This window comes from Salmo salar, chromosome ssa20, assembly GCF_905237065.1.
Source record: "Salmo salar chromosome ssa20, Ssal_v3.1, whole genome shotgun sequence".
Classification (NCBI taxonomy): Eukaryota; Metazoa; Chordata; class Actinopteri; order Salmoniformes; family Salmonidae; genus Salmo; species Salmo salar.
In genome coordinates, this window is record NC_059461.1 from 29402740 (window position 1) to 29546521 (window position 143782).

At 44.7% G+C, this 143782-nt stretch overlaps 7 protein-coding genes and 1 pseudogene across 11 annotated transcripts; 2 read left to right on the forward strand and 6 right to left on the reverse strand.

Annotated features, from left to right (window-relative positions):
- The first annotated feature begins 6640 nt into the window (after positions 1-6640).
- Positions 6641-7910, forward strand: LOC106580299 (polyubiquitin). The gene is made up of 2 exons (XM_014161156.2): positions 6641-6792; positions 7223-7910. The coding sequence occupies exon 2, from the start codon at positions 7232-7234 to the stop codon at positions 7700-7702; it is 471 nt and encodes a 156-aa protein (XP_014016631.2). The 5' UTR covers positions 6641-6792; positions 7223-7231; the 3' UTR covers positions 7703-7910.
- Positions 7911-7962: 52 nt separating this feature from the next.
- Positions 7963-9736, reverse strand: LOC106580300 (peroxisomal membrane protein 2-like; annotated as a pseudogene).
- A 9053-nt stretch (positions 9737-18789) lies between these two features.
- drc10 (dynein regulatory complex subunit 10) lies at positions 18790-21055 on the forward strand. Its single transcript, XM_014161152.2, has 5 exons — positions 18790-19024; positions 19215-19899; positions 20078-20311; positions 20446-20517; positions 20651-21055. Exons 2-5 carry the CDS (start codon positions 19216-19218, stop codon positions 20933-20935), a joined length of 1275 nt encoding a protein of 424 aa, XP_014016627.1. The 5' UTR covers positions 18790-19024; position 19215; the 3' UTR covers positions 20936-21055.
- cfap73 (cilia and flagella associated protein 73) lies at positions 19416-27935 on the reverse strand. 2 transcript variants are annotated; one of them, XM_014161155.2, is made up of 8 exons: positions 27780-27929; positions 27531-27636; positions 27237-27341; positions 26957-27154; positions 25912-26133; positions 25407-25565; positions 22134-22242; positions 19416-19548 (listed from the first exon to the last, which is right to left on the reverse strand). In XM_014161155.2, the coding sequence occupies exons 1-7, from the start codon at positions 27833-27835 to the stop codon at positions 22153-22155; spliced, it is 936 nt and encodes a 311-aa protein (XP_014016630.2). In that variant the 5' UTR covers positions 27836-27929; the 3' UTR covers positions 19416-19548; positions 22134-22152. The 2 variants fall into 2 exon arrangements, with proteins under 2 accessions (XP_014016630.2, XP_014016628.2); XM_014161153.2 differs by lacking the exon at positions 19416-19548 and having other exon boundaries at positions 21194-22242; positions 27780-27935.
- Positions 27936-40861: 12926 nt separating this feature from the next.
- Positions 40862-64170, reverse strand: LOC106580295 (T-box transcription factor 5). Of its 3 annotated transcripts, none has more exons than XM_014161151.2 (9): positions 63987-64170; positions 59772-59902; positions 58844-58938; positions 58280-58399; positions 56483-56630; positions 55837-55989; positions 52717-52808; positions 44000-44226; positions 40862-41860 (listed from the first exon to the last, which is right to left on the reverse strand). In XM_014161151.2, exons 2-9 carry the CDS (start codon positions 59892-59894, stop codon positions 41301-41303), a joined length of 1518 nt encoding a protein of 505 aa, XP_014016626.2. In that variant the 5' UTR covers positions 59895-59902; positions 63987-64170; the 3' UTR covers positions 40862-41300. The 3 variants fall into 3 exon arrangements, with proteins under 3 accessions (XP_014016626.2, XP_014016621.2, XP_014016622.2); XM_014161146.2 differs by having other exon boundaries at positions 40862-41863; XM_014161147.2 differs by lacking the exon at positions 63987-64170 and adding an exon at positions 62283-62751 and having other exon boundaries at positions 40862-41863.
- Positions 64171-79737: 15567 nt separating this feature from the next.
- LOC106580294 (pleckstrin homology domain-containing family A member 2) lies at positions 79738-106709 on the reverse strand. The gene is made up of 12 exons (XM_014161145.2): positions 106327-106709; positions 104664-104826; positions 104343-104399; positions 104189-104237; positions 96622-96719; positions 91268-91396; positions 91033-91134; positions 83379-83447; positions 82993-83063; positions 82842-82905; positions 82076-82153; positions 79738-81916 (listed from the first exon to the last, which is right to left on the reverse strand). Exons 2-12 carry the CDS (start codon positions 104802-104804, stop codon positions 81464-81466), a joined length of 1311 nt encoding a protein of 436 aa, XP_014016620.1. The 5' UTR covers positions 104805-104826; positions 106327-106709; the 3' UTR covers positions 79738-81463.
- A 10705-nt stretch (positions 106710-117414) lies between these two features.
- Positions 117415-122066, reverse strand: LOC123729316 (uncharacterized). Its single transcript, XM_045704197.1, has 3 exons — positions 121885-122066; positions 120944-121057; positions 117415-119587 (listed from the first exon to the last, which is right to left on the reverse strand). The coding sequence occupies exons 1-3, from the start codon at positions 121931-121933 to the stop codon at positions 119370-119372; spliced, it is 381 nt and encodes a 126-aa protein (XP_045560153.1). The 5' UTR covers positions 121934-122066; the 3' UTR covers positions 117415-119369.
- Positions 122067-122943: 877 nt separating this feature from the next.
- LOC106580293 (transforming acidic coiled-coil-containing protein 1) lies at positions 122944-139877 on the reverse strand. 2 transcript variants are annotated; one of them, XM_014161142.2, is made up of 14 exons: positions 138698-139877; positions 136574-136665; positions 133051-133459; positions 132735-132770; positions 131940-132000; positions 131609-131693; positions 130822-130874; positions 126783-126920; positions 126609-126685; positions 126418-126461; positions 126142-126302; positions 125922-126028; positions 125691-125811; positions 122944-124644 (listed from the first exon to the last, which is right to left on the reverse strand). In XM_014161142.2, exons 1-14 carry the CDS (start codon positions 138817-138819, stop codon positions 124576-124578), a joined length of 1575 nt encoding a protein of 524 aa, XP_014016617.1. In that variant the 5' UTR covers positions 138820-139877; the 3' UTR covers positions 122944-124575. The 2 variants fall into 2 exon arrangements, with proteins under 2 accessions (XP_014016617.1, XP_014016618.1); XM_014161143.2 differs by lacking the exon at positions 132735-132770 and having other exon boundaries at positions 138698-139871.
- Positions 139878-143782: the final 3905 nt, after the last annotated feature.

Genomic DNA, 143782 nt, shown 5'->3' on the forward strand with positions numbered 1-143782 from the left:
AAAAAATGCAATTCAATCTATTTCAAACTCACCTTGTAAAGCAACAAAATGTGAAAAAAGAGGAAAGGGGAGTAGACTTTCTATAGGCACTATAGAAACCCCTGTAGGCCCAAATAGTCTCATTGATGATATATGACTTATAAAGTATAGTTATATTTAATTTGCTCTGTTAAACCTACACTTTGGAATGACTTCGATAGTAACAGTGAATCTATTTAGTTATAAAGGCTACCCTGAATAAATATAAGTTAATCAATTAAGATATCTTTCAATAATCATCCTCACAATAGCACACTGGTAGTAGTCGGTAACAAATATCAAAGCCAAGCAGGGCTTGTTAAAACCCTGCATGGGAGACCAAATGGAGAGCTGTAGATAGATTAACTCACCAGTAGGAGGTGCTGCTCAGCCTATAGTTTTTTTCCCTGATAGTCAGTATAACGTTGAAGATCTGACATTGTTTCAAAAGGTACAAATTCAATATATTTTATCTAGTGGAAAATTGGTTACCATGATGACATAATCCTGTGGTGGAAATTTTACCCTCAAACCAACAGTTTGATGACTTTTTTCAAATTCCATGTATTTTCCATGAAAATTCCACGTCACAATACATTTACACATTTCGATGAAACAATGGTGATTTAACCAGTTTGTGCCCTGTGAGTCTCCTCTCATTACTCAAGACAGAAATTACAATGACCAAGAATTCTGCCTCAAGGCACATCAGTAATGAATACTGAACAAAAATATAAACACAACATGCAACAATTTCAGAGATTTTACTGAGTTACTGTTCATATACGGAAATCAGTCAATTGAAATAAATAAATTAGGCCCTAATCTATGGATTTCACAAGACTGGGAATACAGATATGCATCTGTTGGTCACAGATACATTTAAAAAAGGGTAGAGGTGTGGATCAGAAAACCAGTCAGTATCTGGTGTGACCACCATTTGCCTCATGCAGCGTGACACATCTCCTTTGCATACAGTTTATCAGGCTGTTGATTGTGGGTTGTGGAATGTTGTCTCACTCCTCTTCAATGGCTGTGAAAAGTTTCTGGATATTGGCAGGAACTGGAACACGCTGTCGTACACGTCGATCCAGAGCATCCCAAATCAATGGGTGACACGTCTGGTGAGTATGCAGGCCATGGAAGAACTGGGACATTTTCAGCTGTGTTTCAGAACATTCAATTCTCTGGCATTAGCTCTGATGGACATTCTTGCAGTCAGCATGCCAATTGCAGGCTCCTTCAAATCTTGAGACATCTGTGAAATTGTGTTGTGTGACAAAACAGCACACTTTAGAGTGGCCTTTTATTGTCCCCGGCACAAGGTGCACCTGTGTAATGATACTGCTGTTTAATCAGCTTCTTGATGTGCCACAACTGTCATGTGGATGGATTATCTCAGCAAATGAGAAATGCTCACTAACAGGGATGTAAATACATTTGTGTACCAAATTTGAGAGAAATTAGTTTTTTGTGCATATGGAACATTTCTGGGATCTTCTATTTCAGCTCATGAAACATGGGACCAACACTTTATATTTTTGTTCAGTGTAAAATGTCTTTGTATTTTACTAACAGGACATCAGAGGTGAAAGGTGAACAGTGCCGCTCCGTCTCTGTGTGTAGCTGTAACGCCCTGGCCATAGAGAGGGTTTTTTTGTTCTTTATTTTGGTTAGGCCAGGGTGTTACATTGGGTGGGCGTTCTATGTTATTTTTCTACGTTTTTGTATTTCTTTGTTTTGGGCCGTGTGTGGCTCCCAATCAGGCACAGCTGAAGTTCGTTGTGGTTGATTGGGAGTCACACATAAGTGCATGTTTTTCCGTTGGGGTTTTGTGGGTAATTGATTCTGTCATTGTGTTTCACCTGACAGGACTGTTTGGCTGTCAGTTTCTTGTTTTGTTTTTGTATAGTGATCTTGCTTAATTAAATATGATGAACACTAACTCCGCTGCACCTTGGTCTTCTCTCCAGTACGACAACCGTTACAGAATTACCCACCAAACAAGGATCAAGCAGCGGAAGAAGGAGCAGCGGCAGGAGGAGCAAGGATCCTGGACCAAGGAGAGAAAGGACTGGACATGGGAGGACATCCTGGACGGCAAGGGATCCTACACTTGGGAAGAGATCCTGGTCGGAAGGGATCGCCTACCATGGGAACAGGTAGAGGCACTCAGAAGAGTGGAGGCAGCAGGAAGGAAGGACCAACGGCAACGGTATGAGGGAACACGGCTGGGAAGGAAGCCCGAGAGGCAGCCCCAAAAACATTTTTTTGGGGGGGCACACGGGGAGTGCGGCAGAGTCAGGTTGGAGACCTGAGCCAGCTCCCCGTGCTTACAGGAGGCAGCGCAGTACTGGTCAGACACCGTGTTATGCGGTAAAGCGCACGGTGTCCCCAGTACGCGTGGCGAGCCCGGTGCGTTAACATCCTAACATCCTAACATCTGCCGGGGGAGATTGGGCATCGAGCCAGGACGGGTTGTGCAGGCCATGCACTCTAGACCTCCAGTGCGTCTTCAGGACCCGGTCTATCCTGTGCCTGCGCCCAGAACCAGGCCTCCTGCATGTCTCCCCATCCTGGTCAATCCTGTGCCTGCGCCCAGAACCAGGCATCCTGCATGTCTCCCCATCCTGGTCAGTCCTGTGCCTGCTCCACGGACCAGGCCTCCAGTGGGTCTCCCCATCCTGGTCAGTCCTGTGCCTCCTCCTAGGACCAGGCCACCAGTGGGTCTCGCCAGTCTGGTGCCGCCAGAGCCGCCCCCAGTCAGGAGCTGCCAGAGCCGCCCGCCAGTCAGGAGCTGCCAGAGCCGCCCGCCAGTCAGGAGCTGCCAGAGCCGCCCGCCAGTCAGGAGCTGCCAGAGCCGCCCGCCAGTCAGGAGCTGCCAGAGCCGCCCGCCAGTCAGGAGCTGCCAGAGCCGCCCGCCAGTCAGGAGCTGCCAGAGCCGCCCGCCAGTCAGGAGCTGCCAGAGCCGCCCGCTAGTCAGGAGCTGCCAGAGTGGCCCGTCTGTCCGGAGCTGCCAGAGTGGCCCGTCTGTCCGGAGCTGCCAGAGTGGCCCGTCTGTCCGGATCTGCCAGAGTGGCCCGTCTGTCCGGATCTGCCAGAGTGGCCCGTCTGTCCGGATCTGCCAGAGTGGCCCGTCTGTCCGGATCTGCCAGAGTGGCCCGTCTGTCCGGATCGGCCAGAGTGGCCCGCCGTGCCGGATCGGCCAGAGTGGCCCGCGCCGGATCGGCCAGAGTGGGGCCAGAGGGCCCGGTGGACTTTTTTGATTTTCCCATGATGTCAAGCAAAGAGGAACTGAGTTTGAAGACAGGCCTTGAAATACAGTGGGGGAAGAAAGTATTTGATCTCCTGCTGATTTTGAACGTTTGCCCACTGACAAAGAAATGATCAGTCTATAATTTTAATGGTAGGTTTATTTGAACAGTGAGAGACAGAATAACAACAAAAATATCCAGAAAAACGCATGTGAAAAGTGTTATAAATTGATTTGCATTTTAATGAAGGAAATAAGTATTTGACCCCCTCTCAATCAGAAAGATTTCTGGCTCCCAGGTGTCTTTTATACAGGTAATGAGCTGAGATTAGGAGCACACTCTTAAAGGGAGTGCTCCTAATCTCAGTTTGTTACCTGTATAAAAGACACCTGTCCACAGAAGCAATCAATCAATCAGATTCCAAACTCTCCACTATGGCCAAGACCAAAGAGCTCTCCAAGGATGTCAGGGACAAGATTGTAGACCTACACAAGGCTGGAATGGGCTACAAGACCATCGCCAAGCAGCTTGGTGAGAAGGTGACAACACTTCGTGCGATTATTCGCAAATGGAAGAAACACAAAAGAACTGTCAATCTCCCTCGGCCTGGGGCTCCATGCAAGATCTCACCTCGTGAAGTTGCAATGATCATGAGAACGGTGAGGAATCAGGCCAGAACTACACGGGAGGATCTTGTCAATGATCTCAAGGAAGCTGGGACCATAGTCACCAAGAAAACAATTGGTAACACACTACGCCGTGAACGACTGAAATCCTGCAGCGCCCGCAAGGTCCCCCTGCTCAAGAATTCATATACATGCCCGTCTGAAGTTTGCCAATGAACATCTGAATGATTCAGAGGACAACTGGTGAAAGTGTTGTGGTCAGATGAGACCAAAATGGAGCTCTTTGGCATCAACTCAACTCGCCGTGTTTGGAGGAGGAGGAATGCTGCCTATGACCCCAAGAACACCATCTCCACCGTCAAACATGGAGGTGGAAACATTATGCTTTGGGGGTGTTTTTCTGCTAAGGGGACAGGACAACTTCACCGCATCATTTGACGGGGCCATGTACCGTCAAATCTTGGGTGAGAACCTCCTTCCCTCAGCCAGTGCATTGAAAATGGGTCGTGGATGGGCATTCCAGCATGCCAAGGCAACAAAGGAGTGGCTCAAGAAGAAGCACATTAAGGTCCTGGAGTGGCCTAGCCAGTCTCCAGACCTTAATTCCATAGAAAATCTGTGGAGGGAGCTGAAGGTTCAAGTTGCCAAACGTCAGCCTCGAAATCTTAATGACTTGGAGAAGATCTGCAAAGAGGAGTGGGACAAAATCCCTCCTGAGATGTGTGCAAACCTGGTGGTAAACTACAAGAAACGTCTGACCTCTGTGATTGCCAACAAGGGTTTTGCCACCAAATACTAAGTCATGTTTTGCAGAGGGGTCAAATACTTATTTCCCTCATTAAAATGCAAATCATTTTATAACATTTTTGACATGCGTTTTTCTGGATTTTTTTGTTGTTATTCTGTCTCTCACTGTTCATATAAACCTTCCATTACAATTATAGACTGATCATTTCTTTGTAATTGGGCAAACGTACAAAATCAGCAGGGGATCAAATACTTTTCCCCCCCACTGTACATCCACAGGTACACCTCCAATTGACTCAAATTATGTCAATTAGCCTATCAGAAGCTTCTAAAGCCATGACATCATTTTCTGGAATTTTCCAAGCTGTTTAAAGACACAGTCAACTTAGGGTATGTAAACTTCTGACCCACTGGAATTGTGATACAGTGAATTATTAGTGAAGTAATCTGTCTGTAAACAATTGTTGGAAAAAGTACTTGTGTCATGCACAAAGTAGATGTCCTAACCGACTTGCCAAAACTATAGTTTGTTAACAAGAAGTTTGTGGAGTGGTTGAAAAACTAGTTTTAATGACTCCAACTTAAAAGTGTATGTAAACTTCAGACTTCAACTCTATATATCACGGTATCAAAGCATATGAACTAACAGGTTACAGAGCAAACAATGCAATTATCACATCACTATATATGTTGTAATATGGCTTCCCCCCTGGCTTTGCTTCCCCGGTGATTTTACCCACGCAGTAAATGATTATTGTAAGACTGTTAGTCTTAATTACAAATCATGATTAAAATTGTTGCTGCATTGGCCACATTCGGATGCGATCTGAAAGCCTAGGCACTGGCAACTCCGGGTGTGTCACATGCGATGACGCTGGAGAAACGAAGCAGGTACGGGAAGTAAAACATTTAATGAAGACGGACATGGAACGAGACAGGAACAGCTTCAGCAAACAAATACTAAAAACAATACAATGCAGTAGCGTGGTACAGAGCTGGGGAAGTGACAAATATAGGGGAGGAAATAAACAGGTGATACGTGAGTCCAGGTGTGTACAAAAACGCTGATGCGCGTGACGAGGGATGGCAGGAGTGCGTGATGGATGGCAGGAGTGCGTGATGCAGGGCAACCTGGCGCCAGGGGAAGGGAAGAGCGGGAGCAAACGTGACAGGGTGGATACATCTATAATTTCACGGTGGTGCAGTTTTGGTGGACCCTCTTATATTTTCCTTCAGTTGATAAGACCATCTTGTCCTCAAAAGTCTGGTGAATGTATGTACTGTTTGTTGTATTTGCTGAGTTCAAGTACGTAAATTCATGTAGAGTGGAGATTCAAACCTCAACAACTGTGTTGTATTCCGTTAGCCCATACACTGCTTTACTCTGTTAACTACCTACTTTTCCAACTTATTTAGTCTTGTAAATAAAACCGTAAAAATAAATTATCTGTGGCCTTGAGTTCATTTGCAAGTGATTGGGTCCTTGAATTTTTGAGCTCGACGACATTCAGAATGAGAACATAGTAACTGGCTGTTAATCAAGACTATTGTTGATATAGGATTGGTACAATGGTTAATGATAACTACGATAGTGTGAATTAAAGAAATCTCTATATAAAACCTTAATGGTTCCCCACGTTTGATTAATTTGGATAGGATAAGCAAATTAATTACAATAATTTAGATCAATTAATTATTCCAGTAATATCTGGAATATCCGTAGTCAAAGTTACAACACGGACATATATGTGTGTGTGTGTGTGATTGATTGGGAATGATCTAGACTGATATGGAATGATCTTTGAATTTTTGTGTAATATGTAGAAGCATTTGCACCAAGTTGTCATTGGGCTACTGTATTTCATGGGGTTAGTAGTAGGCTAGTATTCTATTAAGTCTTAACTGAACAATAACATACAAATAATTTATTGCTCTCAGCTTTCTGCCAACAACAGTTGCCTACATCATTATTATTAACTGAGAATAGAAACCGAAAGGGGCAAGGAGGCAGAGGGGAAAACGAACCTTAATTTGAGGGGCGGGGTTTATCAGCTGTTATATACACTGCTCAGCTGCAGACGGTCACAGAGCTGTCATCATCTTTCAACTTGCAAGACTTCACAATAATACGCATATCTACTGAAAAGGTAAATCTTTTTTTTTTACATCACAAGGCTAAAATAGGCCTGCCATACAGAAATGTGCTGGATAAAAAAAAGCTTAATAGCGTATCAAGTAAATTATGTTATATTATGTCAGGTATTACAATCGTCCGAATACATGGTAAAGCTTAATGAAAGCCTGTAGGTAAATATACAAGTTATAATGACTCCCTTATGTCTTTCAATCATTTCTTAATGAATCTAACTAAATACCAGCAATGAGTCAGCTGAAATGTTGATAGAGATGAGACATGACATATTGTAACCCTTATTATAAGACATTATAAAAGGACCATACATGATTTTATAATGCATTATAACCGCAGGCTTTAAGTGAAGTGTTACTAGACTAATTCATTCAAATGAGCTATGCTATTGTAAGGCCAAATAAATAATACATTAAATCCTCTTTCAGATATCTGTCATGGAACTCACTATAACACTTTTGAATGGGGAGTCACGTCCCCTGATGGTTCAGCCACACACCACTCTGGGGTCCCTCAAGAGTCTGATCAAGCAACACTTTGGAGTGGCCATGGAAAGGCAGAGGCTGTCAGGTGTCAATGGGAACAACATCAGTCTCAGCGATGATTCAAAAACTTTGAGTGACTATGGCCTGCATTCAGGATCCAAACTGATGTTGCTGATTACAGAACCCACTCATATCCAGGTGTTCCTGAAAAACGACAAGGGCCAGACTCACACATATGAGCTGGTGTCAGGTGAGACTGTAACCCAGTTCAAAGCCAAGGTCGAAAACAAGGAGGGAGTCCCAGCCAACCAACAGAGGCTGATTCACCAGGGCAAGCAGCTCGATGACGACAAGAAACTGGAAGACTATGGTGTCAGAAATCTAAGCACTATTCACCTGACGCTCCGTCTAAGGGGAGGCTGAAGACACCCAGTATCGACCTGAAACCACCAGTTTTTTTAATAATCATTCCATGTCTATAGAGAAAAAGCTAGTCCAGAAATGATCATTGTTGTATAACATTTTTATTCAATTGTAAATTTTAAATTAAGCATTGCTGATATAGGCTTACTGTATGTTAAAATAATGTAAATTAGATTGTAATCAAGTAATAAACAAGTATAAAACTCAAGCAGTCTGCTATCATTGTTATTGCTCCAACTCATAAAAAAAGATAAAGCAACATGACAGACACTGGATACTGGACTGGTTCTTGTTTTCATTTAGAAAATAGGGTTAAAACAAATACTGTACATCAGCATGTAAAATTATTTGCCAGTTTCAGTCCGATGTGCTGTTGCTCCCTTATTTGACCTGATAGAGACAAAGACAGCAGTAACATTTACAGTTTAGTTGAGACTCAAACTAAAACAATGCAGTCCACATAAGAAAACTACAGGTCGACCTTGTCAGCAATATACACAATACGTTGTGTTTTGATGACAATCTTAACATTGCATTTTCATATGGTGTTAAATGAGTTGCCTTCAAGATTGAAACAGTTACTGTTATTTATTTCCTACAGCACATTTGCTTTGCTTCATCTTAAAAAAAAATAATAATAATTGTATAATTTATCAAACAAGAATATATGACATATATTTACTATTGTTCAAACCAACATACACCTTGGCCCAAAGGAGAATACTCAAGTATTTCAATTTATTCAAGAAGTAACAATTAAGATTTAACATTTCAGTTATAAGTTATTTTGCATGTGAGCAACACATTGGATGTATTAGGATTTCATTTATTAGTATTTTTTCCATTTTGCCTTTATTTAACTAGGCAAGTCAGTTAAGAACAAATTCTTATTTACAATGACGGCCTACCAGAAGGCAAAAGGAGGCCTGCGGGGACAGGGGATTCAAAATAAAAAAGAAATAAAAAAATATAGGACAAAACACACATCACGACAAAAGAGACACCACAACACTACATAAAGAGAGACCTAAGACATTAGTGTAGTAGTGCAGTACCTTGTGTATTGTGTGACTGAAGTCCTACACATCACCCCAGTTAATTTGCCTGGTTGTACCAGCTTGCTGCACTGGCATTCACAGACCTGTCCTTGTAACATTCTGCAGCTTCAGAGGCACACCCTGTGCCCTCTACATTCAGTAATCAGGGAGAACATCTTGGGAGTCTCACTTCCTCACAGACGCAAGGTAAGCATACCAAAATAAGGCCACCATGTTGGCGAACAGCACTCGAAACTGAAAACACAACACAGATTGGTAACAGAGCACAACTACATTCCAGATGAATGCATAAAAGAAAAGCCAGTGAGAACTGCTCACCTCTACAGCCACATAGTTGATGTTGATGAACTGGAAGGGGGTCCACACTTTCCAGTTCATCTTCAAGGCAGGCCAATAACTACTATTCACTTTGCTCTGGAAGTCTGCCCACCTCTTACCCTAAAATAGCATTAGAATGGATGAAAATGAATGTACAGGCATGGCAATAGTCTGGATTAGAATGTAATTAATGAACCACTAATGGAAATTAACTGTCTGAGTAGTACTGCATAATTTCACTAGGACCAACATAAACTGAAAACTAATAAGCAGTCCCTGCATAAAGTTTGAACTACACAGAGTAATACCAAGTTTGATATGGGACTGTTACATTGCACTATGACCCCATGTTATATCTAAGCCATGAGAGTTAGTCAGGTGTATAGTGCAGGAGAGTTGATAGTGGAGCAGGTGACTAACCTCTTGGATGTTCATAACAAAAAAAGAAAACCAGCAAGAATGCAGGGGCGAAGATAAGGCGATCCAAGAGCAAACGTTTCACAATGCAGTATGGAACAGTGGTAGGCACCATGGGCTGGTAAAAGTAATGGCTGACAGGTCCAGTAATGAGCAACCTCAGAGAGGAATAGGCAAAGGGAAAGGTTTTATCCCGCCTAAAATATGGCCACGAAAATAAGCCCAACAAGTGAGGACATTTTTATGGAGATCAATGATAGTGTCGAATTTGGTCAACAAAAATATTGAATTGCTAATTTGCTGCGTGCGGCTTATTTGATCGAATAGAAGTGTCATAATGTTTAAGGTTGTTACTAATGCTCTGTTATTAGCGGACACACATGGTATTTCCGCAACTTTGAAAAAAACTACTTTATATCTTAAATAAAGGTTAAATATATTTTTTTAAATAAATATCTGAGTTGTGCCTGTTGTCACAGAGATAGAGGACTCAACATGGTTATAACTCGTTTTAACATGGAGTTTGCCATTGAGGGCTTCCACCATTTTAAAGTCGTCAACTGCGTGGGGATTCCTATGAGTTGGGAGCAGTCAGCCAATGAAAAAGAAGAAATTCACATTAAAATGGAGATTGCCTCAATGGTGCTACCCATGCTGTCACAGATGCTATAATGGCACAGATACAAAGATTAGTCTTCTATCTATCTTTATGCCCTGTACACACGTATGTGCCCTCTCATTGGCTAGAATGGTCCCACCTGATCTCGCCTCTCCCCGCCTGTCTTCTATGGTCCCACCTGATCTCGCCTCTCCCCGCCTCTCTTCTATGGTCATGTCTAGAAGGGATACAGCTTTTGCCAAATTTACATCAAAAGTTATTTTATTTTAAAGTTGTTGTTTTTTTGTGCATTTTATCTAATCCTTACCCTTTTCCTAACCTTAACCTAATTATCCTAACCTGCTATGTTAATTATCATAACCTGCTGCATAAGTTCTCCTAAACCTGCTACGAAAAGTCAATTTTCACAAAAGCTACACTGCATATGAAAAAGTATGGGGACACGCATTCATATAAGTGGATTTGGCTATTTCAGCCACACCCGTTGCTGACAGATGTATAAAATTGAGCAAACCACCATGCAATCTCCATAGACAAACATTGCCAGTAGAATGGCCTGACTGAAGAGCTCAGTGACTTTCAATGTGGCACCGTCATAGGATGCCACCTTTCCAACAAGTCAGTTCATCAAATTTCTGCCCTGCTAGAGCTGTCCCGGTCAACTGTAAGTGCTGTTATTATGAAATGGAAACGTCTACAGTCATGGCCAAAAGTTTTGAGAATGACACAAATATGAGTTTTCAAAGAGTCTGCTGCCTCAGTTTGTATGATGTCAATTTGCATATACTCCAGAATGTTATGAAGAGTGATCAGAGGAATTGCAATTAATTGCAAAGTCCCTCTTTGCCATGCAAATGATCTGAATCCCCCAAAAACATTTCCACTGCATTTCAGCCCTGCCACAAAAGGACCAGCTGACATCATGTCAGTGATTCTCTCGTTAACACAGGTGTGAATGTTGACAAGGACAAGGCTGGAGATCACTCTGTCATGCTGATTGAGTTCAAATAACAGACTGGAAGCTTCAAAAGGAGGGTGGTGCTTGGAATCATTGTTCTTCCTCTGCCAACCATGGTTACCTGCAAGGAAACACGTGCCGCCATCATTGCTTTGCACAAAAAGGGCTTCACAGGCAAGGATATTGCTGCCAGTAAGATTGCACCTAAATCAACCATTTATCGGATCATCAAGAACTTCAAGGAGAGCGGTTCAATTGTTGTGAAGAAGGCTTCAGGGCGCCCAAGAAAGTCCAGCAAGCGCCAGGACCGTCTCCTAAAGTTGATTCAACTGCGGGATCAGGGCACCACCAGTACAGAGCTTGCTCAGGAATGGCAGCAGGCAGGTGTGAGTGCATCTGCAAGCACAGTGAGGCAAAGACTTTTGGAGGATGGCCTGGTGTCAAGAAGGGCAGCAAAGAAGCCACTTCTCTCCAGGAAAAACATCAGGGACAGACTGATATTCTGCAAAAGGTACAGGGATTGGACTGCTGAGGACTGGGGTAAAGTCATTTTCTCTGATGAATCCCCTTTCCAATTGTTTGGGGCATCCGGAAAAAAGCTTGTCCAGAGAAGACAAGGTGAACGCTAGCATCAGTCCTGTGTCATGCTAACAGCAAAGCATCCTGAGACCATTCATGTGTGGGGTTGCTTCTCAGCCAAGGGAGTGGGCTCACTCAATTTTGCCTAAGAACACAGACATGAATCAAAAATGGTACCAACACATCCTCCGAGAGCAACTTCTCCCAACCATCCAGGAACAGTTTGGTGACGAACAATGCCTTTTCCAGCATGATGGAGCATCTTGCCATAAGGCAAAAGTGATAACTAAGTGGCTCGGTGAACAAAACATCGATATTTTGGGTCCATGGCCAGGAAACTCCCCAGACTTTAATCCCAATGAGAACTTGTGGTCAATCCTCAAGAGGCGGGTGGACAAACAAAAACCCACAAATTCTGACAAACTCCAAGCATTGATTATGCAAGAATGGGCTGCCATCAGTCAGGATGTGGCCCAGAAGTTAATTGACAGCATGCCAGGGCGGATTGCAGAGGTCTTGAAAAAGAAGGGTCAACACTGCAAATATTGACTCTTTGCATCAACTTCATGTAATTGTCAATAAAAGCATTTGACACTTATGAAATGCTTGTAATTATACTTCAGTATTCCATAGTAACATCTGACAAGAATATCTAAAGACACTGAAGCAGCAAACTTAGTGAAAATTAATATTTGTGTCATTCTCAAAACTTTTGGCCACGACTGTAGGAGCAACACCGACTCAGCCACAAAGTGGTAGGCACACAAGCTCACAGAACGGGACCGCCGAGTGCTAAAGCATGTAGCGAATATAAATCGTCTGTCCTCGGTTGCAACACTCACTACCGAGTTCCAAACTGCCTCTGGAAGCAACGTCAGCACAATAGCTGTTTGTAGGGAGCTTCATGAAATGGGTTTCCATGGCCAACCAGCCGCACACGAGCCTAAGATCACCATTTACGGACTAATCTGGGTTTAGCGGATGCCAGGAGAACACTACCTGCCCAAATGCATAGTGCCAACTGTAAAGTATGGTGGAGGAGGAATAATGATCTGGGGCTGTTTTTCATGGTTCGGGCTAGGCCCCTTAGTTCCAGTGAAGGGAAATATTCACGCTACAGCATACAATGACATTCTAGACGATTCTGTGCTTCCAACTTTGTGGCAACAATTTGGGGAAGGTCCTTTCCTGTTTCAGCATAACAATGTCCAAAGCGAGGTCCATACAGAAATTGTTTTTTCAAGATCGGTGTGGAAGAACTTGACCGGCCTGCATAGAGCCCTGACCTCAACTCCATCAAACACTTTTGAGAGTAATTGGAACGCCGACTCCGAGCCAGGCCTAATCACCCAACATCAGAGACCGACCTCACTAAAGCTCTTGTGGCTGAATGGAAGTCCCCATAGCAATGTTCCAACATCTAGTGTAAAGCTTTCCCAGGAGAGTGTAGGCTGTTACAGTGGGGGAAAAAAATATTTGATCCCCTGCTGATTTTGTACGTTTGCCCAATTACAAAGAAATGATCAGTCTATAATTTTAATTGTAGGTTTATTTGAACAGTGAGAGACAGAATAACAACAAAAAATTCCAGAAAAACGTATGTCAAAAATGTTATAAAACGATTTGCATTTTAATGAGGGAAATAAGTATTTGACCCCTCTGCAAAACATGACTTAGTACTTGGTGGCAAAACCCCTGTTGGCAATCACAGAGGTCAGACGTTTCTTGTAGTTGGCCACCAGGTTTGCACACATCTCAGGAGGGATTTTGTCCCACTCCTAGGCCACTCCAGGACCTTAATGTGCTTCTTCTTGAGCCACTCCTTTGTTGCCTTGTCCGTGTGTTTTGTGTCATTGTCATGCTGGAATACCCATCCACGACCGATTTTCAATGCCCTGGCTGAGGGAAGGAGGTTCTCACCCAAGATTTGCCGGTACATGGCCCCGTCCATCGTTCCTTTGATGCGGTGAAGTTGTCCTGTCCCCTTAGCAGAAAAACACCCCCAAAGCATAATGTTTCCACCTCCATGTTTGACGGTGGAGATGGTGTTCTTGGGGTCATAGGCAGCATTCCTCCTCCTCCAAACACGGCGAGTTGAGTTGATGCCAAAGAGCTCCATTTTGGTCTCATCTGACCACAACACTTTCACCAGTTGTCCTCTGAGTCATTCAGATGTTCATTGGCAAACTTCAGACGGGCATGTATATGTATTCTTGAGCAGGGGGACCTTGCGGGCGCTGCAGGATTTCAGTCCTTCACGACGTAGTGTGTTACCAATTGTTTTCTTGGTGACTATGGTCCCAGCTGCCTTGAGATCATTGACAAGATCCTCCCGTGTAGTTCTGGCCTGATTCCTCACCGTTCTCATGATCATTGCAACTCCACGAGGTGAGATCTTGCATGGAGCCCCAGGCCGAGGGATATTGACAGCTCTTTTGTGTTTCTTCCATTTGCGAATAATCACACCAAATGTTGTCACCTTCTCACCAAGCTGCTTGGCGATGGTCTTGTAGCCCATTCCAGCCTTGTGTAGGTTTACAATCTTGTCCCTGACATCCTTGGAGAGCTCTTTGGTCTTGGCCATGGTGGAGAGTTTGTAATCTGATTGATTGATTGCTTCTGTGGACAGGTGTCTTTTTTACAGGTAACAAGCTGCAGTTAGGAGCACTCCCTTTAAGACTGTGCTCCTAATCTCAGCTCGTTACCTGTATAAAAGACACCTGGGAGCCAGAAATCTTTCTGATTGAGAGGGGGTGAAATACTTATTTCCCTCATTAAAAACATAAGCCTATGCAACATTAACCTATTAAAAACAGTTCTGTAACAATGAGGATTGTGCAGTAGGCAATAGGCCCAATACATTATCACTGCCTATTGGCTATGTTTGAATTGCCCTGCCAATGTTGTTCTTCTCAGACCATTTTAAAATTATTTTAAGTATATGATCACACTTCTAATAGATAATCTCTTCCCTCTGCTCAATCCTTCTCCAACCAATCTCCTGATTCTGCCTCCTCAACCCTCCTCTCCTCCCTTTCTGCATCCTTTGACTCTCTATGTCCCCTATCCTCCAGGCCGGCTCGGTCCTCCCCTCCTGCTCCGTGGCTCGACGACTCATTGCGAGCTCACAGAACAGGGCTCCGGGCAGCCGAGCAGAAATGGAGGAAAACTAGCCTCCCTGCGGACCTGGCATCTTTTCACTCCCCCCCTCTCCACATTTTCTTCCTCTGTTTCTGCTGCTAAAGCCGCTTTCTACCACTCTAAACTCCAAGCATCTGCCTCTAACCCTAGGAAGCTCTTTGCCACCTTCTCCTCCTTCCTGAATCCTCCTCCCCCCTCCCTCTCTGCGGATGACTTTGTCAACCATTTTGAAAAGAAGGTTGACGACATCCGATCCTCGTTTGTTAAGTCAAACTACACCGCTGGTCCTGCTCACATTGCCCTACCCTGTGCTTTGACCTCTTTCTCACCTCTCTCTCCAGATGAAATCTTGCGACTTGTGACGGCCGGCCGCCCAACAACCTGCCCGCTTGACCCTATCCCCTCCTCTCTTCTCCAGACCATTTCCGGAGACCTTCTCCCTTACCTCACCTCGCTCATCAACTCATCCTTGACCGCTGGCTACGTCCCTTCCATCTTCAAGAGAGCGAGAGTTGCACCCCTTCTCAAAAAACCTACACTCGATCCCTCCGATGTCAACAACTACAGACCAGTATCCCTTCTTTCTTTTCTCTCCAAAACTCTTGAGTGTGCCGTCCTTGGCCAGCTCTCTTGCTATCCCTCTCAGAATTACCTTCTTGATCCAAATTAGTCAGGTTTCAAGACTGGTCATTCAACTGAGACTGCTCTTCTCTGTGTCACGGAGGCTCTCCGCACTGCTAAAGCTAACTCTCTCTCCTCTGCTCTCATCCTTCTAGACCCATCTGCTGCCTTTGATACTTGATCCTCCTCTCCACCCTCTCCGAGTTGGGCATCTCTGGCACGGCTCACTCTTGGATTGCGTCCTACCTGACAGGTCGCTCCTACCAGGTGGCGTGGCGAGAATCCGTCTCCGCACCACGTGCTCTCACCACTGGTGTCCCCCAGGGCTCAGTTCTAGGCCCTCTCCTATTCTCGCTATACACCAAGTCATTTGGCTCTGTCATATCCTCACATGGTCTCTCCTATCATTGCTACGCAGACGACACACAATTAATCTTCTCCTTTCCCCCTTCTGATAACCAGGCGGCGAGTCGCATCTCCGCATGTCTTGCAGACATATCAGTGTGGATGACGGATCACCACCTCAAGCTGAACCTCGGCAAGACGGAGCTGCTCTTCCTCCCGGGGAAGGACTGCCCGTTCCATGATCTCGCCATCACGGTTGACAACTCCATTGTGTCCTCCTCCCAGAGTGCTAAGAGCCTTGGCGTGACCCTGGACAACACCCTGTGGTTCTCCGCTAACATCAAGGTGGTGACCCGATCCTGTAGGTTCATGGTCTACAACATTCGCAGAGTACGACCCTGCCTCACACAGGAAGTGGCGCAGGTTCTTATCCAGGCACTTGACATCTCCCGTCTGGATTACTGCAACTCGCTGTTGGCGGGGCTCCGTGCCTGTGCCATTAAACTGGATATCATCCACTGGATATCATAAGGTGAATGCCCCAATTTGTAAGTTGCTCTGGATAAGAGCGTCTGCTAAATGACGTAAATGTAATTTAAATATAATAATTTTTTGTATTACTTGTGAGGCACAGCTGAGTGAGCATAATACATTGTTTAGTTGTTTTACTGGACTGATGGTCAGTCTGAGGGGAACGGAGGATCCCTCCATCCCCGGTGAGGTCCCTCCTCTCTCCATCCCTCCACTGAGAAAATGGGACACAGTCTTCCAGCTGATGGCGAAACTTAACCTCTATGGGATCGGTGTCCCTAAACCCGGACGGTTGTTGCTAACGAGCGCTAATCAAATCAAATTAGTTATATGCACCGAATACAACAGGTGTAGACCTTAAAGTGAAATGCTTACTTACGAGCCTCTAACCAACAATGCAGTTAAAAAAAATATGGATAAGAATAAGAAATAAAAGTAACAAGTAATTAACCTGTTGGGGCTAGGGGACAGTATTTGCACGGCCGGATAAAAAAACGTACCCGATTTAAACTGGTTACTACTCTTGCCCAGAAACGAGAATATGCATATAATTAGTAGATTTGGATAGAAAGCACTCTAAATTCACCGGAAGTTTGCGGGGGGTATGCTAGTTCTGAACATCACATGCTAATGTAAAAAGCAGTTTTTTGATATAAATATGAACTTGATTGAACAAAACATGCATGTATTGTATAACATAATGTCCTAGGAGTGTCATCTGATGAAGATCATCAAAGGTTAGTGCTGCATTTAGCTGTGGTTTTGTGACATATATGCTTGCTTTGAAAATGGCTGTGTGATTATTTTTGGCAGGGTACTCTCCTGACATAATCTAATGTTTTGCTTTCACTGTAAAGCCTTTTGGAAACGAGGACAATGTGGTTAGATTAACGAGAGTTTTGTCTTTAAAATGGTGTAAAATAGTCAAATGTTTGAGAAATTGAAGTTATAGCATTTATGAGGATTTTTTACGCGATTCCACTGGCTGTTGACTAGGTGAGAGCAGCAGTAAAATAACAATTGTGAGACTATATACAGGGGAGTACCGGTATAGTTGAGGTAGTAGGTTGAGTTATTAAAGTGACTATGCATAGTGACTAGAATAACGTTTTAAGTAACAGCCAACTTTCCAGGAGGAGTGAGGCAGAGGTCTTATATCGGCAGAAAGTTTAAATTCTTGTTAATCTAACTGCACTGTCCAATATACTGTAGCTATTACGGTGAAAAAATACCATGCTATTGTTTGAGGAGAGTGCACAACAACAAAACGCTTTTATCAAGGCAACTGGTTTGATACATTCACCTCGTACTTACATTCTGTAATCTTGCTCTGATTTGTCATCCTGAGGGTCACAGAGATAAATGGTAGCATAGTTTTGTTTGATAAAATCCATTTTTATATTCAAATGTAGGAACTGGGTTCTACAGTTTGAACCTCTGCTGTCTCTGGAACACGTATTTTTTAGTTTGTATTATCTTTTACCCGATCTAATATGTTATACTCTCCTACATTAAGATCACATTTCCACAAACCTCAAAGTGTTTCCTTTCAAATAGTAACCAGAATTATGCATATCCTTGCTTCAGGTCCTGAACTACAGGCAGTTAGATTTGGGTATGTCATTTTAGACGAAAATTGAAAAAAAGGGTATGATCTTTAAGTCGCACTGAATTACTTCTGCCTCGTGCACAAATTAATGTTGTTACTCCTATGACCAGAGAAAGTGAAATATTCCTCTATACTATAAGACACAGGCCGAAAATAATAACAATGAAAGCTTAACGAAACATGTGCATTTGATGGCTTATAAAACTATTAAACAAAGTGTTGACAGTGCTGAATAACAACTTATACATGAACTTACTCATAAAAACAGCAGATCTTGTTGTGTTCGTTGAGTCTCTCTCTAGTCATGGTTTTAAACGTTTTGAAATATTACATTATCACATTTGTTGTGCGTTCGCGGCTTTTTTTGACAGTCCTTTGTGCGAGGAAACTGTGCGGAGCTATCTGATTGGCCAGAACTAGGCCTATAGCTGCATTTGATTTTCTCCCAGGATCTGCCGGGTAGGCGGAGTTCTACGTTCAGACATTTTGAATGGTTCAAAATTGGAACACTGCTTTCCCGGTGCTAGATTTTCTGAATCAAGTGCACCTACCGATAATAGCGTGAAACGAATACAAAAATTAGGAACTCAAGGTTTTACGGATGGGTTTTTGACAGAAATGTTTTGTGCGATTGAATATCTCTCTGGCTGTAGCGTTCACTTTAAATTATAATACAGCGCTATGAGACTAAAGGCAGTCCTTGTTTTTCAAAACAAAAGTTGAACTTGAAATTCAAAAGTTTATCAATCAGACCGGCCTCCATAAATCGGACTTTAGTAATCATGTTGTAATATAACAAGCTAATGAGCCTAAAAATACAATGCATGATCATGACCATGATTTATTTATGCTAATTTATTTCAGCTCTTCATCAACGCGAATGGGCCCCTCCCTCCCACCCCACATCTTTGGTCTCTTAGCAACTGTATTGTAAACTATCAACATCGATGTGATGTTGTTTTCTATGCTGCTGCCAGTAATGTGGCTAGTGCGATTCGATTTGCTTTATTTAGGTGCTGTTTAAGTTCAGAAGAGCTATGTTGTTTTCCTTTAGGCCTAACGTTATGTTTTCTTGATAAAATGTGTTACCCGCATGGAATCTGTATCTTTTTGTAGCTAACGTTAAGTAAGTACATTATATCTAAAAGTAAACTACACTAGACATTAGGCAACTGTTAATAACGTAGTTAGCAAATAGTAATATTGTCCTAACGTTAGTGGTAAATATGTTTGTGATGCTGAATTGACCGATGTTATAGTGTTAATTTGGGCATGATGTTTTATTGTTTAATAAGATTCCCCCCTGTCTATGGCAGTATGTCTGCAGAGGTGGCCATACAGCCCCTGGAGGATGTTAGCACCCAAATGATGTGCTCCAGTCTCCAACCCAGTCCACAGCCCCGGGCCAAAGTGCTCAGGGAGGACCTCCTAAAGATCCTGGACCCTTCACGGAAGAAGCTGTCATCTTTGGAGACGCAGCGCATCGCAGGGGTGCTGGAAGACTGCATCGCCAGGGTGGAGACGGTAGCCGTGCTGCCGGCTGTGCTGGCCCGCCTAGGAGGGCTGTCTGTGGGATTGGGGTTGGAGTTGGAGGGGGCCTTACAGGAGCACCAGCACCTTGGAGAGAGGCTGGAGGGCCTGGGGCAGAAGCTGGTTGAGGGGGAGGCAGGGGAGAGAGCGAGAGCAGAGTTAGAAAGGGCCATCCCCAGCTCACTGAGGAACGTGCTCAGACTGCTGAGAGCTCATCCAGCCGCCACCCGTGCCCTGAGGAGTGAGGCAGAGTTAGGGGGGCAGGGGGTGAGTGAAGGGGTGCGAGGGCTGGTAGGGGGGCTGCAGGAGTTGCGGGGGGTGCTGTTAGAGAAACTGCTCACCAGCCCTGCCGAGGAACGTCAAAGAACACGCTACATGCAGGAGGTTTCGCTGCGCCATGGCAACAACATGGAGCTGGTTGCTACACTGGAGGCGGAAGTCGCTGCCGCCATCAAAGACAGAGATGCTGAGGTGCCGATACAGTTATCATTGTCGTTATACTACTGTTGTTATTACACCAGAGTTTAGACCATGAAAGTTTTAACCCGTGATAATTCTAGCTCAGTTCTCCAAAACGTAAACTCTCTACTTTCTCTGCTGCTCTCTTTATCTTTCTCTCTCCCCATCCCACTACCCTATGCTCTTTAAGACCTCTAAAAAAAATGAGGTGATCAGGAAGTTGAAGAGCTCTCTGCACCGGATGGAGAAGATCTCTGAGGACTTTGTGTTGCGGACACAGCAGGATGCCGACAAGCAGAACCAATCAGACGCTAAGACCTCAGAGGGGAGGCGGGCCCGCATGCAGCAGGAAGCCAATCAACTGAGAGTTCAGCTTAACAACCTGATTTCTGAGAACCGCGAGGTAGAAACTTCGCTCCGCAAGGTGGGAGATCCCAGAAATAGAGCCCTAGCCCCTGCCCCTTATCTAAAACATTTTGATAAGTATTCTCGATGCATGTATTAGATCCTGCAGTGGGAAATATAACTTTTTTCAATGTTGTTCTCCCCTCCTGGCAGAAAAAATATAAAGTGGAGACAGAAATAGAGAACTGGATCCTGAAGTATGATGCTGATATGGGAGAGAAACAGGTAGACTAACCCTAAAAAATCATAACAAATCTTCCACTGAGTAACAGCAATTAATAATACGATTTTAGTGATGCTTAGTAAATCCCCCACCCCCCTCTCTATCTCTCTCTCTGTGTTGTCTGGTCCCTCCCAGTTTGAGCTGGAGGACATGACAAGGCTCTATGAGGAGGAGAAGGAGGAGCTGAGAGAGCTAGAAGAGGCGTATGCTGTCCTGGAGCAGGAGTTCAGTCAGATCCAGGAGGAGCGGCGTTTGGCCGAGGAGAGGAGGGAGGAGGAGCAGAAAGAGCTGGAAAAGAAGAGCCGTGCCACCACCATTATCCAGGCTTACTGGAGGGGCCACCGTGTCCGCAAGGCCATGAGGGGGAAGGGCAAGAAGGGTAGCAAGGGCAAGAAGGGCAAAGGCAAGAAGGGCAAATAACAGCAGCGGCCCTGTGGAAAACTCGGCCAGACCAGGACAGTCCATTATTCCAGCATGGTTTTTATATTTGTGGGAAAGATGTGGCAGCTCTCCAAAAACACGTCAATTTTCCTTTTCTCCTTTTGTACGTTTTCCTTTTAGGTGTCAAGAGTTTATTCCAATAAATACTCTGCAACGCAGCTCGTGAATACTATTGTATGATTACTACTCTGTGTTTGATGTTATCTATTCTTAAGTGTTTCTTAAAAGAAAAGGGGATTTTTTTTAAACCGTTGTTTAAAAATCATTTTTATTGAAACATGTACAGTGTGGTATTAATGAATCAGTTTAAATGGAATTCAACCATTTATAGTTGTTATGCAAAATTGGCCCGAATAATAGAAAACTGGCACCATGCAATTGTTGGATACATTTGATCAAGGCTTGAGAAACACTAAACCGGTTGGCCCTCTATTGATATGTATAGTTAGTATTCCCTCCAGTTGCCACTAGGTGTCAGTACTAGACTGATTGCAGAATTATTATTGTCATCATGGTACGTTTGCTCCACAGCAGTGGTGTAAAGTAGTTTTTTGGGGTGTCTTTACTTTACTATTTATATTTTTGACAACTTTTACTCCATTACATCCCTAAAGAAAATATGTACTTTTTACTCCTATACATTTTCCCTGGCACCCAAAAGTACTAGTTACATTTTGAATGCTCAGGCAGGACATCAATATGGTCCAATACACAAACCTAACAATATAAAGCTTTGCCATCCTTACTGACTCTGATCTGGTGGACTAACTAAAACCAAATACTGTGTTTGTTTGTAAATTATGTCTGAGTGTTGGAATGTGCCCCTGGCTCTCCTTAAATAAAATAAACCAGAAAATTGTGCCATCTGGTTTGCTTAATATAAGGAATTTGATATATAGCATTTACTTGGACTTTTACTCAAGTATGACAAGTACTTTTTTCACCACTATTTAAGTACATGTACAACCATATACTTTTAGACTTTTACTGAAGTTATATTTTACTGGGTGACTTTCACTTTTACTTGAGTTATTTTATATTAAGGTACCTTTTATGTACTTTTTCCACCACTGCTGCACAGAGTGCTGACCATAACATTACTATCTGTGTGAAAACAATACAAGATATAGATTGAAATCTCCAATAATAAGACCTGCAGGATCCTCTGTCTACCCACTTGATCATCCTCCACCTGTTCACTTCAAGTTGGCTTTAGTAGTGGCATGAGAAGGGCTCTGTTTGAGGTTGTTCACTATGGCAGACTGGTCTTGGATGAAGAGTTGGATCTGGAGAGGAAAACACATTTAGATTTTACTGTTAGCAAATGAATATGTCCCCTACTCTACATCACTGTGACATCGGTATCCTTCTCTAACTGTGACATCACTAACCTTCTCTAGCTGTGACATAAATGTGACATAACTGACCTTCAGCTGTGTCATCCATAGAAATAGAATGAATAGAATGGGAATCCCTTTCAAGTCAATGATGGCATAATGGGGGGACTGACTGCCATTGTGAGTGTACCCATAGGAGCAAAGCAGGAAGTAAAAGCAAGAAGCGTACCCTTCAATCTGTGCGGTGATTTGTTGAATTGACTTAACTGACATTACAAAATACTTAGTTTATTAGGTACACCACTTCGTTCTCGAAAACGGTTCGCTCCTACAGACAGTGAATCACGTGGCCATGACTTGCTATATAAAGCAGGCAGACAGGCATCCAGTCACAGTTCGATTGAATGTTAGAATGGGCAAAATGAGTGACCTAAGCGACTTTGAGCCTGGTATGATCGTCGGTGCCAGTCTCGTGAAACGGCTGGCCTCCTGGGCTTTTCACTTGCCACAGTGTGTAGGGTTTACTGATAATGGTATGACAAACAAAAAACATCTAGTCAGCGGCAGTCCTATGGGTGAAAACAGCTTGTTGATGAGAGGTCGAATGAGAATGGCAAGAATCGTGCAAGCTAAATGGGTGGGCCACAAACACACAAATAACTGCGCAGTACAACAGTGGTGTGCAGAACAGCATCTTGGAACACACAACTCGTCGGTCCTTGTCACGGTTGGGCTATTGCAACAAACAACCACACCGGGTTCCACTTCTATCAGCTAAAAGAAGCTGCTCCAGGGGGCACGTTATCACTATCACTGGACAATTGAGGAGTGGAAAAACATTGCCTGGTCCGATGAATCCCAGTTCCTGTTGGATCATGCTGATGGCAGAGTCAGGATTTGGCGTAAGCAGCATGAGTCCATGGCCCCAGCCTGCCTAGTGTCAACGGTACAGGCTGGTGGCGGTGGTGTAATGATGTGGAGAATGTTTTCCTGGCACACATTAGGTCCATTGATACCAATGGAGCAACGTTTCCATGTTTCAGAGAATTCAGACTGTTCTGGAGGCGAAGCGGGGTCAGACCCGGTACTTGATGGGTCTAACTAATAAATTGGCCACTGAGTGTAAATTTGATTGCATGAGCCACATCAGTAAATATAATTTTAATGAACATTATACATTACTATGGAAATTATTGCATCACAATACCAGGCAGCCATTGTGAGGGTACCCATGAGTTTACCAGTCAAATTGACAAGTTTTAAGTCATGTGCACTAGTACAGTGAAATGGCTTTCTTGCTTGCTCTTTCCCAACAATGCAGTAATCAATATCAGTAATACTAGAATTTTTTTTAAATAAAAAGTAAAGTAGAACAAAAACACATGAAGAATAGAAATAAGAAGAACACGAGCGTTAGTTCCCTGCATATTGGCACTTGATATTGGCAGTTCCAGGGTCAGTGCCAAAACCACATGGTTTCAATGTGTTTGAGGCTATTCCATTCACTCCATTAGAAGCTGTTCAGGAGCCTGTTGGCGTCGGACTTGATGCTCTGGTACCACTTGCCGTGCGGAAGCAGAGATAACTATGGCTTGGGTCTATGGCTTGGGTGACTGGAGTCTTTCAACAACTATCTGGGCCTTCCTTTCACTCCGCCTTATATAAAGGTCCTGGATGGCAGGAAACTCGGCCCCAGTGATGTACTGGGCTGTCTACACCACCCTCTGTAGTGCCATGCAATCAAAGGCGGTGCAGTTACCATACCAAGCAGTGATGCAGCCGGTCAAGATGCTCTCAATGATGCAGCTGTAGAACTTTTTGAGGATTTGAGGGCCCATGACAAATCTTTTCAACCTCCTGAGGGGGAAGAATTGCTGTTGTGCTTTCTTCTCGACTGTTTGCATGTGTGTCGACCAAGTCCTTAGTAATTTGGTAATCAAGGAACTTGAAGCTCTCGACCCGCTCCACTGCAGTCCCGTTTCCTCTAGTCCAAAATCAGCTCCTTGGTCTTACTGCCTAGAAGCCCAGCATCCCGGAGTCGCCTCTTCACTGTTGAAGTTGAGACTGGTGTTTGCCAGTACTATTTAATGAAGCTGCCAGTTGAGGACTTGTGAGGCGTCTGTTTCTCAAACTAGACACTCTAATGTACTTGTCCTCTAGCTCAGTTGTGCACCGGGGCCTCCCACTCCTCTTTCTATTCTGGTTAGAGACAGTTTGCGCTGTTCTGTGAAGGGAGTAGTACACAGCGTTGTACGAGATCTTCAGTTTCTTGGAAATGTCTCGCATGAAATAGCCTTCATTTCTCAGAACAAGAATAGACTGACGAGTATCAGAAGAAGGTTCTTTGTTTCTGGCCATTTTGAGCCTGTAATTGAACCCACAAATGCTGATGCTCCAGATACTCAACTAGTCTAAAGAAGGCCAGTTGTATTGCTTCTTTAAAAGGGTTTTCCAATGATCAATTAGCCTTTTAAAATGATAAACTTGGATTAGCTAACACAACGTGTCATTGGAACACAGGAGTGATGGTTGCTAATAATGGGCCTCTGTACGCCTATGTAGATATTCCATTAAAGATCTGCCGTTTCCAGCTACAATAGTCATTTACAACATTAACAATGTCTACACTGTATTTCTGATCAATTTGATGCTATTTTAATGGACCAAAAATGTGCTTTTCTTTCAAAACAAGGACATTTCTAAGTGACCCCAAACTTTTGAACGGTACTGTAGGTATTCCTCTTATCTAGGGGGTTGAGGTTAGTGTGGAGTGCAATTGAGATTGCATCATCTATAGATCTGTTGGAGTGGTATGCAAATTGGAGTGGGTCTAGGGTGTCTGGGATGATAGAGTTGATGTGGGTTGATGTGTATCAGGGTTAGAGGTTCAACGTTTGTTCTATTCATTCTATTTCTATCACTAACCTTCACTATCTGTGACATCACAAGCCTCCATCTGTAACATCACAGTGACATCACTGACCTTCTCCAGCTGTGACATCACAAACCTTCTCCAGCTGTGATATTACTGACCTTTTCCAGCGGTGACATCACAAACACAGTCCATCTGTAACATCACAAACCTCAATCTATGACATAATAACATCACTAACCTTCTCTAGCTGTGTCTCTGTGTCATCGATGGCCACGCCCTTTTCCTGCCCTGTGGTCCCGCCCATCATGTGGTAGAGGTTAAGGGTCACCACTTTAATTTGGCCCAATAAAAGCGTCTCCTTCGCCGCTGTGGTTTGGATGTGATACCACGTGTTCTCCTGAACAAAAAACATTGTTTATATTCTGGATAGAAAGACACGGACTATAATCAATTGTAAATCTGTGACCCATCTAAAGGGATTGTCACTAGTTACTACAGCCACAAAGGCATATTGGCTATATCGTAAACATTAATGACATCAAAAAGTTGCTTTTTGGTCTTAATTTAAGGTGAGGGATAGGCATAAGGATAGCAGTGTTGTTAAGGTTGGGTTAGGTTAAATATCAGATATTGAGAAGATAAATTGTAGAAATAGGTTTAGCCATAATTATGACTTTGTGGCTGTGGTAACTAGTGACGACCCTCTAGTGACGACCCTGTGAAAGCGTGATCAGGTCTGGTACCCATCTGAGAGCGTTGGAGCGTATCTGGTCCAGCTCTGTCTGTAGCTGAGACAGCAGGTTATTCTTCTGCAGAATGCTGCAGCTCTGCTGGTCTGTGTATCTCTGTAGCGCCCCCAGTTGGCCATCAGCCTGCTCCTGCACCTCACTCTCCCTCTGACGCAGCTGCTCTTTGGTGGATAGCAGGGTGGCAAACCTCCCCAGTAGCTCCCACACATCCTCATACTACATACACACACGCACATGTACACGTTATACACTTGAAGCTAGGGTTAGGTTTGTGGTTGAGGCTAAGGTTAGGGTTGAATCGGGATGTGGAGAGGTTTAGGGTAAGGGTTAGGATTTGGGTTAGGGTTGAAGCTAGGGTTAGGGTTGAACTGGGATGTGGACATGAAGATAGGGTTAGGATTGCTGTTGAGGCTAGGGTTAAGGTTACGGGTTAGGGTTATGGTTGAGGCTAGGGTTAGGGTCAGGGTTGTGGTTGAGGCTAGGGTTAGGGTCAGGGTTATGGTTGAGGCTAGGGTTAGGGTCAGGGTTGTGGTTGAGGCTAGGGTTAGGGTCAGGGTCAGGGTTATGGTTGAGGCTAGGGTTAGGGTCAGGGTTGTGGTTGAGGCTAGGGTTAGGGTCAGGGTTGTGGTTGAGGCTAGGGTTAGGGTCAGGGTTGTGGTTGAGGCTAGGGTTAGGGTCAGGGTTGTGGTTGAGGCTAGGGTTAGGGTTATGGTTAAACAGGGATGTGGACATGGCATAGGCAACACACGTGAGCTGGTAGATTGGTCAGCCCACACTGAAGAGGAGGAAATTTGATTATAAAAATGTAATTAACAAGAGAAAGCAAGTGCCATGATCCCACAGGAAACACATTATGTTTTTTGGGTTTTTTATTCTCCGCAGTTGAGAACAGATCAGATGAACTGAGGTGTGGGGGGGGGGGGATTCATGATAATACATAGAAAAGAGGAAAGAGAGAGAGAGGGGGGAGTGGGTGGGTGGTTCAGTTTAGCGCAGTAGTGCGAAAAGGGTGTTTTTAGTGAATGCCAGGCTTGGGTACCTTGGCCAGTCTGAGGACCTGTTCCAGGAAGGTCCAGTAGAAAGCAGTCTTCTCCACCCTGCGCTGCAGCCTCAATCTCCAGGCCTCCAGGACAGCACACTCCTCCTTCAGTTTCTCTATCTCTCCCTCCTTCTGACGCACAGCATCCCTCTCTCTCTCTGCCTTCTTCTCACCCCGACCACGTTTTGCGTCATTTTCCTGCAAGATGGCACATTTGATTACGATGTTTTTTCCAGTCTGTGTGTTTCAGTGCGCGTGTGTGTGTGTGTTAGCCACCAACTTTGAGGAATTTGTCAAATTTGAGCAGCGACTCCTTCAGTTTCTCCTCCTTCTTCATCACCTCATCTCTCCGCCTTTGCAAACTCTCCGTCTTTAACTCAAACTCCTGTGAAACACACACACACACACACACACACACACACACACACACACACACACACACACACACACACACACACACACACACACACACACACAATATCCCAGGTACATATAGTATGTTAACTATGATAGTCACATTTTTGTCACAGGTTCCCATGATTATGAGTACTATGAATAAGAACGTAGCTCCTACCTCTCTGTGTGTCTGGAGTTGTTTATCCACCTCTCTGATCTCTCTCTGTTTCTCAATCATCCGTGTGGCTCCGCTCATCAGACCTCTGTCCCGCACAGGCACTTTCCTACACACATAAGCACGAAAGTATGTATGCAGAAACGCACGCACACACGCATACACACAGAACTTTCAGTGGACATCAATCTGTGTTCCTTCACTCAGCCCCACTAGCGGAGAGCATACTAACACAAACACAAACAAACTCACATTAAGAGATGTTCCTCAAAGACAGTACGGAAATAATCCTCCAGATCCAAGGCCATTATCTCTGCTGTCTCCAGGGAGTTTCTGATCTTCAGTTAGAAACTTAAGCAGCTTTCCCTTTGGACTTCTTTATACCCTGCTGTACAATCCTGTCTCTATGGCAACACATAGACAAAGCCTCTGTCGCCCCCAGTGGCAAACTACTGACATAGAAGCTCCACTACTGTGTGTGTATGTGTTTGTGTGTGTGTGTGTGTGTGTGTGTGTGTGTGTGTGTGTGTGTGTGTGTGTGTGTGTGTGTGTGTGTGTGTGTGTGTGTGTGTGTGTGTGTGTGTGTGTGTGTGTGTGTGTGTGTGTGTGTGTGTGTGTGTGTGTGTGTGTGTGTGTGTGTGTGCGGGGACCCCTTTTGTGATAGCAAATTCATCAGAGACCCCCTCATAATCAAGTCAAATCATATTTTATTTGTCACCTGCGCCGAATACAACAGGTGTAGACCTTACCGTGAAATGCTTACTTACAAGCCCTTAACTGACAATGCAGTTTTAAGAAAATAGAGTTAAGAAAATATTTACTAAATAAACAAAAGTAAAAAATGTAATTAAATTAAAATAATGAGGGGGTACTGGTGGTACCGGTACCGAGTCAATGTGAGGGGGTACAGGTTATTCGAGGTAATTTGTACATATAGGTAGGGGTAAAGTGATTATGCGCTGATAATAAACAGTGAGTAGCAGCAGTGTAAAAACAAAGGGGGGGGGGGGGGTTGATGCAAATAGTCCAGGTGGCCATTTGATGAATTATTCAACAGTCTTTTAAAAATGCAAATCAATTTATAACATTTTTGACATGCGTTTTTCTGGATTTTTTTGTTTTGATTCTGTCTCTCACTGTTCAAATAAACCTTCCATTAAAATTATAGACTGATCATTTCTTTGTCAGTGGGCAAACGTACAAAATCAGCAGGGGATCAATTACTTTTTTCCCTCACTGTATTTTGCTCAGGTGTATGTAAACTTCTGACTTCAACTGTAGGTTCTGTGTGGCAGGAAGCTTGGCCCCAGTGATGTACTGGGCTGTACACACTACCCTCTGTAACGCCTTACGGTTGGATGCCGAGCAGTTGCCATATCAGGCGGTGATGCAATCGGTCAGGATACTCTCGATGGTGCAGCTGTATAACTTGTTGACGATCTGGGTACCCATGCCAAATCTTTTCAGTCTCCTGAGGGGGAAAAGGCGTTGTCGTGCCCTCTTCACAACTTTCGTGGTGTGTTTGGACCGTGATAGTTTGTTGGTGATGTGGACACCAAGGAACTTGAAACTCTCGACCCGCTCCACTATAGCCCTGTCGATGTGAATGGGGGCGTGTTCGGCCCTCCTTTTCCTGTAGTCCACGATCATCTCCTTTGTCTTGCTCACATTGAGGGAGAGGTTGTTGTCCTGGCACCATACTGCCAGGTCTATGACCTCCTCCCTATAGGCTGTCTCAGCGTTGTCGGTGATCAGGCCTACCACCAATGTGTCGTTAGCAAACTATATTAAGGTGTTGGAGTCGTGCTTGGCCACGCAGTCATGGGTGAACAGGGAGTACAGGAGGGGACTAAGCACGCACCCCTGTTTGATGCCATTCCATTCGCTCCGTTAGAAGCTGTTCAGGAGCCTGTTGGTGTCAGACTTGATGCTCCGGTACCACTTGCCGTGCGGAAGCAGAGAGAACTATGGCTTGAGTCTATGGCTTGGGGGACTGGAGTATTTCAACAATTATCTGGGCCTTCCTTTCACTCTGCCTTATATAAAGGTCCTGGATGGCAGGAAACTCGGCCCCAGTGATGTACTGGGCTGTCTACATCACCCCCTGTAGTGCCATGCGATCAAAGGCGGTGCAGTTACCATACCAAGCAGTGATGCATCCGGTCAATGGTGCAGCTGTAGAACTTTTTGAGGATTTGAGGGCCCATGCCAAATATTTTCTACTTCCTGAGGGGGAAGAGGTTCTGTTGTGTTTCTTCATGACTGTTTGTGTGTGTGTCGACCATTTTAAGTCCTTAGTAATTTGGACACCAAGGAACTTGAAGCTCTCGACCCGCTCCACTGCAGCCCCGTTTCCTGTTGTCCATGATCAGCTCCTTGGTCTTACTGACGTTGAGGGAGAGGTTGTTGTCCTGGCACCACACTGACAGGTCACTGACCTCCTCCCTATAAGCTGTCTCATGGTCATGGTCACCGGTGATCAGGCCTACCACCGTTGTGTCATCAGACAACTTGATGGTGGTGTTGTAGTTGTGCGTGGCCACGCAGTCCTAGGTGAACAGGGAGTACAGGAGGGGACTAAGCACATACCCTTGTGGGGCCCCCGTGTTGAGGGTCAACATGGTGGTGGTAATGTTGCCCACCCTCCCCACCTTGGGGTAGCACGTCAGGAATTCTAGGATCCAGTTGCAGAGGGAAGTGTTTATTTCCCAGGGTCATCAGCTTAGTGATGAGCTTTGTGGGCACTATGGTGAGCTGTAGTCAATGAACAGCATTCTCACATAGGTGTTCCTTTTGTCCAGCTGGAAAAGGGCAGTGTGGAGTGTGATTGAGATTACGTCATCGGTGGATCTGTTGGGGTGGTACGCAAATTGGAGTGGTTCTAGGGTTTCCGGCATGATGGTGTTGATATGAGCAATGACCAGCCTTTCAAAGCACTTCATGGCTACCGACGTGAGTGCTACAGGGCGGTAGTCATTTAGGCAGGTTACCTTTGCTTTGTTGGGTACAGGGACTATGGTGGTCTGCTTGAAACATGTAGGTATTACAGACTGGGTCAGGGAGAGGTTGAAAATGTCAGTGAAGACACTCGCCAACTGGTCAGCAAATGCTCTGACTACACATCCTGGTACTCTGTCTGGCCCAGAACAGAACACAACTTGAGTGAGATAAAAAATAGCATACAAGGAGTTCAATTGTAGATTAATAATATTATATTGTATTGTATTACACACTCTAAACTTATTCCACGGACCCCTTGGCCAAAATGTGTTTAATCTGTTGTTAGTAATATTCATTAAAAAAAGTGAGATCTGATCACGGACCCCTTGCAGTACATATGGGGACCCCACTTTGAGAACCCCGCTAATAACGCATGTGGTCTGTTTTACACGCTGTCTCTGTTTCTCTACTTCTATGTATAGCCTACCTGCATATCTATAGCAGGATCTATATCTTTAGACTATATTTTTCACTACACAGAACCACTCCAGATAGCCTCAGAGGTGTGAGTGTGCGTAAGTGGAGGCTTCTGAGGGGAGGACGGCTCATAATAATGGCTGGAATGGAGTCAATGGAATGGCATCAAACACATTAAACGCGTGGTTTCCATGTGGTTGATACCATTCCATTGACTCCATTCCAGACATTATTATGAGCCGTCCTCCCCTCAGCAGCCTCCACAGGTGTGCTTGCGTGCATGCATGCGTGTATTTGTGTGTGTGTGTGTGTGTGTGTGTGTGCGTGTATTTCTCTCATCTGACTAATGTCTGCTAACAAAGAGAGAAAAGTGTAATCTCGTGACTTGAAGCTGTAGTATCACACTTGATATCACACATTTCTCTGGGGACTGTGACACAGCTAACATAGGCAGGCGTGTTAAGTGACTATAACTGATCCTCACTGACTAGTTGCTACCTGTGATCCAGAGGGCAGTGTCATCTTCAGACTGCAGACAGTTAACAGCTCAGTGGCCACCTTGTTAGACTACATTACAACATCACAGGACACAGATGGGACTGTTATTAACAGTGTTCCAACGTACAGTGCCTTTGAAAAGTATTCCGACCCCTTGACTTTTCCCACATTTTGTTGGGTTACAGCCTTATTCTAAAATGGATTAACTCGTTTTTTCATCAATCTACACACAATATCCATTAATGACAAAGAAAAAACAGATTTTTATACATTTTTGCTAATCTGTAAAAAAAAAACATAAATATCACATTTACATAAGTATTCAGACCCTTTACTCAGTACTTTATTGAAGCACCTTTGGCAGCGATTACAGCATCGAGTCTTCTTGGGTATGATGCTACAAGCTTGGCACACCTGTATTAGGGGAGTTTCTCCCATTCTTCTCTGCAGATCCTTTCAAGCTCTGTCAGGTTGGCAGGGGAGCATTGCTGCGCAGCTATTTTCAGGTCTATCCAGAGATGGTCGTTTGGGTTCAAGTCCAGGCTCTGGCTGGGCCACTCAAGGACATTCAGAGACTTGTCCCAAAGCCACTCCTCCATTGTCTTGGCTGTGTGCTTAGGGTCGTTGTCCTGTTGGAAGGTGAACCTTCGCCCCAGTCTGAGGTCCTGAGCAGGTTTTCATCAAGGATCTCTCTGTACTTTGCTCCGTTCATCTTTGCCTCAATCCTGACTAGTCTCTGAGTCCCTGATGCTGAATAATTTCCGAAGGCACTGTAGCTAATGGCAATACAGTGTGATGTTCTGCCTGCCAGCGGAGTGTAACTCTACTGATGATATTGTGTTGAAGATGGTAAGACAGATGAGAGGAGAGCAGCAGGACCAGGAAAATGCATCTACAAATGCAAATATGAAACACACACACACACGTGCATACACACAAAGTTATTCATGCTAATGTAGCTATGCTATTAGAATAAAAGTGTGTTATCGAGGGTGACAGTATGAGGATGTGGAGATGGGGACCTCACACCCATTTAAACTTCAGCAGACCTTTTACCAGCTGATTCATATTTGAAGGCATCCTCCATGTTCCTGACTCTCTGATTATCTTTGATTGCTTGTCGTTTCCTGTTCCATCCATCCATCTCTGGGTCTCCCTCGGTCACTCTGCTGTCCCCTGGGAGAGGAGAGGAGGGGCAGATACCAGCACACATACACATCAACCTCCATCTATGAATATACACACACTTCAGCTTTCAGGGACACACATCATACATCTCAATCCCAGCTAGTGTGATGGCTGCACAAACACAAAGTTTAAATCTGCAGAAACTAACGGAAAGTGTTGAAAAAAATATGTTAAAAAAGATGCCTCACATGCTCCCCCCTCTCTCACTCTCTCTCTCTGTCTCTCTCTCCTTCTCTCTCTCTCTCTCTCTCTCCCTCTCTCTCCCGCCCTGCTTCACGCTCTCTCTCTCCTTCTCTCTCTCTCTCTCTCTCTCTCTCTCTCTCTCTCTCTCTCCTCTCTCTCTCTCTCTCTCTCTCTCTCTCTCCATCCCTCTCACCCCCACTGAGGGCGGATGATAAACATTTAGTCATCCATTATAAAAGGTCAACAGGACATCCCAAACAGAGTGAGTACCTTCCTGATAGGAAGTCTGTGTTTATGGTAATGATGCTCTTTGGGCTCATCGATTAGTGATGAGAGACCATATTTGAGTGATGCCTGAACTGTGTGTGAGTGTGTGTGTGTGTGTTTGGGGAGGGGGGAGTAGTTGGAAAACAATTCACTCCATGGCCAACAAAACGGGCGGAAAGGGGAGGGTGTGTGTGTGCAGTGGGGATGTGTGTATGGATGTGTGTAGAGGTGTGTGTATGGATGTGTGCAGTGGGGATGTGTGTATGGATGTGTGTAGAGGTGTGTGTATGCATTTATTTGTTTATTGATGCTTGTGTTGTGTGTTAGTGTCTCTGCAGGGGTCTTGTTGGGCTGTTTGCCAACATCGTGCAACACGGGTAACAACAAACCTTCAGGGAACACTGGAGGAACACTGGGGGAGGAGCCTTCTGGCTGCATGTGCTGCCTGCTGCTGAAGGAGGGCCTGAGGCCTGGACGTTGAAGTCTCATCTGACGTTGCTTTTAAACTTGAAACTTGCTTGACATGAGACGTTATAAAATTATATAAAGTCGACCTCACAGATTTTTTTGATAATAGCAGTTTTGGTCTAAACGTCTTTGGAATTTCAACAGATTTTAGTAGAACAAAATGCTTTCCACCCCACCCACTTTGTATAAATGTAGAAATCCTGAGCTTTGTGAACAAGGAGTTGCTAATTCTTACTACAACCACATCTTTTAAATATACCAAATGTATGACACTTTACTACAGCTAGCTCAACTGTAACTCTGCAGGTGGTGAAAGGGGCTTGTGTGTGTGTGTGTGTGTGTGTGTGTGTGTGTGTGTGTGTGTGTGTGTGTGTGTGTGTGTGTGTGTGCGTGCGTGCGTGCGTGTGTGTATTGGTGTAAGGGGGTGGGTGGATTAGCGTGCCTCTCAACTCTCCCGTCTGTAATGAGACTGGACACTGGCTCCACGTCGACCCCCAAACCTTTAACTACTCACTGGGGGGTACGTCTCTACTCCCGTTTCATGTGTGTGTGCGCCTCGTTTGTGTGTGTGTGTGTGCGTGTGTGTGCATGTGTCTGTCTCTGTGTTTGTCACTGCATTTGATCCTGTGTGTTTGAGGGGAGGGTGGGTTTCTTGGGTCTAGTAATAGTTTGTTTGAGTTTCTGGGCTGGTGAACAGGGCATGACTCCATTAGATGGTTTGTCTTTTTGTGCCGCAGGGGGCCTCCTCACAGAGCTCCACACTGGAGACATTCAGGCTGGTCACCGAGCCTCCTCACAGAGCTCCATACTGGAGACAGGCAGTCTGGTTACTGGGCCCCCTCACGGAGGTCCATGCTGCAGACAGACGGGGAGGTCAGGGAGGATCTCTGTCCCTCACTTGAACAGCCTCTGACCTTCTCTGAACCTGCAGGATTAGGGTCGTTTAACGCATACAGGGATCTATACTGCAGACTGTATGGACTATATACAGCACTAGACCAGTGTTGAGGTAGGACGACAGCCTTTCCAGATCCTCCAATCAGGTTAGTCTGACCTCTCTGACCTGTCTGCTGGTAGTGTGACCTACAACCCCTCCCATTGTCTTTGTACTGCAGTCCACTGACCCGCTCACCAGTGTGCGTGTGTGTGTGTGCGTGTGTGTGTGTGTGTGTGTGTGTGTGTGTGTGTGTGTGTGTGTGTGTGTGTGTGTGTGTGTGTGTGTGTGTGTGTGTGTGTGTGTGTGTGTGTGTGTGTGTGTGCTTTCATGTGAGTGATGAGGAAGACTAATGATGAATTCAGGGAAATTATGATCTGAATTTATCTGCCCAATTTACCAGATCGTACCCCCACTGATTTTTGTGTGTGGGTTCCTGCTCACAAAACTCACACAGATAAGAGCTACTGTATCAGCATCCTATAATGTGTATCAGCATCCTGTAATGTGTATCAGCATCCTGTAATGTGTATCAGCATCTTATAATGTGTATCAGCATCTTATAATGTGTATCGGCATCTTATAATGTGTATCGGCATCCTGTAATGTGTATCAGCATCCTGTAATGTGTATCAGCATCCTGTAATGTGTATCAGCATCTTATAATGTGTATCAGCATCCTGTAATGTGTATCAGCATCCTGTAATGTGTATCAGCATCCTGTAATGTGTATCAGCATCCTGTAATGTGTATCAGTATCCTGTAATGAGTATCATCATCGTTGAATGTGTATCAGCATCATGTAATGTGTATCAGCATCCTATAATGTGTATCAGCATCCTGTAATGTGTATCAGTATCCTGTAATGTGTATCATCATCCTGTAATGTGTATCAGCATCCTGTAATGTGTATCAGCATCCTATGTGTATCAGCATCCTGTAATGGAGCTAAAGCGTTGTTCACTCTGCACATGACTGCAGCCCTTAATGCTCAAATCAGACCTGTTTTCTCATTTGTTCTGGGAAGGCTGAATGTGCAAACAGTGACAAGATCAGATTCATAGAAATGGGTTTTATTTCTATGATTGAACGTGTGCGTGTTCAGACAATAGGATTTTATAGGATTTGAGTCATTTCAAACTATCTTTTTTTTGGCCAGATTTTTTTTGGTCTTAAAATTAAATTCTGTTTCCCTGCTTCAGTCCACCTGCATCAGTACAGGCTAACAGAACAACTACAGTACAACTAAAACACATATATGCCTGCTCGTACAATGCCAACTGCTCGTACATACACCCACCCCTGTGCTCTTTGCCCTCTCTTATCCCTGACAGCCTTGTGTCCATGTGAAGATCTACTCCAGAACAACCAAGACTATTTCAGCCATAAGGTCTCATTTGGGGTTATTAGCCTGAGTCTGGGGCTCGTTACTATGAACAGCTTCATAACATTACCACTCTTAGGGCTTTAAAACCGTAGAATTTGAATTTATAGAACATACATTATCCTTCAAATCTTCCCATACCATTTGGAATGTTGAAACAAATGAAGAGGAACAGCTGTGGGCATGGTAAGTAAGCTATCATTGTTGCAGGCACCAGCTGTTGTAAGTAACTGTAAATATGCGTAGCCATAGCTACTAGCTAACTAACTAGCCTAGTTTACAAAACTAGAGCGGCTAGAAGACCATCAGACCACTCCACTGCTGTAAGTGACTGACTCCTAGGCCCTGCTTCTGTAAGTGCAACATAATCATCATCAATTACACTTCATTTCTGATTGCTTAATTGCCCAAAATTATGTATGACCAAACATCGCACAAATGCCTCACTGTGTTCTTAAAGAGGATGGGTAAAACTGTGGATATTTATGTCAGATTATAATTATTTATAATACTTACCTAAAACCAAAACTAAGGAAGGAGGGAGAGGGGAGTGAGAGAAGGAAGATAGAGAGGGAGGGAGGGAGGGAGGGAGGGAGTGATGGAGGAGGGAGAGAAGGGAAGACAGAGAGGGATGGAGGAGGGAGAGTAGGGAAGACAGAGAGGGAGGGAGGGAGGGAGGGAGGGAGGGAGGGAGGGAGGGAGGGAGGGAGGGAGGGAGGAGGGAGGGGGGAAGAGAGAGGGATGGAGGAGGGAGGGAAGACAGAGAGGGATGGAGGAGGGAGAGAAGGGAAGACAGAGGGACAGAGGAGGGAGAGAAGGGAAGACAGAGAGGGATGGGAGGGAGAGAAGGAAAGACAGAGGGAGGGAGGGAGGGAGGGAGGGAGGGAGGGAGGGAGGGAGGGAGGGAGGGAGGGAGGGAGGGAGGGGGAGATAACGATAAGCACCACTTAGGCTCTTTGATCATATGGTTCATCCATCTCCCAGCTAGACCAGTATGTTTAAGACAGTATCCAGACTGAACACTCAGCTTTTGCAATGCACACGCACACACACACACACACACACACACACACACACACACACACACACACACACACACACACACACACACACACACACACACACACACACACACACACACACACACACACACACACACACACACACAGCACACACACACACACACACACACACACACACACACAATGTCCACTGTTTGATAGTCTCAACAGTTACAGAGAGACATTTCTCATTCATAACCTGATTGTGTCATTTCTCTGTCTGGAGAACCCTGTTATATTATTACAGTAGTGTAACTGAACATTCCTCTAGGAGTGTGTGATTTATCTCCACTTTGTTTGTATGACAGACGGATCAGGGGCCTCTCCCTTTCTCCTCTCCTCTTCGCTTCCCCTCTCCTCCTTTCAGTGCTCTCTAACACAGGAGAGAAGGGGTTAAGGAAAAACAGACCCTCAAAGGCGCTGTCTGCTTAACCCCCGACCCCAGACACAGAGAGAGAGAGAGAGATACAGAGAGAGAAAAAGAGAGCGAGGGAGAACGAGGGACAGAGATGTAGAGAGTAAGAGTGTGTTTACATTTTGTCTGTGGCAAAGTCTTGGAGGGAAAGCTGGGGAAAGTCAAGCTGACACACACACACACACGCACACACACTTGCATGCACACACACACTCATTTCTCTACAAAGCACTGTGTCTGTCTGAGTGTCTGTGTGTGTGTTGTAACGGGCTCTTCTCTTCCCTGAGCTGTGAGCAGGTGTGAGGAGTCCTTAACCCCACTGAGGAGCAGAAACATGACACCTTAACGAGAAACACTACAGAGGGAAGAGAGAGGGAGAGTGAGATAGGTGACCACCAACAGTCATCATGGAGATGCCCGGTACACTCCAGCACAGCCAACCCCACTCTTCTCTGGGCAGTAGGTCATCTGTGTGAGGGGGTCCAGCTGGAGGAGACTCGAGAGGCCAAACAACCTGTCACACACACACACACACACACACACACACACACACACACACACACACACACACACACACACACACACACACACACACACACACACACACACACACACACACACACACACACACACACAGCTGCACTCGAACCCCAGAACTAGGCTACTCTGTTTAACTTAACCTCCTTTATCAACACTGACAGCTCAGGTCACCTCATCGGTGTTCTTTAACCTGCACTGTAGGAGTAACCCACTACTCAGCCTTAGTGTGCATGTTCATGTGTATGCGTGTGTGTTCTCATCCGCTGTGGTCTATGGCCAGCAGCACACAAAAAGGGTTCCAAAAGGTTTATTTGGCTGTCCCCAGCCAAATGGAACACAAAAGGGTTCTACCTGGAACCAAAAAGGGTTCTTCAAAAGGTTCTCCTATGGGGACAGCCAAAGAACCCTTTTAGGTTCTAGATAGTACCTTTTTTTCTAAGAGTGTACACCATGTAGCGTTGAGTAAGGACAGTCTTCTACAGTATGTTGAAGTATATGCTGCATGTCTCTTCAGAAGGAACATAAACATGAGAACAAAGTTATTCCAAATTCTCTTCAAATGTATTTATAAAGCCATTTATTCCAACCATGTTAAACATAGTCTCCATAAGGAAATGACAGGAGATAGAAAAAGCCAAAAAACAAACCTTCAATGAGAAACAATCAACTTGAACAATTTAACCAACAATGTGTCATTTCACGAACTTACAACAAAACCAGACAAAATCTCTATACCAATAAATACTATCAAAAATTACAAGACAATAAAGCAAAAACACTTCCCAATTGATCACTTATTTCTCAACTCTTACACACTCTCACACTCTCTCTCTCACACACACACACACACACACACACACACACACACACACACACACACACACACACACACACACACACACACACACACACACACACACACACACACAGAGGAATGACTCTCCCCCAGCATGTAACTATTCCTATGTTAGTGCAAATCACCTGGCCATCACCCAGTTCCAAATAATCCACCCACTGACTCATACGCAGCATGTTTTTGTTTATCTCATTGGCAAAACATTGAAGTTGCTCCCCTCTTGAAGGCAGAGAGAACCTTTTTATGTTTTAAAGTTATTTTCCTGCAATTCTACACATTTTATTGCCATGGGATGGAGAGAAATGTTGCAATATTATAAGAAATGTAATTCAATTTTATTCGTTTTGTCATGGGGCTGAGAGAAAATTGTGCAGTTTACCGCAAATTTCCTGCTATTCTACACATTTTGCCATGGGGGTGGAGAGAAATTTTGCATGCAGCATATTTCCTGAAATTCTACACATTTTGCCATGACTTATGCCATGATAATATGACATCTTAGTGAGTGTGACTCACAATATCAATGAGGACCCTGGAGGTCAGAGCCCCTGTGCATGTGCCCTTCATGCCCAGTCGGTAATTCGGCCATGATTACTACAAGTTTAGATATCTAGATAGACTAACTTACCAATCTAAAAAATGTAGCTGACATGGGCTAATTGAGTGACTTACACAACAAGAGGAATGATGCACAACCAAGGTCTGATTGGTCAGTTTGGGGGAACGGAGTGTTGTTTAGCCAGTTTGGGAATAAAGGACATGGCAGCAGTGACAGCAGCATGATGATGAGATGTGTGAATACCAAAAATGAAATGGGATTGTGTACAGGTCTTCTGCCCCGCGGCTGCCTCTAAACAAAACAAAATGTGTGTGTGTGTATGCAGGCACGTGCACATCACAGGAGGCTGCTGAGGGGAGGACGGCTCATAATAATGGCTGGAACGGAGCGAATGGAATGGCATCAAACACATGGAAATCATTTCTTTGATGTAATTGTTACTATTCCACTTATTCCACTCCAGCCATTACCACGAGCCCGTCTTCCCCAATTAAGGTGCCAACAACCTCCTGTGGTGCACAGACAGAGCCCTAGGGGTGTTGGAGTACCTGCCCTTTTGCCCTCCTTTGAAAAAAGTGCCCTTTTGATTAGTGTCGTCTCTTCTAACTTCCAATGCAACACATTGTCCAAATTAGATCATTTCTCATGAACTCATCAATCTTGAGAAAAGTCCCCTCCGCCGCCCTTTTGCCACTTTAAGTGCGCCAGTGCGCTGCTGCAATCCTCCTACCTGCATTAGCTACCTACCGGTGCCGGGCGGGGAATTTGAAATGAATATTGCCAGTAGTGGGTTACTGTGGAGTTGCTAGCATGTGTTGTTTCACAGTCAGGGAAGGGGACATCTGCAAGTTTGACTGTTTGTCAGCAGCAGAACAAATTTAAATCAGGTAAACACTAGTTTGCTTGTTTTAATAGATTAGCCTTGCTAACTAGCTGATTCATAACCTACAATCTAGATGATCAGCTGATATAGCCCACCCCAGTAGTGCTTCTTTTAACTAACTCCCTGTCATCTGTGGTTCTAGCTTTAATGCCCTACAATGTGTGATGAATGAGTGTGTTATTGCAGAGATAATAATAATACATTAGAATTTGGCTACAGGAGCAGTAGAAAACAATGAATGGATTTAAGTTATACATATTATTATTTTGGGGGGGTTATTTCACTTTGAGAACCTGCCCCACCAAAGATCTGTGCATGGCCCTGTGTGTGTGTGTGTGTGTGTGTGTGTGTGTGTGTGTGTGTGTGTGTGTGTGTGTGTGTGTGTGTGTGTGTGTGTGTGTGTGTGTGTGTGTGTGTGTGTGTGTGTGTGTGTGTATATGCATGTGTGTTTGTCTGTGTGTCCGTGTGTGTCACGTCTTACTCCCTGCAGCCTGGTCTAAACTAACTGTTTATCTCTCTTCTGCTCTGCCTGTGGCCACTCAGCCGGCCTCTCAGTCGACATTAACTCACAGCAACCCTGAGCTGAGCTGAGCTGACACAGACACACACACACACACACACACACACACACACACACACACACACACACACACACACACACACACACACACACACACACACACACACACACACACACACACACACACACACACACACACACAAACCAACAGGAAACCACGGCCACAGAGACACAGTCTCACTTCTTCAGGGGACAGACAGGTAACATAGTGCATTATTAAAAACAGTCTCAGGGATGAAGTTCGGGACGTTGTAGTTGATGGTGTCATCTTCCTTCCTGTCCCTCCAGTTAGAGTGCTTATCCACCTGGTTCCGCTAACATCAGTTCCTTCCAGAGTGGTCCCAGACAGAGGGGGATGGTATTAAATGTAACACAAAGACGATCCAAGGCTCAATCCACAGCACAGGGAAAGACACAATTTACAAATTAAATCTCTTCACACATCAAACGACACACCTCACATAAACACCTCACATAAACACCTCACATAAATAGAACCCCCAGCCACCAGTCTGTCTTTCCCCTACACCTGTGGTCCAATCAGGTGGGCTCGCTCCACTCTGGGACCCCTCCCCTGATCTGTGTGTGTAGGGTGTGGTATTGGGTAGGAGACAGGGAGGTGGGGTAGCAGTGGTACTCTCTGAGGGGTGAGCTGGTGTGTTGGGGTGTCTGGGGTGGTCTGGAGTTCTGGGTCTGGTAGGGGCACTGAGAGAGAGAGTCCTCCAGAGGAGGAGAGCCTTGGTGGGCTACTGAGCTCAGCTGAGAGCCCCGGGGACTGGATGAGTAGGGCTGGTGGGGGAAGGTCATGTAGGGGTCAGTAGGGGTCATGGGGGTCATAGCAGGAGTCAAAGGGCAGCTGTAGGACCAGGATGTACAGCTAGGGTCATCCAGTCTGGGCTTAGATCCAGCAAACATACACGCCTGCCGCTGCCCCGCCTCTGACCTGTGGAGGGAGTCAGAGAGACCAGGGGGATGGACAGCGGGAGGGAGAGGGGGAGGAGGGTAAGCAGATGGGTGATAGTAAGACGCAACATCGCTGGGAGAACTGTTGATGTAGGACTTCTTGTAGTGGTGATGCTCTGTTGTAGGACAGGTATCATCTGCTGGAGAGAGAGAGAGAGAGAGAGAGAGAGAGAGAGAGAGAGAGAGAGAGAGAGAGAGAGAGGGAGAAGGAGGTGTAAGACTGAGGAATACACTATGAAAGGAACTGCCCCGCAAGCACATTTGGTTCCTTGGAAGTTGTGGGAACTTACATTCTTGGTTCCCCGTTGGTTCTGGTAACGAAGCCATAAAGTTTCCTGACCGACAAAATGTAATGTTTTTTTAAACGTTCTGAGAACGGAAGTGAAATATTCTGCTGCTCTGGGAAAGTACATTTTTAGGTTGCAGGAAAGTTTTGAGAGTGTTTTACTGTGGTTGCCTGAAAATTTTCCTGGGAGGTTTTATTAACATTCTGAGAACGGAAATTATAGGTTATTTAGAGGTTTTTGAATAACTTCCTGAAAACATTCACTGAATGTTTCAATAACAACGATAGCTTGCATTAATGGTTTTGAACTCAAAGCACAGATAGGACACATGGAGATTCATTTGCTTTGGAAAACACATTTCATTTTTTTTATTGTGGCACGGCATCAGTGAGGTTCAAACCTATGATCTCCTGTTCTCTAGCCATGGAATTAGTCCACTGCGCCACCAGGATGTAGCAAGCATGCAATGTTTTTTTTAACTCATACGAAGCAGTTCAATTTAGCCTATTCAAACAGATCCTATTTCAAAGGAAACAAGCACTCATTAAGATCAGGTGTGGCCAATAAGTGGGCGTGACCACACACCTGAACACACTTAACAAGATGCTGAGATGGAATGTAAATGTTTTTCAATAACATTAGACCGTTCTTTGAACATTCATGTATTTATGGAAAGTTTTCTTAATGTTCTGAGAACATGACTTTAAATAGAACCATGAGGAAACCTGTAGTAAACGTTATGCTGAAGTATTGAAATTCCCAAAGGAGAACGTTGTTTCTTAACGTTCTCTGAACTATTTGAGACCAATCCCAATGTAAAGCAGTTGGAGAACGTTCCTAGAACATTACCAAAAATGTAATTAAATGTAACCATGCTTGAACCTTTAGGAAATGTTCTGTTAAAGTAATGAAATACCAAGAAAATAAAGTTATTTTGTCAAGATCCTTCAATGTGCTGAGAATATTCCAAAGTTAAGCAACTGTCCTGCACCACTCATAGAACGTTGTGGTAAGGTTATATGCAAAATAACCACAGGACAACCAAGCTCTCATTAAGCTCTAAGAAACATATGGTTTTCAGAACACTATGTGCTAGCTGGGTGGTCTTCCACTAGCAACGACAATCATAGAAACAAACATGCCAGACTCAAAGAGGCATAAAAACTAATCCAGTGTTTAGAGCAGGGGTGTCAAACTCCTTTTACCATGGGGGCCGCATTCCATCTTCAACAAGGTCTGGAGGTCCGCACTGAAAATTGGTTATATTTCCTTGTCGTCAAAATGTGCTAAACATTTTCCTCTATCCATCGTTATTGGAATTTTTGATGCTCCCTGATCTGTCTTGCTTTCATTTAGGTTATTATTCAACAAGTTCTCACAGTCTCACATCAGAATGAGACATTCATCCATGTTTGTCATTCAAATCTTTTGAGTTTGTTACAAAGTCAAATTCCGAAGTGTTAAAGGTCAAGTTTAGGCATTAACTCAACATTTTTAGGGTTAGGGTGGAGGTTAGGCATTAACTCCAAATGGTTGAGGTAAGGGTTAAGGTTTGGGATACACTTAAAACCAAAATATCCAAAACAACTTTCTATCGCTGGATTTGAATTTACAGATGCTTACGCCCATTCGCTATCCCCATCCACAACATCCTAGAAAACCAAACCTACTTGAAGGTAACAGCGCTCACTGTTGCCCCTAGTGGCTGGCTTCCACATCATCTCTCGACGTCCTCAGACATGGATGGACGTTGAATACTGACTTGTATAAAGGGTGATCTGACTGGATTATTAGCGATCTGGACACAGTCAGGAAACATCATCATTTCTACACAGTTTTGATTTGGTTTTAGACATTTGAAAGTATATTGGAAAAAACGAAAAAAACGAATCTAAAATCTAAAAATAAATACTCAAACCACCCGTGGGCCGGATGTTTGACACCCCTGGTCTAGGGTGACAGTAAGCAGACAAATGCAGCGTTGCGTACCTTTCCTCTTGTTGCAGTGGTACACCTGCATGTGTTTGTTTGGGTCTGGTTGGGGGAGGGTGTAGGGGCCTGGAGGGGGAGTGAGGAGATCCTGGGTGGTGCTGCTCACCCCATTCTCACAGGAATAGGGGTGTGAACCCAACCCCCTCGCTTCCCCCCCAAACGGACTCACACTAGGACACACCCTCTGACGCACTGAGCTACGAGGAACCACCGGATACTCCTTACTGAGAGAGAGAGAGAGAGAGAGAGAGAGAGAGAGAGGAGAGAGAGAGAGAGGAGAGAGAGAGAGAGGAGAGAGACCAAGCACAGTAATTAGACAGGTCTCCAGTCACTGCAGATATATGAGTATATTTTAGGCCAAACCATCTAATTAAGGTGAAAATATTGTCTAAGCTGCTTGCCAAGACATTACACAAGAATTTAGTTCAGCCTGTTCTTAAATGTACTGTATATTTCCATACTTGTGTCTACCCCTTCAGAATCAAACCACATTATTTCTTTATTTTTGCACTCTCCCTCCCAGTTTCATCATTCTTGTTCTGTTATAGACTTGCATTTTATGAAGTATTTGCCTGCTGTACAGCAAATATCCGCTCTGTAAAAATACACATTTTATTCTCTCTACTTGCTTTTCCTCCACTCTCTCTCTCTCCCTCTCTCTCTATTTCTCGTCTACACTGGCTTCTCAGCTACCTCACTGTTATGTCGGGGACAGTGGGCTGTCTCTCTACCTCTCATACTACTGTGACACACACACACACACACACACACACACACACACACACACACACACACACACACACACACACACACACACACACACACACACACACACACACACACACACAGCTGAGAGATAATATGCTTCTCTAAAAATAAACTCTCAGCCACATGCCACTTCAGATACTCTCCTGTTTCCCTCTTCTCTCACTCTAACACCACAGGCCATCCCCTTTCTTATTTCCTCCTTCCTTTCTCCTCACATAGAGCAGTACACTGACTACTTACCTTTCCAGTCCTCCCTTCTCATCCTCTCTCCTCCTCTCCTTCTTCTCCTAATCTAGTCTCTCTCTGAGAGGACATAGAACACTTAACCCCTTAAACTGCTGACACAAAACAGACTGTCCCTTTCAAACATCTGAGGCTCTGTACTCCAGTTCTTTGGATTTGAAATTATACAATGACTCTGAGGTTAAAGTGTAGACTGTCAGCCTGAATTTGAGGGTATTTTCATTCATATCGGGTGAACCGTTTATAAATTATAGCACTTTTTGTACATAGTTCCCCCATTTTAGGGGACCAAAAGTATTGGGACAAATTCACTTATATGTGCATTAAAGTAGTCAAAAGTTTAGTACTTGGTCCCATATTCCTAGCACGCAATGATTACATCAAGCTCGTGACTCTACAAACTTGTTGGATGCATTTGCTGATTGTTTTGGTTGTGTTTCACATTATTTTGTTAGCAATAGAAATTAATGGTGAACAATGTATTGTGTCATTTTGGAGTCACTTTATTGTAAATAAGAATAGAATATGTTAATGTAGATGATACCATGAGTACAGATAGTGCTGAATTAATCGTAAATAATGATAAGTAGGAAAGTTACAGATGCACATGCAGTACCAGTCAAAAGTTGACACACCTACTCATTCAAGGATTTTTCTTTATTTTTACTATTTTCTACATTGTAGAATAATAGTGAAGACATCAGAACTATGAAATAACACATATGGAATCATGTAGTAACCAAAAAAGTGTTAAACAAATCAAAATATCTGATTAGTCCAAATGTGAATTTCTTGCTTCCAAACGCTGTGTCTTTGTGAGACGCAGAGTAGGTAAACGGATGATCTCTGCATGTGTGGTTCCCACCATGAAGCATGGAGGAGGAGGTGTAATGGTCTGGGGGTGCTTTGCTGGTGACATTGTCAGTGATTTATTTACCGACGGTGATTTATTTAGAATTAACCAGCACAGTATGTAATGTGGTCTGTGTGTAGCTGGTTTAGAGGAGTCAGGCGCAGGACAGCAGATATGAGTAAATAAACGTATTTTACTCAAAAATGTCAAAGACAATACAAAATAAGCGAGCCCACATAAACGGACCGTATTACATAAAAACAATCACTCACAAACAAACATGGGGAACAGAGGGTTAAATAATGAACAAGTAATTGGGGAATTGAAACCAGGTGTGTAAGACAAAGACAAAACAAATGGAAAATGAAAAGTGGATTGGCGATGGCTAGAAGGCCGGTGACGTCGACCGCCGAACGCCGCCCGAACAAGGAGAGGGTCCAACTTTGGCGGAAGTCGGTGTCGGCTCCAGCAGCGCGCCGACAACGACCTCTGGGACGACCCGGAGGACGAGGCGCAGGGTGGATCCGGATGGAGACGGTGGAACTCTCGCAGCAACAAAGGGTCCAAGACATCCTCCACCGGCACCCAGCATCTCTCCTCCGGACCGTACCCCTCCCACTCCACGAGGTACTGAAGGCCCCTCGCCTGATGCCTCGAGTCCAGGATGGCTCGAACAGCATACGCCGGGGCCCCCTGGATGTCCAGAGGGGGCGGAGGAACCTCCCGCACCTCAGACTCCTGGAGTGGACCAGCCACCACCGGCCTGAGGAGAGACACATGGAATGAGGGATTAACACGGTAATCTGGGGGAAGCTGTAACCTGTAGCATACCTCATTCAGTCTCCTCAGGACTTTGGATGGCCCCACAAACCGCGGACCCAGCTTCCGGCAGGGCAGGCGGAGGGGCAGGTTTTGGGTTGAGAGCCAGACCCGGTCCCCCGGTGTGAACACCGGGGCCTCACTGCGGTGGCGGTCAGCGCTCGCCTTCTGCCGCTTCACGGCCCGTTGCAGGTGCACATGGGCGGCGTCCCAGGTCTCCTCTGAGTGCTTAAACCATTCGTCCACTGCAGGAGCTTCGATCTGGCTCTGATGCCACGGTGCCAGAACCGGCTGATACCCCAGTACGCACTGGAAAGGAGAGAGGTTAGTGGAGGAGTGGCGAAGCGAGTTCTTTGCCATCTCGGCCCAGGGCACGAATGCTGCCCACTCCCCCGGCCGGTCCTGGCAATAGGACCGCAGAAACCTGCCCACATCCTGGTTTACTTTCTCCACCTGCCCATTAATCTCGGGGTGAAACCCTGAAGTAAGGCTGATCGAGACCCCCAGATGTTCCATGAACGCTTTCCAGACCCTAGACGTGAACTGGAGACCTCGATCAGACACTATATTCTCAGGCACTCCGTAGTGCCGGAAGACGTGCGTAAACAAGGCCTCCGCAGTCTGTAGGGCTGTAGGGAGACCGGGCAGAGGGAGGAGATGACAGGACTTCAAGAACTGATCCACAATGACCAGGATTGCGGTGTTACCATGTGTGAGGGGGAGATCGGTTAGAAAATCCACCGACAGGTGCGACCAAGGCCGTTGTGGAACGGGTAAGGGGTGTAGCTTCCCTCTGGGCAGGTGCCTAGGAGCCTTACACTGGGCGCACACCGAGCAGGAGGAAACATAAACCCTCACGTCCTTAGCCAAGGTAGGCCATCAGTACCTCCTGCTCAATCAGCGCACTATCCGACCGATACCAGGATGACCTGAGGAGGGTGACGTGTGGGCCCAATAGATCAACCGGTCACGAACAGCAAATGGAACGTGCAGACGCCCAGTGGGACCCTGGACGGGAGCGGGCTCTGCACGTAACGCCTGCTCAATGTCCGCGTCCAGCTCCCACAATACCGGCGCCACCAGGCAGGAGGCGGGGAGTATGGGAGTGGGGTCCATGGGCCGCTCCTCTGTGTCATACAGGAGGTGGGTGAAGTGGTGGACCGACTGTACCCCTGATGCAGGGATTCGGAGACATATGTTTCCATAGCCTCCATCTCCGCCTGTGAGAGGGGATACATGTGACTCCTGGGAAGTGCAGCGTCTACCAGGAGATTTATAGCACTATCGCCCCGTCGATGGGGTGGTAATTGAGTCGCCTTCTTTTTGGAGAAGACGAGAGCCAAATCGGCATATTCAGGGGGAATGCGCACAGTAGAGACCTGGTCTGGACTTTCCTCCGTAGTAGCACCAACGGAAACCCCTAAACACCTCCCCGAGCACTCTCGTGACCACCCCATAAGAGCCCTCTGTGGCCAAGGAACTGTGGGGTCATGACAAGCTAACCAGGGTAGGCCTAGCACGGGAAACGCAGGAGAGTCAATAAGGAAGAGACTAATTCTCCCCTGCGTCACCATGCCCAGAGGAGCGGTGGCCTCCCTAATCAACCCTGACCCTAATGGTTGACTATCCATGGCGTGAATTGGGAAGGGTACAGCCACAGGAACAATAGGGATCCCTAAACTATGGGTGAACAATCTATCTATAAAATTCCCAGCCGCGCCTGAATCTACGAGTGCCTTATGCGGGGAATGCGGAGAAAACTCAGGAAAAGTGATATACACAAACATATGTGCAACAGAGGGCTCTGGGTGAGAATGGTGCCGGCTCACCCGGGGTGACGCCAGAGCGCCCTGCCTGCTGCCTCAATACCCAGAGGAACCAACCCGGCACCGACCGGCAGTGTGACCTCTGCGGCCACAGATGGTGCACGAGCTGGAACCCCCTCCGGTCTCCCTGCGCACCGCCCCTCCCAGCTCCATGGGTATCGGAGAGGGGGTGCAGGGGGATGGAACCAACAGACCCCGATCTGAACGTCCGTAGCCAGCAGGTTATCCAGCCGGATGGACAGGTCCACCAGCTGGTCGAACGTGAGGGTGGTGTCTCTGCAGGCCAACTCCCGACGGACGTCCACGCGCAGACTGCAGCGATAATGGTCGATCAGGGCCCTGTCATTCCATCCCGCCCCGGCAGCCAGGGTCCGAAACTCCAGGGCCAACTCCAGGGCGCTCCTCGTCCCCTGCCTCAGATGGAAGAGGCGTTCACCCGCCACTCTACCCTCGGGCAGGTGGTCGAAGACAGCCCGGAAGCGGCGGGTGAACTCCTCAAACTGGTCCAACGCCACATCTCCCTCTCTTCACACGGCGTTGGACCACTCCAGGGCTTTTCCGTTGAGGCACGAGACGAGGGCGGACACCCTCTCACGATCCGAAGGAGCCGGGTGGATGGTTGCCAATTATAAGTCCAGCTGCAATAGGAACCCCTGGCAGTTCGCAGCCGTCCCATCGTATTCCTGGGGAAGGGAGAGACGAATCCCACTGGGACCAGGAGAAGGAGGAGCGTGTAGTGGAGACCCCAGTTGTGCTGGTGGAGGCGCTGGGAGAACTCCCTGTCTCTCCCAGCGGTCCATTGTCTGGACAACGCGGTCCATGTCGGTGCCAAGATGGTGGAGCATTGCTGTGTGCTCCCGGATGCGCTCCTCCACCCCTATACCCGGGGTACCTGCTCCTGCTGACTCCATAAATTTGCTCCGGAATTCTGTAGGTGGTGCTTACTGGCAGCAGAGAAGTCAGGTGCAGGAGAGCAAAAACTGATTTACAACGGCGCAGTTTAATACATAAAACCACCGTTAACAGAACCATAAATCAATGGGTAAACAAAAACCCGTTACACACCAGCATTACTTGCACAAGCACTACAATAAACAATTCCGGACAAGGACATGGGGAGAACAGAGGGTAAAGTACACAACATGTAATGATGGAATTGAAACCAGGTGTGTGGGAAGACAAGACAAAACAAATAGAAAATGAAAGGTGGATTGGCGATGGCTAGAAGACCGGTGACGTCGACCGCCGAACGCCGCCCGAACAAGGAGAGGAACCAACTTCGGCGGAAGTCATGACAACCTGGCCTCCACAATCACCCGACTCAACCCAATTGAGATAGTTTGGGATGAGTTGGACCGCAGAGTGAAGGAAAAGAAGCCAACAATTGCTCATTATATGTGGGAACTCCTTCAAGACTCTTGGAAAAGCATTCCAGGTGAAGCTGGTTGAGAGAATGACAAGAGTGTGCAAAGCTGTCATCAAGGCAAAGGGTGGTTACTTTGAAGAATCTAAAATATTAAATATATTTTGTTTTGTTTAACACTTTTTTGGTTACTACATGATTCCATATGTGTTATTTCATAGTTTTGATGTCTTCACTATTATTCTACAATGTATAAAATAGTAAAAATAAAGAAAAACCCTTGAATGAGTGGGTGTATCCAAACTTTTGACCGGTACTGTATATCATACCCCCCCCACCTCGAAAATGCTAACCTTCCCTGTTATTGTAATGGCGAGAGGTTAGCATGTCTTGGGAGTATGACACTTGTCCGTCTGTAACTTTCTCACGCATCATTATTTAATTTTAATTTAGGACAATCCACAATATGGGACCACCCGACCAAATACTAAACTTTTGACTACTTTATTAATACACATACAAGTTAGTTTGTCCCCTAAAATGGGGGAAAATGTACAGAAAGTGCTGTAATTTCTAAAGGGTTCACCCAATATGAATGAAAAAACACTCAAATTAAAACTGTCAGTCTCCACTTTAACATCGTAGTCATTGTATTATTTTTAAAAATGTGTCACTGTCCCAATAGTTTTGGAGCTCACTGTATATGCTCCAATGTGAGCTGGGCCACACCAACCTCAGCAGCACAGCTCTGGGGTCCTTCCACCCCGCATCTCATGTTTCCTGGTCTTCCACACTGCCATTTTTGCCTGCCCAAACAAGTAGTTTACTAGTCAGTCCCTTCGCCTGTTGGCTACTCTACAATGCCTTCGGAAGGTATTCAGACGCCTTGACTTTTTCCACATTTTGTTACGTTACAGCCTTATTCTAAAATGGATTACATTGTTTTTTTCCCTCATCAATCTACACACAATAACCCACAATGACAAAGCAAAAACAGGTTTTTAGAAGTGTATATCATATTTACATAAGTATTCAGACCCTTTACTCAGTAATTTGTTCAAGCACCTATGGCACCAAATACAGCCTCGAGTCTTCTTGGGTATGACGATACAAGCTTGGCACACCTGTATTAGGGGAGTTTCTTCCATTCTTCTCTGCAGATCCTCTCAAGCTCTGTCAGGTTGGGTGGGGAGTGTTGCTGCAGGTCTTTCCAGAGGTCTCTCCAGAGATGTTCGATCGGGTTCAAGTCCGGGCTCTGGCTGGGCCCCTCAAGGACATTCAGAGACTTGTCCCGAAGCCACTCCTGCTTTGTTTTGGCTGTGTGCTTAGGGTCGTTGTCCTGCTGAACCTTCGCCCCAGTCTGAGGTCCTGAGCACTCTGGAGCAGGTTTTCATCAAGGATCTCTCTGTGCTTTGCTCCGTTCATCTTTGCCTCAATCCTGACTAGTCTCGAAGTCCCTGCCGCTGAAAAACAACCCCACAGCATGATGCTGCCACCACCATGCTTCACTGTAGGGATTGTGCCAGGTTTCCTCCAGACATGACGCTTGGCATTCAGGCCAAGGAGTACAATCTTCATCTCATCAGACCAGAGAATCTTGTTTCTCGTGGTCTGAGAGTCTTTAGGTGCCTTTTGGCAAACTCCAAGCGAGCTGTCATGTGACATTTACTGAGAAGTGGCTTCGGTCTGGCCACTCTACCACAAAGGCCTGATTGGTGGAGTGCTGCAGAGATGGTTGTCCTTCTGGAAGGCTCTCCCAACTCCACAGAGGAACTCTGTCAGAGTGACCATCAGGTTCTTGGTCACCTCCCTGACCAAGGCCCTTCTCCCCCGATTGCTCAGTTTGGCCGGGCGGCCAGCTCTAGGAAGAGTCTTGGTGGTTACAAACATCTTCCATTTAAGGATGATGGAGGCCACTGTGTTCTTGGGGACCTTCAATGCTGCACACATTTTTTGGTACCCTTCCCCAGATCTGTGTCTCGACACAATCCTGTCTCGGAGCTCTACAGACAATTCCTTCGACCTCATGGCTTGGTTTTTTCTCTGACACACACTGTCAACTGTGGGACCTTTATATAGACAGGTGTGTGCCTTTCCAAATCATGTCCAATCAATTGAATTTACCACAAGTGTACTACAATCAAGTTGTAGAAACATCAAGGATAATCAATGGAAACAGGATGCACCTGAGCTTATTTTCGAGTCTCATAGCAGAGGGTCTGAATACTTATGTAAATAAGGTATTTCATTTAGATAATAAAAAAAAAATTGCAAATATTTCTAAAAACCTGTTTTCGCTTTTTCATTATGGGGTATTGTGTGTAGATTGCTGAGGATTTAAAAAAAAAAAAAAAAATTTGGAATAAGGCTTTAACATAACAAAATGTGGAAAAAGGGGTCTAAATACTTTTTGATGGCAATGTATACCCAGGCCTGGTCAACGTACAGTATAGGTCCAGAGTCAGCCTAAACCCTAGGCCTGTACACCACCCACCCAGGACAGAAAACACCCCTACCAGTCTGGAACGAGAAAAAAACAGATGCTTAACAGTCTCCTCTTTCCCACAGAATCCTCCACTGTAGAGAGAGAGAGAGCGAGAGAGAGAGAGAGAGAGAGCGAGAGAGAGTGAGAGAGAGCGAGAGCGAGAGACAGACAGACAGACAGACAGACAGACAGACAGACAGACAGACAGACAGACAGACAGACAGACAGACAGACAGACAGACAGACAGACAGACAGACAGACAGACAGACAGACAGACAGACAGACAGACAGACAGAGAGAGAGAGAGAGAGAAAGAGAAAGAGAAAGAGAAAGAGAAAGAGAGAGGCTGTACTCACCTCTGTATCTTAGCCATGCGGTGCAGCTCCATGTCATCACTGCCTCTGAAGCCCTTAGCGAACGGGTTGTTCTCAATCTTCAGCTGGGTGATCTGACAGGGACACAACATACTTCCTTAGATCACTTAACACCCAGCCCAGTCCTGTGTTATACTGTATCCTACTGATCCAGAAGGAATGTTGAATCTGGACCTGAACGGGGGTGGATTTGAGAACTCTGGAACGCAACATGAACATTTCACAGAACCTGACCACATTCTTAGAAAGAAAAGGTGCTATAGAGAACCTAAAAGGGTTATTTGACTATCCCCATAGGACAACCCTTTGAATAACCTTTGTTGGTTCCTGGAAGGACCCTTTTGGGTTCACTGTAGAACCCTTTCCACAGAGGGTTCTATCTGGAACCCAAAAGGGATCTACTTGGAACCCAAACATGGAACCTATGTTCTGACAGAATACATTTTTTTAACCAGCAGAAGATCCCAGTGTAAACTGTTTCCCTAAACAGTCGCCAGGTTTAAATACATCAAGCCAAATATACTGGTTCTTGGAACATTTGGAGTGAAAAAATATTAGATATTTATTTTCACTGTCAACGTCACGGTGGGGTTGGTTTGTGTTTTTCCTGTTAGGCACGGGATGTATTTATCACAATACACGTGGGCTTTTACTATGGAGCAAAATCAATGCCAACAGAAGTGTAATTTGAATTAAAGAAAGTTGAATTTGTGTTTAGAAATATTGTATTGCAAAAATATAATTATTGAACGCATACATTGAATTTGTATTGCATGTCTTTGTGTGTGTGCGTGCGTGACAGAGAGAGAGAACTTCTGTGAGTGTAATGTTTACTGTCCATTTTTATTGTTTATTTCCCTTTTGTATATGATCTACTTCACTTGCTTTGTCAATGTTAACATGCAGTTGAAGTCGGAAGTTTACATACACCTTAGCCAAATACATTTAAACTCAGTTTTTCACAATTCCTGACATTTAATCCTAGTAAAAATTCCCTGTCTTAGGTCAGTTAGGATCACCACTTTATTTTAAGAATATGAAATGTCAGAATAATAGTAGAGAGAATGATTTATTTCAGCTTTTATTTCTTTCATCACATTCCCAGTGGGTCAGAAGTTTACATACACTCAATTGGTATTTGGTAGCATTGCCTTTAAATTGTTTAACTTGGGTCAAACGTTTCGGGTAGCCCATTCCTCCTGACAGATCTGCTGTAACTGAGTCAGGTTTGTAGGCCTCCTTGCTCACACAAGCTTTTTCAGTTCTGCCCACAAATGTTCTATAGGATTGAGGTCAGGGCTTTGTGATGGCCACTCCAATACCTTGACTTTGTTGTCCTTAAGCCATTTTGCCACAACTTTGGAAGTATGCTTGAGGTTATTGTCCATTTGGAAGACCCATTTGCGACCAAGCATTAACTTCCTGACTGATGTCTTGAGATGTTGCTTCAATATATCCACATCATTTTCCTCCCTAATGATGCCATCTATTTTGTGAAGTGCACCAGTCCCTCCTGCAGCAAAGCACCCTCACAACATGATGCTGCCACCCCCGTGCTTCACGGTTGGGATGGTGTTGTTCGGCTTGCAAGCCTCACCCTTTTTCCTCCGAACATGACTATGGTCATTATGGCCAAACAGTTCTATTTTTGGTTCATCAGACCAGAGGACATTTCTCCAAAAAGTACGATCTTTGTCCCCATGTGCAGTTGCAAACCGTAGTCTGGCTTTTTTATGGCGGTTTTGGAGCAGTGGCTTCTTCCTTGCTGAGCGGCCTTTCAGGTTATGTCGATATAGGACTTGTTTTTCTGTGGATATAGATACTTTTGTACCCGTTTCCTCCAGCATCTTCACAGGGTCCTTTGCAGTTGTTCTGGGATTGATTTGCACTTTTTGCACCAAAGTACGTTCATCTCTAGGAGACAGAACGCGTCTCCTTCCTGAGCGGTGTGACGCTGCGTGGTCTCATGGTGTTTATACTTGCGTACTATTGTTTGTACAGATGAACGTGGTACCTTCAGGCATTTTGAAATTGCTCCCAAGGATGAACCAGATTTGTGGAGGTCTACAATTTTTTTCTGAAGTCTTGGCTTATTTCTTTTGATTTTTCCATGATGTCAAGCAAAGAGGCACTGAGTGTGAAGGTAGGCCTTGAAATACATCCACAGGTACACCTCCAATTGACTCAAATTATATCAATTAGCCTATCAGAAGCTTCTAAAGCCATGACATAATTTTCTGGAATTTTCTAAGCTGTTTAAAGGCACAGTCAACTTAGTGTATGTAAACTTCTGAGACACTGGAATTGTGCTTCTACACCTGCATTACTTGCTGTTTGGGGTTTTAGGCTGGGTTTCTGTGCAGCACTTTGAGATATCAGCTGATGTAAGAAGGGCTATATAAATACATTTGATTTGATTTGATACAGTGAGTTATAAGGGAAATAATCTGTCTGTAAACAATTGCTGGAAAAATTACTTGTGTCACAAAGTAGATGTCCTAACCGACTTGCCTGAACTATAGTTGTTAACAAGAAATTTGTGGTGTGGTTCAAAAACGAGTTTTAATGACTCCAACCTAAGTGTATGTAAACTTCAGAATTCAACTGTATGTTTCCCATGCCAATAAAGCCCCTTGAATTGAATTGAGAGAAAGAGAGAGAAAGAGAGAGAGAGAGAGAGAGAGAGAGAGAGAGAGAGAGAGAGAGAGAGAGAGAGAGAGAGAGAGAGAGAGAAGAACTATGTGTGTGAGAGGGATTGCTCTCTGGTGGTGGAACCATAACAGACATGATCAAAGGAAAGGAACAGGTCAGAACTGCCCTGTGAAGTGTACACACTGGGATGTTATCAAACTGGACATGTTGAATTGAGAACAGTGACCCTGGGGAATAATGCACTGATTCACATGGTAAAAAAAGATACACCCATAAGACAACTCTGGCCTGCTGTAGCTGCAACTCATTTAAATAATCTGCACAACAGGACCTGGATAATTCAATTGTATCTATGACAAAATAATCCAAATATCTGATCAAATAAGATCAACAAAAAAGTGACTTTGTTAACTAAATCATAATGACTTTGTGTTTTCAGTGTTTCAGTACCTTGTGGTTCTGGTATGATGTCACGGCGATGAATGAGGTCTCTGAGAACATGTGCGTGCAGAAGGCTGTGTTCTTGGAACCAAACCCATTGTGTTCATCTGCTTTGACGATGTGGAGGCGGGGTTGGTATTTATGCATTGAGTTTAATATAATCTGCAATACAGCAAAAACAGAGACATACATACAGTAAACAGTAAAACACCGAATGCTGTAGCGCCATCCCACTTGTAGAATGATATTCAATAGGGCACAAAATTGCCCTTCTGTCTACTCTGGACCCATGCTCAATTGTTAATTTCCAGATGTGTCTCTTTTTGTACCAATTTACTGGGTGTATCTTTGTTGTGCTCCCTCTCTAACGTGTGTGTGTGTGTGTGTGTGTGTTCGTTGAGAGACCTAATCCTAATTGATGTGATAGTCCCACCAGGCATGGGTATGAGGCAAGAGCTAATGGCCCTGAACGTCATTAACATCATTATTGTGGTTACCGCTGTTTTATCAGCAGCGTTATCCATCCTCTCACACACACACACACACACACACACACACACACACACACACACACACACACACACACACACACACACACACACACACACACACACACACACACACACACACACGTAGAGAGAAGTAAAGGACTGACGTGTCCAAAGGGGTCCAGGTGGTTGTTAGTGAGTTTGAGTTTCTGGAAGGAGACAAGCTGGCGTGTCCAATGGCTCCCAGTGGCCGGAGAGTCAGGGTGGACGTACAACCTCCCTGGCATGGCCGGCTCCGCCTTCCCCGAAACAGACCTGACACACACACACACACACACACACGCACACTGAATTCACACGTTGACAACTCAACCAAATATCAATCGCAATTGGACGCTGATGTGAGTGTCAGATGGCCCTGCTTTGACCCAGCCCTGCCCTTTTCTGCCGCCACTCATACTGTATGTGTTTCTCTCTCTCTCACACACACAGTCTGACCCAGCCATGCCCTATACTGTTCCTCTACTGTCACACTGGCACAGGAGACACACAGATCTGACATGCCACGGTTGTGCCTCTGGCTGTATCTATTATTATCTATTCTTATCATTAGACCAACATCCTCCTCACATGTAAACTGTTCTCAACATGAAGAGAGACACAGCTGGCCCTCATCAGTTACATCAGGATATGTTAATACCAATACAGGTGTTAATCAGAGCGATGGATGACATACTGGCAAATCACAACCATGTGAGCATGAAAGATGTTTCCAAAAATGATTGTCCTTGTAGGATAATAAACGAATCTGATCTATTTCAAACAGGAAAAATGTTCTGGTTCACATGAAATACAATAGACTATAACGTGTGTGCGTATTGTTGTCGGTGTGTATGACTTTTTAAGTTGGAATCTGTCCGAGAATGATGCCTCCAACTGGCAACAACTGGACCGAGCTGGAAAACATGTTCACTGAAGTTATTTCACGTCTGTCAAATGGGACAGGGAAATGACAGAGCACCACAGATATTTACAAACAAAGAACCTCCCTTAGAGGGAGATGTACCCACGCACAACAGCATTCACATTAGACATTAACATAGGTCCTTGTCCTAAACATGACTGAAAATGGGCCATCTGCCTCCCATTGGGCCAGTGGGATCAGCTGAATGAAGCGTCTTTTAGGGTGCCACAGGGCATCATCACGTGACCAGGGAGAGGATGACAGACTCACGCAGCACAACTGGGTTTAGATCTCCCCTGCAGCCTCATGCTGGTGTGGACCTCAGAGAGACCCGGTCTTTAATCTGCCCGCCACATGAACCCATGGTACTGAGACTGAACCGGTGGTCAGGGACAGGGGGAGTGGCGCGCAGCCAGCAGGCAAACACAGGGAAATAGGGAACAGGGCACAGGGCACGGGGCAGGACTGGCACATCACTGCACCGTTTTAGAAGGGCTATACATCCACGGCTCTGCTCTGTGTTATATTTCTCTCTCTATGATGTTGTTAAAATACAGCATATAGCATTTTATCATGGGCGGCAGGTAGCCTAGCGGTTAAGAACGATGGGCCAGTAAGCGAAAGGTTGCTGATTTGAATCCCAGAGCTGACTAGGTGAAAAATCTGTTGAGCAAGGCACTTAATCATAATTGCTCCTGTAAATCGCTCTGGATCAGAGCTTCTGCTAAATGACTCAAATGTAAATGTGAATGTAATTCTTATCAGGGATGAAATCTCTAATAGGAGAGATAGATATAAGCCTAGCTCTTGGTTTTATGATACTTTGAAGCTTGAAACTTGACTATGGGTTATTGGGTGTGTTGAGTCAGTTATAGGCTACTACGCCCATTTCAAGTATTTATTTCATAAGCTCATGAAATAAACATGAATCTACATTTAACACAAACAATACACATCAAATAGGCTATTTAAATATGCAAAGATGTGATATGAAGCTTGCCATTTATTATCAGCGAACTTGTAGCGGTGGTCATCCGCTGGCACGACATCCATGAGGAGAATGTACTTGCTTTTAGGGTTGAGGCCCGTCACCTTCACCTTGTAGCAGGGGAACATCCGCCTGGCGAGACAGGAAAACCACCGACAGTAAGGAACATAGCAAAAAAAATGCCATTTCCGTAGGCCTATCACTGAGGCATAACAACCATCGCTGCAGTTGTGAGCAAAAACCGAAACAAAACATACTTGTGATAATTATAGGCTAAATAAAAATGTTAGGCTACAAACATTAATCATAAAAATGTGACTAAATATTTGAAGGTTTAAGAGGTCTATAGGCCTAGTAGATTAGTTTTTATATTTCCATAAATGCTCCTTGGTAATTACCATATAGCCTAAGCCAAAGTAAAAAGAAAGAAACAATGTGTTTGCAAGTTTATAGGGACACGATTTCCATTCTCAATCTCACCTAACACAAAAATACATTCAGCAAAGAATAGGCTACTTCTACTTTTTCAAAGCATTCAGCACTGACGTTTGAAGAGAAAAATGAAGAGATTAAGACCTTCCCGCCTTAGTGATGATCATCTCGGTTCCAAGCTCGTGGAATTTATCCCACAGTTCCCGCTCTTGCATGTATACTTTTATTCCATCCATTCCCTGAGAATAGAGAGAACAGATGAGATAATAAATATATTAAACATTTAAACCAAAGACCCACTCCCTCCGCCATGAATATCCTACCAATAGGTCGACACAAACTTATTTGAACATTGTTAAAACAATAAATAAATAAAATAAAAATATGTTGGCCTGTAAAGCCTGCACATTTACATTGTATTTTATCTTAATGAGACTAGGTCGTATTATTGGAACAGGTTTACTTTACATTAATAACAATAACTAGTGTAAGCCTATGTATTACATGCTGCACAGTTCTACACTGTTAAACAGGCTACTGAAGGTTTCACATTTATCCTGAAGGTTTCACATTTATCCGTCAACAACGATATTTTAACGGAGTTTGACACAGATTTGACAAGAGAGAAGCAGTCAGTCAGTCATTCCGTGTTGCTCTGGGCATGTTCTAGGTAACCAACCGACAGTTTTGAAACCAAATCTAGGTCATATTCAGCTCCTGCATTCCTAAAACTGACTGTTTGTTTCTGCTTTGACATGACATGGACTCTTACCTAGCTGACATTAAGTTAGTATATTGGGGGAATAAGCTAATCGTTTAAATTAGTGGCCTAGGCCTATATTATTCTGTGAAAAAAAACAGGGATCTCTAATAGGCTATAACACCGTAGATTATTAGCCTAATAATGACATTATTTTCAATAAGAATTTTTCCATATCACTTAAGGAGAAAAAAATCATGCAATTACCGTGCATGCAAAAATCGTCATCACCCACAATTTAAAAATACATGGAAGTGCATCGTTTTTATGTTTAGAACAACTAAACACACACGCACACACACGGTTAGTTACCTGCTGTGTGCACGTTGTCTGCGGTGAAGGTGGCGAGCTCAGGGAGCGAATGTGATTCTCCGGTTTGTTCTCTTTCGGTGAGTCCTTGCCGGTGTCCACGCGCTCTTGGATGGCGTTAGCCATGACACTGTCTGACAGCGAGGGACACACGGACGGGATAGACACAACACACACACACACACACACACACACACACACACACACACACACACACACACACACACACACACACACACACACACACACAATTTTCTAATATTATATTATCAGTCAATACGTTACTATTAGCCTATTAGACCTACTATAGAGGCTATCATTCCATATTCCATTAAGCTAATAGCCAAAAGCGATAGGCCTATATGGATGCTGTATTTTCAGAATCATCGGCCTAGGCCTATACTGTACACTGTGTGTAGAAAACAATAAGAACACCCCCCCCCCAACCACCACCACCACAATTTTTGCCCTCAGAACAGCCTCAATTCGTTGGAGCATGGACTCTACAACTGTAGAGTGTCGAAAGCGTTCCACAGGGATGCGGGCCCATGTTGACTCCAATGCTTCCCACAGTTGTGCCAAGTTGGCTGGATGTTCTTTGGGTGGTGGATCGTTCTTGATACACACAGGAAACTGTTGAGCATGGAAAACCCAGCAGCGTTGCAGTTCTTGATACAAACGGGTAGCACCTACCATACCCCATTCAAAGGCACTTAAATATTTTGTCTTGCCCATTCACCCTCCGAATGACACACACACAATCCATGTCACAATTGGCTTAAATATCCTTCTTTAACCTGTCTCCTCCCCTTCATCTACACTGAAGTGGATTTAACAAGTGACATCAATAAGGGAAAACAGCTTTCACCTATTCACCTGGCCAGTGTCTATGTCACGGAAAGAGACGGTGTACTTAATGTTTTGTACACTCAGTGTATATCCGGATTCAATTATATGCTTAGCTTATCATCCAAATGAAAAGCGTTCACTAAAGCGTGCATTATAGGCTACATTGAAACGTTACAAAATAAAGCAAATATGATCTCTACAAATATATGAATATGTTGACTGTAGAGCTGATAATATTGACTTGAATTCAATGTGCAGCTCAGTCTCATTTCACAGAAAATATGCCAAAATAATAATGCAATTCAAACTAAAACTATATTACCAAATAATCTGGGTTATACCTTTTAAAACACGTAAAGAAATATGCCCATGCACAAATGGTCTATATAATCAAATGAAACAAATTAAGAAATCAAATATCAGTAGGCTAAGGCTTTGTGACAAACTATTATTAGGATATATTGAAAATAATTTCATGATTATGTCACATGGTGGGCATATTAACAACGTAATAATAACAACAATAATAATAACAACAATAACAACAACAACAACAATAATCATCACCATCATCATCATCATCATAATCTAATAACAGTCTAATAATGAATAATGTAGTTTATGCATACATGAATTTAAGCCTATAAATAATGTATCAATAATAACATAATAATAACACTATTTTAGGCTACTAGAAATCAAATATGTTATTAGTAAGCTATACAATGATATGATGCTATAAACTGTGAAAGATCAGGGCCCACTGGTTAAAAAAACTCATTGTTTTCAATATATTATTGACTATAACATTTCTAGTAACGCTAAAGGCTCTTTCAATCTTTAAAACTGAAGCGTTACATATACGCGATAGAAATGTAAAGGTAATTTCCGATGGAGCCGAAATATGCAGCGTTTACCGTGAATGCAATCTCCGCTAAATCAGGGACATTGCCTTTAAATTTCAATCACGCTGTAAAACTGAATTTACGCGATGAGACTGAATAGAGCCCAAAATCTAAACAGTGTTTCTAGATGACCGATGAGAGGTCCAGTTTGACTTATTGTAGGTAAAATCCCAGACTGCACATGAATATCTCTCACTGAACAGCACCCGGGTTGAAATACATATGCTATGTCTGGTAGCCTACTCATTTTTCTGTGTATTTTTGTACTGTCAAATAATGTGGCCAAATCAGCTACTTCTATTTGAAGTAGCCTATTTGATAGTATTTTCAAATAACATCCTATAAATACCCGAAACTATTTACAAATACTTGTTTCCAAAAACCCATTATTTCAAATACCCATAGGACCAAACTGGGTTCAAATGCATATAGTATTTCAATATTTGCGTTTAAAATAACACTTTGTGTTTTTGAGTATTTTCACATGCCAACATTCCAACAATATTTCCAAATAGGCCTACATTCCAACATTAAACTACTTTTATTTTCAAAGAAAAAATATCCAAATACTTAGCCTACTTCGAAATTACTTTGAAGTAATGGAAATCCCTACGTTAAATAGTATTTGAACCTAGGTCTGCACTATACATCAACTCTGGACAGGAACGTTATGTAGGCCGCCGTCTAAAGCCAAGCCGCTGAGACTAAACAACACATTCATACTCAAACACTCCTTACTCTTTGGGTGTAGACCGCCTACCTTATGCGCTGTTCTGTTTCGTCCCCGGAGAACACAGTTTAACTGTCATCCTGGTGTGTGTGTTAAATCAGTGTCCCGAGTCGCTGTGTTACCTATTTCCGAAATTCAACGGTCATCCTGGTGTGTGTGTGTGTGTTAAATCAGTGTCCAGAGTCGCTGTGTTACCTATATCCGAAATTCCCACAGGCCCACACTCATGCACATAAGTAACCGAAGGAATTAGAACACTCTGTGAGCAGACCTCCGTCAGTAACGCAATATACCGTGAATATCATACTGGACGAAGGTTATATACGTCTTAGTATTTTAAAACTGGATTGTAGCTTATGTCTGGACAAACTTTCGTACACCATCTGACTCTGACCGTTGTCGCAGCCAGCCTGGTCGAGCCTCAAGAGACCCCGTGTTCCCGCCTTCCCTCCTCCTCTCCCTCTCTCTCTCTCCATGCAGGGGAGCTCTCAGTGTGTCCCTCAAATCAGCAATGATAAGCTTCAAGGAAATCCCTTCGTTTTTCAACCCCCCCCCCCCCCATACCCTATACTCCTCCAATTCTCTCTGACAACCGCAAGTGTTCCCATATTAGGATGCCCTAAATATCAGGGGACAAATCGATCAAAGTAGGCCTATCACAATTATCAATTTATCAGTCACTGAAACATTGGATCATAAGATGTCTCTCTCTCTCACACACACACACACACACACACACACACACACACACACACACACAGAGAGAGATAGAAAAAAATATGTAAATGAGGGGGGGTCGTCGTTTTATGAGGATTTGGTTTGGTTTAATAGCATGAAAGTAGACTACCTAATCCCTATTGAAGAGAGGAGCAACACTAAATAAATACACGAATGCATTATCTCAGAAAATAAATAGCTAGGCTAGACTAGACATGTATATCATCTCAAAGGCTACCATCCTCCAAAGCAATTTGGTGCAGTTAGCGCGAATATGTCTGGATTACTGACAATCGAGATAATCAACCGGTTGTGCGCATTACCGTGCAGCTCTAGACCAGAGTCAACCGGAGTTGAAAGTTGAAGGGGTCAGCGCGAGGTAAACTGGCGCTCGTTTGGACTCGGCTCTCTCCGGTTGGCGAAATGAATTTGGCTCTGATTTCCATGAAATAATCCATCCGCAATCACACACACTGAAATAGTCTGTCAGGGCTACATTGCAGATGTAGTCTATTGTAATAGCCAAATTGTGTTAAATTATAGACCTGCGCATTATGCGTTTGTGTAAGAAATTGGCTTTGTGTAGGCCTAAATAATTATAGCATATAGGCTATTTTATATACTTTTCTAACATTTTCGTGGCTTCGACTCATAGGCTACCGATAATGACTCCATATCCTTGACATTCTTCTTTGATATTTGTTTTGTCATTTTTGACGGTAATAAACTCATTATTACAAGATTCTCACCTGAATTTGGGCTGTTATACATGCAGTGTCACGCGCGCTCTAACGCGCAAGTTTCCCTTTAACCCAACAATTATTTTCTCAAGTGATAGCCTAGCAGATCATTTAATAATAGTCCTATATTAGTGTTATATTATATGCTTTCATAAATATATGCTCAGTAGGATAGATCTCTATTTTTCTCACAAATAAAAAGACAAACGACTATATCCTGTAGGCCATGCACCTCTCCAAAACAGACCAGGTTATATCAACAATTGTTGTGTCTTACCGTGTTCAGATGTCAGTTCAGCGCTGGGACATTTATGGTCTATTGACTCTATTCGGTCTGTAGGCTACTAGTCTGTCAACAGTCCTCGACGGTCTCATATGAAGCAGTCCATACGTCTGTGCGTTGGGGCATTCATATAGATAATGTGCTGTCATGGAGTGGCATTAGGATTGTGGCTGTTGTGGAGTGGAGATGGTGTGTGTTGAGTTGGGGGGGATGCTCTGATAACGGTTTCCGTCGCCACGTACACCACAGACGTCACCGCGCTCACACGACTGACCCCCCGCGGACCCGCACGGTTTGGTTACACTGTTAATGATCACAGAAATGGGCCTATATAGTCAACTTTAGGCCTAGTCTACTACTACCAATCTGTGGTATTATAAGCATTTCAACTGCCAGAGAAATGGATGGAAATGACCGATGGACAAATATCAACCTGCTATTGATAACTAGGCGATGTGAGGGTGTTTTGCGAATATCAGACAACGACTGTTTCTAAACTTCATGTGCAGCAGAACGCTCTCCTCTCTCTCCTTGCGCCCTCTGACCTGTAGGTGTTCTCTTTTCTCATATGGCAGAGAGGGAGAGAGACAGCGAGTGAGCGAGAGAGTTAGAACCCTCAATGTCTCAAATCCTAATCCTGCGATAAGAAACAGCAGCCTTAGTTGGTAAGTATGAGATATAAAACACATTTTTCTTGAAGAATTTTATAAAAATGTGTAGAAGATTTAGAATTATGTTAAACAATCGTTTCGAGATAATTGGCCTACACTCGCAGTATATTTATTGAATAGACCTATTTCATTTTTAACTGTCAAGTGATTGTCGTCTTCTTTGGCTGCATAAGTGAACATGTAGGCCTATAATTCACATAATTCAGATTAAATAAAGTCTGATGCTTTGTCACTCAATACGGCTAATGTCAAGGAAAATAGTTATGTCAATTCAAACTCAAGACCAACTGTTTTAGTTGATTGCTATAATTGTATGTGTCATCTCCTTTAGAATGAACAGGAACGAAAACACTAGCTACATTCATCACGAACAGCAACTGTTCATGAGAAAATGTGTTTGGTTAGATGGTTTGACAGGTGCGTCTGCCGAGGTGCGTGTAGGCCTAAAGTACGCGCATTTCCAATTCACCTTTTTAATAATTAATATTTCATCAAACAACTGTTAGGCATAATATGAAAACCGTTATTCTTTATAACTTCAATATTACAAATATGTCAGATTATTATAAACGAATGGAGGGGCCTATCACTAAATTAAAATAGTTCGCCTATTAAATTAGACATTTTAATCAGGTCCGGGGGTCAAGTGCGGTATATATTAAGGATAGACTATATTTTAAGTTTGTTTAAATTAACCAATTGCATTATTATATACAATCTTAAACTGACTGGCAGGGAGTAAAACATCCCATAACCAAGTCAAACCTTTACAAATTGAGAAATGTATAGCATATTAATTGTAATGTCACATTTTTGAAAAACCTTTATATAGACCTGTCTTTTTCCGCCATCTTTGAGTTTTCTAATACGCATTGAGTGTTGTTTCATAACATTTTGTCTTGAGCAATATCTGAAAGACCATGATTTTAAAGAGATGTTAGTTAGGCCTAATGCATTCATAATTGCAGATAATATAGGCTATCCTACATTTCGTCTCTGTCTGTAGCAGTCTAATTGTCACGACTCCTATCGAGGGTGACTCCTCTCCCTGTTCGGGTGGCGCTCGGCGGTCGTCGCCACCGATCCCTTTTTCCCTTTCTGTTTGTTTTGTGTAATTAGTTTCACCTGTTTTCATTTAGGCTTGTTAGTTAGGCTATTTAAGCCAGTAGGCCCGCCTGTTCTTTGTGCGGGCTTAATGATCCTTCCACTGTGTTCTGTGTGCGGGCTTAATGATCCTTCCACTGTGTTCTGTGTGGTGGATAGTATATTTTAGGCGTTTGTATTTTGGTGCACCAGGCATTTTGGGCTAATTACTTTTGTGCGTAAAAAAGCGCTACATTGAACTTTCTGTCTCCTGCGCCTGACTCCGCACCCACTACGCCCAGACCGTTACAGAAGCCCGCACCTTCAGCATGGAGTCAGCAGGAGCAGCCGCCACCCCTCTTCCATCGATGGAGGAACGTGTCCTCCATCACACCACTGTCCTCCATCGGATTCGGTCAGCGATGGACCAGATGATGTAGAGAATGGACCGATGGGAGAGGAGTGGTCTCCTCACTTCACCTCCGGCTCCCCCTACGAGTCCACCTACTCCTCCCCCCTCCACGTCTGGCTCCGGCGCACTTCGTCTTGCGCCCCTGAGGGAGTACGATGGAGCGGCGGCTGGGTGCCAGGGATTTGTACTCCAGCTCGAGTTGTACCTGGCTACCGTGAGGCCGACTCCCTCGGGGGAGGAGAGTGTGAGCCTCCTCGTCTCCTGCCTGACGGGTCGAGCTCTGGAGTGGGCCAACGCTGTCTGGAATGGCCCAGACTCGGCGAGGGACCACTATCCAGAGTTCACCCGCCGTTTCCGGGCCGTATTCGACCACCCCCCAGAGGGCCGAGCGGTGGGTGAGCGACTATTCCACCTTAGGCAGGAGACGAGGAGCGCGCAAGACTTTGGGTTGGAGTTCCGGACCTTGGCCACTGGGGCCGGGTGGAACGACAGGGCCCTAATGGACCACTACCGGTGTAGCCTCCGGGAGGACATCCGCAGGGAGCTAGCGTGTCGGGACACCACTCTTTCCCTCGACGAACTGATAGACATGTCAATCCGACTGGACAATCTGCTGGCTGCCCGCGGGGGTTCAGAAAGGGTCCTGTCAGTTCCACCTCCTAGCCCTCCCGCGCCCATTCCTATGGAGTTAGGGGGGGCCGCGTCGAGGGGAACCGGAGGAGGGCGCTCCTCCTGCACCAGCTGTGGTCGGAAAGGACACACGGCCGACTGGTGCTGGGGTGGGGCCCCTCTGGGAGTCGAGAGGGCAGGCAGAACACTTCTCTGTCATTCCAGGTGAGTCAGCATCAAACTCACCCAGAACCCCCTGTTGGTCACATGTTTGTATTAATTTATTTTCTTGACTTTTCTCCCTCTTCCCAGCATAAGGCGCTAGTCGATTCAGGCGCAGCTGGGAACTTTATGGATCGCGGACTCGCCCTCAAGCTGGGGATTCCGCTGGTGCCGATAGGTCCCCCCTTCCCCGTGCACTCCTTAGATAGCCGGCCATTAGGGTCAGGGCTGGTCAGGAAGGCTACGGTTCCACTGGACATGGTAACGCAGGGGAATCATAAGGAGCGGATTAGTCTCTTCCTTATCGATTCACCTGCGTTTCCAGTGGTGCTGGGGGTGCCCTGGCTGGCCAGTCACAATCCCAGGATTTTGTGGAAACAGGGGGTTCTCCAGGGGTGGTCAGAGGAGTGTTCAGGTAGGGGTATGGGAGTTTCCATCGCGCCACGTCATTGGAAAGTCCAGACCAGGGTCCCACTGTGCGCATTCCCCCTGAGTATGCCGATTTGGCTCTCGCCTTCTGTAAGAAGATGGCGACTAAATTACCACCCCATCGACAGAGGGATTGTGCAATAAACCTCCAGGTAAACGCTGCACTTCCCAGGAGTCACGTGTACCCATTGTCTCAGGAGGAGACATTGGCTATGGAGACATATCTCACGGAATCTCTGGGACAGGGTTACATTCGGCCCTCCATTTCATCCGTCTCCTCGAGTTTCTTTTTCGTGAAGAAAAAAGAGGGAGGTCTGCATCCATGCATTGATTATAGAGGTCTTAATTCCATTACAGTGGGGTTTAGTTACCCGCTACCTCTCATCGCTACAGCGGTGGAATCATTTCACGGAGCGCGGTTTTTCATGAAACTGGACCTCAGGAACGCGTATAATCTGGTGCATATTCGGGAGGGAGACGAGTGGAAAACAGCGTTTAGTACCACATCGGGCCACTATGAGTATCTCGTCATGCCGTATGGGTTGAAGAATGCTTCAGCTGTCTTTCAATCCTTTGTGGACGAGATTCTCAGGGACCTCCATGGGCAGGGCGTAATTGTGTATATCGATGATATCCTGATCTACTCCGCCACACGCGCCGCGCATGTGTTTCTTGGTAGACTGCTGGAGCATGACCTATACGTCAAGGCTGAGAAGTGTGAGTTCTCCAAATGAGCCGTCTCCTTCCTGGGTTATCGCATTTCCACCTCGGGGGTGGTGATGGAGTGTGACCGCGTTAAGGCCGTGCGTAATTGGCCAACTCCAACCACGGTGAAGGAGGTGCAGCGGTTTTTAGGGTTTGCCAATTACTACCGGAGGTTTATCCAGGGTTTTGGCCAGGTAGCAGCCCCCATTACCTCACTGCTGAAGGGGGGGGGGGGGCTGGTGCATTTACGGTGGTTGACAGAGGCGTACTGTTCACTGATGCACCCGTGTTGGCGCACCCGGACCCCTCTTTAGCGTTCATAGTGGAGGTGGACGCGTCCGAGGCTGGGGTGGGTCCCGTGCTATCACAGCGCCCGGGTACACCACCGAAACTCCGCCCTGCGCTTTCTTTTCTAGAAAGCTCGGTCCGGCGGAATGCAACTATGATGTGGGGGACTGGGAGCTGTTGGCTCTGGTAAAAGCTCTGAAGGTGTGGAGACACTGGCTTGAGGGGGCTAGACACCCTTTTCTCATCTGGACGGACCACCAGAACCTGGAGTATATCCGGGCAGCTAGGAGACTGAATCCGCGTCAGGCAAGGTGGGCCATGTTCTTCACCCGCTTTAGGTTCACCATTTCGTATAGACCAGGTTCCCTGAACACGAAGGCCGACGCGCTGTCCCGTCTCTATGACACGGAGGATCGGCCCATCGATCCTACTCCCATCCTTCCAGCCTCTAAGCTGATAGCACCAGTGGTATGGGAGGTGGACGTGGACATTGAGCGGGCGTTACAGGTGGAACCTGCACCTCCTAAATGTCCTACAGGTCGCAAGTACGTGCTGCTTGGTGTCCGTGATCAACTGATTCGGTGGGCTCACACACTACCCTCTTCGGGTCATCCTGGTGTGGAGAGGACAGTGCGGGGTGTTAGGGGGAAGTACTGGTGGCCCACCTTGGCTAAGGACATGAGGTTCTATGTCTCTTCCTGTTCGGTGTGCGCCCAGAGTAAGGCTCCTAGGCACCTTCCTAAAGGGAAGTTACAACCCTTCCCCATTCCACAACGGCCGTGGTCTCACCTGTCGGTGGATTTCCTTACCGATCTTCCCCCATCTCAGGGGAACACCACGGTCCTGGTTGTTGTGGATCGGTTTTCTAAGTCCTGCCGTCTCCTTCCGTTGCCCGGTCTCCCTACGGCCCTACAGACTGCGGAAGCTCTATTTACCTATGTCTTCCGACACTACAGGGTGCCGGAGGACATCGTCTCTGATCGGGGTCCCCAGTTCACGTCCCAAGTGTGGAGGGCGTTTATGGAGCGTCTGGGGGTCTGGGGGTCTCGGTCAGCTTGACCTCCGGTTATCACCCCGAGAGCAATGGGCAGGTGGAGAGAGTGAACCAGGAGGTGGGTAGGTTTCTGCGGTCGTATTGCCAGGACTGGCCAGGGGAGTGGTCCAGGTACGTCCCATGGGCAGAGCTGGCACAGAACTCACTCCGCCACTCCTCCACTAACATGTCACCATTTCAATGCGTGTTAGGCTACCAGCCGGTCCTGGCACCGTGGCATCAGAGTCAGACCGAGGCTCCTGCGGTGGAGGAGTGGGTGCAGCACTCCAAAGAGACCTGGAGGGCTGTCCAGGAATCCCTCAAGCAAGCAGGTGGACGGCAGAAGAGGAGCGCTGACCGCCACCGCAGTGAGGCCCCCGTGTTCGTACCGGGGGACAGGGTCTGGCTCTCGACCCGAAACCTACCCCTCCGCTTGCCCTGCCGGAAGCTGGGGCCGCAGTGTGTAGGGCCCTTCAAAGTCCTGAGGAGGATAAACGAGGTGTGTTACAGATTACAACTCCCTTCTTATTATCGTATTAACCCCTCGTTTCATGTGTCTCTCCTCAGGCCGGTGGTAGCTGGTCCCCTACAAGACGGTGAGGTGCCGGAGGTCCCTCCGCCCCCTCTAGACATCAAGGGGTCCCCGGCGTACACAGTATGTGCTATTCTGGACTCGAGAAGCCGGGTGAGGGGCCTGCAGTACCTCGTGGACTGGGAGAGGTACAGCCCGGAGGAGAGGTGCTGGGTACCGGTGGGGGTACCGGTGGGGGACATCCTGGATCCATCACTGTTGAGGGATTTCCATCGCCTCCATCCGGATCGCCCTACGCCTCGCCCTCCGGGTCGGCGCACTGCGGGAGCCGCGCGTCGGGGGGGATACTTTCAGGATTCCTACTGAGGGTGACTCCTCTCCCTGTTCGGGTGGCGCTCGGCGGTCGTCGTCACCGGCCTACTAGCTGCCACCGATCCCTTTTTCCCTTTCTGTTTGTTTTGTCTAATTAGTTTCACCTGTTTTCATTTAGGCTTGTTAGTTGGGCTATTTAAGCCAGTAGGCCCGCCTGTTCTTTGTGCGGACTTAATGATCCTTCCACTGTGTTCTGTGTGGTGGATAGTATATTTTGGGCGTTTGTATTTTGGTGCGCCCGACATTTTGGGCAAATTACTTTTGTGCGTAATAAAGCGCAACCTTGAACTTTCTGTCTCCTGCGCCTGACTCCGCACCCACTACGCCCAGACCGTTACACTAATAAAGTAGACTAACCAGTTTTAGGCTACATTATTTGAAAAAAGGCCAATTAATCAATCAACGATTTATTGACTTGTTCTCACAAAGATTCATCCCAAACTGAAGTTGATTGTTTGCTGGGAAAAACGCTCAACACTTGAACTTTTCATATTTGAAAATGTTTCATAGCATTACGAGTTATATTAAATATTCTCAGTTGGAATTGAAGGGGCAATCAGCAGTTGCTACATCCATTTTTGAACTTATAAATTAATGAAATGTGCCCATTGATTCTTGGAGAATATAATTTATAAATGCATCATGAGCTTAGTTCATTTGTCCTACCCCATCAGACCCCAAATATATGCTTGTTGTCTTCAATATTTGTAAACAAAGTAAATGTAAAACAAACACTATGGAGAGCTTGAAGTTCCTAAATGTCCACATCACTAAGGAATTATCATGTTCCACACACACCAACACAGTCATGAAGAAGGCACAACAACGCCACTTCCTTCTCAGGAGACTGAAAAGATTTGGCATGGTCCCTCAGATCCTCAAAAAGCTCTACAGATGCATCATTGAGAGCATCTTGACTGGTATGTTAACTGCTTGGCATCCAACTGCAAGGCGCTACAGAGGGTAGTGCGTATGACCCAGTACATCACTGGGGCTGACCTATCTGCCATCCAGGACCTCCATACCAGGCAGTGTCAGAGGAATGCCCTAAATATTTTCAAAGACTCCAACCACCCAAGTCATAGACTCTTCTCTCTACTACCACACAGCAAGCGGTACCAATGCACCAAGTCTGGAACCAAAAGGCTTCTGAAGAGCTTCTACCCCCAAGCTATAAGACTACACGAACCCTTTTGACTCATCACATACTGGACGCTGCTTCTACTGTTCATGATTTATCCTGTGGCCTAGTCACATTATACCTACCTATAGGTACATACAGCTGAAGTCAGAAGTTTACATTATTTTTTATCTTTATTTAACTAGGCAAGTCAGTTAAGAACAACTTCTTATTTATAATGACAGTCTACCAGGGAACAGTGGGTTAACTGCCTTGTTCAGGTGCAGAACAACAGATTTTTACCTTGTCAGCTCAGGGATTCGATCTGGCAACCTTTCGGTTACTGGCCCAACGATCTAACCACTAGGCTACCTGCTGCCCCAGGTGGGGCCAAATACATTTAAACTCAGTTTTTCACAATTCCTGACATTTAATCCTAATAAAAATTCCCTGTCTTTGGTCAGTTAGGATCACCACTTTTTTTAAGAATATGAAATATCAGAATAATAGTAGGGAGAATGATTTATTTCAGCTTTTATTTCTTTCATCACATTCCCAGTGGGTCAGAAGTTTACATACACTCAATTAGTATTTGGTAGCATTAAATTGTTTAACTTGGGTCAAACGTTTCGGGTAGCCTTCCACAAGCTTCCCACAATAAGTTGGGTGAATTTTGTCCCATTCCTCCTGACAGAGCTGCTGTAACTGAGTCAGGTTTGTGGGCCTCCTTGCTCTCACACGCTTTTTCAGTTCTGCTCACATATTTTTTATGGGATTAAGGTCAGGGCTTTCTATGGGATTAAGGTCAGAGTATACTCTCCAACGAGGAGAGTATAGAAGCTGAAAAACCAAACAAACTTAATCTCCGGCTCCATTTTAGAACTAACTTCAAGAAGCCGAGAGACAGAAACAGGTGAAATATGTATTTTTGTGGCCATGGTTGCACTACACACTGTCCCATCCTTACTTCTACAATTCACTCCTTACTTCTACAGTCCATCCTTATTTATACCGTTCATCCTTACTTATACAGTCCATCCTTACTTATACAGTCCATCCTTATTTATACAGTCCATCCTTACTTATACAGTCCATCCTTATTTATACAGTCCATCCTTATTTATACAGTCCATCCTTATTTATACAATCCATCCTTACTTCAACAGTCCATCCTTACTTCTACAGTCCATCCTTACTTCTACAGTCCATCCTTATTTATACAGTCCATCCTTACTTCTACAGTCCATCCTTACTTCTACAGTCCATCCTTACTTCTACAGTCCATCCTTACTTCTACAGTCCATCCTTACTTCCACAGTCCATCCTTACTTCTACAGTCCATCCTTACTTCTACAGTTCATCCTTACTTCTACAGTCCATCCTTACTTCTACAGTCCATCCTTACTTCTACAGTTCATCCTTACTTCTACAGTTCCTCTATCAACTCCATCAGGTCTGATATTAGTGGTTCCCAGAGCTCCAGCAGTCAGCAGCCTTGTCCCACACACCTACAGCCAGGCCAGAGGGAGTGTGCATGTCTATCTGTCTGTGTGTATGTGCATGTATGTGCGTGTATGTGCGTGTCTGTATGTGTGTGTCTGTGTGTGTGCGTGGCAGCAAGGGGCAAGGTCAACCAATTTCTCTGTAAACAATCACATCACACAGGGTAAGTCACATTCCTACCCCCCCCTTTCTTCCTCTCTCCACCCCCTTTAGTCAGGTGGTCTCTCTCAGGTCCTGTTGTGTGGAAAAGAGACGGCTGTCCACATCATAGACTACATAAAGAATGATTGTAGGTTGTCCTGATTGGATTCCGTTGAGAGACGCCGAATGGCACAGAGAATCAAAGAAGGTTGTTTCACTTTGTTGCTACTTTATATTTTAGTTTGATTGCAGTACATACAGTAGCTTTCTAGCACCAGATTGCACGTTGCAATACACACTCTGTTAGCACACTCTACTGTCTAGTAACCCACACTACACACAAGGCAACATGACTGTTGTTCACCATCACAAGTAAGGTAACTAGGTACTTGGCAATGTCTGCAGCAGTAAAACAACATCACTACTGTAAATGCCAGAGGGTGCGCCACTCTCCGGGGGTGTCTTAGGGGGGAGTGAGATTTCTATTTCACACCACACACTTGTACAGGTTCCACAGGACAAATACAAGCACCCCCTATTTTACCTTTTTGTGTGTGTGTTCCCCAGACAGGGCTAGTCTCTTCTAGGGTTGCCGTCTTGATGGGGAGTGGTGCTTGGCCTTCATTCCCATCTAGTGTTTTCCCTCTGCTCTGACAGACACACAGCAAAACATGGATTCAAGTTACAATAGCACGCGCCTATTAACACGCGCCTATACACAGACGGCAGTGTTCCTAACACACAGACGGCAGCGTTCCTAACGCACAGACGGCAGCGTTCTTAACACACAGACGGCAGCGTTCCTAACACACAGACGGCAGCGTTCCTATCACACATACGTCAGTGTTTCTCTGCAGAAAAGTGCCCATTATTCTATCCGCTGGCATTTGACCAATGAAGTCGTGGGTGCAGAGTTTGAGTGCACAGGGGACAGAGAGGGTGTGGGGTTAGGGTGAGAGGGGCAGAGGAGGCACAGAGGTGTCCATGTGGGAACATTAACATTTGGGGGACCAGCATCTGTGCCTGGGTGCATGTGCCCTGAGAGGAACCCGTCACCCACAAGCCTCACTCTGGTGTTAATAAACACAGGCCTCACGCTGGTGTTAATAAACACAGGCCTCACTCTGGTGGTAATAAACACAGGCCTCACTCTGGTGGTAATAAACACAGGTGACCTTCTTTACGCACTAGTTGCCACACACACACGTGAGGGAGAGAGAGAGTGCGCGAGAGAGAGAGAAAGTGTGGCTTAGAACTGCATCAGAACAGGGTTATCTCAAGTCAAACTACTTTTCACCTCCTCTCCTCCTCACCTAGACATCATCACCTCCTCACCTAGACATCATCACCTCCTCTCCTCCTCACTTAGAGATCCTCACCTCCTCACCTAGACATCACCTCCTCTCCACATCACCACTCCTCCTCACCTAGACATCACCTGCTCTAGAAATCACCTCCTCACCTAGACATCATCACCGCCTCACCTAGAAATCACCTCCTCACCTAGGCATCCTCACCTCCTCACCTAGACATCCTCACTTCACCTAGACATCCTCACCTCCTCACCTAGACATCACCACCTCCTCACCTAGAAATCACCTCCTCTCCACATCACCACCACTCCTCCTCACCTAGAAATCACCTCCTCACCTAGGCATCATCACCTCCTCACCTAGGCATCCTCACCTCCTCACCTAAGCATCCTCATCTCCTCACCTAGACATCACCTGCTCTAGAAATCACCTCCTCACCTAGACATCATCACCTCCTCACCTAGAAATCACCTTCTCCTCACCTAGACATCCGCACCTCCTCACCTAGACATCACCTCCTCTTCACATCACCACCACTCCTCCTCACCTAGACATCACCTGCTCTAGAAATCCCCTCCTCACCTAGACATCATCACCTAGACATCACCTCCTCACCTAGAAATCATCACCTCCTCACCTAGACATCCTCACCTCCTCACCTAGACATCCTCACCTCCTCACCTAGAAATCACCTCCTCATTTCCACACCTAGACATCATCACTTCCTCACCTAGAAATCACCTCCTCATCTAGGAATCATCACCTCCTCACCTAGGCATCCTCACCTCCTCTCCACATCACCACCACTCCTCCTCACCTAGACATCACCTGCTCTAGAAATCACCTCCGCACCTAGAAATCACCTCATCTCCTCACCTAGACATCATCACCTCCTCACCTAGAAATAATCTCATCTCCTCACCTAGACATCATCACCTCCTCACCTAGACATCACCTCCTCATCTAGACATCATCACCTCCTCACCTAGAAATCATCTCATCTCCTCACCTAGACATCATCACCTCCTCACCTAGACATCACCTCCTCATCTCCTCACCTAGACATCATCACCTCCTCACCTAGAAATCATCTCATCTCCTCACCTAGACATCATCACCTCCTCACCTAGACATCACCTCCTCATCTCCTCACCTAGACATCATCACCTCATCTCCTCACCTAGACATCATCACCTCCTCACCTAGAAATCATCTCATCTCCTCACCTAGACATCATCACCTCCTCACCTAGACATCACCTCCTCATCTCCTCACCTAGACATCATCACCTCCGCACCTAGAAATCACCTCCTCACCTAGGCATCACCTCCTCTCCTAGACGTCGTCACCTCCTCTCCTAGACGTCGTCACCTCCTATAGACTTCGTCACCTCCTATAGACTTCGTCACCTCCTATAGACTTCGTCACCTCCTCACTTAGACGTCATTATAACCTCCTCACCCTAACTTATTTTCAACCTTCCTCTTCCTCCTCCTTCCTTAGTCAGTCCTGTTTAAGTGCTGCCTTTAAAAAGCTTCTTCCAGTTGAATACCTTATCACCTCAGGGATGTCAGTCTTTAAAGGCTGAAAACTCACGTCAACACAGCTGACATTTGTGATGCTCGGAGGCCCTTTACTGTGGCCTTTACTGTGGCCTTTACTGTGGCTCACACCTTTCACCATGGTACAGAGCTCAGGAGGCCTGGCCCCAGGTGGGGTGGCCTGGGTTAGTGTTGGGTCACAGGTTTCAGCGCTGGATGTATTAAACACTTCACTTAACACAGCCTCTGGCTGGGCCGGCCAGGGTGGCGGTTCTGAGGTCACTTCATCTCACCTCCAGGAGAGAGAGGAATAAGAGAGAGAAGAGGAGATACAATAGGAGAGAGACAAAGAGTCGGTCGGTCTGTCTGTCTGTTTGTCTCTTTCTGAGACCGTCTGTTCAGTTCTTTGTGCTGCTTGTATCTAGCACTACAGTGACACTACCAGATCACAGGATGACAAACAGTTACTACTACAGCAGGACTATGTGGATCATACACTCACTTCACATCAAAGTACGGGCCAATATGAGATGGGTTTCAAATCAGATACCTTTACAACAGAACTAAAAAGCTTCCCTTATTATTTAATGTGCTTGCTTACAAGTTAAAAAAACAACACCATTACATCAGCAAGGTGAGTGGACACCAGGTAACCAGGTAAAATACATATGCAAAACAACAGGAATGGATCAGAAAACACTAACCAGAAGAGAAAAATACATTAATCGCACATTAGCATTTAACCATTCTCTTTTCTGGAATGACAGTACTTAATGTTGAAAATACGCTTACCTTTAAAAACAAACATTAGGTGTATGTTTGTACTTGGTGTAAAGTCAAAAATAGCCAAATACATAATCTTGTTTCTAAAATGTTTGGCCAGACAGTCAGCCATGATGAGAATACACACACACACACACACGTTTGTGATTAATAACAGAAGTCTATACATAGAATCATAAACATGACATGTTTGGTTTTGAAGAGAAGGAGAAAAGCACACCTGGACCAGGTTGGTGAGGTGCAGGCAGGCAAAACATAAGACGTGACATAACACAATACCATGGGCGATTCCACGCCAGCTGAAAATATTTTTGGTATCTCAGATTGTTCTGGCATTTCTCACATAGTAATTTCATTGGAAGGAAGGATGTTTGAAATGGTTTTTACATTTGTATCACAAACTATTTTTGAGAAAATCATGATGAAAGTGGGCATTTTAGGCCCTTTTAAGACTTATACAGTGCCTTGCAAAAGTATTCATCCCCCTTGGTGTTTTTCCTATTTTGTTGCATTACAACCTTTAATTTAAATCGATTTTTATTTGGATTTCATGTAATGGACATACACAAAATAGTCCAAATTGGTGAAGTGAATAAAAAAAATGACTTGTCTCAAAAAATAAAATACAGAAAAGTGGTGTGTGCATATGTATTCACCCCCTTTGCTATGAAGCCCCTAAATAAGATCTGGTGCATCCAATTACCTTCAGAAGTCACATAATTAGTTAAATAAAGTCCACCTGTGTGTAATCTAAGTGTCGCATGATTTCAGTATATATAGAGCTGTTCTGAAAGGCCCCAGAGTCTGCAACACCACTAAGCAAGGGGCACCACCAAGCAAGCAGCACCAAGCCCAAGGAGCTCTCCATACAGGTCAGGGACAAAGTTGTGGAGGAGTACAGATCAGGGTTGGGTTATAAAAAAATATCTGAAACTTTGAACATCCCACAGAGCACCATTGAACCCATTATAACATTTTTAAAAGAATATGGCACCAAAACAAACCTGCCAAGAGAGGGCCGCCCACCAAAACCCAAGGACCAGGCAAGGAGGGCATTAATCAGAAAGGCAACAAAAAGACCAAAGATAACCCTGAAGGAGCTGCAAAGCTCCACAGCAGAGATAGGAGTATCAGTCCAAAGGACCAATTTAAGCCGTACACTCCACAGAGCTGGGCTTTACTGAAGAGTGGCCAGAAAAAAAGCCACAAAAAATAAGCAAACATGTTTGGTGTTTGCCAAAAGGCATGTGGGAGACTCCCCAAACATATGGAAGAAGGTACTCTGGTCAGATGAGACTAAAATTGAGCTTTTTGGTTATCAAGGAAAACGCTATGTCTGGCGCAAACCCAACACCTCTCATCACCCGGAGAAGTCAAAGCCCAGACCTCAATCCAATTGACAATCTGTGGTATGACTTAAAGATTGCTGTACACCAGCGGAACCCATCCAACTTGAGGGAGCTGGAGCAGTTTTGCCTTGAAGAATGGGCAAAAATCCCAGTGGCTAGATGTGCCAAGCTTATAGAGACATACCCCAAGAGACGTGCAGCTGTAATTGCTGCAAAAGGTGGTTCGACAAAGTATTGATTTTGGGGGGGTGAATAGTTATACATGCTCAAGTTCTGTTTTTTTGTCTTATTTCTTGTTTGTTTCCCCAAAAATATTTAGCATCTTCAAAGTGGTAGGCATGTTGTGTAAATCAAATGATACAACCCCCACCAAAATCCATTTTAATTCCAGGTTGTAACGCAACAAAATAGGAAAAATACCAAGGGGGGTGAATACTTTCACAAGTCACTGTACCGTTTATGATTCAGACAACATCTGGGTGTCATTACACTCCGTATAGTGTTCTCTAAAATATGGAGTATGTCTAGATTCTGAAATAAAATGTTCACATTCATTTATTTAACATAGAATATGAATATCTCATAACGACTCTTTTAGATTTTGTTCATTTTAAACACATTGTTTGGAACAATATACTTTACAACAGGGGTTCCCAACCGTTTATCCCCAGGGCCTCCTTTTTCATATTTGAGAAATGTCATCCCCCCCCCACTCCAGGAAGAACGTGTTGTTTCAAAGTTAAATTCCTTCAATTCTACGTTGTTTAGCAAGACTCATGACTTATTTTACGTAGGCTATTTAATGATAATAATAATACATTAATAAAGGAAAATAAAGTCTAGACCCGATTTATCCAAAATGTTATTCCACTACAAAATGTTTTATGATAATTTATATAAACCCTCAAATGTAATAATACACCGAGTATACAAAACATTAAGAACACCTGCTCTTTCCATGACAGACTGACCAGGTGAATCCAGGTGCTAGCTATGATCCCTTATTATTGTCACCTATTAAATCCACTTCAATCGGTGTAGATGAAGGGGAGGAGACAAATTAAAGAAGGATTTTTAAGCCTTGAGACAATTGAGAGATGGATTGTGTATGTGTGCCATTCAGAGGTGAATGGGCAAGACAAAATATTTATGTGCCTTTGAATGGGGTATGGTAGTACTGTAGGTGCAAGGCGCACCAGATTTATCAAGAACTGCAACGCTGCTGGGTTTTTCATGCTCAACAGTTTCCTGTGTGTATCAAGAACGGTCCACCAAGGACATCCAGCCTACTTGACACAACTGTGGGAAGTATTGGAGTCTACATGGGCCAGCATTCCTGTGGAACGCTTTCGACAACTTGTAGAGTCCATGCCCTGACGAATTAAGGCTGTATCAATAATCAATATTAGGAAGTTGTTCCTAATGTTTGGTATACTCAGAGTCAAACATTGTATTAGATTACCTCCCAAGTCCAATTTCTTTGACTCCTCGACTTTAGAAGGTCTCAGCTCATGTGCATCAGAGTCGCATTGTCCTCTGGCATTTTACCGCTCGTTTCTAGCCTAAAGCATTGCGGATTTATGAGTTGTTTTAGATTGGTTTAAACATTTGTGAATTATAACAACAACAAAAAAAACAATAAGAATTCATCCTTTAATCAAGTAAGGTCCCGCACACCCCCACAAAATGTTGGTGCGCCCCTAGTTTGGGAACAGCTGCTCTGCAAGTAAATCAAAATTCCATTTTGGGCTCTCTGATAACATTTTATGGGAAAATCAATTCAAACGGAACTTCCTCTGCTGACTTGCTGAATATGCATCTTACAGTAGGGCTGTGATTGATTAATGATCTATAATGTCAATTTCTATGTATAAAATGGATCATATAGTGAAAAGTACTAGAGAGAGCCCAATCTGGACATTTTACTTGTTTGAAGAGTGTCACAAACAATATGTAAAAAAAAAATAAGCAAAACCAAAAAGGGTAGTTTTGAGATATGAATGTGAAAATGAGTATTACAGAATCTAGACATACTCCATATGTTAGAGAACACTATAAGGACTATAATGACACCAAGATGTTGTCTGTATCATGTACGGTTCACAGATCATAGGGCAGTATTGTAATATTCCGTCGATAGCAAAACACATATTAGACCATACTCTTCGGTCCTTTAAAAACCTGCTGTATGTAAAATAGTGTGCTTCAGCTTGGAAAATAAATTCATGTGACTCTGGATGACAACATGTTTGTTTCCAACATTATTGCTGTTTTGCTAAAGAAGTTAAATCCGCTTCGTGCTTTGTTTCCTCGTGATACTGGTATCATCCCAGCCATAATGTATAGGTCTAAAAATGGCCACTTTTATCAAAATAATTGTTTGTGATACAAATGTAAAAAGCATGTCAGACATCATTCCTCCCAATGAAGTTACAATGTGAGAATTGCTAGAACAATCTGAGACACCCAAAATATTTCCACTCCCTCTGGAGTAGTAAATCCTTTGCATTCGAGTAAGAGAATGAGGCTAGCGGAAAAGTGTGCAGAAATACCATAAAAGGTGCAATTGGGATTAGTCTAACAAGGGAACAACATTGTCTACAGAGACAAGCAGAGCCACAGACACGAACATCGTCACTATTCTATGACCAGGTTATGGATTGAATGGGACTCTTGGGTTGCGTCCCACCATATTCATTATATAGTGTACTTACTACCTTTGACTAGTGCCCATAAGGCTCTGGTCAAAAGTACTGCATGATATAGTGAATTAGGGTGCCAATTTGGACATACTGTAGATTTGGTTAATACAGGTAAAAGACCAGCTGACTAATACTATTAGAGGGTATTTGGTAGACAGACCAGGCTCCAACACAATACAAACCATCTCAGTACATGGGAGAACTACATTCAGGTTTTAAGAGGAAATCGTACAACACATAACTTAACCCTTCGCAGTCTACCAGACACTCCAACACTGATAACCCCTCCCAGTCTCTCCGAATAACCCTTTATACCAGAAGCCCACAGCCACTACTAACACACCCCTCACTGAGAGAACACATCCAGGAACCCCAATTTGCGTCACTACCCTCCCCCACCAACAGGGGGCCACAGGCCTCCAGAGAGAGAGATGGATGGGGGGCTACTTCAGCAAACAGCCCACAGCAGCCACAGCAGTCACAGCCACAGCAGCAGGCCTATGGAACTCTCAGAGGAGAGTGGCTGGGGGAGGGAAGGTTTAGTCTTTCAAAGGGAAAAGCACTCAATCAAGTGTCATTGTTGCTCTAGATATTGGTTCTAGATATTGGTGGTTCTACATATTGTTAGATCCAGAGTTCTGTTGGTTCTAGACGTGGTTGGTTCTAGACGTCGGTGGTGCGGATGCCATCGTGGTCCAGGCTGAAAGGGAAGCTGCGGTCTGTGGGGGGCTGAGGCTGAGAGCGGTGTCTCCTCCGGCTGCTGGAGGGGCCTGGGGCTATGGGGCCTGGGCAGACTGGGACCCCCACACCACTGGCTGGAGCTGAGACCCCTGGTGGGGTGGGAGTGGGGAGGGAGGATAAAGATGAGGAGGTGGAGAGAGAGAGAGAGGAGAGGCTGGGCAGCAGAGAGCTAAAGGGACCGTCCTTATCTAGTATGCCCAGTGCGGGAGCCTCTCTTTGGGGTACGGGGGTCCAGGGCTGCCACCCTGGGGCCACGGACCATGACTTCAGTAAAGGGGGTCTCTTGTCATCTCCCTGACGACCACGGAGAACAGAGGGTTGGTGGGAGGAGTTACCATGGCAATACAGAGAGGAGGGACGTGTGAATGCAGAGCTCTGAGAGGGAAAGAAAAAAGAGAGACACCATTTTGTGATTCCCCAACTGAATCAGAATTCCTCATCTCCCTGTTGTGCAATGACAATTGTATGGGCGTGGATGCAGGACCACTAATAGTACTGGTCGGAACTGTAAGTGGAATTTAAATCCACCTTTACCTTGCCCGGGCCTCTGAAGTCCTGTATCTTCCCCTCAATGTCTCTGATCCAGCCCTGCATGTCCTCTGGAGTGTCTGTCTGCAACAAAACCAGCACACGCTTACACATTATGCTTATACAACAAAGTAAGCACACACACAGTTACCTCTCTCTGATCTAAGGCCCCTGCCCCTAGTCAGCTGTTCTCCCATGGGGGGACAAGAGATGTTGTTTTATGGTTAGGGTTTGTACAAACTTTCCGTTTGTCCAAAAACAGAACTAAGGCCACACATGAGCAACAGAGCATAAAACCAGAAAGTAGTCAACATAGAGGGAAGCCCAGCTGACCACACACACACACACACACACACACACGCACACACGCACACACGCACACACACACACACACACACCTTTATTTGAGAACTTTCAGGACTTGTTTGACCATTAAAAATCATATTTTCTTTAACCCCAGGCAGGTAGCCTAGCAGTTAGAGCGTTGGACCAGTAACCAAAAGGTCGCTGGTTCAAATACCCGAGTTGACCAGGTGAAAAATCTGTCGATGTGCCCTTGAGCAAAGCACCAAACCCTAATTTGCTCCAGGAGTGCCGTACTACTATGGCTGACCCTGTAAAACAACACTTTTTTTTAACCTTAACCCTAAACCCCAAAACCCTAAACCTTAATCTTAAAGTTCTTGTTTTCCTACCTTGTACAGACATTTGGGTGAATTGTTAGGACATTGGGGTCCTGATGAGGTAGGAAAACAAGTACACACTCACTTACCTGGACGTAGAAAACCCTGGAGCTGGTGATAATCTCAAACAGGTTATCCCTCATCAGCAGGTCCCTGACAGAGAGATGACTAGGTAAAACAGCGAGCTTGTGTGTGTGTGTATTAGATTAGATAGATTAAATAGATATGTGTGACTCTCACCCAGATTTGACCAGACATTCATGGACCTTCTGAATGTCTCTCAGAAGAACCGCTCTTAGCGGCTCCTTATGCTGAAATACATATCAAATACAGGTTACACACACATGCCATCGTGCATCAGAGAAACACCGAGCTTTACTCTGTTCCACTGACAGAAACACATCTGTCACACAGGACACTGAAACACACACCACACCAAAGCAGAAACAAAGACTTAAACATGGAGGACACATGTTTTTCCCACAATGTATTGTCTTGGTTTGAATTTACTCCCCAAAGCCATTTGAGGACATCTGTAATTACAACCCACTGTAGTTTAAACAGCAACAGTTACCACCCAGAGCCACTCACAGAGAGAGGAGAGGAGAGACAGGATATGACCTCACCGTCTCACACTTGTAGTAACTGACAGAATTGTTGTCCAGCATGAAGAAACGCCTTTTCCAGCTTTTCCTCTGAAACATACAACTGATTAGTTCAAAAGTGTGTGTGTGTGTGTGTAGGCCTGTATCGGTCATGACATTTCATCAGCCGGTGATTGTCAAGCAAATAACTGTCGGTCTCTCGGGTAACTTACCATTAATTAACATAAACACATTTAGCATCTCCTGGCTTCCAAGCATAGCCTACAAGCCATTTTAAAAAGTCTAATAAAACCATGTAATATAGCCTATACAATAAATCCATTATTTTAGACAGGTCTAAAGAAGCATGATATGAAGAAAATGTAGTCTATTTCAGAAGAAAATAATAGCATACTCTGAGTGGTCCACACACACACACACATACATACATACTCGGTCCTGATGTGGCTATGCCAAATGGCTGTGGGCTACACTAGTTCATTTACCAGACAAGATTTGTTTATAATTCCGTGGCATTATTTTAGTATGAAGAATACAATTGAACAAAGCTGAATAAAATATAAATAGTGTGCACATTAGGCTATTCTATGTTGAGTGGTTAACAAAGAAATAGGTACTCCTATATGCTTAATTTAGAGTTATTAATCTAACTTTAGTTGTTCTACAAATGTTGGGCTCTATGTTTTGAATACATTTAAGGCTGCATGATGAGACTAATGATGATTTGAAAAAAGCTTCAAAGGCATGAGCTCTTCTTTGTTTTTTGGCAGGTTGTACACACTCCAACAGTCTCTCATTCACAATTTGAAAAGTACTTGATAATGCCTCGAATTTCGCGCCGGCATCCCCTTTGTGGCCGTAATGCACCCTAAAACATCCATGCCTTTTGCGACCCGGAGTGCTGCGTTGTGCCCTTCTCCCTGAGTGTGCTGTGCAATCTGAAGCCTCTCTGTCATGTGATTGGGTCTTTCTCACAGGCTACAAGTAGAGACAGACACATCAGGGACGCAACTGTGTGTGTCCTTATCCAATTCCGAGGTGAATATTGAAGATATTGGATGAACTGTCCACATTTACAGTTCATCAGCCAACAAGATGAGTAGGCCTAACGAACAGCAAAAGCACTAGCCTATGTGAATCTACTATCCCCCATAGCACAAAAGTCTACCTATTCTATTCTGTGCAAGAAATAAATATTCCAAACATAGTCTGGAACAGTTGTGGGATGTGATAGATCCCAAATGAATACAACCACTAGCATCAACAATCCTTTTTAATGCAATGTGGCTGACACAATATCAGAACGTTTAGCTTAAAATGTTGATAAACTATTAGGCTATTTCTTCACATTATAAGCGCAGCAATGCGCACAAGGTAGTAGTCTATAAGCGCGAATGTTCCATTAGCGAAAAACACCATTATCAAAAGTGACCGCAAATGCAATTATGTGTGTAATGCTTTTATTATAAAGGTGCATTTTTATGATGAAAATTAACTTTCCCAAACATATAGTCACACACCTCATGTAGCCTAGCCCATAGGCCTATATATTTTAATAAGGTTTGTATCACAACTAAAGTTGCCAAATAACTTCTTAAAATGAAACACATTAATCCGCTTTACATGGGGTGTAGAGCCTAACTTGTGTGTGTGTGTGTGTGTATATATATATATACACATATACATATACACACATACACACATACATACATACATACATACATACATACATACATACATACATACATACATACATACATACATACATACATACATACATACACACACAAGCTAGGATCTACACCCCATGTAAAGCGGATTAATGTTCTTCATTTTAAGAAGTTATTTGGCAACTTTAGTTGTGATAGAAACCTTATTAAAATATACTGCTCAAAAAAATAAAGGGAACACTTAAACAACACAATGTAACTCCAAGTCAATCACACTTCTGTGAAATCAAACTGTCCACTTAGGAAGCAACACTGATTGCCAATAGATTTCACATGCTGTTATGCAAATAGAATAGACAACAGGTGGAAATTATAGGCAATTAGCAAGACACCCCCAATAAAGGAGTGGTTCTGCAGGTGGGGACCACAGACCACTTCTCAGTTCCTATGCTTCCTGGCTGATGTTTTGGTCACTTTTGAATGCTGGCGGTGCTTTCACTCTAGTGGTAGCATGAGACGGAGTCTACAACCCACACAAGTGGCTCAGGTAGTGCAGCTCATCCAGGATGGTACATCAATGCGAGCTGTGGCAAGAAGGTTTGCTGTGTCTGTCAGCGTAGTGTCCAGAGCATGGAGGCGCTACCAGGAGACAGGCCAGTACATCAGGAGATGTGGAGGAGGCTGTAGGAGGGCAACAACCCAGCAGCAGGACCGCTACCTCTGCCTTTGTGCAAGGAGGTGCAGGAGGAGCACTGCCAGAGCCCTGCAAAATGACCTCCAGCAGGCCACAAATGTGCATGTGTCTGCTCAAACGGTCAGAAACAGACTCCATGAGGGTGGTATGAGGGCCCGACGTCCACAGGTGGGGGTTGTGCTTACAGCCCAACACCGTGCAGGACGTTTGGCATTTGCCAGAGAACACCAAGATTGGCAAATTCGCCACTGGCGCCCTGTGCTCTTCACAGATGAAGCAGGTTCACACTGAGCACATGTGACAGACGTGACAGAGTCTGGAGACGCCGTGGAGAACGTTCTGCTGCCTGCAACATCCTCCAGCATGACCGGTTTGGCGGTGGGTCAGTCATGGTGTGGGGTGGCATTTCTTTGGGGGGGCCGCACAGCCCTCCATGTGCTCACCAGAGGTAGCCTGACTGCCATTAGGTACCGAGATGAGATCCTCAGACCCCTTGTGAGACCATATGCTGGTGCGGTTGGCCCTGGGTTCCTCCTAATGCAAGACAATGCTAGACCTCATGTGGCTGGAGTGTGTCAGCAGTTCCTGCAAGAGGAAGGCATTGATGCTATGGACTGGCCCGCCCGTTCCCCAGACCTGAATCCAATTGAGCACATCTGGGACATCATGTCTCGCTCCATCCACCAACGCCACGTTGCACCACAGACTGTCCAGGAGTTGGCGGATGCTTTAGTCCAGGTCTGGGAGGAGATCCCTCAGGAGACCATCCGCCACCTCATCAGGAGCATGCCCAGGCGTTGTAGGGAGGTCATAGAGGCACGTGGAGGCCACACACACACTACTGAGCCTCATTTTGACTTGTTTTAAGGACATTACATCAAAGTTGGATCAGCCTGTAGTGTGGTTTTCCACTTTAATTTTGAGTGTGACTCCAAATCCAGACCTCCATGGGTTGATAAATTGGATTTCCATTGATTATTTTTGTGTGATTTTGTTGTCAGCACATTCAACTATGTAAAGAGAAAAGTATTTAATACGATTATTTCTTTCATTCAGATCTAGGATGTGTTGTTTAAGTGTTCCCTTTATTTTTTTGAGCAGTATATATAGGCCTATGGGCTAGGCTACATGAGGTGTGTGACTATGATTAGAAAATGTCGCAAAAAAAGCATTATTTCTTATGCTGGGCATCATTCACAAGAGATAGTCTGATAGGTGACAATATTAGCCTATTCCTGATTTACTCTAGTCTTTACACATGCTAAATAATATATGTGACATTTGTTTTGATTTAGAATGGACCATTATCATGGACCTGTATCGAAACAGGGGCAGCGGGAAAAAAATACATGTCATCTATGCACTTACAGTGACTGGAGGACGCTTTTCCACATGGTTTATTTTCATGCCAGCCAGGTAGGCTATACTCCCGTTGTAAATATATGCAATGTTCTTAATATTAGGAAAGTTGAGAAATAAATATAGCAGGCCTAGCCTATAGAAAGCTGATGGGAACCTCCTCTTTTTAGTAGAGGCCATCACTCTGTTTTCTCCCGCAATTGCATAGCCTATAGAAATGTTGCACAACATGAGGTCATGGGCTCTTATGAAGTGTTTGATTTGATTTTTGAATGCATTTGCATTGGTGTCAGAGTGATTAGAGGGACAATAGAGTGCTGAGTACCAGGCAGTTAGCACGTTTGGTAGGCTGCTAATGACCAGCAGCAGCAAAGTTTGGAGAAGCCTAATTACTGTGACTAAACGGTCATGTGGAATTTGACTGCCTTCATGACTCGTGGCCGCCGGTGTGATGGTAATACGATCACCGCACCAGCCCTATGTATATAGCAACGTGCATGCTCAGCCTACCTGAGGATCTGTCTTTTTCAGAAATCTATTTCCTGTGTTTGACGGGTCGAAAATCCAATTGTCACCAATCTCGCTGGATTGGTTGCTTTCATTTTTTCCAGTTAACTTTACGAGCGCAGTAAATGTTTAGTAATGACCTGTCAAACACACCCCGGTAAATACTAAAGCTTAGTCTGGGATTTAACGCATCTTCTCAACACTTACATCACAAAAGATAAAGTTATTTTGATGGGTGTACATTTTTTGTGAAATTGAAAAACTTTATAATTTAATACAATTGAAATGTTTACAAATGAGATGAGCCGAAATGAAAGCAACTTCTGAAAATGAACACTCGGTTTATAGTGATATTATGTCTGATCTCACAAACAATGTAAAGTACACTACTGTATACAGTGTATTTGGAAAGTATTCAGACCCCTTGAATTTTTCCACATTTTGTTACGTTACAGCCTTATTCTAAAATTGATTACATTTATTTATTTCCTCATCAATCTACACACAATACTCCATAACGACAAAGTGAAAACCGGGTTTTTAGATATTTATGCAAATTTATTCAAACCAAAAAACGGAAATATCACATTTACAAGTATTCAGACCCTTCATTGAATACTTTGTTGAAGCACTTTTGGCAGTGATTACAGCTTCGAGTCCTCTTGGGTATGAATCTACAAGCTTCGTGTACCTGTATTTGGGGAGTTTCTCCCATTCATCTCTGCAGATCCTCTCAAGTTCTGTCAGGTTGGATAGAGAGCATCGCTGCACAGCTATTTTCAGGTCTCTCCAGAGAGGTTAGATCGGGTTAAAGTCCGGGCTCTGGCTGGGCCGCTCAAGGACATTCAGAGACTTCTGAAGCCACTCCTGCATTGCATTGGCTGTATGCTTAGGGTCGTTGTCCTGTTGGAAGGTAAACCTCCAGTCTGAGGTCCTGAGAGCTCAGGAGCAGGTTTTCATCAAGGGTCTCTCTACTTTGCTCCGTTCATCTTTGTCTCGATCGTGACAAGCCTCCCAGTCCCTGGTGCTGAAAAACATCCCCACAGCATGATGCTGTCACCACCATGCTTCACCGTAGGGATGATGCCAGGTTTACTCCAGATGTGATGCTTGGCATTCAGGCCAAAGAGTACAATGGTTTCATCAGACCAGAGAATCTTGTTTCTCATGGTCTGAGAGTCCTTCAGGTGCCTTTTGGCAAACTCCCAACAGGCTGTCATGTGCCTTTTACTGGGGAGTGGCTTCAGTCAGGCCACTACCATAAAGGCCTGATTGGTGGAGTGCTGCAAAGATGGTTGTCCTTCTGGAAGGTTCTCCCATCTCCACTGAGGAACTCTATAGCTCTGTTAGAGTTACCATCAGGTTCTTGGTCACCTCCCTGACCAAGGAACCTTCTCCCCCGATTGATCAGTTGGGCTGGGCAGCCAGCTCTAGGAAGAGTCTTGGTGGTTCCAAACTTCTTCCATTTAAGAATGATGGAGGCCACTGTGTTCTTGGGGACCTTCAATGCTGCAGAAACGTTTTGGTACCCTTCCCCAGATCTGTGCTTCGACACAATCCTGTCTCGGAGCTCTACGGACAATTCCTTCGACCTCATGGCTTGGTTTTTGCTCTGACATGCACTGTCAACTGTGGGACCTCATATAGACAGGTGTACCTTTACAAATCATGTCCAATCAATTGAATTTACCACAGATGGACTCCAATCAAGTTGTAGAAACATCTCAAGGATTATCAATGGAAACAGGATGCATCTGAGCTCAATTGAGTTACATAGAAATGGGTCTGAATACTTATGTAAATAAGGTCTGTTTTTTTTATTTTAATAAATGTGCAAACATTTCTAAAAACATGTTTTCTCTATGTCATTATGGGGCATTGTGTGTAGATTGAGGGACAAAGTGATTCAATCAATTTTAGAATAAGGCTATAAAGTAACAAAATGTGGAAAAAGTCAAGGGGTCTGAATGCTTTCCGAATGCACTGTACATACACAAAAGTATGTGTACACCCTTTCAAATTAGTGGATTCAGCTATTTCATCCAGACCAGTTGCTGACAGGTATATAAAATCAGCTCAGTGACCTTTAACGTGGCACCGTCATAGGATGCCACCTTTCCAACAAGTCAGTTCGTCAAATGTCTGCCCTGCTTGAGCTGCCCCGGTCAAATGTAAGTGCTGTTATTGTGAAGTGGAAACGTCTACGAGCAACAGCGGCACAGCCTCAAAATGGTAGGCCATACAACCTCACAGAATGGGACTGCTGAAACGAGGAACGCGTAAAAATCATCTGTCATCGGTTGCAACACTCACTACAGAGTTCCAAACTGCCTCTGGAAGCAACGTCAGCACAAGAACTGTTAGTCGGGAGCTTCACCATCCTTCACTAAGATCACCATGCGCAATGCCAAGCGTCGGCTGGACTGGTGTAAAGCTCGCCTCCATTGGACTCTGGAGCAGTGGAAACGCATTGTCTGGAGTGATCACGCTTCTACATCTGGCAGTCCAACGGACAAATCTGGGTTTGGCGGATGCCAGGAGAACGCTACCTGCCGAATGCATAGTGCCAACTGTAAAGTTTGGTGGAGGATGAATAATGCTCCGAGGCTGTTTTTCATGGTTCGGGCTAGGCCCCTAGGTTCCAGTGAAGTGAAATCTTAATGCTACAGCATACAATGACATTCTAGACGATTCTGTGCTTCCAACTTTGTGGCAAGTTTGGGGAAGGCCTTATCCTGTTTCAGCATGACAATGCCCCCGTGCACAAAGCGAGGTCCATACAGAAATGGTTAGTAGAGATCGGTGTGGAAGAATTTGACTGGCATGCACAGAGCCCTGACCTCAACCCCATCGAACACCTTTGGGATGAATTGGAACTCCGACTGCGAGCCAGGTCTAAATCGCCCAACCTCACTAATGCTCGTAGCTGAATGGAAGCAAGTCCCTGCAGCAATGTTCCAACATCGAGTGGAAAGTCTTCCCAGAAGAGTGGAGGCTGTTGTAGCAGCAAATGGGGGTACAACTCCATATTAATGCCCATGATTTTGGAATGAGATAATTGTCGAGCAGGTAGACCTACACAGAGCAAGTTGTGGTTACAGCCCTATGCCACCCGTTTATGTTAATCTATTCAAATACACCCAGTGTATTTATGCAAATGAGGCACAACATATTTTTACAAATACCTAATACCATTATAAAATGTATATGAGTAAATAAAAGTGAAATTTTACAATAAATTGAAGACCTGAATTCCCACCAAAATCCCTGAAGTTCATTATTTGTCCGTGGCAGTAAAATGTTTTGTGCTATAATTCTGTCAATATCTGATGGATTATAAAAATTCCAAAAGGTTTGGAGTATCTTCATCCATTGTCCAACTGTTGCATTTATTAAAACCTTTGAACAATTTTGATGACCGTTGCTAGTGTGCGTTTGTACTCACCATGTTACCCTGTTTGACACAGTAGCCACACCTCAGCACGCCTGGTCTACTGCCTACAGTGTTGACCTTCCTGTCCCCTACCTCCATCTCCTCCCCCTCATTCTGCAACACACACACAATCATCATTATTATCACCATCACTGTACATCATCATCCTCCATTGTCATCACCACCATTATCACAATCACCAACACGGTCACCATGGCAATGGTGCGTTTGGACTAGAACATAGTACCTGGTACATGGGGGTGTGCACCACCACTCCCCCGATGATCTCAGTCTTATAGGCCTGCCTCTTACCCCCTGCCTCACCGGTTACCATAGAAACCTCTGTCCTGGGCTGGAGAGGTCCAGCTTTCGGGACCTACAGAAAACAACAGTTTGAGCATTAAGTCAAACCCATAGCTAGCATTTAGCATTTATCCAACAATACATTATCATTAACTTTCACTTATTGATAAACCATGAAACTATAATATAACATATTTCTGGAGTGATAAACAAGATATGTGAGATAAACATGGCCCACATGTAGGCCTACAGGGTTTCTTCAGGGGGAGCCAAAGAGGAAGTGGAATAGAGAGAGCATCTGTGTTTCCTGTGTGAGAGCAGGTGACAATACAGAAGAAACAGAGTAGCACCACACTCTAGCCTCACAGAGCCAAACACAGTGATGACTATTGGGTCACAGGTCCCAATAATTTCTCCTTTCTCCCGAAGTGTGCACTTGTTCACCTCCTTTCATGGATTGAAAACAAAATGACTGGTATATGAAAACTCCCACTAGGCCGTGCCTATACCAATCCAATGCTTAAACATTTGTGTGAAGTGGTGAACAAGTACACACTTCAGGAGAAAAAGAGAGAGAGAAAAGAGATTATTGGGATGTAATCACTAACTGCTGTTCTCAGCCTTCTGTAGTGGTGTGGAGGGGAGGAGTTACAGGCCTTATGACCTCCATGACTCAGCATTAAACTCTCTGACCCCCCCCCCCCAAAAAATGTGTGGTCGAGAAGTTTACATGTGTGTGTTCTATAGTGCAGCTCCACAGCACAAACATCAGCAGTCTGTTAAAACAGTGTTTGTGGAAAGCTGGCTGGATATAAGTTTCAACACACACACTTTTCTTACCTAAATGTAAATATGACCCCGTACATTGACTCGGTACTCCCTGTACATAGACTCGTTATTGTTATTTTATTGTGTTACTTTTTTTACTTTAGTTTATTTAGCAAATATTTTCTTACTATGCATTGTTGGTTAAGGGCTTGTTCGTAAGAATTTCACGGTAAGGTCTGTTGTGTTCGACGCATGTTACAAATAACATTTGATTTGATATGAATCTGCTATCTGAAACCTCAAAACAACTCCCACTGTCCTGTTTCACCATTTCCTCATATTTTAGTGTGTGTGTGTGTGTGTGTGTGTGCTCCAACAGTGCAGTAATATCTAATACACAACAACAGTTGCAGGAGCCTACAAGGTAAAAATAACCATTCAACCAGTTTTGAGAAGAGAAAACTGAACATTCAGCTCCATACCACTTCATTGTAAAGTGCATGGGTGCCAATATATTACAGCACAACTGTATGCACGAAGTAAACAGCAATGTTAGGCCCATTTCCACAATAACCAAGAGTAGTGAAATGCAAAAATAAACTTCTCCGGTCTTTCTGATTCTCAGCAATCAGGTTGTAGCTATTGAAGCGCATCCGTGCAGATTTTTCAATTTTTTTTATTTCACCTTTATTTAACCAGGTAGGCAAGTTGAGAACAAGTTCTCATTTACAACTGCGACCTGGCCAAGATAAAGCAAAGCAGCTTGACACATACAACACAGAGTTACACATGGAGTAAAACAAATATACAGTCAATAATACAGTAGAAACATAAGTCTATATACAATGTGAGCAAATGAGGTGAGAAGGGAGGTAAAGGCAAAACAAGGCCATGGTGGCGAAGTACATACAATATAGCAAGTAAAACACTGGAATGGTAGATTTGTAGTGGAAGAAAGTGTAAAGTAGAAATAGAAATAATGGGGTGCAAAGGAGCTAAATAAATAAATACAGTAGGGGAAGAGGTAGTTGTTTGGGCTAAATTATAGATGGGCTATGTACAGGTGCAGTAATCTGTGAGCGGCTCTGACAGCTGGTGCTTAAAGCTCGTGAGGGAGATAAGTGTTTCCAGTTTCAGAGATTTTTGTAGTTCGTTCTAGTCATTGGCAGCAGAGAACTGGAAGGAGAGGCGGCCGAAGGAGGAATTGGCTTTGGGGGTGACCAGTGAGATATACCTGCTGGAGCGCGTGCTACAGGTGGGTGCTGCTATGGTGACCAGCGAGCTGAGATAAGGGGGGACTTTACCTAGCAGGGTCTTGTAGATGACCTGGAGTCAGTGGGTTTGGCGACGAGTATGAAGCGAGGGCCAGCCAACGAGAGCGTATAGGTCGCAGTGGTGGGTAGTATATGGGGCTTTGGTGACAAAACGGATGGCACTGTGATAGACTGCATCCAATTTATTGGGTAGGGTATTGGAGGCTATTTTGTAAATGACATCGCTGAAGTTGAGGATCGGTAGGATGGTCAGTTTTACGAGGGCATGTTTGGCAGCATGAGTGAAGGATGCTTTGTTGCGAAATAGGAAGCCAATTCTAGATTTAACTTTGGATTGGAGATGTTTGATGTGAGTCTGGAAGGAGAGTTTACAGTCTAACCAGACACCTAGGTATTTGTAGTTGTCCACATATTCTAAGTCAGAACCGTCCAGAGTAGTGATGCTGGACGGGCGGGCAGGTGCAGGCAGCGATCGGTTGAAGAGCATGCATTTAGTTTTACTTGTTTTTAAGAGCAGTTGGAGGCCACGGAAGGAGAGTTGTATGGCATTGAAGCTCGTCTGGAGGGTTGTTAACACAGTGTCCAAAGAAGGGCCAGAAGTATATAGAATGGTGTCGTCTGCATAGAGGTGAATCAGAGACTCACCAGCAGCAAGAGCGACATCATTGATGTATACAGGGAAAAGAGTCGGCCCAAGAATTGAACCCTGTGGCACCCCCATAGAGACTGCCAGAGGTCCGATTTGATACACAGAACTCTATCAGAGAAGTAGTTGGTGAACCAGGCGAGGCAATCATTTGAGAAACCAAGACTATTGAGTCTGCCGATGAGGATGTGGTGGTTGACAGAGTCGAAAGCCTTGGCCAGGTCAATGAATACGGCTGCACAGTATTGTTTCTTATCGATGGCGGTTAAGATATCGTATAGGACCTTGAACGTGGCTGAGGTGCACCCATGACCAGCTCTGAAACCAGATTGCATAGCGGAGAAGGTGCGGTGGGATTCGAAATGGTCGGTAATCTGTTTGTTGACTTGGCTTTCGAAGACCTTAGAAAGGCAGGGTAGGATAGATGTAGGTCTGTAGCAGTTTGGGTCAAGAATGTCCCCCCCCCCCTTTGAAGAGGGGGATGACCGCAGCTGCTTTCCAATCTTTGGGAATCTCAGACGACACGAAAGAGAGGTTGAACAGGCTAGTAATAGGGGTTGCAACAATTTTGGCAGATCATTTTAGAAAGAAAGGGTCCAGATTGTCTAGCCCGGCTGATTTGTAAGGGGTCCAGATTTTGCAGCTCTTTCAGAACATCAGCTGACTGGATTTGGGAGAAGGAGAAATGGGGAAGGCTTGGGCGAGTTGCTGTGGGGGGTTCAGTGCTGTTGACCGGGGTAGGGGTAGCCAGGTGGAAAGCATGGCCAGCCGTAGAGAAATGCTTATTGAAATTCTCAATTATAGTGGATTTATCGGTGGTGACAGAGTTTCCTATCCTCAGTGCAGTGGGCAGCTGGGAGGAGGTGCTCTTATTCTCCATGGACTTTACAGTGTCCCAGAACTTTTTTGAGTTTGTGTTGCAGGAAGCAAATTTCTGATTGAAAAAGCTAGCCTTGGCTTTTCTAACTGCCTATATTGGTTTCTAACTTCCCTGAAAAGCTGCATATCACGGGGGCTGTTCGATGCTAATGCAGAACGCCACAGGATGTTTTTGTGTTGGTTAAGGGCAGTCAGGTCTGGAGAGAACCAAGGGCTATATCTGTTCCTGGTTCAACATTTTTGGTGGTCTTCCTAAGCCAGGATACAGACACGGCTAGGACATCCGGGTTGGCAGAGTGTGCTAAAGCAGTGAATAAAACAAACTTAGGGAGGAGGCTTCTAATGTTAACATGCATGAAACCAAGGCTATTGCGGTTACAGAAGTCATCAAAAGAGAGCGCTTGGGGAATAGGAGTGGAGCTAGGAACTGCAGGGCCTGGATTCACATCTACATCGCCAGAGGAACAGAGGAGGAGTAGGATAAAGGTACAGCTAAAAGCTATGAGAATTGGTCGTCTAGGACGTCCGGAACAGAGAGTAAAAGGAGCAGGTTTCTGGGGGCGATAAAATAGCTTCAAGGTATAATGTACAGACAAAGGTATGGTAGGATGTGAATACAGTGGAGGTAAACCTAGGCATTGAGTGATGATGAGAGAGATATTGTCTCTAGAAACATAATTGAAACCAGGTGATGTCATCACATGTGTGGGTGGTGGAACTGAAAGGTTGGATAAGGTATAATGAGCAGGGCTAGAGGCTCTACAGTGAAATAAGCCAATAAACACTAACCAGAACAGCAATGGACAAGGCATATTGACATTAAGGAGAGGCATGCTTAGCCGAGTGATCATAAGGGTCCAGTGAGTAGTGAGGTTGGTTGGGATCACGGCGATTCAGACAGCTAGCCGGGCCATGGGTAGCAAGCTGGCAGAAGATGGTCTGTGATACTCTGTGAGTGCCAAAGGTGACACCATTGGTTCTAAAGTGGTTTGGCAAAATTCGTTACGTGTCTTTTCTGGGGTCTTTCACATCTCAAAATAGGATGCTGCCCCTTTAAAACAAACATTCCAAAATAGACATTGACTGGCTAGCCAAGACCAATGCTAGGTGTCTTTTTGTATCTTTCTTTATACAGACTATCAACAGTAGCCAGCATATTGCTAATATGTTCACTATTGAAAGTTTACTTTTGTAAATCACTTTCCCTAAAATAAATAAGCTCAGCGAGTAGATTGATGGGCGCTTATTTTTGCTCAGGACTGCTCGCATCTGCGTTGTGAATGTAGCCATCAACTTCTGTACTGCTCGAGAAGTGGTGACTCGCGGGAGCGTAGTGGTGCTTGAATGAACGGCCAATCATATTGCTCAAATACAAACAGTACAACTTTCTGTGTGTCGTCTTCAATGGTTTTCAATGGTAGACGGCGACAGAGCAGGTAGATGCTGAACTGGAAGGCAAAAATGTGCTGAGAAGTTACTGGCCTGGTTGGTGCTGCTGCTTTGAAAGTGGCGTGAGATTGAAAAGTACTGGGGCAGATGCTGTCTCGCCACATGTTTTCCAGCGGCTCTGGGGAGTGCATTGTCTTGCATCACGCTCATCTGCAACATATGCAGTGCTGGTTGTGGCAACTTAATATCGCTAAGTCTCAGTTTGATGGAACATTATACGTGTTTTGATTAGATGTCTGAATGTAAAAGTTGATTTGATGCTACATGAGTTGGGGTACTCACAGTGATCTTGGTGGCTTTGTTGAGAGCAATGACCCAGTCTCTGAGGTCAGCAGCATCGTTGGCTTGGAGGAAATACCGCCGAGATACTGCATTGATCACTGCAGACATAGTGATATACAGTACTATTTAAAAGTTTGGACACACCTACTCAGTCAAGGGTTTTTCTTTATTTTTGCTATTTTCTACATTGTAGAATAATAGTGAAGACATCAAAACTATGAAATAACACACACACACACACACACACACACACACACACACACACACACACACACACACACACATAATATATAAACCAAAAAAAGTGTTAAACAAATCTAAATATATTTTAGATTTTAGATAATTCAAAGTAGCCACCCTTTGCCTTGAAGACAGCTTTGCACACTTGGCATTCTCTCAACCAGCTTCATCTGGAATGCTTTTCCAACAGTCTTGAAGGAGTTCCCACATATGCAGAGCACTTGTTTGTTGCTTTTCCTCCACTCTGCATTCCAGGTGAAGCTGCGGTCCAACTCAGCCCAAACCATCTCAATTGGGATGAGTTTGGGTGATTGTGGAGGCCAGGTCACCTGAGGCAGCACTCCATCACTCTCTTTCTTGGTAAAATAGCCCTTACACAGCCTGGAGGTGTGTTGGATCATTGTCCTGTTGAAAAACAAATGAGAGTCCCACTAACCAGATGGGATGGCGTATTGCTGCAGAACGCTGTGGTACCCATGCTGGTTAAGTGTGACTTGAATTCTAAATAAATCACTGACAGTGTCACCAGCAAAGCACACCCACACCTCCTCCTCCATGCTTCACGGTGGGAACCACACATGCGGAGATCATCTGTTCACCTACTCTGCATCTCACAAAGACACGGTGGTTGGAAACACCATCTAAAATGTGGACTCAGTCTGTCATCTTTCTTGGCCCAAGCAAGTCTCTTCTGCTTATTGGTGTCCTTTAGTAGTTCTTTGCAACAATTCGACCATGAAGGCCTGATTCACACAGTCTCCTCTGAACAGTTGATGTTACTTGAACTCTGTGACTTTATTTTGATAGCTTATTCGCCGTTAGTCAGCACCTCTACACAAACTTCTATTCTGTGTGTGCGCCAGCTCATGTTTTTTTATCTACTTGAACTCTGTGAAGTATATAAACTCAGCAAAAAAAGAAACATCCTCTCACTGTCAACTGTGTTTATTTTCAGCAAACTTAACATGTGTAAATATTTGTATGAACATAAGATTCAACAACTGAGACATAAACTGAACAAGTTCCATAGACATGTGACTAACAGAAATTGATTGTGTCCCTGAACAAAGGGGGAAAAAAATCAAAATCAAAATCAAAAGTAATAGTCAGTATCTGGTGTGGCAACCAGCTGCATTAAGTACTGCAGTGCATCTCCTCCTTATGGACTGCACCAGATTTGCCAGTTCTTGTTGTGAGATGTTACCCCACTCTTCCACCAAGGCAACTGCAAGTTCCCAGACATTTCTGGGGGGAATGGCCCTAGCCCTCAACCTCCGATCCAACAGGTCCCAGACGTGCTCAATGGGATTAAGATTTTTTTTATTTTTATTATTTCACCTTTATTTAACCAGGTAAGCTAGTTGAGAACAAGTTCTCATTTACAACTGCGACCTGGCCAAGATAAAGCAAAGCAGTGCGACACAAACAACACAGAGTTACACATGGAATAAACAAGTGTACAGTCAATAACACAATAGAAAAAAAGAAAGTCTATATACAGTGTGTGCAAATGGCGTGAGGAGGTAGGCAATAAATAGGCCATAGTAGCGAAGTAATTACAATTGAGCAGAATAACACTGGAGTGATAAATGAGCAGATGATGATGTGCAAGTAGAGATACTGGTGTGCAAAAGAGCAGAAAAGTAAATAAAAACAATATGGGGATGAGGTAGGTAGATTGGGTGGGCTATTTACAGATGAACTATGTACAGCTGCAGCGATCGGTTAGCTGCTCAGATAGCTGATGTTTAAAGTTAGTGAGGGAATAAGTCTCCAGCTTCAGCGATTTTTGCAATTCGTTCCAGTCACTGGCAGCAGAGAACTGGAAGGAATGGCGGCCAAAGGAGGTGTTGGCTTTGGGGATGACCAGTGAGATATACCTGCTGGAGCGTGTGCTACGGGTGGGTGTTGTTATCGTCACCAGTGAGCTGAGATAAGGCGGAGCTTTACCTAGCATAGACTTATAGATGACCTGGAACCAGTGGGTCTGGCGACGAATATGTAGCGAGGGCCAGCCGACTAAGGCATACAGGTCGCAGTGGTGGGTGGTATAAGGGGCTTTGGTAACAAAACGGATGGTACTGTGATAGACTGCATCCAGTTTGCTGAGTAGAGTATTGGAAGCTATTTTGTAGATGACATTGCCGAAGTCGAGGATAGGTAGAATAGTCAGTTTTACTAGGGTAAGTTTGGCGGCGTGAGTGAAGGAGGCTTTGTTGCGAAATAGAAAGCCGATTCTAGATTTGATTTTGGATTGGAGATGTTTAATATGAGTCTGGAAGGAGAGTTTACAGTCTAGCCAGACACCTAGGTATTTGTAGTTGTCCACATATTCTAGGTCAGAACCGTCCAGGGTAGTGATGCTAGTCGGGCGGGCGGGTGCGGGCAGCAAACGGTTGAAAAGCATGCATTTGGTTTTACTAGCATTTAAGAGCAGTTGGAGGCCATGGAAGGAGTGTTGTATGGCATTGAAGCTCGTTTGGAGGTTAGTTAACACAGTGTCCAAAGAAGGGCCAGATGTATACAGAATGGTGTCGTCTGTGTAGAGGTGGATCAGGGAATCACCTGCAGCAAGAGCGACATCATTGATATATATACAGAGAAAAGAGTCGGCCCGAGAATTGCACCCTGTGGTACCCTCATAGAGACTGCCAGAGGTCCGGACAACAGGCCCTCCGATTTGACACACTGAACTCTGTCTGCAAAGTCGTTGGTGAACCAGGTGAGGCAGTCATTTGAGAAACCAAGGCTATTGAGTCTGCCGATAAGAATACGGTGATTGACAGAGTCGAAAGCCTTGGCCAGGTCGATGAAGACGGCTGAACAGTACTGTTTTTTATCGATGGCGGTTATGATAATGTTTGGTACCTTGAGCGTGGCTGAGGTGCACCCGTGACCAGCTCGGAAACCGGATTGCACAGCGGTGAAGGTACTGTGGGATTCGAAATGGTCAGTGATCTGTTTATTAACTTGGCTTTTGAAGACTTCAGAGAGGAAGGGCAGGATGGATATAGGTCTATAACAGTATGGGTCTAGAGTGTCACCCCCTTAGAAGAGGATGACTGCGGCAGCTTTCCAATCTTTAGGGATCTCGGACGATACAAAAGAGAGGTTGAACAGACTGGTTAACAGGGGTTGCAACAATGGCGGTGGATAGTTTTAGAAAGAGAGGGTCCAGATTGTCTAGCCCAGCTGATTTGTACGGGTCCAGGTTTTGCAGCTCTTTCAGAACATCAGCTATCTGGATTTGGGTGAAGGAGAAGCTGGGGAGGCTCGGGCAAGTAGCTGCGGGGGAGGGCGGAGCTGTTGGCCGGGGTTGGGGTAGCCAGGAGGAAAGCATGGCCAGCCATAGAGAAATGCTTATTGAAATTTTCGATTATCATGGATTTATCGGTGGTGACCGTGTTACCTAGCCTCAGAGCAGTGGGCAGCTGGGAGCAGGTGCTCTTGTTCTCCATGGACTTTACAGTGTCCCAAAACTTTTTGGAGTTAGAGCTACAGGATGCAAATTTCTGTTTGGAAAAGCTAGCCTTTGCTTTCCTAACTGACTGTGTGTATTGGTTCCTGACTTCCCTGAACAGTTGCATATCGCGGGGACTATTTGATGCTATTGCAGTCTGCCACAGGATGTTTTTGTGCTGGTCAAGGGCAGTCAGGTTTGGAGTGAACCAAGGGCTATATCTGTTCTTATTTCTACATTTTTTGAAAGGGGCATGCTTATTTAAGATGGTGAGGAAATTACTTTTAAAGACGACCAGGCATCCTCGACTGATGGGATGAGGTCAATATCCTTCCAGGATGCCCGGGCCAGGTCGATTAGAAAGGCCTGCTCGCAGAGTGTTTTAGGGAGCGTTTGACAGTGATGAGGGGTGGTCGTTTGACCGCGGACCCATAGCGGATGCAGGCAATGAGGTAGTGGTCGCTGAGATCCTGATTGAAAACAGCAGAGGTGTATTTGGAGGGCAAGTTGGTCAGGATAATATCTATGAGGGTGCCCATGTTTACGGATTTAGGGTTGTACCTGGTGGGTTCCTTGATGATTTGTGTGAGATTGAGGGCATCTAGCTTAGATTGTAGGACGGCCGGGGTGTCAAGCATGTCCCAGTTTAGGTCATCTAACAGAACGAACTCTGAAGATAGATGAGGGGCAATCAATTCACATACGGTGTCCAGGGCACAGATGGGAGCTGAGGGGGGTCTATAACAGGCGGCAACAGTGAGAGACTTATTTCTGGAGAGATTCATTTTAAAAATTAAAAGTTCCAACTGTTTGGGTATAGACCTGGAAAGTATGACAGAACTTTGCAGGCTAACTCCTCCCCCTTTGGCAGTTCTATCTTGACGGGAAATGTTGTAGTTGGGTTTGGAAATCTCAGAATTTTTGGTGGCCTTCCTTAGCCAGGATTCAGACATGGCAAGAACATCAGGGTTGGCGTAGTGTGCTAAAGCAGTGAGTAAAACAAACTTAGGGAGGAGGCTTCTGATGTTAACATGCATGAAACCAAGGCTTTTTCGATTACAGAAGTCAACAAACGAGAGTGCCTGGGGACACGCAGGGCCTGGGTTAACCTCCACATTACCCAAGGAACAGAGGAGGAGTAGGATGAGGGTACGGCTAAAGGCTATCAAAACTGGTCGTCTAGTGCGTTGGGGACAGAGAATAAAAGGAGCAGATTTCTGGGCGTGGTAGAATAGATTCGGGGCATAAATGTGCAGACAGGGGTATGGTGGGGTGCGGGTACAGTGGAGGTAAGTGATAAGAGAGGTTGCATCTCTGGACGTGCTGGTTATACTGGGTGAGGTCACCGCATGTGTGGGGGGTGGGACAAAGGAGGAATCTGAGGCATGTAGAGTGGGACTAGGGGCTCCACTGTAAACTAAAACAATGATACATATCCTAAACAACAGTATACAAGGCATATTGACATTTGAGACAGACATAAAGCGAGGCAAAAAGCAATCAAACGTGTTGACAACAGCTAATCAACTAAGACAACAGGTAAAATGGCGATGAATGGGCAGAGAGGGTCGGTTAACTACACACAGGGCCTGAGTTCAGGGCTAGGGCCGACAGAGATATATATATATAAACAAAATGGAGTACCGTGACAAATGAACAGTCCAGCAGGCATCAGCTATGTAGCCAAGTGATCATATGGTCCAGTGAACAGCAATAGATGAAACAGGGAAGCCGCGGCGTAGTTGTTACTACGCTAGCACGCCGAAGACACAGTGTTTAAAGTTAGCAGGCCGGGGTAAGTAGAAGCGTCTGCTCCGATGTCCGGCAACAGCCGGTTGAGGGCACAGCGGATGGAATTAAGATCCGGGCTCCTCGCTGGCCATGGCAGAATACTGACATTCCTGTCTTGCAGGAAATCACACACAGAACGAGCAGTATGGCTGGTGGCATTGTCATGCTGGAGGGTCATGTCAGGATGAGCCTGCAGGAAGGGTACCACATGAGGGAAGAGGATGTCTTCCCTGTAACGCACAGCGTTGAGATTGCCTGACAACAAGCAATGACAACAAGCTCTGTCCGATGTTGCTGTGACACACCGCCCCAGACCATGACGGACCCTCCACCTCCAAATCGATCCCGCTCCAGAGTACAGCCCTCGGTGTAACGCTCATTCCTTCAATGATAAACGCAAATCCGACCATCACCCCTGGTGAGACAAAACCGCGACTCGTCAGTGAAGAGCACTTTTTGCCAGTCCTGTCTGGTCCAACAACGGTGGGTTTGTGCCCATAGGCGACGTTGTTGTTGGTGATGTCTGGTGAGGACCTGCTTTACAACAGGCCTACAAGCCCTCAGTCCAGCCTCTCTCAGCCTATTGCGGACAGTCTGAGCACTGATGGAGGGATTGTGCGATCCTGGTGTAACTCGGGCTGTTGTTGTTGCCATCCTGTACCTGTCCCGCAGGTGTGATGTTCGGATGTACCGATCCTGTGCAGGTGTTGTTACACATGGGAGGCCACTGTGAGGACGATCAGCTGTCCGTCCTGTCTCCCTGTAGCGCTGTCTTAGGCGTCTCACAGTATGGACATTGCAATTTATTGCCCTGGCCACATCTGCAGTCCTCATGCCTCCTTGCAGCATGCCTAAGACACGTTCACGCAGATGAGCAGGGACCCTGGACATCTTTTTTTTTTTTTCCAGAGTCAGTAGAAAGGCCTCTTTAGTGTCTCAAGTTTTCATAACTGTGACCTTATTTGTCTACCGTCTGTAAGCTGTTAGTGTCCTAACAACCATTCCACAGGTGCAGGTTCATTAATTGTTTATGGTTCATTGAACAAGCATAGGAAACAGTGTTTAAACCCTTTACAATGAAGATCTGTGAAGTTATTTGGATTTTTACCAATTATCTTTGGAAGACAGGGTCCTGAAAAAGGGACGTTTATTTTTTTGCTGAGTTTATTTGGGCTGCAATTTCTGAGGCTGTTAATTCTAATGAATGTATCCAGTGCAGTAGAGGTGACTATGGGTCTTCCTTTCCTGTGGTGGTCCTCATGAGAGCCAGTTTCATCATCGTGCTTGATGGTTTTTGCGACTGCACTTGAAGAAACTTTCAAAGTTGTTGAAATTTTTCAGATTGACTGACCATGTCTTAAAGTAATGATGGACTGTCGTTTCTCTTTGCTTATTTGAGCTGTTCTTGCCATAATATGGACTTGGACTTTTACTAGATAGGGGTGGTATACAGAAGATAGCCCTATCTTGTTACAACACAACTGATTGGCTCAAATGCAATAAGAAGGAAATAAATTACACAAATTAACTTATCAAGGCACACCTGTTAATTGAAATGCATTGCAGGTGACTACCTCATGAAGCTGGTTGAGAGAATGTCAAGAGTGTGCAAAGCTGTCATCAAGGCAAAGGGTGGCTACTTTGAAGAATCTCAAATATAAAATATAAATTCTATATGTGTTATTTCATAGTTTTGATGTCTTCACTATTATTCTACAATGTAGAAAATAGTAAAAATAAAGAAAAACCCTTGAATGAGTAGATGTGTCCAAACTCTTGACTGGTACTGTACATATAAATATATAATATTATATAGCAATACAGAACATAAATACAGAGGTCACTGCAAAGAGGACAGAACAGGTATGATAAACATAGGAACACATTTTACTGTACGTGTTTCACCAGGGCCATGAGACCACACACACACACACACACACACACACACACACACACACACACACACACACACACACACACACACACACACACACACACACACACACACACACACACACACACACACACACACACACACACACACACACACACACACACACACACACGTTGACTCACCAAAGCAGAACTCAGTCTTGGGCTTCTGTTTCCCTGTGGCCTCGCTCACCTAACCCCCAAACAGAGGAGGAGAAGACAAAAGAGAGAAGATGAGAGTCTGGAATTAGTCAAAAACATTGCCCTTAATAAGTCATCTGTTTTAGGGTGTTGTTACCTTGGAGATATATGTCAGCTGCAGACTCCCGACTGCGTTCGCTCCACTGGGCAGGTTCTACAGGCAGTGATACAACACACCAATGTAATAAACACAGTAACACAACACTCAATATAACAAACACTTCTGCAGGCAGAGATAGTTAAAGACACAGAGAAGCCTTCTACTCCTAGTCTCACTTCCTCTATAGGAGGTGTGTTTCTACTCTGCTAGTGGCGGAACACAACCACTATCTGAACACACTCTGCCCAACTCTGCCTCAGACACATCAGAGATCATGTGTGTTTGTACAGGCAGTATGATGTGCGTGTTTGTGTGTACCTGGGGGTTGTCCATGTACCACAGCAGTGTGTTGCCCTGTGTGTCCAGTATCAAATAGCGTCTCTGGAAGCGGTTGCTGCTCTCTTTCTCCTCGATGTCTAGAAAGCCACACACACGGTTCTGTCTGTCCATGTACGGCATACTGCTGCCTGCTACCACATCACTGAGAGATGGGGGGGGAGGCATGTCACACACACACTCAGCAGTTTTTCATGTGACGTTATTGAGGCAGCCTAGCTAAGCCTAAGGCCCGAGGCTGTGCTGCTAACCAGAGGATTCACCACAGCTGGAAATTATAGACTACTGAACAGATCTGCATACAGGCACATTTCATCTGGCCAGATAGAGAGAGAGAAAGGGGAGGGGCAGAGAGAGAGTGACAAGGGAATGAACATCAGAGGACAACCTAACCTAACTGTCAGAGAGACTGACATGCTGAGGACATAACACCATCATGACATCATCTGTGCAGTTATTGCACCTACCTGGTCACATGAGCATACAAAGACAACTTCCCCTCTGGAACAGGCAATATGAACAACATTTTGTTTTAGGAAATAAAGAAAAACACACATGCAGACACACAGCCAATGATTGGTATAAAACGAATAATATATGTTTGGCATTAAGCATAGCAGCAGTAACCAGTGGTGGAAAAAGTTCTCAATTGTTATACTTGAATAAAAGTAAAGATACCTTAATAGAAAAGGACTCAAGTAAATGTCCCCAAAAGTATCTGGTTTTAAATGTACTTAAGTACAGTGGTGGAAAAAGTACACAATTGTCATACTTGAGTAAAAGTAAAAAGTTAATCCTGTACATCAAACTACTTACATTAAGTAAATCTGACTGCATGATTTACAGACAGCCAGGGCACACTCCAACACAATTGACAAAAGCAGTATTTGTGTTTACTATGTCTGCCAGATCAGAGGCAGTAGGGATGACAATGCATTATATTGATAAGTGCGTGAATTGGACCATATTGCTGTCCTGTCTGAGCATTTGAGTAAAATGTACATATTTTCTTTAGGAACCTAGTGGAGAAAAAGTAAAAGTTGTCCAAATTATAAACAGTAAAGCACAGATACCCAAAAAACTACTTAAGTATTTTTACTTAGTTACTTTACACCACCAGCAGTAACCAAGTCTGAAATTAGGCTACATGTTGGCATAGCTGGAAAACTTAAAGTAGTTATCCATCTTTACTATACATGGTGATTTGTGTGTGATTCCATGCTGATTGTTCCATATAGGCCTGATTCGTGTAAATATTTCATTTTGTTTAAATGCACATTTATTCCCCAAACCAAATGAGGAGATAGATAGATACTTCTACTAGATAGATTGATACTATCTATCTATCTATCTATTGGATCAGATACGGATGGAACCCATCCTGTATCATATATACATGATTTCGTCAGGTGCTCAGTGGGCTTTGTTCCATAGATAAACTGTCTGTCAGTTATTTCACTAGTTGTCGACCCATATGGATAACTTTGTCAGCCAATAAAGCATGATTTAGCATCAGGTTGAGATGACATGAAAGTTTCCTGATTCAATTATCTGCCGACCACAACCCCCACCCCTCCCTCCCTCCCAACAAGACGCGCGCACGCGCACACATACACACGCAGACATAAATTCCGCGAAAACTTACCCGTTTTAGCTGGTCAGTATGCCCGAAGTGGAAGAGTAAAACGCGTCTCACCAGGGTAAAATGGAAGTTTAAACCCGCTGTTACTCCGAGTTTACATGACATAGCCTGACAACTGAAATGTATGTGTGCAGCACCCGAACACCGCTGTGCTTCTTTCCGGGTAGAGCTCGCAATTATAATATATTTTCGACCTAGAACCAACCCCGGAAATGATCTAGTCTCTTGCTCGTTGTTACTGGACAAAAACGACATTAACTACAGTAGCCCATGAAGAACTGCGTTGACTTTAACTCTTGACTGGCGCTGATCTCTCGGTTGTTGCTTCGTGTTTGAATTGTCCTCATGACTGTCATTGTGCTCTGCGCTACAATGTAACTTTCTGCAGCAGCTGTCAATTTAGCCAGCAGATCCGACCCGCTTGCTTACAGCTGCACTAGGGTCGGACAGGCTTGCTGTGTAGATTGACACATTGGAGCAGGTGAGAGATATGGCTCAGAAAACATACCTCAAATCCAGGCATGAGAAATTCGTTTGTACTCCAAATTGTCCCATTATCCCAACTGTTTCTCCAAGGTTTAATAGCAGTGGTTCAATCTTCTTGGTGTAACAGTTGGGATAATGGGACAATTCTCATCCCTGGATTGAGGTACATTTCTGAGCCATGATCATAGTGCAGCTGTAAGCAAGCGGGTAGGATCTGCTGGATACTGTCAACTATGTATTCAATAGTCTGAATCTGTTGCTAAGCATTTTTTTTTTTGCAAAACATTTGTTGCAGAACTTTTGCAACAGAAACCATTTACTACAAATGTAAAACTTTATTCAACAAAACCAATAGTTTCTATTGGACAAATTCAGATAAGTCCCTCCCCATTTTGTTTGCTTCCATTTGGTTCCTAGAGTAAACAATCAATGGTTTCCATTGCAAAACGTTTTGCAGCAGACAAAAATGTTTTGCAATGGAATCCGACTAATGAATACACTCCTGGCTAGCCTGGAGGCTGAATGTATCTCACAGGAGAAAGCATCAGAGCAAGCAAAACAGCACCCCTCTGTCTCTCTACGTGTAGGCCATCTATCTGATACTGTCTGGTTCGAACGAGTATGACATTGTTGCTGGCTGTAGCATTGAATGAAAGGGAAGCCAGTGAGCATTTGGTATAAAAAAAAAAAAAAGTTTAAAAAATGTACCAACGCTGAGCTAAACTGAGCGAGCTCAACTGTGAATGGTCCTAGCTTAGGTAAAAAAAGGTGTCCTGGGAAGCCAGCTTGGATTTGGTGTCTCTCCTATCAAATTGCTTTGAGAGCATACGTCATTAACAGAAACAACTTGAATTGTTGCATCTTGTTGTGTTGTTGTCCTCCGGTGGCTAGCTAGCTAGCTAAAACTGGCCCTTTCCTAAATTAGCCATGGATAGGGATTTGGACTTCTGGTTTTACTTAATTCTCCGAACTGGCCAATGATTATAATGGTGATTCTGATCCAACCATTATTTCATACATTGTTGTGCCCCTGGACTGAGAGGATGGAAGTTCAGTATGTACAGTAGCTGGATGTAGAAGGCTTATGTTAACTAGCTAATGTTGCCCATGAATGAAAGTTAGGCTAGCGAGCAAGCATTTTAGCCAGGTAGCCTAGGAGAACAAAAAATAAGAGTGTACTGTATGACAGTGATAGACCATTTCGTCAACATGAAAGACAGAAGGATGGCATTGGTGTTTCTCTACAAGTAGGTTGAGTCAACATGTTTTTCTACTTCCACAAACATGCATGCAAACAGATTAGAACCATGGACAGCCACATATTTAGCTTACATTGATTGGACTAAATTGTTTTTGGTATCTTTTAGTTGTCACTGTATTAGACTAAGCATAGGTGATTTGATGATGTTGAAATGGTGTTGGAATATTGGAGGCAGCTCCTGTTTTCTTTGTAACTTGTGGTAACTCTCTGTGGTTCTAAATCAATAGTTGTTTAGTGGTCCGAAAACATTAACTTGCTTAATCATGCTGTAGGTCATGTAACTGCCTGTTACATGCAATATGTGTCGTGGACTTCACCGGGCAGAGGTTGCTATCCGGTATTGTGATAAAACAAAGGTGTGGTTGAGTTTATTCTGCCACTGTCTTTTTTTCTCGGCCTTTATTAGCCTAAACATCACAGTCGTTGTTAAATTATCATCTATGGTACAGAACGGAAAAGTTGCGCATCTTGATTGTTGACCAATAGTGCCCCACAGTGGAGGTGTCGTAATACCCATAACTTAGCAGTCAAACAGGGAAATGGTTCCAATCATTTTTCAAACATTAATTTTTCCCATAGGGAATTTTAGAAACACTTAAAATAAAGGCTGTGTTTTGTGGTAGGCTTACCTTAGTGTGATGTTTTGATAAACGTGTAAATCTCTCCCAGACAAGGTGACTTTTATCAATATATTCAGCTCTATTTACTCTCAGATCCGAAGAGCATTTCATATTATTCTGTACATACGGAGACCTCCATTTTAGTATGGTATGTATTCATTTCTGGATGTTATCCCCCATTTTGTATGTTTATATTACAAATTACAATTTGTATTATGTTGCGAATTTAAAAAACGTATCATATGTTACGAATTGTTGCTAGGTGGCTAACGTTACCTGGGTTAAGTTTAGGAGTTAGGTTAAAGGGTTAAGGTTAGGGGAAGGGTTAGCAAAGTAGTTGAAAAGTTGCTCAAGTTGTCAGTGATCAAATTCGAACTTGCAACCTTTGGGTTTATTCACCCAACCAACCACCCAACCAGCTGTCCTATGTAGTCATACCAAACATAACATATCATATTCATTTGTATGTCCTGAATATACATTAACTATGTTACGTCTAGTCTTGGAGACCAAGCTGCGCAGACAGAACATGCTTTCCATCTACCAATCCTGCAACCTCTGCTACAAGCAGACCATATGATTTTGCCTACTCTAGAGAAGTGACATGATATATCCCTAGTTGATATTGGCTGCTAACATGAATGACTTTCAGTTCCAAATGCAGGTCTAAAATGCTATTCATTTCTGCGTTTTGAAAATGTATCAGCGTTTATGGGTATAATGACAGGCAACATTTATGCTCCCGGGTGGCGGATCGGTCTAAGGCACTGCATCTCAGTGCTAGAGGTGTCACTACAGACCCTGGTTCGATTCCAGGCTTTATCACAACAGGCCGTGATTGGGAGTCCCATAGGGCGGCGCACAATTGGCCCAGTGTCGTCCAGGTTAGTTTGACCGGGGTAGACAGTCCATTGTAAATTAGATTGTGTTCTTAACTGACTTTCCTAGTTAAATAAAGGTTAAATAAAATGCGCAGCAGATGTGCGCGCGGGGGTCGCAAGTTTTGTACCACTTCTTTTTGGGTGTTGTGGGTCAAAAAGTGTGAACCACTGGGATACATGATAGCGGCAACACATGGAGAGGGGTTGGATATAGTAATGGTAGGCCACAGTATTTCTTAAAATCTTCTATTTTTACTAGAATTGTATTGGTAATTCTTAATACGTTCAAAATCGTTTTGTAAAATAGGCAAATTTACTCATCAGATTGTGCTGCTTTCCCTTGTAATAATTGCTCAATCCGTGACCATGGTTGCGGGAAAAACATTTTTTTGTTTTGTTTAAGTACATACCCCCCAAAAGGTCGGTGCATGGCCTTGAGCCAGACTAACAGCAGACACTGTCTCAAACATTAATTGGTCTACCACTCACTAGGCTTCATGTATATCTGAAACAGTCAAATTGATTGTGGACCTATGCTTTATTTATTGCAGGTTATAGGGCCTGCCTAGGCTAGGCTATTAAATATGCTAGTTCAATACATTTTTAACCCTGCATTAACCCTGATACATTCTCATAAACAGAGCGAGATATTCTAACCATTTATCTCTTCCCTTCTTCCCTTGTTATCTTCTATCATTCTTTCCTCCCTCTCTCAGCTGGCAGCATCGCTATGGGAACTGGGTCAAAGTCACATCATATGATTCAGGATTTCACCCCCACCCCCTCTGTCTGTGTGTGTCTCTCTCTGTGTGTCTCATTCTCTGTTTGTCGTCGTCCCCCCCCTTCCCCCCCAGATGGAGACTAGGCTAACAGGAAATAGAAGTTAAGTCTGCTATGGTGCACAGAGCTAGCCTGTATGGGGTAGATATTCTGTCTGAATTGGCTGATCAGAGGATGCAATCTGTATCCTTGTCTAGACCAGTTGTTTTCTCTGCCTCATATCCAACTGTCCTTACATGAGCCTGCCATACATAGTTATTATACAGACAGAGACAGAAAGGAAGCCAGTGTTCAGTAGAAACAACATGGAGCTGTGTGCTCTGTCTATGGAGAAGACTGGAGGTCGGAGGAGGAAGTAAGTGTGGTCTGTTAACCAGCGAGCAAAATGCTACCTGAGTGACCTCACGTCCTGTGGGCTGTAACTAGGTCAGAGGTCACAGAAACAGCAGGAGAGAGTCTAAATCTACGGTCTCAACATTTCCAGTGATGCCACCCACTGACAGTCTCATGCTAGCATGCTGCTCAGGGGCGGATTGGCAATTCTGTCAAATGCCAGATGGGCTGGACCATTATTTAGTTGGATGGGCTGGTTGAAATTGACATACAGAAATAAAACAATAAAAAAAGGTGACATGGGCCTATTAAGATTTTTCTCTTTTATACTAATCTATAATCAGCCTTTGGCTGATCAGTGGGCAACAACTGGCCCCCCTACCAAGACAGACCAGCCTGGTCTTCTAATACCTGAGGTCATGCAAATTCAAAGTCAAACACGGCATCAGCAATGAGACCTGCTCCTACTCGGTCTTCAGCTATTTTTGGGTGGCTTAAACCATGATTTGGTCAAACAGTAAGGTGCATTATTCTCATGATTCCTGTAATGAAAGTGTCTGCCCTGTGCCCTTGCTGAGGCCTGCTGCTGTGATGAGTGAGCTACTTTCCTCTTCCCCCATGTGCTCAAGAGAAAAATGCAATAAAAAAATAAAATTGTGGGAAAAACACAGCTTTGGAAGATTTGTCCTCTTGTTCCTGTTGAAGAGAGGGTCTCCGCTTTCTGTAGGTATAGTGTTCATCCTGTTAGGGCTAGGGGGCAGTATTGACACGGCTGGATAAAAAAACATACCCGATTTAATCTGGTTACCACTCCTACCCAGTAACTAGAATATGCATATACTTATTACATATGGATAGAAAACACCCTAAATTTTCTAAAACTGTTTGAATGGTGTCTGTGAGTATAACAGAACTCAAATGGCAGGTCAAAACCTGAGAGATTCCTTTACAGGAAGTGGCCTGTCTGACCATTTCTTGAACTTCTTTTCCATCTCTATCATTTACTAAGGATCTCTGCTCTAACGTGACACTTCCCACGTCGTCCATAGGCGCTCAGAGCCCGGGAAAAAACAGAATGTCGTCATTCCAGCCCCAGGCTGAAACACATTATCGCCTTTCTCAAGTGGCCGATCAAGGGACACTGGGCTTATGCGCGTGACCCGACCGCCCCCGCCTTTGGGATTTTTTCCTCTGTTTGCCGAAAAGGAGATTCCCTGTCGGAATATTATCGCTTTTCTACGAGAAAAATGTCGTAAAAATTGATTTTAAACAGCGGTTGACATGCTTCGAAGTACGGTAATGGAATATTTAGAATTTTATTGTCACGAATTGCGCCATGCGCGCGACACTTCTTTACTATTTCGGATAGTGTCTGGAGCATACGAACAAAACATCGCTATTCGGATATAACGATGGATTATTTTGGACCAAACCAACATTTGTTATTGAAGTAGCAGTCCTGGGTGTGCATTCTGACGAAGACAACAAAAGGTAATCAAACTTTTATAATAGTAAATATGATTATGGTGAGTGCTAAACTTGCCGGGTGTCTAAATAGCGAGCCCGTGATGCCTGGGCTATGTACTTAGAATATTGCAAAATGTGCTTTCACCAAAAAGCTATTTTAAAATCGGACATATCGAGTGCATAGAGGAGGTCTGTATCTATAATTCTTAAAATAATTGTTATGCTTTTTGTGAACGTTTATCGTGAGTAATTTAGTAAAATGTTAGCGAATTCCCGGAAGTTTGCGGGGGTATGCTAGTTCTGAACGTCACATGCTAATGTAAAAAGCTGGTTTTTGATATAAATATGAACTTGATTGAACAAAACATGCATGTATTGTATAACATAATGTCCTAGGGTTGTCATCTGATGAAGATCATCAAAGGTGAGTGCTGCATTTAGCTGTCTTCTGGGTTTTGGTGACATTATATGCTGGCTTGAAAAATGGGTGTCTGATTATTTCTGGCTTGGTACTCTGCTGACATAATCTAATGTTTTGCTTTCGTTGTAAAGCCTTTTTGAAATCGGACAGTGTGGTTAGATTAACGAGAGTCTTGTCTTTAAGTAGCTGTAAAATAGTCATATGTTTGAGAAATTGAAGTAATAGGATTTTTAACGTTTTGAAAATCGCGCCACAGGCTGCAAGTGGCTGTTACGTAGGTCCCACCTAGCCCATAGAGGATAGCCATGTGGTTCTCAATCTCAGTACTAGCCCATAGAGGTTAATTATCACCTTTCAATATTCAGCTTAGCAACGACTTAACAACCAAGATATTTGATATGGCTTTGAGATATGGAGTGGCACGCACACAAAATGCACACCAGCCATGGTGAGACCTTAGGCCTATAGGTCTCATGGGTAGTAGTCTATAACTGCAAAGTTTTTCTAGGACATTACATTTACTGTTGGATGAATACATGGCTACTAGCAGTGGGTAATATATTTAGAGTTAGTGGTTTGTCCTTTAAAAGTTGGTCCCATTAATGCTAGTTTGACCACCACGGGTCATCTTTGAGAAGCATTTGATAGCCTTCAATAGTGGCTGTACTAGAGAATTGAAACATTCTCTCTAAGAACATACCATTACATGGGCCTGATTTTAATGAATTTTGCTTAATTAATTTGCTTAATATTATGGTGTTTCTATTCCAAGGAAAATGAAAAACCCTCTGGGATTCCGTTAGGATGGAACGGAAAATATGGCGCTGTACAACGTGACGGTCGGGAGTAGGAGACCGGGGTTCAATTCCCCGATGGGGAGGAAGGAGTAGGCTGTCCTTGTAATTAAGAATTTGTTCTTAACTGACTTGCCTAGTTAAATAAAAGTTACACTAAGAGCATAACATTTCTACACCCTAATTGTGTAGTTGTAGTCTAACCAATACCCAAATGGAGATTCAGTGAAAATAAAAATCTCATTGATTTATCAAGACCAGTCCCCAAGCTTGTCTCAGAGCAGCACGAAACAGTGCTAAAATACACTGCTCAAAAAAATAAAGGGAACACTAAAATAACACATCCTAGATCTGAATGAATGAAATAATCTTATTAAATACTTTTTTCTTTACATAGTTGAATGTGCTGACAACAAAATCACACAAAAATAATCAATGGAAATCCAATTTATCAACCACTGGAGGTCTGGATTTGGAGTCACACTCAAAATTAAAGTGGAAAACCACACTACAGGCTGATCCAACTTTGGTGTAATGTCCTTAAAACAAGTCAAAATGAGGCTCAGTAGTGTGTGTGGCCTCCATGTGCCTGTATGACCTCCCTACAACGCCTGGGCATGCTCCTGATGAGGTGGCGGATGGTCTCCTGAGGGATCTCCTCCCAGACCTGGACTAAAGCATCCGCCAACTCCTGGACAGTCTGTGGTGCAACGTGGCGTTGGTGGATGGAGCGAGACATGATGTCCCAGATGTGCTCAATTGGATTCAGGTCTGGGGAATGGGCGGGCCAGTCCATAGCATCAATGCCTTCCTCTTGCAGGAACTGCTGACACACTCCAGCCACATGAGGTCTAGCATTGTCTTGCATTAGGAGGAACCCAGGGCCAACCGCACCAGCATATGGTCTCACAAGGGGTCTGAGGATCTCATCTCGGTACCTAATGGCAGTCAGGCTACCTCTGGCGAGCACATGGAGGGCTGTGCGGCCCCCCAAAGAAATGCCACCCCACACCATGACTGACCCACCGCCAAACCGGTCATGCTGGAGGATGTTGCAGGCAGCAGAACGTTCTCCACGGCGTCTCCAGACTGTCACGTCTGTCACATGTGCTCAGTGTGAACCTGCTTTCATCTGTGAAGAGCACAGGGCGCCAGTGGCGAATTTGCCAATCTTGGTGTTCTCTGGCAAATGCCAAACGTCCTGCACGGTGCTGGGCTGTAAGCACAACCCCCACCTGTGGATGCCGGGCCCTCATACCACCCTCATGGAGTCTGTTTCTGACCGTTTGAGCAGACACATGCACATTTGTGGCCTGCTGGAGGTCATTTTGCAGGGCTCTGGCAGTGCTCCTCCTGCTCCTCCTTGCACAAAGGCGGAGGTAGCAGTCCTGCTGCTGGGTTGTTGCCTTCCTACGGCCTCCTCCACGTCTCCTGATGTACTGGCCTGTCTCCTGGTAGCGCCTCCATGCTCTGGACATTACGCTGACAGACACAGCAAACCTTCTTGCCACTGCTCGCATTGATGTGCCATCCTGGATGAGCTGCACTACCTGAGCCACTTGTGTGGGTTGTAGACTCCGTCTCATGTTACCACTAGAGTGAAAGCACCGCCAGCATTCAAAAGTGACCAAAACATCAGCCAGGAAGCATAGGAACTGAGAAGTGGTCTGTGGTCCCCACCTGCAGAACCACTCCTTTATTGGGGGTGTCTTGCTAATTGCCTATAATTTCCACCTGTTGTCTATTCCATTTGCACAACAGCATGTGAAATTTGTCAATCAAGTGGACAGTTTGATTTCACAGAAGTGTGATTGACTTGGAGTTACATTGTGTTGTTTAAGTGTTCCCTTTATTTTTTTGAGCAGTATAGTTGTAGGCTATTGCTTCAAATCTTTTTACTTCTAACTTCAATATGCTCTTTAATAAGACCTACACCACTCAATGGGCCATTATAACACTGTACATGGTGTCCAGGTCAGGATAACCAAAACATTTCTTTATTAAAGACTATCAGAAAGAATGATGGTACTTATTTATTTTGATCCAAAGCCATGAATGAGTGAGTCACTGCTTTATGTAGGTGCCGGACTATATGACACTGCCATCAACTTGATAATATATAACGATATTTTGGAGGTTATTTTGTTTAAAAAAAAAAAAAAAAAGTGAGCGACTAATCTGAATAAAGGCCAAAATAATATTTGTAAAGGCCAAAACATTTATTTCTGTTTTTAGAGGGAGAGAAACGCTGGGACAATTGTGCACCTCCCTATGGGACTCCCAATCACGGTCGGATGTGATACATAATACTTTTTGTTGTATTATTTGTTTGTCTTTTCTGGTGGATTAAACTGAAATTGCAACCACTCACGGCCGGTTGTGATACAGCCAACCTAACTGAAGAAATACATTTGACGATAGAGTTCTCCCCCTACCCTCTTTCTAGGCAAGTCTATTGTCCAACTACCTGCTAATAGCCATAATGGTGCTGTACAACGTGACCGTGTGTGTTTGATAGAGTATTTTCCAGTAAACAACAATTTGTTTACCTTCATTAGACAACTTTGTTCCAATATTTTTGCAATTCAGTGATATTTATTCCCATAGTAATTCGTTATGGATCCATAACTAAATAATCATCGATATTTTGAAAGAGTATTTTTATCATTATTTTATTAACAAAAGCATAAAGATGTCATTATTATTTACATTGTTTTAGTTTGAACGAGCAGACTGGCACTAAGAACAGCGGGAATGTTTCCCTAGTCAGTGCCATTATTAGTGCAATGCCCCTTAAATTGTTGCTCTGTGCTACCCAGTGTGGTGGGGCGGGGGTCCACCCCCCCTCCCTTCCCCATGGGCTAGGTCCGTCTTCTGTACACGGCTCTGCAGGCCCATCCCGTGCCTCATGCCTTGAACCTTGTGCGCTTTCAGTGGATACAGCTGGAGAACTGCAAGCCAATCCCATTGTGTGCCACTTGGGAGCCATGACCAATATAACCAATATATATTGTCCTGCTAATGATAGGGTTAATAATATATCTGTGAGAATATCCAAGGGGCTTTTATATAATTCTAAATTAATAATAATAATCGCTTTGTTTAAAAAAATAACAATATTTTGGAGATTTTGTTTTTTCAAATAACATAAAATGAGCGAGGAAAAAGGCCATTCTTGAACATGGGGTGAGACATTCTTACTAATTTGTAAATAAAGCCAGTTTATTTTTTTCTGTTTTTAGAGGGAGAGAAACCAAAAACCTGCAGTCATCTCATCCTAGTTGAGGCCGGCATAGAACCAGCATCTGTAGCAACACAGTTTACACTGCTATGAATGTCTTAGACCGCTGCACCACTCAGGCGCTGTACAACATGGTCGGTCGGGAGTGGGCTACAATACTACAGTAAGAGCAAAATAAAATAATAAAAACCTTAGTGTAACAACAGTTTTAGTAAGTAATACTGAAGTCGTGCACAGTTATCAGTTTCTATTTAGGTTTATGCTGCCCATTCATTGTCAGTTAGATACACAGTAGGACCCAAAAGCATAATCAGTGCTCTAACTCCCCCTTGCGCTGGTCTGGAGCAATGAAGTGGTGACGCAGGGTATCGTACTAAACCACAAATTACCTCTAAGTCCCGCAGCATAATCGCTAAACTTTTAGTGGAGCAAACACTGTACCGATGTAGTTAATGTGTTGAAAAAAATAACAGGATATTCTGGAGTCCTATTTTGACAGTAAAATATAGCAACTATAGTCTAATTGTCAACCCAAAATTCATGTCAATCACTGGATTACGTTGCACATCCAAAATATCTTGAATCATTCATTCCTGCTCAGATGTGATAAATGAAAACTTTGCAGCATGTTAGCGGCACGCACCGTGATGTGGGGCCAAAATGCCAGGGCTGAATTCTTGTCTCACACACACACACACACACACACACACACACACACACACACACACACACACACACACACACACACACACACACACACACACACACACACAACAAAACCAACTGCAGAGCGATAGAAAGAAAAAGTAAGGGTGCAATAGCATGTTTATTTATAAATAAGTATTGAAGCATAACAATATGAACAAACATGTCTCTGTGTTTACGTTTCTGTTTAATTCATGATGTTTGAAAGCTGAAGAGTGCTGTAACATACAGTAGGGGGTAACTATGGGAACAAGCCCAACACTAGGCCTACTGTGAGCTCAGCACTAACCAATAGTATCATACATGCACACAGGCTACTGGCATTTTAGATCTGCCCCAGCTATAAACCAGTGGAGGCTGCTGAGGGGAGGACAGCTCATAATAATGTCTGGAATGGAGTCGAATGGAATGGCATCAAACACATGGAAAGCATGTGTTTGATGTATTTGTTACCATTTCACTCATTCTGAGCCAGCCATTACCATGATCCCGTCTTCCCTAATTAAGGTGCCACCAACCATATCGTGTGAACTGTTTAGAAATTAAAGCACTTTTTGTACATGGAACAAATTCACTTATACTGTATGTGTATTAAAGTAGTGAAAAGTTTAGTATTTGGTCCCATATTCCTAGAACGCAATGATTACATCAAGCTTGTGACTCTACAAAGTTGTTGGATGGATGTGCTGTTTGTTTTGGTTTTGTTTCAGATTATTTTGTGCCCAATATAAATAAATTGTAAATAATGTATTGTCATTTTTGAGTCACTTTTATTGTAAATAAGAATAGAATATGTTCCTAAACACTTCTACATTAATGTGGATGTTACCATGATTACGGATAGTCCTGAATTAATCATGAATAATGAGTGAGAAAGTTAGAGGCATAAATATCATACACTCCCAAAAAATGCAAACCTCCCCTTTATTGTATTGGTGAGAGGTTAGCATGTCTTGGGGTATGATATTTTTGTGTCTAACTTTCTCACTCATCATTATTCACGATTCATTCAAGACTATCTGTAATCATGGTAGCATCCACATTAATGTATAAGTGTTTAGAAACGTATTCTATAATTATTTACAATAAAAGTGACTCAAATGACAATACATTATTTACCATTCATTTCTATTGGGCACAAAAATAATCTGAAACACAATCAAAACAAACAGCAAATGCATCCAACAAGTTTGTACAGTCTCATTTTTTTTAAAACCTTTATTTAACTAGGCAAGTCAGTTATGAACAAATTCTTATTTTTAATGACACCCTAGGAACGGTGGGTTAACTGCCTTGTTCAGGGGCAGTATGACACATTTTTACCTTGTCAACTCAGGGATTTGATCTAGCAACCTTTCGGTTACTGGCCCAACGCTCTAACCACTAGGCTACCTGCCGCCCACCATATAATCTTTGCGTGCTAGAAATATGGGACCAAATACTAAACTTTTGACTACTTTAATACACATAAGAGAATTTGGGGGGAATATGTACAAAAAGTGCTTTAATTTCTGAACGGTTCACCTGACAAATCCAAAGTGCTGGAGTACAGAGCCAAAACAACAAAAAATGTGTCACTGTCCCAATACTTTTGGAGCTCACTGTACATGTGTAGTTGTAAACCCAGCCTGGATGCATGCACCCAGAGTCTACTGACACTGCAGGAGCTCCAGTCCATCACTGAACAAATCAAACAACTCGTTTTTTTACATATGACTGGTTACAGACACACAACTGCATTATAGAGTCATATGGTATGATACATCAGTTCCATATGTCTTTAAACTTGGTTGAATGCGCTTTTAGGAACCCCCCACCACAGGCAACACACACACATTCACTACTAAACCCCTAAACCCCATATGATTCACCAAACCATGACTCATCAGCACTCTGCTGACACAGCTGACTGAGGAGATGAATCGATAAATGGTTTTGAATAGTAGAGGTTTGTGTGTGTGCGTGTGTGTGTGTATATTATATATATATATATATATATATATATATATATATATATATATATATATATATATATATATATATATATGATCAGGAGTTTAGAACCTGCTGAGGGCCATGCGGAGCATCAGAGCCCCAAGTAGTAGAGCAGGGCTGGCTCCCAGACCACTAGCTGTGTTATTGTGCTCCCCGTGGCGGTGGCCTTTATGGGGCCCGTTGCAGTCGTCCGAGAAACAACACTCCATCTTGGCTCCAGAGTTGCCATTGCGGGCCTTATCACAGAACGCCTTGTAGGAGCATGACTTCATCACCGTGTCTAAAACAGGAGGAAGGGAGAGAGGAGAAAGGGAGTGGGGAGGGGGAGGAAAGGTGTGAGGAAGGAGAGTCAGTATTGGCCTATTCCAAACCCTGTTGAACCATGGTTTCCTACTCTCCTCCTCATCCTTCAATCTGCCTCTTTTTGGCCCTAGCCCCTGCCCCACTCCCACTCTTCCCTCTTCTTGGCCCTAGCCCCTGCCCCACTCCCACTCTTCCCTCTTCTTGGCCCTAGCCCCTGCTCTGCCCCGCTCCCACTCTTCCCTCTTCTTGGCCCTAGCCCCTGCCCCGCTCCCACTCTTCCCTCTTCTTGGCCCTAGCCCCTGCCCCGGTCCCACTCTTCCCACTTCTTGGCCCTAGCCCCTGACCCGCTCCCACTCTTCCCTCTTCTTGGCCCTAGCCCCTGCCCCGCTCCCACTCTTCCCTCTTCTTGGCCCTAGCCCCTGCCCCACTCCCACTCTTCCCTCTTCTTGGCCCTAGCCCCTGCTCTGCCCCGCTCCCACTCTTTCCTCTTCTTGGCCCTAGCCCCTGCCCCGCTCCCACTCTTCCCTCTTCTTGGCCCTAGCCCCTGCCCCGGTCCCACTCTTCCCACTTCTTGGCCCTAGCCCCTGACCCGCTCCCACTCTTCCCTCTTCTTGGCCCTAGCCCCTGCCCCGCTCCCACTCTTCCCTCTTCTTGGCCCTAACCCCTGCCCCGCTCCCAGTCTTCCCTCTTCTTGGCCCTAGCCCCTGCCCCGCTCCCACTCTTCCCTTTTCTTGGCCCTAACCCCTGCCTCGCTCCCACTCTTCCCTCTTCTTGGCCCTAGCCCCTGCCCCGCTCCCACTCTTCCCTCTTCTTGGCCCTAGCCCCCCCCCCCACCCCACCCTTCCCCCTTCTCTCCCACAGACACAGAGGGTTGTGGTTGATAAAAGCTGCTGGGAACTTATCCAGAAACGAGATGAGAGAACACACGCACACACCCACTGATTACAAGGGCAAGGAGAGCGACTGCTGACAAAAGAGAGAGACAGACATACATATGTGGTCTTATCAAATTTGCGTGGCCATTCATTTAGTGTGTGATGTATTATAGTAGCATAAAGACATATTTATTTAGCATTAAAATCAGTTTTGTACAAAATGTGTTCATGCCAGTTCAACAGTAGCTAGAACACTGATAATATACACCCTATACAGCCTCAACAGGGGAATGCTTTAGTCTAATTACATATAACTTATACCTATCCAATCATATGGTGGTGATGGTGGTGCTGTCCTAGAACTAGCCTGACATCTAGAGTCTGAAAAGAATGCTGCAAGCTTTGGTCATAAAAGTTATTTTTGTGCAGGTGGTGAGAGTGTGTGTGTGTGTGCTTACTCTGTCCTGTGATGGTGGAGCAGGCGTCGGCGAATTGAGGGCAGGTGGTGGAGCCTTGTTTGATACAATCACCCTCATTGGACGCTACGCATGAGTGACACTTCAGTGCGTGACCTTTAGACATGGAACAGGAGAGAACATCTGAGATGAGACTAAGCAGCATTTTCAACTAGCACTCTCAGACAGACTAGCATTCTCTCTGCAAGAAGTTGTATCCAGGCTACCGCTCAACATAATCCTTACTCTCTGTCTCACCATGCACACGTTGTCTCAGAGGAAAAAGGAGCCCATAACAACAAACTCATATCTGATGATGTACGAATAACTCTAAGGCTGTGTCTGTGACAACTCAGACTGACCCTGGCCATGTTTCCTGTCCTGTCAACCCTTGGGCTTTTATGAACAAATAAGACCACGCTGAAACAGCAAAACACACAGACAACCAGACAGACAGGTGAACACAGCCCTTCACTAGCACTTCAAGGCACACCTTCCTAATATTGAGTTGCACCTCCCCTTTTGCCCTCAGAACAGCCTAAATTCGTCAGGGCATGGACTCTACAAGGTGTCGAAAGCGTTCCACACAACTAACTACCAATATGATGACTAAAACAAAAACTGAAACGTGACCATCTGGTACAGTTATGGATAGTGTTGACCTATGGTTAGGGTCAGCATCGACTACTCTCTGGGTCCCCGGGCAGTTTCGTGATCCAACTAAGCTCTTAACATTCCTTTGCCTCCCATCAGATAAACAAGACATCATTTCTAACCTGAACCCAGCTTTAACATGACCCAGTAGACTAGATTCAGACCCACCGTTTAACCCCTTATAAACTCTTAGAAAACCCTGAAACCCCTAGAAAGTCCCCCTCTAGTTGAGTAAATAACCCTGCCAGCTACATGTAGAGAGACTGCCAGCTACATGTACAGAGACTTACTGTGGCAGGCCAGGCATACCAACATCAGCAGAGCCAGGACAGTCTTCATAGTGCTGGATGGACGGTGTGTGTATCAGTGTACGTTTGGGAGTCCAGTGCAGTAGTGGGAGCAGAGAAGAGGTAAACGCAGAGGAGAGAAAAGAGAAGAGGTGGGGGTGTCTTGGGGCATTAACATCTTAGCCCTAATCCCTATCAACCCTGCACACCCAGCGCCCTCTATTCATGTGTTATTGGACTTACCAAGGGTAGTTTTGACAGGGTCAGGTAAACTCTCAATACTGGTGTCTGTACTGTACTCATTCACTCAAATATATACACACACACACACACACACACACACCTTGGTGGGCAGCACACACACCCTGTGTTGGCTAAGGGATCAGTGAAATAATACAACCACACTGGGTTGTCACAAACCGTTCTCACCAACTACAGGGACATTCTACTTCAAAATGTGTCACTTGCATGCAGTTGCCCTCTAACTCAAGGTCAGAGCCTCATAACATCCATTTAGCAATGTGTGTGTTTCTGTGAGTGTGTTACAGGACATTAGTGCTGTGTCAGCTGAATACCGTTCCCTGTTCAACTGCTAGCCCGGGGCAAGGTTACAGTTCACTCTGGCAGAGACTGAACATTCAGTAAAGTCAGTGATTGTGAGTGTGCTATGTAGCTGTGATGTCAGACCCAACCTGTGTAGCTGTGATGTCAGACCCAACCTGTGTAGCTGTTATGTCAGACCCAACCTGTGTAGCCGTGATGTCAGACCCAACCTGTGTAGCTGTGATGTCAGACCCAACCTGTGTAGCTGTGATGTCAGATCCAACCTGTGTAGCTGTGATGCCAGACCCAACCTGTGTAGCTGTGATGTCAGACCCAACCTGTGATGTCAGACCCAACCTGTGTAGCTGTGATGTCAGACCCAACCTGTGTAGCTGTGATGTCAGACCCAACCTGTGTAGCTGTGATGTCAGACCCAACCTGTGTAGCTGTGATGTCAGACCCAACCTGTGTAGCTGTGAACAGAGAAACTGAACACAGAAGCCATGAGAACACACTCCCTTATTACTACAGTCATGTTTACTCAGCACAGACACTGCACATATTAGTCAACATAGTCTGTACGGTACAAGTCAGTACAGCTGAATGCTTCTTATTCACTTTACAAATATTAATGACAATGCAAAAAGGGATCATCGGTGATGTACAAACCGTTAAAAACAATATTATCTAAAGAAACTTTCAATGAAGGTACAACTTCAGTATGACACAAAGATGTGTATTATAGACACTGGTACATGTATGTATGTCTACGTGGTGTTTCACTGCATGCATGCATGCGTGTTATATTGTTTAACTATGTCATCCACAGTGCAGTGTGGCGGAGGGGGAACTAGTACTGAGAGGCGGTGTGAAACTCTCCACTGTGGAAGAGTATTTAACAGAACCAGGTTAGCTGAGAACAGTGAAGCAGTGAACAGTGAATATGAGAAACACACTGTAACTTTCTATGCCACTAACTAGGTGCTGCAGTAAAACACAGTGATTCCATCCCAAATGGCACCGTATTCCCTATATAGTGCTCTACCTTGAGCAGGGCTCATGGAAGCTCACATAATCCCTGAACAGTTCTCTCTACCTCCATGTCGTAACGTTTCATACCTAAATACTACAGGTGCATATCCATGGCCACAGGAAATTCCAAACATTTTTGATTTTGAAAAACCAAATCAAACACTCTCCCAGTTTACGGTATTTGTTTGTACATATACAAAATATATAGTCTTTGTATTAACTTCACCATATCCAGATTTCCACTTACTGAGTTTACTACTCTCTGCTCCAGCCCTCTGGCCTGAGAAAGAGACTAACCAGGTATAGTTTAGGACAGTGGGAAACCCTCCCTTCACCTGTGCAGTTGTGCTGAAGTCGTACAGAATACACAGTCACTGTACAGCTCCTCTTCCTCTGCTAACACAAAGCCTCATATACAGACAGGAGAAAAGCTTTCTATTTTCCAGGACAACCCCCCACCCCACCCCTATCTATAGTAGTGCATCCTAACCCTGAACCTACTCCCACATCCCCCCCTCCCTATAATAGTGCAGTTATACAAAGGGGTCAAACACAGCTCACCCTTGACCCCTGATTGTCCTGGAGCCTAGAGAGTGGTCCTGCCCTAGTCTCCTAGTGTTCAGAATAAATACAATTTGTACAGTACCATATGTACCGTACCATATGTACAGTACATCTCAGCCAGGGTGTTTTGTAAGTGTGGGGTTTATGTGCATAATATATTAATAAATGCTTAACAAAATGTTATCCTAAGTTAAATAAGCACAAACCTATGCAATGCCAAGACAGCACATTATATTCTGTTTATGTTACAGTACAGAAAAACAAACGGGTGTGGGGTCTTGCGTGGTAAATAATGACCAAGCCAAAAAGGTGAGTCCACATGTACATAACACAGGCTCAAATTACACCCTATTCTCCAAATACTGCACTAATGTTGACTAAGAGAAATGGGTTATCGTATGACATTTGACCAGTACAGCAGCACTAGGTGCAGGCGCCCTGTGGGGAAATAGAGCTGCTCATTGGCTGGAGGCATGCACAGGAGTACACTATAGGTTGTAGGCAGGGTTGGCTTGGCGGGTCAAGATTGGTCGATTCTGAAGTATGGAATCTCTCTCAGTCTGTTCTGCCCATCTTTGCGATGAGCTCATCACAGATCTTGGTGAGCTCCTCGATCTCCTCCGTCTGTGAATAGACAGAAGACCACGTCAGGGAGACTGGTGATTCAGGACTTAGGCCTGGAGTTTTTCCTGTTCAGGTCACCTAGTCAGCAAAAAGCGTTGTGCATTACCTTTTGTTGCAGGGTTAGCATTAGCATGTAGTGTTAGGGTTGTGTGCATAGAGACAGAGGACTCTCGTGCGCAAAAGGCGATTTTAGTCAAAGTGAAAGTTACCCAGTAAAATACTACTTGAGTAAAAGTCTAAAAGTATTTGGTTTTAAATATACTTAAGTATCAAAAGTCAATGTAATTGCTAAAATATATTTAAGTATCAAAAGAATAAATAATTTCAAATTCCTTATATAAAACAAACCAGAAGGCATCATTTTCTTTAATTTACAGATAGCCAGGGGCATCCTCCAACACTCAGACATAATTTACAAATGAAGCATGTGTTTAGTTAGTCTGCCAGATCAGAGGCAGTAGGGATGACCAGGGATGTTCTCTTGATAAGTGTGTGAATTAGGCTATTTTCCTGTCCTGCTAATTATTGAAAATGTAATAAAATGTACAAAAAGTACATAATTTTCTTTAGGAATGTAGTGAAGTAAAAGTTGTCAAAAATATGAATAGTAAAGTACAGATACCCTAAAAAACTACTTAAGTAGTACTTTCAAGTATTTTTACTTCAGTACTTTACACAACTGGAGTTACGGAAGGATCATATAATTCCATCCAGTTCATCAGAAGGGATCAGCCAATGAATTATACTCATGAGCAAACATTCCATTACTGCATGTGGCAGTAAATCGCCAACCTTGGATTTATACCTGTTCAAAAACACTCCAGGTGGCAGTATGCACTTTCTGTTTGTTTACCAATTCGTAGAAGAAGAACATTGACTACTTCGAAATGGAGATGGCCTCAATGGCGCTGCCCATGCTCTCACAGCTGCCATAATGATACAGATACAGTGTTGCATCCTCTAACTATCTCTATGGTTGTGTGCTACCTTCTGCTATAGGCCTAGCAGTGGGCTTTAGCATGTAGCTAGGTAATGTTAGCCCTTACCTTTTGCTGCAGAGCTTTCTCCAGAGACTCTACCCTCATCTGCTCCTTCCTCAGGCTGGCGGTCAGAGCAACACTCTCAGAGCTGGCCTTGCTGCGTACCTGGGCTATGTCCTCATTAGCCCTGAAGGGAATAGTAGGGGTTGGTAGTTACTGATAGACTCCTGTGTGTGTGTGTGTGTGTGTGTGTGTGTGTGTGTGTGTGTGTGTGTGTGTGTGTGTGTGTAATCATACTTGTCTAGTTTCTCCTCGGCGTGTAGTTTGAGGGTCTGGTATCTCTGCTCCTCCTGCTTGACTCTGGCCAGATACTCCTGAGCACACTTCTTCAACACCTCCTCATTCTACACGCACATAATAGTAGAACCACAATGTTACACATAACTAATATATGAGCTCAAAGACTAATCCATAGTAAGGTCAGACTATTCTTGATCCCTGAACTCTGACCCCTAACCTTCTTGAAGCCGTCCAGGGTGCTCTTCATGTTCTCATAGCGGCGGAACATATCGGACAGCGAGCGCTCTACTGAGTTCAGGTCTGTTAGCGCCGACTCCTTCTCCATGGTTACAGCCTGCAAAGACTTCTGGGAGCTCGTGGTGTTGCGCTGTTCGTCCTCTGACAGAGAGAGAGGTCACACAGACAGGTCATTTTATGATTCCGTGCATCGAGGCCACCACTACATTTATGGAGAGGAATTTTTGAAGTGGTTTGGTTGATCTAAGCCACTCACCAATCATCTGGGCGATGGTCTTCTCATACTCTGCCACTATCTTTCTGTGAGAGAGGAATGACTACTGATGAATCTTGATTAGCTAACACTCAGTCTGTTCACTGCTCAGCACACATCACCTCATTACTAGCCTCACAGTACAGTTGAGGTGAATGGTAACAGAATGGTATATGTGAATTGGCCAACAGTACCTCATCTCCATGACTTCCTGTCTGCTGTCCTCATACTTCCTCCTCCAGTCACTGGCCTCTGTCTCCTTAGTGATGATCTGGCACAGGAGACAGATATATCTATGTTACCCTGTGTGTGTGTGTGTGTGTGTGTGTGTGTGTGTGTGTGTGTGTGTGGTCTGTTGTTTAACTGACCTCCCCTCTCATGAGGGTGAGAACAGCCGTCTTCTCTGCCTCGCTGATGCAAATCGAGTCTAGAACCTCACTTCCTGTCTTCTTCTGCGTGTCACTTCCTCCCAGCTTGGCGTTCTTCAGCTGGCAGGTGTCCTCATACTGCAGAGACATAGGTGTCAACAACATAGCTCGGGCAGTAGGAGGCTCTCTCATCCATTTACAGTTGAAGTCTGAAGTTTACATACACTTAAGTTGGAGTCATTAAAACTCGTTTTTCAACCAGTCCACAAACTTCTTGTTAACAAACTATAGTTTTGGCAAGTCGATTAGGACATCTACTTTGTGCATGACACAAGTAATTTTTCCAACAATTGTTTACAGACAGATTATTTCACTTATAATTCCCTGTATCACAATTCCAGTGGGTCAGAAGTTTACATACACTAAGTTGACTGTGCCTTTAAACAGCTTGGAAAATTCCAGAAAATGATGTCATGGCTTTAGAAACTTCTGATGGGCTAATTGACATCATTTGAGTCAATTGGAGGTGCACCTGTGGCTGTATTTCAAGGCCTACCTTCACACTCAGTGCCTCTTTTCTGGACATCATGGGAAAATCAAAAGATATCAGCCAAGACTTCATAAAAAATATTGTAGATCTCCACAAGTCTGGTTCATCCTTGGGAGCAATTTCCAAACGCCTGAAGGTACCACGTTCATCTGTACAAACAATAGTACGCAAGTATAAACACCATGGGACCACGCAACCATCATACCGCTCAGGAAGGAGACGCGTTCTGTCTCCTAGAGATGAACGTACTTCGGTGCAAAAAGTGCAAATCAATCCCAGAACAACAGCAAAGGACCTTGTGAAGATGCTGGAGGAAACAGGTACAAAAGTATCTATATCAAACAGTAAAACGAGTCCTATATCGACGTAACCTGAAAGGCCACTCAGCAAGGAAGAAGCCACTGCCCCAAAACCGCCATAAAAAAGCCAGACTACGGTTTGCAACTGCACATGGGGACAAAGATCGTACTTTTTTGGAGAAATGTCCTCTGGTCTGATGAAACAAAAATAGAACTGTTTGGCTATAATGACCATCGTTATGTTTGGAGGAAAAAAGGGGGAGGCTTGCAAGCCGAAGAACACCATCCCAACCGTGAAGCACAGGGGTGGCAGCATCATGTTGTGGGGGTGCTTTGCTGCAGAAGGGACTGGTGCACTTCACAAAATAGATGGAACCATGAGGAAGGAAAATGATGTGGATATATTGAAGCAACATCTCAAGACATCAGTCAGGAAGTTAAAGCTTGGTCGCAAATGGGTCTTCCAAATGGACAATGACCCCAAGCATACTTCCAAAGTTGTGGCAAAATGGCTTAAGGACAACAAAGTCAAGCTATTGGAGTGGCCATCACAAAGCCTTGACCTCAATCCTATAGAAAATTTGTGGGCAGAACTGAAAAAGCGTGTGCGAGCAAGGAGGCCTACAAACCTGACTCAGTTACACCAGCTCTGTCAGGAGGAATGGGCCAAAATTCCCCCAACTTATTGTGGGAAGCTTGTGAAAGGATACCTGAAACTTTTGACTCAAGTTAAACAATTTAAAGGCAATGCTACCAAATACTAATTGAGTGTATGTAAACATCTAACCCACTGGGAATGTGATGAAAGAAATAAAAGCTGAAATAAATCATTCTCTCTACTATTATTCTGGCATTTCACATTCTTAAAATAAAGTGGTGATCCTAACTGACCTAAGACAGGGAATGTTTACTAGGATTAAATGTAAGGAATTGTGAAAAACTGAGTTTAGATGTATTTGGCTAAGGTGTATGTAATCTTCCAATTTATGTATATGTATACGCAGATGATACAGTCTTATACTCAGCTGGCCCCTCCCTGGATTTTGTGTTAAATGCTCTACAACAACAAGCTTTCTCTACCCTTAACATTGTTCTGAACACCTCCAAAACAGAGGTCATGTGGTTTGGTTAGAAGAATGCCCCTATCCCCACAGGTGTGATTACTACCTCTGAGGGTTTAGAGCTTGAGGTAGTCACCTCATACAAGTACTTGGGAGTATGGCTAGACGGTGCACTGTCCTTCTCTCAGCACATATCAAAGCTGCAGGCTAAAGTTAAATCTAGACTTGGTTTCCTCTATTGTAATCTCTCCTCTTTCACCCCAGCTGCCAAACAAACCCTGATTCAGATGACCATCCTACCTATGGTAGATTACGGAGACATAATTTATAGATCGGCAGGTAAGGGTGCTCTCGAGCGGCTAGATGTTCTTTACCATTCGGCCATCAGATTTGCCACCAATGCTCCTTATAGGACACGTTACTGTACTCTATACTCCTCTGTAAACTGGTCATTTCTGTATACCCGTCACAGGACCCACTGGTTGATGCTTATTTATAAAACCCTCTTAGGCCTCACTCCCCCCATCTGAGATACCTACTGCAGCCCTCATCCTCCATATACAACACCGTTCTGCCAGTCACATTCTGTTAAAGGTCCCCAAAGCACACACATCCCTGGGTCGCTCATATTTTCAGTTCGCTGCAGCTAGCGACTGGAACGAGCTGCAACAAACACTCAAACTGGACAGTTTTATCTCTTCATTCAAAGACTCAATTATGGACTCTCTTCCTGACAGTTGTGGCTGCTTTGTGTGATGTATTGTTGTCTCTACCTTCTTGCCCTTTGTGCTGTTGTCTGTACCCAACAATGTTTGTACCATGTTTTGTGCTGCTACCATGTTGTGTTGCTACCATGCTGTGTTGTCATGTGTTGCTGCCTTAGGTATCTTTTTATGTAGTGTTGTCTCGTCGTGATGTGTGTTTTGTCCTATAATATATATTTATATATTTGAAATGTTTAATCCCAGCCCTGTCCCTGCAGGAGGCCTTTGCCTTTTGGTAGGCTGTCATTGTAAATAAGAATAAAATAAAGAGCAGGAGAGGAGTTCCATAAATTCCTGACTGGATGTTAGATTAAAGTGACCCTAATCCTGATTTAGTCCCAATGTCAGTGTGGTTTGTAGCATGGGTATGGCAGGTTCAAACTGTTTATAGGTCATTTCCATCTGCATGTTCCACTCAATACTAAACTGATTATAGTACAATGCAGTATAGTGTTTATTGGAGGGTTGTAGTGATATTCTCATCTCCTCCATCCAGAGCCGTACAAAGACATCTCTGTATTGACCCTGCCTTCATCAGCCTGATCCGGCGGAGCTCTGAGGCTGTTTACACAGGCAGCCCAATTCTGATCGTTTTTCCACTAATTGGTCCTTTGACCAATCACATCAGATATTTTTCAGAGCTCATCTGATTAGTCAATTAGTGAAGAAAAAAAACTGAATTGGGCTGCCTGTCTAAACACAGCCTGAGAGGGAGATGGCAGTTGGAAGTCGAGGTCTTGTTCCTCAGTGGCAGAGTTAAGGGTGGTTACTTCATCTCTTTCTCTCGCCCTACCCCTCAACCCTCACCCTCCTGTTGTCCTTCCCTGGATTATAACTCACAGTCATATCCTAATCCTATGGGTCTGGTAATCTCAATCCCTTTATCACCTGATGAGCTGGAGATGATGACAGGTTGAGGAGATCGTGGTCAGTTCATGTACAGTGTGGGAGTAAAGCTACCATGGTACTGTACTGTACTGTACTGTACTGTACTGTAGTGGGCTACAGAGCACTGTTAGGCACCGGGTGGGTAGACCAATGAAGCCAGTCACCATCCCAGCCAACCAGATTCACAAGCACCAGCTACTAGAAACATGATGATAATAATGATGGGCCAAGATCAGCTAGATGGGATGGTGGTTAAGTAATTCACTAACTAAACTTGGTAACCCTCCTAACTACAGTGACATAATGTGTTTCGAGGACAGCATTCTAAACTTCTGGCTCACTAATGTCTCCATCTAGTAGTCACCAGGGAGATCACATGATTTTGATGGAACCATCACTAGATCCTTGGGCTCTGAAGTGGGCCATACTTTCTGTGGGCTAAATGTGACTGTTAACAAGGCATTTTGTGGTACTCACCATAGAACAGCAGTCTGACTCCTCTGATCTGCCTGACATACTCAGTTCTGTCCCTGGGAGAGAAAAATGAAATGTCACAAAAATATCAGTGTGAAATATCCCACACTGTATTCTCATAAGGAACTATTCTATTCTGACTCCAGTCACTGGGAGCTCCATGTGCTACTGCTGCTGCCTGACCAGAAGGGGGCAGTGTATGCCTGCAGCACAGAGGGCATGATGACACAATTCTGTCTCATAATAAACCTGTGAGTTGACAGACAGAATCTACTGTATACATCTCCCCAGACTAGACAGAGAAGAACTGAACAGAGCAGAACTGAACAGAACAGAGTGGAGTAGAACAGACAATAAGGCAAACTCAGCTCAACAGAACAGAGCTACAGTAGAAGTGTGTTACATGCAGCCTGAGGGACTATTGATCTGGTACAGTCTGTCTACTTCCTGTCACACTGCTGGGGTTCTGCTGTTGGGCTCATAAGCACACAGACCCACCAGTCATACATAACAGCAAGCTACATGACTCATATAGCCTACACTAGTGTTTGAGCTGGGGGAAGGGGAGGGAGCCCAGATCAGAGCACAGGAACTTAGGAACACTCATACAGACTCCTTGGATCCAATGAAGCTTTTGTGGATGTTGACAATGAGTTTCTAATTGATAACGGTTCCTGCGGGGCTCTATGAAAGACAACCATGACCTTCCCTGTGACATTGATTAACCAACACATGAGTTCACACAGACACTGATGTTTGGGGGTGTCTGATCCCCTCAACCCCCACTCACCATTGTGATCTCTGTCTGCTCTGACTCCTGCTGTGCTGGCTAGCTTCTCCTCATCTGTGGCGTGGCCCTCGCCGTGGTCATCCTCCTACAGACAGACAGGGGCATTTTAATCTGTCTGGCAGTCTCCCTTTGCTCCCTGGTGAAGTGCCAGAGCAGGGCTGATGTATACTGAGGGCTGAGGTAGAGGACAGGGCGGAGTTATACTGATGGAACGGCTCAGTCTCTCAGAGAGGAATGCCCAGGTTAACCAGGGTCATGGTCAGATACACAGAGAAATTGCACCAGAGTGGAAAACACTATAACACTACACTAAAAGAACATGAACCCTTACCTGTCCGCAGGTGTTCTGTAATGGAGTCTGGTTGTCCAGCTTCTTCACTTTACAGGAGTTCCTGAAGACAAAAAGCAGTGAGGTCAGAGCTACTGAGACAAATCCTAACGCTAACCCTACCCAGATCGTAGCTGACCCACCGACCGTGTGTGTGTGTTTGAGTGTGTGTGTGTCAGGGGAAGCAGCTCGACCTAAAGGTATAGGATTCCTGTGATATGAGACTGTGTGAGACTGAAACAATGTACTCTTACTGAGCATAGAGAGAGAGTACAGTAGGATAAAAGCAGAGAAAATAGAAGAGTAAGCAGGCTTTGAAATCAGACCTCATTCTGTGCTCTCTCTCTCTGTTGCGTTGCTCTGTGCATCTGCTGCTAAATTGCTTAATTGCAGCAGAAAGCAGATGACAGGCTGTTGCCTAATAGAAATAAAAGCAGGGTCACTAAACTACTGCACAGAGCATGATTATGCATATACAGAGAGTATCTGTGAAATTGAGTATTATGAGGTCACCTCTCTCTCTTTCTTGGTATTGAGGTCAGGTAGATTATGTAATTGACTAGCCCTGCCTGGGAGAAACTGATGACTGCGACAACCAGAGACTGCAGTAGAGAGTGCGGACCGGGGGTTGCTTTCTGTAGTGTGAGGATTGTGGTGAAGGAGAACATGCATGGGGGGCAGGGAGAGTAACAGGCAGGGGGAGAGGTAGCTCAACTGGGCAGGGGGAGACACAGAGTCTGGGGATGTGGTTGAGGCCTAGTGGAGGGCCTACAGAGACATACAGTAAACAGTACTTACAGCGTCATACAGAGGAAACGGACCTGCTCAGCGGTCCTGATGCCACACAGAAAGAGACTCAGAGACAGGTCAGGACAGAGTATGGGGGAGACAGGAGAGGGAGTGGGGGGAGAGCGGAGCGGAGGGGGGAAGATTGGTTGAGGAAGGGAGAGATAAGATCATGTGATTTTATGCTAAGTGGTCAGGCAGGGAACTGTACTGGTAGAGCCAGGATGGTTAGTTTGGTTCCTTAAACCAGAAGGGGAGGGTGTTAGGACTGAATGATAGGCAACACAAGATACTGTAAGATAAGTGGTCTTATAAGAGTGTTACTCACGTGATGCCTGTGCTCTTCCTAGGTGACTGTCTGTCTGAGTCCTCTGGTCTGTCCATTTCAGGAGTCAGGCTGTTGGGGTGAGAGTTGATGTTGCCATTGGGGTCAGCGGTCATGGAAGCAAGATCATCAAACTCAGCGGGGACAGGGGGGTTGTGGACAGGGAGCAAGGGGGGACGTAGGGCGCGGAGCTGAGGCAGAGGGGACGGGGAGAGACCATCTTCTCCAGGTCTGGAGGTAAACATCAGGTTCAGGTTCTGGTCCAAACCTTCTCTGCTCTGGGAGGGGGAGGGGCTATTGAGGTTGTTCAGGGCTTCCTGGACATCCTGGAGGGAGGCGGGATAAACACCCTGATTGGAGTTCCTGTCCAGGAAGGCACAGGGCGTCAGTTGTCCGTCACCTCTGGTGAAGGCTGCAGAGAGGAGAGGCAGAGTCAGTATCTCACGCTGGAGACAAGAAAGACAGCAACCTTTCTTCAAACCTCTCTTCACCAATCACGCTATAGCTTATCTTTTCTCTAAAGCCTATTCCGTCTCTCTCCAAGCGGGAAATCTGCTGTCATGTTATCGAGAAAAGCATGACATTTGTCCTCTTCCCTCTTTTGTGTATGTGCGTGCGTGCATCTCTCTGTGTCTATGTGTGTGTTAGTCTCTCTCCCTTAATGTGCTACAGATTTCCTGCCAGCATTCTCTCCACCAAGGACACAGTAACCCTGGGCTGTAGAGCTTCCTGTGTAATCACTCTTAGATGTGACTGTGGGGCACTCTCCCATTCTCAGAAACATCTCTGCATTTAAAGTCTTGCTGTAAAACACATTCATAAAATGTGTGGGAGTGCTCAGTCCCCAGTGCGCAGGGTGGAAAACATCTCTGGAATAGGATGGGGCATGGGTGTATGTATACCAAATGGCACCCTATTCCCTACATAGTGCACTATATAGGGTGACATTTGGGATGCATAGTGTCTCATCTTTAAACCCTACAGTGACTCAGAGCACTGCAGATCCACAGCCTCAGTTCATGGCTATTTAAAAGCATGTATAGACTGAGGTATGTTTGAATATCTTCTCACTTCCTGTTAGAACACTCACAATGGCTCCTCACTTCTAGAATGCTAAGAATGGTACCTTACAATGGTCCCTGCGTCAACAAACACCTCATCAACAGCAAACACTGATACACACACACACGGCTATGGTCCTCTCCCTAAGGGCACAATAATACAGTAATGGTCTGAGTGTATGTTCAGCCCAGGACCCTGTTGTGTTTAGGACAGCCTGCCATGCTTCTAACATGCTTCTGTTCTCTGGGGGCCGGGGCTGCTCATTCCAGTCTGGGCTGTGTTGACACTGCTGAGAGGGGCTCTAGCCCAGGACCCTGGCAACCACATTTGAGGGGTTAGGCTCCAGAGAGAAGGCATCGCTGAGCAGTCCTGCCACTATGTCCTGCATGTCTCATTAACATTGGGATGCATGCAGCTCTACAGACACAAGTCAGTGTCCTTGGGTTATTATGTGTGTGTGTGTGTGTGTGTGTGTCAGGGTTGCAGACTCATACTGCTGTACAGTGATCTCTCTGTTACAGAGAAATCCAGCAGATTTCAGGAACACAGAACAATGCGACTACACAGCCATCCACACACCAACACACACAGACACACACCCTTGTGATATTGCTCTCTCTTTCTCAGAGAGATAGGGTGTGTCAGATCATCTTTCAATTGTCCTTTCTCAGAGATATCAGTAACATGTTACAGTTAAACTTCTCTCTGTGGATGTTTAATACAGAGTCATTATGACAATCCCAAATGTATGCTCTGTCAGAACAAAGAAATGTTCCTTAACCCTAACTAACCAGAATTATCTGGGAGGAGAGCAGGACAACCTCACCCCTGCCCTTTAGAACAGGCCTCACACTGCAGCCTACACCAGCTTCTAAAATCTTTTAAGAGATTCTCCGGTACTTTTGTCATCTTTTTAGCCAGTATGTCATGGCAGTCGAAAGGAGAGGGCCAAGGTGCAGCGTGAGTGTAGTTCCACATTTTATTTAATCTGTGAAACTGTGCAATACATAAATAAACTGAATCAACAAAACAACAAACCGTGACGCAGAGGAGAAACAAACACTACTCAAAAATAATCACCCACAAAACCCAGGAAGAAAAACCCCTACTTAAGTATGATCTCCAATTAGAGACAACGAGGACCAGCTGCCTCTAATTGGAGATCATCCCAAACAAACCAACATAGAATACAAAAACTAGAACCTAAGAACATAGAAATAGAACACATAGAATAAACCCCCCTGTCACGCCCTGACCTACTCTACCATAGAAAATAACAGCTTACCATGGTCAGGACGTGACACAGTAGTTTGGCTCATGAGACAAAAGTGGCTCCAAAACATTGCGTACTACGCCACATAAACGCAGATATGTGCACCACGTCATTGCTCTCTCTCTCGTTCTGCAGTGTGTGCATCTTGGTAGTAGTATCCTGCTCATAGATTATGCATGTATGAACTACATACTGACACATCCAGCCCAACGTGGGACGTTTACCACATTGATGAGAGAGTACTTAAAATATAATATTATAGTAAACTGTAGTATACTGTAGAATACTATACTACACACTGTAGTATGCCTCGATCATGTGTAGTACTTACTATATAATGTTGTAGTATAGTGTAGTAAATACTACAGTCTGCAAAAACACTACTGTAATTACTATAGTATATACTATTATTTTTCTTACTGCAGTACTTATACTATAGTAAACTGTAAATAGTACAGTATACTACAGTAAAGTCCACAAAAACACTACAGTGAATACTATAGTATTCAACCATAGTATACTATTTTTTCATGTGGGCAGACATCAGACATCTAGTGTTGTTGTTACCATGTAGATTGCTCCCTGAGGTGATGTAGTCAAGTAGACTGTTATTATTCCTCCAGACTGAATTGTCTCTCAGTGAATGTTTTATTTAGGGCACTAACCCAAATATACACAAGCAGCATGTGATTGGCTGCTGTTCTATTAGAGGAGGGGTTGTTATTGTCTACAGAGACAGATGTAGTGCATTTGGGTCATAGAAGGCCATCTTCTGATTGCATTGTGTCTAGATATAGGATAATGAATCCAAAACAAAATCAACTAATCCAGTCCAAGACGCCACATAGCAGTTCATTTTAATAGGATAACATTGTTTGTCTTGTCTACAAACTCTACAATGGTCAACAACACATGATCTGTTTCATATGACCCGTGTGTGCTGTAGGTTTGGGATGCCTGTGGTGTGTGTGTGTGTGTGTGTGTGTGTGTGTGTGTGTGTGTGTTAGAGGGGCACTCTCGTTTATGTTGTTGCCACTGACCCAAAAAAGAGTTGTCTTTATTGGTCTCTGTGGCATTACTGAGCAATAATAGACTAGCTTATGACCAGCGGCCATCCGTCATTTTATTCCCTCTGAGCAGGGGGAGGGGTTTAACTGATGCATAGGTAGTGAGCTGAGGATGGAGTCTCACCTTTGTCGGCAGAGTTATCCAGCTGGGTCAGGTCATTCTGCAGACCTGGAGACTCCGCCACTGGAGTCTCAAAGTTCCCTTCTGAATCTGAACTGGAGAGAGACAGCGAGAGAGAGACAGCGAGAGAGAGAGAGATTGATTACAAGTCAGTACACTCTGATCTATTTCCTTGGAACTTTCAGGACGTCTGGTGGAGTGAGGTCATATCCTCTCTATGATGTCATATCCTGTCGTGTTAGTGTACCACCAGCTGCTCGGTAATGGCTCCTTCAACAGCCCGCCAATGGAGTTTAGAAGGAGTGTCACAGTAAGAGAAGTAAAGAGGGAGGAAAGGGAAAGAGGGAGATGAACCCTGCCGGGCCACCTTTATCCACTAGCCTCCTCCTCATCCTGCCAACGTGTCCTCAAGGACAGACTGTGTCGCAGTCTCTCGCTCTCTTCCACTTTCTCTCTCTCGGTCTCTTTCACTCACTCTCTCTCACACACACACACACACACAGAGTCTTGTATAGCTAACCTTGTGGGGACACACAATTCAGTCCCATTCAAAATCCTATTTTCCCTGACCCTAAACCTAACCCTAACCTTAACCTGTACTCCAACCCTAACCCAAAAACCTAACACTAACCCTAGCTCCTAACCCTAAACCTAATTCTAACCCTAACACTAATTCTAACCGTACTCCCAAACCCCCTAGGAATAGCATTTGACCTTGTGGGGACCAACAAAATGTCCCCAGTTGGTCAAATTTTGGTCTGTTTACTATTCTTGTGGGGACTTCTGGTCCCCACAAGAATAGTTAAACACTTCCACACACACACAGCTTGGAAATAAGTCTGGGCCTGGTGTCTGGGACCCAGAGACAGGAGTGTGTGTGTGTTTTCCCAGGCACTTAAATGCACATCAGACCGTCCACACACTAATGAAAAACAGCTCAGGGGAACAAAGACACAGGCTCCTGAAACACAGACAGTCAGCCCTCCCTCCCTCTCTCTCTATATATCACACACATCACATCTAAACCACACAGAGGTAATCCTTCAAAAACACACTCACACAAAGCAGGCCCAGACAATCAGTCCCAGCGATGGCCTCTACACAGCGATCTTGGACAGTTACTTGGAAACTAGAAACTGGCACAAAAAAATCCCACATCTTTAGAAAGCTCAACCTCCCTTCCCCCAACCCTCCTCCAACCTTCCCTAACCTTCCACCAATCCTCTCCTCCTGGCCCTCTCTCACAGACAGACATATTATGAAAGCAGACAGATTATTTGTCGTCCCATAAGAAAGCAAACAGAGCTACAGTACCTACAAAAACAGTTTTACCAGAAGGAAGGAGGGGCTGTCTGGGTGTGTACGAGTGGTCACCTGCTTTTAGGCATGACAACATTATCTAATCACGGTTACGCAGAGTGGCAGGAAAGGACAAGAGACCATGTCAAAACAACATCACATCTCCCTCTTTCTCTTTCTGCCTCTCTCCCTCTAGGTTTCTGCCTCTCTCCCTCTAGGTTTCTGCCTCTCTGTCCTTCCCTCTAGGTTTCTGCCTCTCTCCCTCTAGGTTTCTGCCTCTCTCCCTCTAGGTTTCTGCCTCTCTGTCCTTCCCTCTAGGTTTCTGCCTCTCTCCCTCTAGGTTTCTCCCTCTCTGTCCTTCCCTCTAGGTTTCTGCCTCTCTGTCCTTCCCTCTAGGTTTCTGCCTCTCTCCCTCTAGGTTTCTGCCTCTCTCCCTCTAGGTTTCTGCCTCTCTGTCCTTCCCTCTAGGTTTCTGCCTCTCTGTCCTTCCCTCTAGGTTTCTGCCTCTCTCTCCTTCCCTCTAGGTTTCTGCCTCTCTCCCTCTAGGTTTCTGCCTCTCTGTCCTTCCCTCTAGGTTTCTGCCTCTCTCCCTCTAGGTTTCTGCCTCTCCTCTCTCCTCTCCTCTCTTTCTCTCTCTCTCTCTGTCTGTATGAATAGTAACAGGAAATTCCCCCCAGTCATCCGGACAGGTAGATGCAGACACAGTCAGTCTGCTGCTAATCTCTCTGCACGTGCACACACACAATCTCTCTCCTCTCCCTCGCTCGTGTGCCAGACAGGCATCGCATCACACACACACACACACATACACACCTGTAGCCTACTTACTTTCCCCCTTCATCCTTTGTTCCGGGGGCTCCGTCCTCCCCCTCCTCCTCCCCTCCTCCCCGTACAGCTGACCAGGTCCATTTGGCCCACTGGACCGGAGACAGCAGAGACCCCCAAGACATCTTTGTTGAGACACACCAGGTCCGCTACCACTCCTTAATACAGTACACAACCTTTTGGGTCCGGTTCCACCGCTCTGGCTCTGATGATACTCCTGGTTCTAGTTCTGGTACCTGATGGTTCTACAGTTCCATTGTCGGTTCTGCTACTCCCACACAGAGTCCAGTTCTTGTCTTCCGCTAGTGTTCTGGATCAGACTCTTTTCTTAGTTCTGCTGCTCCTCTGTGCATCAGCATCAACACACCAGAGGAGCGGAAAGGAAAGGAGAAGGGGAGGAGGAGTGACTCACCACAGACTATGTTTACCTCTCTCTCTTCTCCTTCTGTCTCGCTCTCTCTTTGAGCTGTTGTGTGTGTTCTTTCTCTTTGAGAGGATGTTGGTTTTATGGCATCTCTCGTTTCTCTCTTCACTTCCTCCTCTTGCTCTAGTCCCCAGCCTGCTCTTTTACGTTGTTGATTTCCGGAACAAACCGTGACAGAGGCTGACAGTTCTGTGATGACGGTGTTGGTTTCTGACTCTCTGTCAGATTACAGATTAATGTAGCCTCTTCTCTTCTCCCTCTGCCTCTCTCGGTTTCTCTCTGCCTCTCTCGGTTTCTCTCTGCCTCTCTCTCTCTCTATCCTCCGCTCCAACTCTGAACGCTAGACCAGCGATCAGCTGGCTGCCAGACTGCTCTCTCCTCTTTCCTCTCCCCGCTCCCTCCCTCATCTGCTCTCACTCCCACCCAAAGAGAGTTTGCCTAGCCCTCCACCCCTTCCCCCATCTCTCTCAGGCTGTTCTATTGTGAAATGGGGAGAGGCATGTTGTGAGAGGAGGGAGAAGAGAGGGAGGGTAGAAGGAAGGGGGTCAGAAAAGGAAGGGAGCAAGTTTCCTGTTTCAAAAGAGCCGTTGGATTTTTAAGAGTCAGTTGACTGTTTACACAGAGTGGTAGATCCCTAGTGTCCCAAGGAGTGGGGAAGAGAGGGAGGAAGAAGGGACAGGAGGAGGAGGAGGAGGAGGAGGAGAGAGGAAGACACCTAACACAGCTAGGACAACAGGTAGTACACATGTTTCTGTCAGACCTGACCAGACACAATATAGATAGATAGATAGATAGATAGATAGATAGATAGTGTCACGTCCTGACCAGTAGAGGGTGTAGTTGGGTCAGGACGTGGCAGAAGGGAGTCAAATCAAATCAAATTTATTTTTATATAGCCCTTCGTACATCAGCTGATATTCTCAAAGTGCTGTACAGAAACCCAGCCTAAAACCCCAAACAGCAAGCAAAGCATGTGAAAGAAGCACGGTGGCTAGGAAAAACTCCCTAGGAAAAACTCCCTAGAAAGGCCAAAAACCTAGGAAGAAACCTAGAGAGGAACCAGGCTATGAGGGGTGGCCAGTCCTCTTCTGGCTGTGCAGGGTGGATATTATAACAGAACATGGTCAAAATGTTAAAATGTTAAAATGTTCATAAATGACCAGCATGGTCAAATAATAATAATCATAGTAGTTGTCGAGGGTGCAACAAGCACGTCCGGTGAACAGGTCAGGGTTCCATAGCCGCAGGCAGAACAGTTGAAACTGGAGCAGCAGCACGGCCAGGTGGACTGGGGACAGCAAGGAGTCATCATACCAGGTAGTCCTGAGGCATGGTCCTAGGGCTCAGGTCCTCCGAGAGAAAGACAGAAAGAGAGAAAGAGAGAATTAGAGAGAGCATATTTAAATACACACAGGACACCGGATAAGACAAGAGAAATACTCCAGATGTAACAGACTGACCCTAGCCCCCGACACATAAACTACTGCAGCATAAATACTGGAGGCTGAGACAGGAGGGATCAGAAGACACTGTGGCCCCATCCGATGATACCCCGGACAGGGCCAAACAGGCAGGATATAACCCCACCCACTTTGCCAAAGCACAGCCCCCACACCACTAGAGGGATGTCTCCAACCACCAACTTACCGTCCTAAGACAAGGCCGAGTATAGCCCACAGCGATCTCCGCCATGGCACAACCCAAGGGGGGGGCGCCAACCCAGACAGGAAGACCACGTCAGTGACTCAACCCACTCAAGTGACGCACCCCTCCCATGGACGGCATGGAAGAACACCAGTAGGCCAGTGACTCAGCCTCTGTAAAAGGGTTAGAGGCAGAGAATCCCAGTGGAAAGAGGGGAACCGGCAAGGCAGAGACAGCAAGGGCGGTTCGTTGCTCCAGCCTTTCCGTTCACCTTCACACTCCTGGGCCAGACTATACTTAATCATAGGACCTACTGAAGAGATAAGTCTTCAGTAAAGACTTAAAGGTTGAGACTGAGTCTGCGTCTCTCACATTGGTAGGCAGACCATTCCATAAAAATGGAGCTCTATAGGAGAAAGCCCTACCTCCAGCCGTTTGCTTAGAAATTCTAGGGACAATTAGGAGGCCTGCGTCTTGTGACCGTAGCGTACGTGTAGGTATGTACGGCAGGACCAAATCGGAAAGATAGGTAGGAGCAAGCCCATGTAATGCTTTGTAGGTTAGCAGTAAAACCTTGAAATCAGCCCTTGCCTTAACAGGAAGCCAGTGTAGGGAGGCTAACACTGGAGTAATATGATCAAATTTTTTGGTTCTAGTCAGGATTCTAGCAGCCGTATTTAGCACTAACTGAAGTTTATTTAGTGCTTTATCCGGGTAGCCGGAAAGTAGAGCATTGCAGTAGTCCAGCCTAGAAGTAACAAAAGCATGGATTAATTTTTCTGCGTCATTTTTGGACAGAAAATTTCTGATTTTTGCAATGTTACGTAGATGGAAAAAAGCTGTCCTTGAAACAGTCTTGATATGTTCTTCAAAAGAGAGATCAGGGTCCAGAGTAACGCCGAGGTCCTTCACAGTTTTATTTGAGACGACTGTACAACCATCCAGATTAATTGTCAGATTCAACAGAAGATCTCTTTGTTTCTTGGGACCTAGAACAAGCATCTCTGTTTTGTCCGAGTTTAAAAGTAGAAAGTTTGCAGCCATCTACTTCTTTATGTCTGAAACACAGGCTTCTAGCGAGGGCAATTTTGGGGCTTCACCATGTTTCATTGAAATGTACAGCTGTGTGTCGTCTGCATAGCAGTGAAATTTAACATTACGTTTTCGAATGACATCCCCAAGAGGTAAAATATATAGTGAAAACAATAGTGGTCCTAAAACGGAACCTTGAGGAACACCGAAATTTACAATTGATTTGTCAGAGGACAAACCATTCACAGAGACAAACTGATATCTTTCCGACAGATAAGATCTAAACCAGGCCAGAACTTGTCCATGTAGACCAATTTGGGTTTCCAATCTCTCCAAAAGAATGTGGTGATCGATGGTATCAAAAGCGGCACTAAGATCTAGGAGCACGAGGACAGATGCAGAGCCTCGGTCTGACGTCATTAAAAGGTCATTTACCACCTTCACAAGTGCAGTCTCAGTGCTATGATGGGGTCTAAAACCAGACTGAAGCGTTTCGTATACATTGTTTGTCTTCAGGAAGGCAGTCAGTTGCTGTGCAACAGCTTTTTCTAAAATTTTGGAGAGGAATGGAAGATTCGATATAGGCCGATAGTTTTTTATAATTTCTGGATCAAGATTCGGCTTTTTCAAGAGAGGCTTTATTACTGCCACTTTTAGTGAGCTTGGTACACATCCGGTGGATAGAGAGCCGTTTATTATGTTCAACATAGGAGGGCCAAGCACAGGAAGCAGCTCTTTCAGTAGTTTAGTTGGAATAGGGTCCAGTATGCAGCTTGAGGGTTTGGAGGCCATGATTATTTTCATCATTGCGTCAAGAGATATAGTACTAAAACACTTTAGTATCTCCCTTGATCCTAGGTCCTGGCAGAGTTGTGCAGACTCAGGACAATGGAGCTTTGGAGGAATACCCAGATTTAAAGAGGAGTCTGTAATTTGCTTTCTAATGATCATGATCTTTTCCTCAAAGAAGTTCATAAATTTATTACTGCTGAAGTGAAAGCCATCCTCCATTTGCGAAGGCTGCTTTTTAGTTAGCTTTGCGACAGTATCAAAAAGAAATTTCGGATTGTTCTTATTTTCCTCAATTAAGTTGGAAAAATAGGATGATCGAGCAGCAGTAAGGGCTCTTCGATACTGCACGGTACTGTCTTTCCAAGCTAGTCGGAAGACTTCCAGTTTGGTGTGGCGCCATTTCCGTTCCAATTTTCTGGAAGCTTGCTTCAGAGCTCGTGTATTTTCTGTAAACCAGGGAGCTAGTTTCTTATGACAGATGTTTTTAGTTTTTAGGGGTGCAACTGCATCTAGGGTATTGCGCAAGGTTAAATTGAGTTCCTCGGTTAGGTGGTTAACTGATTTTTGTCCTCTGACGTCCTTGGGTAGGCAGAGGCAGTCTGGAAGGGCATCAAGGAATCTTTGGGTTGTCTGAGAATTTATAGCACGACTTTTAATGCTCCTTGGTTGGGGTCTGAGCAGATTATTTGTTGCAATTGCAAACGTAATAAAATGGTGGTCCGATAGTCCAGGATTATGAGGAAAAACATTTAGATCCACAACATTTATTCCATGGGACAAAACTAGGTCCAGAGTATGACTGTGGCAGTGAGTAGGTCCAGAGACATGTTGGACAAAACCCACTGAGTCGATGATGGCTCCGAAAGCCTTTTGGAGTGGGTCTGTGGACTTTTCCATGTGAATGTTAAAGTCACCAAAAATTAGAATATTATCTGCTATGACTACAAGATCCGATAGGAATTCAGGGAACTCAGTGAGGAACACTGCATATGGCCCAGGAGGCCTATAAACAGTAGCTATAAAAAGTGAGTGAGTAGGCTGCATAGATTTCATGACTAGAAGCTCAAAAGACGAAAACGTCATTTAAAAAAAAAAAATTAATTTAAATTTGCTATCGTAAATGTTAGCAACACCTCCGCCTTTGCCGGATGCATGGGGGGTATGGTCACTAGTGTAACCAGGGGGTGAGGCCTCAT

Bases quoted from the DNA above. Each gene is read 5' to 3' on its own strand.
- LOC106580299 (XM_014161156.2), top strand. From the start codon at position 7,232: ATGGAACTCACTATAACACTTTTGAATGGGGAGTCACGTCCCCTGATG.
- drc10 (XM_014161152.2), top strand. From the start codon at position 19,216: ATGTCTGCAGAGGTGGCCATACAGCCCCTGGAGGATGTTAGCACCCAA. The intron at 19,900-20,077 runs GTGCCGATACAG...ATGCTCTTTAAG, and splicing joins TCAAAGACAGAGATGCTGAG to ACCTCTAAAAAAAATGAGGT. The intron at 20,518-20,650 runs GTAGACTAACCC...GGTCCCTCCCAG, and splicing joins CTGATATGGGAGAGAAACAG to TTTGAGCTGGAGGACATGAC.
- cfap73 (XM_014161155.2), bottom strand. From the start codon at position 27,835: ATGGCCTTGGATCTGGAGGATTATTTCCGTACTGTCTTTGAGGAACAT. The intron at 27,155-27,236 runs GTTGGTGGCTAA...GCCATCTTGCAG, and splicing joins AATTTGACAAATTCCTCAAA to GAAAATGACGCAAAACGTGG. The intron at 26,134-26,956 runs GTACCCAAGCCT...GTGTGTATGTAG, and splicing joins AGGTCCTCAGACTGGCCAAG to TATGAGGATGTGTGGGAGCT.
- LOC106580295 (XM_014161146.2), bottom strand. From the start codon at position 59,894: ATGGCTAACGCCATCCAAGAGCGCGTGGACACCGGCAAGGACTCACCG. The intron at 44,227-52,716 runs GTGAGTACAGCC...TCTCTCTCTCAG, and splicing joins CGCATGGCTAAGATACAGAG to TAAGGAGTATCCGGTGGTTC. The intron at 41,864-43,999 runs GTACGCAACGCT...CTCTCTCTCCAG, and splicing joins CCACTGCAACAAGAGGAAAG to CAGATGATACCTGTCCTACA.
- LOC106580294 (XM_014161145.2), bottom strand. From the start codon at position 104,804: ATGCCGTACATGGACAGACAGAACCGTGTGTGTGGCTTTCTAGACATC. The intron at 96,720-104,188 runs GTGAGTCAACGT...CTATGTCTGCAG, and splicing joins CAAGACTGAGTTCTGCTTTG to TGATCAATGCAGTATCTCGG. The intron at 91,397-96,621 runs GTGAGTACCCCA...TGTTTTCTGTAG, and splicing joins ACAAAGCCACCAAGATCACT to GTCCCGAAAGCTGGACCTCT.
- LOC123729316 (XM_045704197.1), bottom strand. From the start codon at position 121,933: ATGAAGACTGTCCTGGCTCTGCTGATGTTGGTATGCCTGGCCTGCCAC. The intron at 121,058-121,884 runs GTAAGTCTCTGT...CCATGTCTAAAG, and splicing joins GGTATGCCTGGCCTGCCACA to GTCACGCACTGAAGTGTCAC. The intron at 119,588-120,943 runs GTAAGCACACAC...CTCCTGTTTTAG, and splicing joins CTCCACCATCACAGGACAGA to ACACGGTGATGAAGTCATGC.
- LOC106580293 (XM_014161142.2), bottom strand. From the start codon at position 138,819: ATGTCTTGGGGGTCTCTGCTGTCTCCGGTCCAGTGGGCCAAATGGACC. The intron at 126,303-126,417 runs GTGAGTGGCTTA...TCTCTCTGTCAG, and splicing joins GACCATCGCCCAGATGATTG to AGGACGAACAGCGCAACACC. The intron at 124,645-125,690 runs GTAAGGGCTAAC...GTCTATTCACAG, and splicing joins AGAAAGCTCTGCAGCAAAAG to ACGGAGGAGATCGAGGAGCT.